This window comes from Pelodiscus sinensis, chromosome 26, assembly GCF_052426305.1.
Source record: "Pelodiscus sinensis isolate ZL-2025 chromosome 26, ASM5242630v1, whole genome shotgun sequence".
Lineage (NCBI taxonomy): Eukaryota > Metazoa > Chordata > Testudines > Trionychidae > Pelodiscus > Pelodiscus sinensis.
In genome coordinates this window covers 11,515,186-11,656,553 of record NC_143077.1, presented here as the reverse complement: position 1 = coordinate 11,656,553, position 141,368 = coordinate 11,515,186, and the positions used below count along the sequence as shown (strand labels likewise).

The 141,368-nt window shown below is 48.6% G+C and overlaps 4 protein-coding genes across 10 annotated transcripts in view; all 4 read left to right on the top strand.

Moving 5' to 3' along the window:
* The window catches only part of SF3A3 (splicing factor 3a subunit 3), a 22,292-nt gene extending 19,590 nt beyond the window's left edge, over nt 1–2,702 (top strand). The window contains exons 17-18 of the mRNA XM_089773436.1: nt 1,627–1,682; nt 2,391–2,702. Of these exons, the coding sequence (XP_089629562.1) occupies nt 1,627–1,682; nt 2,391–2,468 (134 nt within the window). The 3' untranslated portion in view covers nt 2,469–2,702. The remainder of the gene's footprint in view (nt 1–1,626; nt 1,683–2,390) is intronic.
* Nucleotides 2,703–10,087: 7,385 nt separating this feature from the next.
* Nucleotides 10,088–29,145, top strand: LOC142819918 (uncharacterized). The gene is made up of 9 exons (XM_075908800.2): nt 10,088–10,348; nt 18,227–18,297; nt 20,159–20,218; nt 21,516–21,616; nt 22,006–22,104; nt 23,533–23,698; nt 25,831–25,895; nt 27,399–27,494; nt 28,331–29,145. The coding sequence occupies exons 2-9, from the start codon at nt 18,261–18,263 to the stop codon at nt 28,589–28,591; spliced, it is 885 nt and encodes a 294-aa protein (XP_075764915.2). The 5' UTR covers nt 10,088–10,348; nt 18,227–18,260; the 3' UTR covers nt 28,592–29,145.
* An 8,287-nt stretch (nt 29,146–37,432) lies between these two features.
* Nucleotides 37,433–91,679, top strand: INPP5B (inositol polyphosphate-5-phosphatase B). Of its 5 annotated transcripts, XM_014579110.4 has the most exons (23): nt 37,433–37,640; nt 37,958–38,023; nt 38,642–38,721; nt 39,183–39,280; nt 39,696–39,725; nt 40,476–40,586; nt 66,186–66,279; nt 70,241–70,405; nt 71,732–71,833; nt 72,646–72,760; nt 73,491–73,607; nt 74,634–74,821; nt 76,940–77,051; nt 78,096–78,205; nt 80,595–80,730; nt 81,404–81,514; nt 82,436–82,598; nt 84,397–84,632; nt 85,616–85,729; nt 86,213–86,297; nt 86,958–87,085; nt 87,343–87,454; nt 87,852–91,679. In XM_014579110.4, the coding sequence occupies exons 2-23, from the start codon at nt 37,967–37,969 to the stop codon at nt 87,974–87,976; spliced, it is 2,589 nt and encodes an 862-aa protein (XP_014434596.3). In that variant the 5' UTR covers nt 37,433–37,640; nt 37,958–37,966; the 3' UTR covers nt 87,977–91,679. The 5 variants fall into 5 exon arrangements, with proteins under 5 accessions (XP_014434596.3, XP_006134303.3, XP_006134304.3 ...); XM_006134241.5 differs by lacking the exon at nt 37,433–37,640 and having other exon boundaries at nt 37,979–38,023; nt 38,642–38,725; XM_006134242.4 differs by lacking the exons at nt 37,433–37,640; nt 37,958–38,023; nt 38,642–38,721 and having other exon boundaries at nt 39,214–39,320.
* Nucleotides 91,680–98,411: 6,732 nt separating this feature from the next.
* Nucleotides 98,412–137,700, top strand: MTF1 (metal regulatory transcription factor 1). Of its 3 annotated transcripts, none has more exons than XM_075908516.2 (11): nt 98,412–98,538; nt 99,583–100,044; nt 114,999–115,237; nt 115,904–116,035; nt 116,551–116,624; nt 129,019–129,152; nt 130,766–130,843; nt 132,055–132,157; nt 132,873–133,429; nt 134,406–134,469; nt 136,025–137,700. In XM_075908516.2, the coding sequence occupies exons 2-11, from the start codon at nt 99,634–99,636 to the stop codon at nt 136,408–136,410; spliced, it is 2,178 nt and encodes a 725-aa protein (XP_075764631.1). In that variant the 5' UTR covers nt 98,412–98,538; nt 99,583–99,633; the 3' UTR covers nt 136,411–137,700. The 3 variants fall into 3 exon arrangements, with proteins under 3 accessions (XP_075764631.1, XP_075764632.1, XP_006134307.2); XM_075908517.2 differs by having other exon boundaries at nt 98,483–98,608; XM_006134245.4 differs by lacking the exon at nt 98,412–98,538 and adding an exon at nt 98,678–99,452.
* Nucleotides 137,701–141,368: the final 3,668 nt, after the last annotated feature.

Sequence of the window (141,368 nt, the reverse complement as noted above, 5' to 3'; positions counted from 1 at the left end):
GTGCCAACAGTGTCACCTTGTGCGCTGGCAGCTCTGGGGTGGGAGGGGAGTGTCTGATAGTCCCTCTAGGCACAGCGGTAAAGCCCAGGAAGAGGAGTTTAAATTTGTTGTTGGGACTTTGTCCTTACAGCAGCTCACAGTGCAGGTCCCAGCTCAGACAGACCGACCAGTTGGGCTCAAGTTAGCATGTCAGCTGCTGTAGCCACCCTGCTGTTTTGATGCACTTGCTTGAGGTTTCCACCTCTGCTACGTGTAGGCATAGCCTAAGGCAGCGTTCCTTTGATGTGGCCAACAGGGGTTTTTCTTGTGGCCACAATCTCCAGGGCAGTGATTGGTGGGCAAGGGGACAGGCCACTGAACACTCCCCCACAGCAACTAGCAGGGATTGGGCCCTGCTCCACTGTGGAGCAACAAATGCCAGAAGAGCAAGTGGCCAGCGAGTTCCCCACCTTCCCAGGGGCAGTGAGGCCGGGGCCTGGGGCCTTCAGCCTGGCCATGTGGTGTTGGGTGCTGCCCCTCAGCTCACCACCCTCCCTTCATTATCCCAGCCTCCACTGTCCCCATCCAAGGTTTAATTGTCCCCTGGCTTGCCAGAGCCGAGCAAGTCTGCTCTGAAAATTGATATTTGTTAATATCACTTTTCACGGCCTTCCAGCCAGCTAGTAAGTCTGCTGTGAAAAGTGATGTTAACAAATATACCGATAACACTTCACAGCAGCAAGCGAACTAGCTAGCAAATCTTAAAAAAAGGGAGTCAAAAAGCCACAGAAACAACAATAAAAGACAAGACTGTACAAAGCACCACCCTTGTGTTTCTTCTGTTTAGGTCTTGTAAGAATAGAGACAACTGTGCATTATTTTCATTAGTGAGTCTGCAGGACAAACTAGCAGTGATGTGGACACGTGTAGATTTGCATTTTCTGTGTTTTCCCTAAAGTTAATTAAGTACGTTATGAAACATTGTCAAGAGTGTCCACCAGCAAGAGTTAGTGGCCACATTCAGACACCACCAAACATTTTGTCGTGAGGACCCTGGCCTTAGGGGGCCCATGAAACACTCTGTCTCTGGTTCAGTGCAGCTGAACTAGGGTTCCCGTTTGCTTTCCTTCCTCTCTAATCTGGCTTGTCAGCTTGTCCAATCAGAACTCTCCTCCTTACACTTGCTACTTCAGCTGGCTGCCTTTCCCTTAAGAGCTTCCATACCAGCTGACTTGAGGCAAACTGGCCCCCCGCCTCCAAGGGGAGCGCTTGCAGTGTGTGTGGGAGCGCTGGGGTTGGGAAGCGTGTCTTCAGTGGGGTGTGGTGAGCCAACACTCACGTGCCGCTCGTTTTAGGGCAAACTCCGCAGGATGCAACTTGCAGCACATTTGGTGCAGCTCCTACGAAAGCCCAATGTGTCAGCTGAGCAGAGTGTTTGATAGTAACCTTCAGCCCTGTCTCAGGCTCCCTGCTGCTCGGGTATCTAGCGGAGCAGTCGTGGCCAGTTTCACTCGTTGAGCAATCAGTCCAGTGTGGGTCAGCCTGGGATGCTGCAGAAAGAGGTGGCCGTGTACATACCGCGCTAGGCTAAAGGCTGATAGCTGAATCGAAACAGCATTCTGACCTGGTGTGACTTTGTATTCACAGTGTGGGCAAAGCTGAAGCAGCAGAAAGCTTCGGAGAGATGGCAGCCTGACACAGAGGTGAGCTGAGTACCAGTATTCAGGTGTGGCGATTAATGGGACTCTGGTCCCAGCAGAAGAGGTACCAGTTTTCCGGAGACTCTGTTGGACGTTGGGGAGTATGCTTGGAAGCCACCCTGCTTGTCACAGAGCTGTTGGTGACGCTCTTAAGAGCTGCACGTGCCTGGCTGGGAACGTGCTGCTCATTAGTATGACATCTGCCCAGAGCGTCCCTCTCTGCAGTGTCTACACCCTTCCTGTTTGAGGGGTGAGGGGTGTTAATCGACATGGTGAGGGATTCCACGGAGTCAGTCTGTCAAAGTTGTAACTAAGAACCTTCCATTGTAGCCCAGGGGTCCTACCAGTCTGGAGCAAAGCCATTTATAGAAGGCACGTACAATGCAGCGTGAAATCCAATTTATGACAGAACTTGCCATTGTCCTGCTGAGTTCAGCTAAGCTGCGACGAAGTGGACAGCGTACTGTGGCGGGCAGTGTAACAACTTGGCATGTGCCAGCCCAGGCCTCATTGCAAACTGATATTCCCCCTTCTCTGAGAGTGCTTAGACCCCCTGTGCAAAGACGTGCTGCAGAGGGGATCCTAGTCTGCCGTCATTTAAGGGGCTGACAGGCTGCTATTGGCAGAGCTAAACCTCCGTTACTGTTCACTCTCCCGTTCCGGTTTTGTACGGTGCCCAGATAACTACAGATGTTCTCACTTCCCTTCTAGGAGGAGTATGAGGATTCCAGTGGAAACGTGGTGAATAAAAAGACCTATGAAGACTTGAAACGTCAAGGGCTGCTGTAATGTTCTCTGACTGGTGGATTTGGCATCTCCGAGGCCCACAGGGAAGCACGCCGAGACCTTTCTTTCTTCTCTGTACTTCTGCATTTTCTGTTCCGCGTGAGCGTACATTTCAAGGGCACTTCGTAGAAACACCTTCTAGTCAGTCCCTTTTTGTGCAACACAAAACTGTGATGTTCCAAAATGTATTTTATACTAAAAAGATATTGCAAAAATAAACTGATTTTAGTGTAGGAAGTCCTGGATAACTTGTCTCCTTTTGTAGCCTGGGAAGGAAGAGCTCAACTGAATTAAAATACCAAGAATCTCTCATGCACACAGCTATTATAGATCACAGTAACATTATTGCTAGAGCCCTGCAAATCCATAGCTTGCTGCTCTATAGCCATCTGCAGATGTCAGTGTGGATAGCCACTGCTCACGGATAGGGATACAAGGTTTGTATCCGCACAGGGCTCTAATCATTGCTTCTGTCACGCTCCAGTTCTTTGAGTGCTTTTGGTGGGATTGACCTTTTAAAAAACCACCCGTGACTGCCCCAAGTTGAAGTGAACACAAGGTCCACAGGACTCTGCACTGAGCTGTGTGAATTAGGTTCTTATTTTCCATTTGTCCTGGTTTCTGTCTATGCAGTTACTGTAGGAGGACTTGGGCAGTAGGAAGCAGGTGGGCTGCCCAATGTGAAGAGACCCTGCAGAAGAATGAAGAGCAGCAGCAGGTAGTGTGAAAGCAGGTTCAGTCCTGTCCACATTCCTGAGTTTAAGGGGCATTGCTTCCCCCTTTTCTTGATCAAAAACCCAACAGCATCTGCTGCAATAGATTGAATGCCTGGAGGCTTCTCCACTGGCAGTGATTAGATCGGGGGGCCAAGATCCAGCACATGGGCTGAATGTGGCCCACCAAGCCATTTAATTGGGCCCACAGCTGCCCTGCTGTGCCCCCGCCCCATGTCAACTGAGACCCTGGGGCAGGGAAGCATGTGAAGTCTCCGCCCACAAGGGGTGCACGGCCCTTCTTCACGAGGCCCCGCCCCTTCTGCCTAAGGCCCTGCCCTTTCTGGGGGCGGAGCCAGCCCCCGACTACTATCCACAATTTGTGAAGTGGCCCCCTGTAAAAACGATTGCCCACCTCTGAGTTAGATGATCCCTTTGACCTCCTACTGCAAAAAACGAATCACTAGACTCGTGGTATTCTATCCCTTAACCACAGGAATGGGAGCGTGAGAGCCAAGCATGCAGGTTCCTTTCAGCCTTGCTGTTCCTGAAACTCTATTGTTAACTGCTGGGAAATGGGGCATAGTGACTATCCCATGGCAGGCACCTGTTTGGTTCCAAGCGGAGGTAGCATCCGCCCCGTCTCTGCATTGTGCTGGCAGGGTGCTGTAATGCTGCTGGAGCGGAGGAGGCAGGTGGCTGGGGAGGGGTTTGCCAGGAATGAATAATGGAGGAGGCATTTGGGTTTAGGGTCACGTACATTCGATTTGTCTCCTTTTGGTGCCAGCTTTAGCTCCCTCTGGGTGGGGAGCTTGAGGCTCCAGCTGAGGGAGGGGGCAGGGGCCCACTGATAGTTCCGTCCCAGGGCCCAGAATTGCTGTTGGGGGGCCTGGTGGACGTTCTTTGATGGGTAACACAGTGAAGGCCTGGGGAAGTGTGGTGGTTTCTCTCCTGGGGAGGCGACTGCTGGGGAGCTGGAAGCCAGGACTGGGTGCCTAGGCTGGAATACAGCAGGGCCCCTGCACTGATGGTCTGCTCCTGTTTCTCTGGCAGTTTGTTTGGATCATGCCGGGTCCGTCCCTGCAAGCTTTGGCAGAAGTGTTCAGCAGAGGGCACCCCAGCCACAGTTGTCTCCAGCATGTAACTTCTGCAGTGTTCTGCCTCTGGCTAGGATTGGCCAATATTCTCAGCTGATTTGAGAGTTTCCTGCAGAAACTGGCGACTTTCTCCCCCTGTGTGAACCGCTGTCCTGCTAGAGATTCCTGCTGTTGATTGGCTGCATGTGTGGCTTGGTTTGCTGGTACCTGGCTAGAATCTAGCTCCGTGGTGGGCAACCTGCAGCCCACAGGCCACATGCAGCCCATCAGGGTTCCACATGCAGTGTTGCCAGATTCCACTGGTTTCCGTCTGTGTCATTTTTTCCTTCTGGGATTACTAAAGTGATCTGCTCCTAAAGCCAGGGCACGTGAAGGGAGGTAGGTGTTAGTTCCACACAACACTGCGAGCCATGTACTCCCTCTGCATCCAATCCAAGCGCTGCTGTGGTGCAATCGGCACCCCCGCAAGTTCTAGTTACTTAAGCATCGGTAGCAAAACTCCCCCGGCCCAGGAGAGTCTCTTGGCTAGGACAATTCTGCGGCCCATTGAGATGGAGGAGGGCCACTCGTGCCGAGGTTGGCTAAGAAGGCCACCTAGCGAAGGTTGTCCATTGCTGGGATAGCTGCTAGATGAGGTTATGGGCACAGCGCAGTTTTCCCAGCCTTGTGCCAGAATGTCGTTTGAAAGCAGCTGGCAGCGACTGCTCCAGCTTCGCCGTCCATTGCCAAGCTTAGATATGTCAGGAAAGGTCTCGCTGCTCAGCGGGCTTTGGAGCAGGTCTGAGCAAAGCCCCTCAGTTACAAGGGGCAAAGGATTCTGTCCAGGAGGAAACGTTGAGGCTGCAGGCGGCGGCGTGGTTAAGCCAGTGAGATGCCCCATGGGTCTCATGCACGGCTTAGCTTCCGGGTTGTTTGGAGCACGGCTGAATGGAGTCGTTCCCTCCTCTCGGGTGCTGACTCCCCGTAAGGTACATCCGGTACTGTTCCCTAAACAGGAGTCCTTATTATCGGTGTGTTTTAATTTGGAATAATGTGCTGCTCCCTTTAGGCCAGCAGAAACAGCCTTCTCTGATGCCACTGGGTGCGCGGCTGCCCCTGCCTGCTCCGCTTTCCATCGAACGAGGCAGAAGAGTCCCATTCTGTGTGTAAGAGAAACAACTTCACACCAAACTGAAAGGGCAGCCCTGTCGCTCGCCTCCCGACTGCCAGCAGGATGATGGGAGGGACAGGGCCAAGCCCCGGCTGGGTTACCGAGTGGTACGGTCTCACGCGATTTGGCACCGCTGGGCTGGCCGTGCTGATGGGTGTGTGTCAGAAACAGGGAACGTTCCTGCTGAGGGAGGAAGAGTTTCTCTGGAGGGGGTCTCCATCAGCAGCGCCAGGCCATGGGCTGCTGCTGTCCCTAGAGCCGAACCCCGGAGGTGGCACTTCAGCCTCTTTTCCAGCCAGGGTGATTGGCTCCGGAGCTTGGTGATTCATGGTGTCTTTGGGGGCAGTGCAGAGCAAGATGGTCCCAGCTGCAGCCCTGTGCTCTCAGCTGAGGCAGGACTGCGGGGCATCGTGACAGGCAGGGGGCAGGGCATCAGGCAGCCAGGCCTTGTAGTGCACCTGCAGCAAGTACAAGTCTCCCTGGGGCTTCTCTGCCTGCCGGGCACACTTGTTTGGCTTGTTTGACTACAGTAAAGCCCCACTGGCCAGAGCTCCCTGGGGTGAAGCAGGTCTGGGAAGAAAGAGCATGAGTAATTAAAGTTAATTGGATAGGGCTGGGCAGGATGATTACAGTAATTACTGCAGCCCAGTTCCTGGCCTTGAAGAGGTAGTGAAATCTAGGGGAGGTGTGCCCAGAGGTTGGGTGGGTATGCAGTGAAGGTGGCTGCAGATCATCTGGGGCAGTCTCAACAGCCCCTCAGCTCAGACCCCAGTGGCAGCTGTGCTGGGGCAAAGGCAATTTCTGGTACGGGGGCGGGCTGGAGCAGTCCCCTAGTGTCAAAGCGCAGAGCCCTGGAGAACAGCGTGAGGTTTGCAGGCAGAAAGCAAAGCCGCATGCAGAGGAAAACTCTAGCCCGAGTCCCTCCATAATGCACCAGGGTATTTCAATCCTAGGGGGGAGCAGGGGGCTGAGGGCCAAGCTGGGTCAGGAGTTCTAATCCTGGCTCTGCCCTGGCCCTTCTGTGATGGGGGCCTGGGCGGCCCGGCCTCTGGGCTTGGGAGCGGCACGGTGAGCTCATCAAGGGCTTCACAGCATTTCAAATCAGAGGGCAAGAGCCAAGTACTCTGCTCCTCATTCCATTCCTAGCCCTCCGTGCACCAATGGCATCTGAGTCACGCCTGGGCCGGTGTAGCGTCTACACCAGGGGTGGTCAATCGTTTTTGTAGCGGGGCCACTTCACGAATTGTGGATAATGGTTGCGGGCTGGCTCCGCCCTCGGGCAGAGGGGGCGGGGCCTCAGGCGGAAGGGGCCCCTACAGGTGCCATGTGTCCCTGGCGGGAGAAGGAAACTTCACAGTCTCAATTGACCGGAGCTGTGGCCACGGGCCGCATCACATGGCTTGGAGGGCCACATTCGGCCCGTGGGCTGGATCTTGCCCACCCTTGCTCCACGCTGGCAGCCAAAGGAATCTCACAGGTCAGGAGCGCTAGGACCAGCCGCCCATGGGATGACTCAAGCGACTGCAAGAGAAACTTCCTCACCGCACCTGGAATTAAAGCAACAGGGCTCCTCTGTACCCATCCCCCGCCAGCTCCAGAGTAGGGAACTGGTAACCTAATACGATGTGCACCTAGGACAGTGATTAACGGTTGTCAGGACAACCTCTCTTGCCTCCTCTGCCCTGGCAGCGTGTTCAAAGGCTGGGGACTGGTGGGAAAGGAGCAGCCGTGCGGTTTCGGATCAGACAGTTGCTAAGAGCCGGGAGCCACAGAATTGTTCCTAGCGCTTTCTTCCCGCCTGAGCCTGCATGGGCCGCTCGCCCCTGACAATGGCACTTGGTCTCCAGTGAGCCAGAGGCTTTAAACGTTTGGGTCCCAACTGTCGTATTGATGGTGCCCCCTTTCACATAGCAAACTCAGAGTTGGACACCCCCCCCCCCCCCCGGTTTGGGGTGGAGGCTGAGAGCTCATGACTCCCTATGTAACAACCTCACGACCACCCCCTGCCCCGTTCGAGGTTTTATGAGAAATGCAGCCGTGCTCCATTGTCCCTAAGCCTCAGCCTGCCAGGAGGGGAGAACAAGGGTGGGATCGGTCGGCAATTGCCCTGTTCTGTTCCTTCCCTTTGAAGCATCTGGTCCAGGCCACGGTTGGAAATCAAGCTACTGGGCTAGATGGACCATTGGTCTGAAGCAGTGTGGCCCTGTGTTACACAAGCGCTGGAGAGCTCCGTGCACGGGGGGCACGTGGACGTAGTAGGGTTGCCAGATACTTTCACAAAAAATCCTGAACATGGCGAGGGGAAAAAATTGGTTGAGCAAAAAAACGGGGGACCAGAGTTGTTGAGCCAAAAAAAAAAAATCCCTGCGCTCCCCCACCCAGACACGGCAGGGGGAAAATGTCCCTGCCAGCCTTCCCTCTGAGAAAAACAGAAAATACCCGACATTTTACATGGCCGGTATTTTCTGGGGTTTTTTTGCCGGACAGGTACCACAAATACCGGACTGTTCGGGTGAAAACAGGACACCTGGCAACCCTAGGAAGTGGGAGGAGCCAGCTGGGGCTTCTAGTTAGTGTTAATCTCCTTGAAAGAGAAGTCCCCAGCCCCCGTTTAGAACCTGCCCTGGGAGAACCACACCTGATGAGGCCTAGGGTTGGCCATATGTCCTCTGAGAGGGGGACTGTGGGGCTGGATGAGCGAGCCAAAGGATTTGGCTCCTCCTTGGCCATAGGCCAGAGAGTGAGTTCTTCAGAGCATGACCGAGGCCTGGCTGTGTGTCATCGGCACTAAATCCTAGAATCACGACTACGTATGCCTCAGAACTCGGTGGGGGCCTCCGGGCTCCATCACAAGAAGGTCACATATTCTGTGGCCTAACTAGCCCTCTGTATACTGGGATGAGCGCAGGATGAGGCTGAATCTCTGCATCCCGACGTGCACGGTCCCTTCAGCCCAGTGATGGGCGTGGCGGACTCCCTGGTTCCAGGGCTGCTCTGGCAAGGAGCTCCCAAGTGAAAGTGCTGCCATGAGGAGATCTCCATAACCGAGAGGGTGCGGTTGGGCGAGAAGGTGAGTGCTTGCCACAGCCGAGTGAGAGCGTGTTAGCCACTGGTGGAAGAGAGATTGGCTAACTCCAGGGCAGGAGTTACCTGGTGTGGGTTAGGGGTAGGGATATCGCATTTAATTTAATCAATTGTGGTGCTCTCTTCACAGCAGGAAGTCTAAGGAGGAACACTCTTCCTTCCACTTCCCTTACTTCTCGTCAAATGTGCGTTACAGGAGTCAGAGTAAGAAGTCCTCCAGCTCGCCACTATTTTGAAATGATGGCTTGCAGTGCAGACACGCTCTTTGTTATTCTGAAATAACGCTGCTGTGTAGACATAGCCTAATCAACTAGTGGATGGATTTTCATCGATTAGTCAATAAGCGGGGTTAGCTTCAGGCCCGGGAGCTAACCCCGCTGTGGCTCTGCCTTTTAAATGTATTAAGGGCCTATCGGCTCTTAATACATTTAAAAGGCTGGTGCTCAGCAGGGGGGACTCGGTGTGAGCTGGGAATCACCTGCCCCAGCTTGCGCCGGGCCCCCCTGCTGCCCGCCTCTGCACTTCTAATACATTTAAAAATCAGGAGCCAGCAGAGGCAGCAAGGGGGGGAAGTGACTAGTCGAGGAGCTAGTCAACTATCCGATAAGCTTTTGCTTACATCCCTAGTTGGAGGGTCGGGAGGTAGCCTGCTTGCCCAACCTACTCCTACCGCGTAGGGAGAAATTCTACATTTGGCATGGTTGTGTTTTTGGGAGCCCCCATCTTGGTCCTTCTGACTCTGTGGAGAGGGGAGGGGAGGGCTTTGGAGAGACACAGTGGTGTTATACCAGGGGTGGGGAAGGGTTGGGGGCCACTGAGCCACAGAACAATCAGTCCGAGGCTGCACAAAAGTGAGAAGCAAAACAAAAACAAAACTCACACTCCCCTCACACGCCAGAGACAAGGGGGGCCTAGGCTAATAGAGTTTGTGGACCCCCCATACTTTGAGGGGAGGCTAGAAATGAGAAGTCCAGTGTGTGGGAGGGGGCTGTCGGGAAGCAGGTGTGGGGTTTGGGCAGGAGGGAGGCTGCAGGAGTGGGCTGGGCCGGGCCGGAGGTAGGGTGCAGAAGTGGAGCGGAGGTGCAGGGTCTGTGCAGGAGGGGGGCTGCCGGGCTGGAGCTCCAGTTCTCCAATGCTTGTGGGGGGGAGGGGTGCACTGAGCCTTGGGGGCCAGATCCAGGCAAGCTGGGAGCTGCATCCGGACCCCGGGGCCTTAGGTTCCCCACCCCTGAGCTATACTGATGTGTATGGCGCAGAGGCCAAACTGCCTGTCCTTCCTGCACCGTGCGCGGAGGATGTGACAGGTGAATCCCGTAACGTCCTTCTGTGCACGTGCTGCTGTTCGCTGTCTGGGCAGGGACCTGTGACGTGCCTATGGAGCCTGCCCTGTCTCTCTTGCTCTGCTTTGGACAGCTGGGGGGGCTTTGAGGTGGGGGGAGACAGAGCTCGTTGATTGGCTCTGCTGCCTGCCAGGGAGACAGGGAATCCGCCCCGACCCTTCCCCGCCTGCAGCCCCTCAGGAGGGGTTTTGCTGTCGCACAGGTTGGCTCAGTGAGCCATGTCCGCGGTCCGGAACGGGATTTCCCTCTGGCTAATGCAGCCCAGAGCTGTGCTTGTCTCCCTCCCCTGGACCCTGCTGCCCTCTGCATCTCTGGGAGCAGCAGGTAACACACACCTCTCGCTGGCTAATGGTTTGAGCCACTCTTCCTGGGCGAGGGAGGTGGGGCTGCTTGGCAGGCACCAGCGTGAAGCATCTGTGCGGCAGGTAGCTCCGACAGAAATCCTTGCCGAGCACAGGCACCCGATCCCGCTCCGGCTCCCGGAGAGCAGACAGGCAGGGTGAGTGGGTGCGGTGAGCTGTCCTTCCCCTGCCCTGCCCTGGGGGGAAGCCCCCTTTCTTGGGTGGTTGGGCCTGGCACTTCCTCGCTCACATCTTCCTTGGAGGGGCGGCGGGGACCAAGACTTCCAGCACCTCCGGGCGTTATTCCAGGGCGGCTGGTAAGACCCTGTGGGGAGCAGGAACCAAAGCTAGCGCAATCCAGCCAGGCTCGCCCACTGGGGCTCATCCCAGAGTACCAGCGGCTGGGAGGCACGGAGCTCTGGGTGCTTTGTCTCAGGTATCAGGAAAGTGGCCCCAGCGTGAGCCCAAAGCCGATTTCTAGCCTGTTCTTTTCCAGCAGGGAGCTCCGCAGTGGCCCAGGTGTGCTGCCCTCGTGCAAGAGCTGTGTGTTGTGTCGAAGGCTGGGGACAGGCTAGGAAGGGGAGACCTCCCCCGTATTGGCTTCCCTCTCCTAGTGGACAAGCGGCTGTAGTCAGGGCTAGCTGGACCAGATCTCTCTGGCTTCCTTGACAGCTCAAAAGGGATGGTGGGCCAGGCCCTCAAAATCAAGCGCTGCTTTGTATTCTTTTTATTTCTGTCTGGGCTTTGGGCCTGTAGGATTCACCTTCTTTCACAGGCAGGAGGGCTAGCAAATGTAGTGTTAATGCAAGCGGAGATCCCCACGTAGTCACTGGACTCCAGGACCTGGGGGTTTCTGAGAAACGCCCAATGCAGCCAAACTCCTGAGAAAATCGTAATTGTGGGTAACTGGCCTGCCCTTGTTCCCTAGAAGGTGGGGCTGACCTCTTCCTGCTGGGAGCAGGGGCAGGGTGGAGGCATCCAGGGAGACTTGTTAAAAACAGAAGCGGGCACCAGTCGGTGTGGGGAAACTGTCCCCTTCCCATAGGACCAGGCTGCAGGGCGCACTCCTCAGAGCGAGCTGGCAGCAGGAGGGGACCTGAGGGGAAGGCATGAGGCCTCTGGACCTGTTCAAAGGCTCCCAGGCCCAGCTCCTCAGAAGGTGCCGAGTGACAGACACTGTCAGATCCTGCAGCAGGCCTGGCTAGGCTCTTGGAGCCAGTGCGCCAGGTCGCTGGCAGGGACCTGGTATCCCTGCATCGCCGGGCCTGACCTACGGTCACTTTATCTGGTATCTGGCTGTGTCACGGGGGATCCGGCCAGCAGGGCTGGCTTTGTCTTGGGACACTGAGGACGGTGCGAACTGCACAAAGGGAAAAGGCCCTTTTGTGTGTAAACCACGTGTCCGGCCGGGGTTGTGCTCCGATTTCTGCGCTGGGTCCCCTCTCTGAGCACCCTGCATCTGGAGCCCCGTTAAAACCATTGCCATGGAAATACCTGGCTTTGGGACGCGGGGGAGGGGCTATTTATGCCGGGCGCTGAGAAGGGGAACGCAGAGGCACTGTGGCCAGTTCCCGGGGGAGGGGGGTCGGTCCACGGAGCTCCCCTTCGGGCAGCTCCCTGCACTCCAAAGCGCTTCCCTCTCCCATCAGTGGAGGCGGCTTTAGCGGCCAACGATCAGGCACCAGAACTAACAGCCCCGTGTGCTGCTCTGCTAAGCCCCAGGGGCCGTGACTGGGTGCGCTTGGAAATGGGTATTTTTCTTGCTAGTGTTTTCCTTTGTCCAGGTGAAAATCCCTCTGTGCAGGGGGCTGGCAAAAGGCCTGTGGGCTTCCGACGTCCCTCCTGAGCCTTCCGCACGGGGTGAGAGGGAACGTCAGGCAGCGAGCGGGAGCTAAACCTGCTGCGCCCAGTTCCCTTAGTATCTGGGGGGGGGGGTGCTCTCAGGGGACAACCAAATGGGAAGGGCCAATGGGCTATGTTGCTGGCACTGTCCGTCTAACACAGCCCCTTCCTCCAGCATGGTGGCTCAGCAGCAGTTTTAACTGATGGCTGGGTGAGAAGTAACCTGGCGGCCGAGCAGCATAGAGCCTCTGGCTGATGTTTTATTAGTGTCCTAAAGCTGGGATGCCAGGGTCAGTCACAGGCGTTTTAAACCTCGTTTGCAGAGGGGTGACAGATGACGCTGTTCTGTTAGAGACGAGCGCTCGCGGGGGGGTGCTCAGAGCCTGTTACCCGCATGCCCGTCTGCTCTGTGCTGCACGAGAGCTTCCCTCACCCCATCCACCAGGACAGCGGCTTGGGCAGGAGGAGAAAGGGGAACAGGAAAGCTATTCGGGACAAGGGCAGAGCTAGGCTGCTGATTCTGCTGGTCCATAGGAGTGAAGGGACCCCAGACGCAAGTCCAGCGTGTTCTGTAACTCGACAGATGCTGTAACACAGGGCGAGATCTGTCCTGGCCTGTCAGTGGAACTTCTCCTGGGAGCCCGGACTTGTTAGTCCCATGTCCTGGCCAACTGCAGGAGGGGTAATTACATTCTGTTCGCTCAGCTCCCCTCTCCTGCAGTTTGACATGGATGAGGGAGGGACTTGTCCAGGGCTGCCTCTAATTTTTCATGCCCATGTGCGGAATGACTTTTGTTACGTGCACCCTGTGCTCACCGTTCACAGGTGTCTGCCCTAGAAAGGCTCAGCACCTGAGTCAAGGGTGCAGGAGCAGAACTAAAGTCTCACCCCCCTTCCTTTCCTGCATGGGAACCCTTAGCATGGTGGTTACAGGCTCCCTCCTTCCTGGCCCCGCTGTTCACATCTTTATTGTGAATAGAAGAAGCTAATTGCTGGCTGGCGCCAGTCAGTGCCGTAACCCATTGCCGCTCACCGGATCTGTTTGCCGCGCTGAGAATTACCCGCGGGACTCGGGCAAACACAGCGTCGCTATATCAACCGCGTGCATGGGGGCTCCCCTGTGTGTTTACCGAGACCCGAGACCCTGGATGATGCTGCTGGCTGGTTGCTATGGCGGCCTTGGCGAGCCTCCGGGGAAATGAAAGGATGGTTGTGCCAGGTTTGAGGTTAGATGCCAACTCTTGGCCTCCTCCCCAGGGCTGCGTTTGCGAGACCCTCGCATTGCACAGCCGAACGATTTCTGCTATTAACACGTTGACTGTACCCCGGCCGTCTGGAGCCACACTGTACACTAGGCAGCTCCCCCAGCAGCAATGTTAGGGAGGGCAAGGGTTAGCATAAGGAGACCCCAGGGTCCAGCGAGGCCCAACCCCCACAGTTCCCCCCACAAAGCAGAGCATGGCTCGGTAATGAAAGGACAGCGTCCAGGACACCCTACTGCTGGCGTTGCAGAGGGTGGAAGTGGGGAGGGCTTGGTTATTATGAGAGGCCCAACTGGCCACACACCAGTGAGCCTCAGCGCCTGCCCCAGAGCAGCACCCAGGGGTGTCAAACGCTGGAGGCAATATCAGTGTCCTTAGCACCACCCCAAAGGGAGCCCACGACCCAGACCGGAGCGGGTTTGCTTTCCCTGCGTGCCCCCGGCAGGGACCCCCAGCCCCGTCAGCCAAGGGAAGTGGAGAGGAGGTGGTGGCTGCCGGTGAGGGGGGCCTGGCCTGGCAGGAAGCGGCTTGCAGGCCCCACACAGGACGGTCCTGCTGGCCTGGAGGCAGCCACAGCAGCTCAGGGGGCAAGTGGTTCTCCTTGAGGCGAGCCAGCAGGAGCTCCCCTGGCCCAGGCAGCGCTCTGCAGATATCGCCATGGCGCCGGAAGCCCAGGCCCTGAGGGAAGGTTCTCTGACCGTCCGCCCCAGCGGCCTGTTTCTGCACTCGTTGCCTTGACTGGAAGGGCCCCAGGTGCAGTGTGGCGGCAGGGCTGTGGCAGGAGCGTCTCTGGCTGTTCTGCCCCTCGGCTCAAAAACCAGCGAGGGTGAGGCACGGGAGCAGCACCCACAGGCGCAGGGCCCAGCTCTGGGCTCCAGTAGGGGCTAGCATCTCGAGCCCACTGGGGAAGCTGTGGCAGGCAGTTCCCTGCTGCACCAGCGCAGGTAGAGAGAGAGACTGGGTGCAGAGGAGGAAGGGGACTTGAGCTGAGCGCTGTCCTTGCTCTGACTGGGTGTCCCTGCGAGCACCATTGTGAGACCACAGCCTCCGGCAGAAGAGAGACCTGCCTCTCCGGAGCGGTGGGGGGAACTCGTCTCCCACCGGAGGGCTGAGTGGGAAACCGGAGGGGAAGCCCTACTCCTGTCTGGCAAAATGGAAGGCCAGGACTTGTGGCCTGAGCTGTGCCAGAATCGCCCCGAGCTGCGGGAGCCCTGGGGTTTGAGGCACTGGTTGCAGCGCACCTGGGCAAATAGCTGGAGCGGAGTGCCGGGTGGGGAAAGCTGTCTGAGGCTGCCTGGGTCTCCGGCTGAGTCCTGTTTGCTGCCAGCCCCTAGCTGAGCCTTTCTTGTGCAGACCCTTGTGAACAGTGAGCACAGGGCTCCGCCATTCGAGGAGTGTGAACTTTGAGGCCTGAGCGACACTCAGTAGTGAGGCCAACCTAGTGACCACACTCAGAGGTGTGCAAATCACACGCCTGAGGTTTCAGCCATGCAGCCAGCACCCCTGAGAGTGCTAGCCATGCAGGCCAACCTCCCTGTGTAGACGCAACTTCCCGATGTGGAAAGATCGTAGGACTGGAAGCAACCTCTAGAGGTAAAATCCAGTCCCCTTCACACGTGGCAGGACCAAGACCATCTAAACCAGTGATGGGCAACCTATGCTAGCGAGTGGGTTGCATGAGTGGCCCGCCTTCATCTCAGTGGGCTGTAAGATTGTTGTAACCAAGGCGGTCTCCCGGGACAGGGCCGTTTTGCTACCTGCTCTTGTGTACCTAGAATGTGCAGGACTGTGCTGAGTGAACCATGGCAGCGCTTTGATTAGACGCAGGGGGAGCGCACGGCTCTCCCAGTCAACGTTGTATGCAATCAGCACCCACCTTGCTTCACGTGCCCTGGCTTTACGTGCGTCTCACTTTAGTAATATTGGTATGAAAAAGACGACATGGACTGGAACCTGACAACCGGTGCATGAGCAACAGTAACAAAATGTCTCACAGGTCACACATAGAGCCCTGAGGGGCTGCTTTCAGCCCCCGGGCTACAGGTTCCCCTCCCGACTAGACTGTCCCTGGCAGGTGTTTGTGTAACCTGCTCTTAAAAATCTCCAGGGTTTGGAGATTCCACAACCTCCCCAGGCAATTTATTCTGGTGCTTAACCATCCTGACAAGACGTTTTTTCCTAGGGTGTGTCTAAAATACACGGCACCGTCGACGGAGCCATGTAGATTAGGCAGGATGGCAAAGGGAAATGAAACAGCGATTTAAATAATCGCCGCTTCATTTAAATCAAAATGGCCGCTGCGCTGTGCCAATCAGCTGATTGTCGGCACAGCGCGGCAGTCTAGACGGGGATCTGCTGATCCCAGAACGCTTCATCGGCAGATCCCCGTCTAGACTGCCGCGCCGTGCCGACAATCGGCCACTTTGATTTAAATGAAGTGGTGACTATTTAAATCACCACTTCATTTCCCTTTTTCGAGTAAACTAATCTACATGGCTCTGTCGATGGAGCCATGTAGTTTAGATGTACCCCTAATGTCCAACCTAAATCTCCCTTGCTGCAGTTTGAGCCTATTGCTTCCTGTCCTATCCTGAGAGTTTGAGAATAATTTTTCTCCCTTTCTTGTAACAACCTTTTTGGCCTTTGAAAGCTGCAACCGAGTCCCCTCTCAGACTTCTCTTTTCCAGATGAAACAACCCCAATTCTTTCAGTCTTTAAGGATGTGACTGTCGCCCTTGCCTCCATCACTTGGCAGGGTGGATTAGAGCAGCAGAAACACACCAGTCTGCTGCTGTATGAGGCATCGGAGCTACTGTGGCATGGCTACGGTGCCCAGGAAGAGCAGAGTAGCCAGAGCTGTAGACATGGCCTGGGTTGACCGTGGTTAGTGCTGCAAGTCATGCGGCTCAGGTTTTTGTTTCCTGGGGTGACTCCCAACTAGGCAACACTCTGAGCTGTGATCCTGGGGCGCCCTCCTGCGGGTGGGTTTTATTTTTCTCGGAGAGATCCTCCAGGGCCAGAACTCCGCCCTCTCTGGTTGCTGCTAGAGCCCCATCCAATAGCCGGTCTGACCAGCCTGCAGTCCCAGAACTGGGCCCAGCAGCCCCTCCCTGGATTTCTTTTTCACAGAGCGTGTAGTCAACCTGTGGAACTCCTTGCCAGAGGAGGCTGTGAAGGCTAGGACTATAATAGAGTTTATAATAGAGAAACTAGATAATTTCATGGAGGTTAGGTCCATAAAAGGCTATTAGCCAGGGGATAAAATGGTGTCCTTGGCCTCTGTTTGTCAGAGGCTGGAGAGGGATGGCAGGAAACAAATCGCTTGATCATTGTCTTCGGTCCGCCCTCTCTGGGGCACCTGGTGCTGGCCACTGTCGGCAGACAGGATACTGGGCTAGAAGGACCTTTGGTCTGACCCAGTACGACCGTTCTTATGTTCTTATGTATTTAAATCAAGGACTCTGCCCCCAGTTGCGATCAGGGCAGAGCTGGTCCTTCTCAAGCTACCTGCTGAGCTGCGCTGCAGGAGCAGTTCCATGCTGGCTCCGAGGGATAGTGGGGCTGGCTGGGCACTTCCATTCGGAACCCGTCCGAGCACAGGTGGGAAAGTGCCGCAGGGTGGTCCAGCCAGCTTGCTCTCTGGGTCCCAGGTGGAGGCACTGACCCTGCTTCCAGCTGGGAATACCTGGGTGGAGCCACCGCACTGCATAAGCCCCAGGCTCCAGGGGCCGTTCAGGGCAGCAGGCTGGAGAGTGAAGCAGGGGCAGGTCTGGCGGGAGCAGGCGGCTCTTTCTGAACAAGATCAAACGCTGCCCGTGTGGCCGGGTGCTCTTTGCGGCGGTAGCCTGCTGTAAACTTCTCGCTGCAGATGTGGTGGTCTCAGTGCGGCGCTGCTGGAGAGGGTGGGAGGGCTTTGGCGGCGGGGCCAGGCCAGACTGGGAGGTAGTCCAGGACGGTGCGTTAGCCAGCGGGTCGGTGAAGTGACACAGTGAAATGCCTCCCTGTGCTGACACTGGCACGTGGTTTGGTTCAGCGGGGACCAGGTAAGGAGGCTGCTCACCCAGAACGAGGCCTCTGAGAGGTGTCACTGAGCTGTCAGATAGGCTGGCTTAGTGGCAAGGACTAGGAGTGTAACCTCGAAGGACAGCTTGGGCTCTCCCGCCCGATGCTCTGGCGAATGGTGACCACAACACACGCAGGGGCAGCCGCTGCTGGACTGTGGAGGAAGGAGGCCCATGAGCAGAGCTGGCCGCAGACAACCGAGAGGTCCAACCTGCATGTCGGTGACCCAAATTCCTTGGGGTATGTCTACACTACCACCCTAGTTCGAACTAGGGTGGTTAATGTAGGCAACCGAAGTTGCAAATGAAGCCTGGGATTTGAATTTCCCAGGCTTCATTTGCATCTTGCCGGGCGCCGCCATTTTTAAATGCCCGCTAGTTCAGACTCCGTGCCCACGGCTACACGCGGCACGGACTAGGTAGTTCGGATTAGGCTTCCTATTCCGAACTACCGGTACACCTCGATCCGCATGTAGCCGCGGGCACGGAGTCCGAACTAGTGGGGATTTAAAAATGGCGGCACCTGGCAAGCTGCAAATGAATCCCGGGAAATTCAAATCCCAGGCTTCATTTGCAACTTCGGTTGCCTACATTAACCACCCTAGTTCGAACTAGGGGGCTAGTGTAGACATACCCTTGGCGTCCTAAGCGCAGGCCGGCCTCGGAGAGCTTCTGAAATGTAACGAGGTCCTAAAGTTGCACTGACCGGCCCTCTCAGGAAAGTATAACCCTGCATCCCGCTGGCCCTGGAGCCTTGCGGCTTGCAGGGAGCTGTGGGGTGGGTAGGGGCAGTTTGTATCGTGAATGCAGCTGGGTTCACAGCCGGGTCTCACAGCAGTGAGACTGGCTCTTACTCTGCCTCTCCCCGCAGGGTTCTGTTGGTGTGAGCGCCTCCCTGGCTGAAGATGGCAGGCTGGGAACGCCGGGTCGCCCCAGGCCGAGGTGAGTGGCGGGTCAGCGGCAATCGCTGTAAGAAGCAAACCAGCTAAACGACAGAGCGTTCCTCTGTCCCCCCCTCAGACGTCTGCCTTCAGGCTGCTTTGGCCACTTGGGAGCTGGGTGCTGGAGCTACTAAGCAACTAAACCCAGTCTCACCGCGGGACGTGTGCCACGCAGCCCCCGTGGGAGGAATAAGGCAGCACAGAAGCCAAGTTGCCTGAGCCGGCGGCTTTCAAACGTCTCTTCTCGTGACCCAGTTGAAGGAAATTGTTGATTCGTGACAACAACATAATGTGACTGGAGTGTGGGCTCCGGGGGGGGGCTGAGGGTGAGATCTTTGGGGTGTAGGAGGGGGCTCCGGCTTGGGAGACAGTCAGGGCTGGGCTTACCTTGAGCAGCTCCCAGCCAGTGATGCAGCAGAAGGTGTGGGGGGGGGGGGGAAGGTCAAGGCAGCTTCCTGCTTCTCCTGGCACTGCAGACCAGGCTGCACCCCAGAAGCAGCCGGCAGCAGGTTCCCAGCCAATGGGCGTGCAGAGCTAGTGCTCAGGGCAGGGGCAGTGCACGGAGCCTTGTGCACTCCCCCCTGCTAGGAGCTGGGCCTGCTGCCGGCCGCTTCTGGGGCGCAGTGCGGTCTGCGGTGCCAGGACAGGCAGGGAGCTGCCTTAGCCTCCCTCCTCCCCCCACTACTCACCTGATCCCCCTGCAGCAACGAGACCCAGCGGCCGACATTCCACCTGAGTTTGAAAGCCCCTGGTTTAAGCGACACCCTCGGCCTGCTGCTCCTGCGCCTGGTTACTGCGTGTCTCCCCCTCCCCCCCACAGCCCCCATGCGCGTTCTCCAGTGTGACAGGGTGGCCGTGCTGGCGTGAGCCCCATTGATATGCTGTGGAGGCAGCAGCTGGTAGTGGGGTTGCGAGTGGCAGGGATCTCGGAGACCGAGAGCAACTCCCCCCCATGCTGAGAGATTGGCTCTGCTACCAGTGCAACCTCGCCTCGCTGGACCAGACAGCCCAATGCTTGCCCTGGTAGCAGCGCCGCGAGGGTTGCTCTGCCGTGCTGGCACCTCCGCTCTCCAGGCTGCGGGGAGTTGCTTCCTCTGGTCTCCCAGTGGGCCCATAAATAACACCCTCCCCTGGGCATAGCTGTCACCGTCTGAGATAACGCCGGCATTGTGTGGCCTGAGGAATGGCAGGGTATTCGCTCCCCTTGCCGCCGCTGGCTTGCCCTGGGCAGCAGCGCAGCCACCGCGCACATTGCGCTGCTTCTGGGAATTGCAGGCCCAGGGCTGCATCAGTTACCAGAAGCAGCTGCTGCCGCCTTGGTGACATTTCCTCTAAATTGCGTGATGCTGACAGCTCACCCCATCCCTGGAGCAGGTGAATACAGCGCAGCTGTTCTGTGTCCGCCACACGCTTCCTCTGCCCTCCACGGGGCCCCCAGCGGGGACTGGGGCGATCCTGGAGGTGTCGGTCCCGGTTTCGGGGGGCCGGCCACAGCGATTGCTCAGTCGTTAGGGAGCAGAACCAGGGAACTGTCCCGGGACAGTGGGTTCGAATAGGGTTGCGCCAGAGGAGGGCCCGTGGGGTTTGGCAGACCGTGAGCTCTCTGGCTAAAGCGGCTGTCTCCAGAGCATGGTCAGGCTCCCGCTGCAATCCCTGCTCACACGCTCTCACCCCTCCCATGCACAGGGCTGGGCAAACTCCTCTCGGGAGGAGGGAGGTGACCACTGCACCTCCAGACCCCCCTCCCTTCCGCCAGGATTTTAAGGTGGGGGACTCAGAATGTCTGGGAGCCCCAGAGGGAGACCTGGGGCATGTGCCTGGCAGCATGTTCCCCGCTCAGCCGTCTCCTCCCTTTGTTCCAGGCTGCCTCCTGCTCTGCATTTGGACTCTGCAGTTTAGCGTGTGGAACTCTCTTGCAGAAGGTGAGGGGCAGGGAGGCCGCTGGGGGAAACGCTCAGTTCCTGTTGGGCAAACTGCTTCAGGGGCAGCAGGCCCATCCCGGCCTTGTCAGAGATGTGTGGGGAAGGGAGGGGGGAGGGGGAGAGGGAAATAAAATCGGCGTGTCCCTCGGGTTTCTGACGTCTGCTCCTAGCTCATTTCTCCTGGCAGCTGCTACAGCTCTAGGAACCCTGATTTACCTGCAAGTGTCCCCCCCCCCAGCTGCCACCCTCATCCTGTCAAGTGCAGACTTAATTCTAGGCAAGGCTTCTCTTTAGGCAAAGTGTCACTGCAGAGCGGCTCATGGGCCCGGGCTCTGCCTTCAGCAGAGGTGAGGGAGGGGCTATCAAATCAGCCATGGGCAATCATTTTTGAAGGGGGGGGGCACTTTGAGAATTTCGGAAGTGGTCCCGGGCTGCCCGGGAAGGGGTGTGGCTTCGAGAGGCAGGGGCAGGGCCAGGAGACTTTGAGTGCTCCCCGCCCACAGACCCTGATTGGCCTGGGAGTGGGGGAGCGCGTGAAGTCTTTGCCCCCTGCCCTGCCAGGGACGCCCCGTGCCTAGAGAGAACTGCCGGCTGTTTTGAACAGCTGGCGGTTCCCGCAGGTGCCGCATGCCCCTGGCGGTGTGAGGAGACTTCCCGTTTCCTCCGCCCCCAGGCCAATCAGGGGGGAGGGAGGGAGGGAGAGAAGGAAGAAAAAGCGCAGCAGCATCAGGAGGGGCAAAGGGAGGCTTTCCCCTTAGTTCAGGAGGCACTTCGCCTCCCCTCCCAGCACCGCGCCTCCCAGCCACTGGGAAGGGCCTGTGGGCAAGGGAGTGAACATAGTCTCTGGCTCCCCCGCCCTGCCAGGGGCTCACGGTTCTCTCTGGTGCCGTGCACCCTTGGTCGGGGGAGGAGACTTCACATGCTCCCCTGTTCCCAGGTCTCAACTGGCCTGGGGGCGGGGGAGCGGCAGGGCAGCCATAGGCTGGATCAACCCGCTTGGTGGGCCGGATCCGGCCCGCGGAGGCCCCTTTGCCCACCCCCGGTCCCCACCTTGTCTCTGCCGTCCCAGACGCTCCCATTGAGCGTATTCTCTGAAAGGGTCTTTGCTGCCTTTCCGACCCTTCCCCACCCACCTTCCGCATAGGATTTCCCTGCCAGGCTCTGGACAGCCCATCAGGTAGCAGGCTGTGCAAAGGGAAGGCTGCAGCCTCTCTGGATCCTTGAGCTCGCTCTCAGCTTGTGACAAGAGACGTTTCCATTCTGGTGACGCGTCACTTGGACACCTTGTATCTTCCAGACACGAGTGCGACTCCTACTACTACTGTGCCCGCTGTGAGCGTCAGCCTGTCTTCTACAGCAGCTGTCCAGGCTACCAACATGTCTACGAACACAACAGCGGTAAGGAAACGCGTGCAGCCTGAGTAGCATTTCTGCCAGGAGCCTGGAGGGGCGGGAGGGATGCAGATGAGGAGCAGAGAGAAAAGCAAAGTTCCTTTGTGGCCCTGCTGGCAAGGCAGCAGCTCCGCTTGGGCTCCCCTAGCTGACAATGAAGCCCCCCCCCCCCCCCAAGCTGGGTTTCCTAGTGCTGCAAGAATTCACAGATTCCATCCCTCCCCCCTGCCCATGATGCGGAGCAGACCCTCCCAGAGGCAGAGTGAGCAATCGGCAAGGCAGTGGTGAAGGGCAGCCGAGGGAGGCTCTGCTGGGTGCCTTGGCAACGTGCGGCCGGCGTGGGCAGGGGGCAGGTGCCCTCCGAGTGCGTGTTCCAGTCTGCGCTCTTTCTGCAGCTCACCTGCCACAGCTTCCAGTGCTCCGGAGAGCGATGCTACCAGAAGGAAATGTACACCAATCAAACTGCGTCCTGCTCCAACGCGTCTTACTGCAAGGTAGGGGAGTTCTCCTCCTGGCCGTGGGCACCGCGCCAGTCGCCTCTGCTGCTCCCTACAAGAGTGACTGGCTCACCCTGACACCCTGGGCATCGCACTCCTCCACGCTCTGCCACGCTGGAGGGAGTATCCTGTCCCGTCAGGGGCAGACGCTGGGAGAGAGCCCTGCCTGATATAGGCCCTGCCTGTGTGAGGCGGCAGAGAGATCAGGCCTGTGCCAAGGAAGTGGCAGCCTAAACAAACCTGGTGCTACCCCGGCTTCCCCGGGTTGCTGTGGGGAAAGGGGGATGCCGTGCGAATCAGTATTTCCCTCCCTCCTTGGCCAATTGTCTGGTAGCCCCTGGGGCTTATCAAACCTGTGCCCCCCTCCGGTTGTTCTGCCTCTCTCTTTGCACAGTCTGTCACTTGTTCTGGCTCTTACTGGTTTCTGTCACGCTCTCCTGACCTTGGTGTGTGGTTTGTCCCTCTTCCATCCTTTCCTCTTGAACCTCATCTTATTTCCCAGGGCCTGAAATCTGCCCTTCGCTTAGGCTGTGTCTACACTGCACCCCTTTTCCAGAAAAGGGATGCAGATTAGACACTTTGGAATAGCAAAATCCGCGGGGGATTTAAATATCTCCCGCGGTATTTGCATTAACATGGCTGCCGCTTTTTTCCGGTTTGGGGATAAGCCGGAGAAAAGCGCCAGTCTAGACATGATTCTCCGGAAAATAACCCTTTTCCGGAGGATCTTTTATTTCTACTTGAAAGTAGGAATAAGAGATCCTCCGGAAAAGGCGGCAGCCATGTTAATGCAAATACCGCGGGGGATATTTAAATCCCCCGATGATTTGCCTATTCCAAAGTGCTACATTAGCATCCCTTTTCCGGAAGGGATGCCAGTGTAGACACATTAGTGTTTTAGGGATATTGAAACAGTTTACTTTAACCTAGAGTCCACCCTCCAGCCATGTCCCAGCCTTGGGGCCCCACCACTTAGCCCTGGGGTCCCACCATCCAACGCCTCTGGCCTGGCACAGCTGGCCGTTGATGGAATTCACTAGCAGGGGCTGGTTAACCAGCAAGCGTGCCAGTCAGCCTCATGCTTACTGGTTAACCGGTTAGTGCTCATAGGAGCAGCCTGGTGTCTCCCATGGCCTGCCCCCTGCTCTCTGGGATAGAGCTTGCTAGAATCTCCTTGCTGTCAGAGCCATCTGTCTGCTGTACCAGGGCAGGCTTCCTGCTGGGAGTTCCCCTTGGCTCAAGCGTGCCCGCTGCAATCCATGGTGCCGTTTTTCAGACTCTTCTCCATGGCAGGGAGCCCCACCTCACACCACAAGGTCCACAGGGCTGCCACCCCCCCCCTTCCATCTGACCCAGTTGTGTGAGTAGAGCATAGCTGACAGCACGTTGACGACGCCCCTCCGTCTCTTTCCCTCGTTCCTGCAGCTCTATCGCCTCACCCCCACCAACTACACCGCCCAGTGCAGCAGCGCATGTGGCAGCGGCAATGGCACCGAGATGTGCATGACCAACCGCACGTGGAGTATGAACAATTGCACCATGGAGTGCTGCAACTCGTCCCTGTGCCTGCGACTCAACGCCACTGCCTACGGTAACCGGCCTGCCGGGAGCGCTCCGGCCTGCCGGGTGTCCCACGCGGAGCAAGCACCTTCGCTTCACTGCAGCAGATAGAAGGGTCCATTCAGCACAGGGCCGGAGACACGTGGTCTGGGTCTTTCACCTGGGGCCTTGGCTGTATGGCAGCTTTTATCTCCCCACGGAGGAGAGAGTAAGGCTGGGAGCAGGCCTACATGAGCGGACAAGTGGGTGTAGTGGGCACTCTCACCAGCCTCACCTGTACTGTGTAACCACAGCCCCCTGCCGGACCTGCTCTCATGGAAGTCGGAGGCTCTGCGCTGCTACCAACTAAGAGAGCTTCACCTGGAGTGCTCGGTTCTGGGCTTGTGGTGTGGGACCAGAGTTCATCCCCGCTGGGGCTCGGAAGCCCAAGGAAGGGCCATAGAGTAGCTGAATTCCTACATGACAGCACTCTCCGCGAGGAATGTGAATGGTTAACCGCTTAACCCAGTAAGGGTGATGCTTACCGGTTAACCACTTCACCAGGAAGCATCACCCTTACTGGGTGATGCTTACCAGTTAAGGTTAACCGGTGGAGGCTGGAGCAACCCTCTCCCTCCATTTAATCAGTTCACTGGTTAAACATACTGGTTAATTAATTAAACGGGTGTTTACATCCCTAGTCTCCATCCAACTCATTCTTCTGGAGGGAGATCCCAACAGCAGAGGCACAGAAATGACCCTTCCAAAGGGAGCCCTGGATAGCAGTGATGGGTGCCCACCCCTCTTCTGAGTAGAAACCATCTGACTCCTGAGGTTTTAGGGAAGGGGGTTGGATTCCAATTTCCTGACAGCTCTGGTTCAGCCAGAGGGGAGTTCTGTAGGAAGGCCTCTCACAGGATAACTAGCTGAATCATGATCACTAGCAAAGATCAGGCACCTGATTCCTCAGAATACTGTACCTTTATGATGGTGCTTTCTCTGGAAACACCATCCTGCAGTGTCTTGACAGGCAAGTCTGATATCTGCAGGCAGGGTTCCCTGCAAGCTGGGCATTTGTGCGGCCACTCAGGAGAGATTCCAGTGCCACCCAGTTGTTTAGCAAAGCGTTCATAGCTAGGTTTTTTTTGTTTATATGGGTGGTGCACATTCACCCCCACTTTGGTGCGCATAAAAAGTATTCTGCACGTGGATGGAAAAGATTAAAGGGAACATTGCCTGCAGGCTGTTGGAGTCTTGCAGCCCTGATGGAATGGGGAGCGCTGCCTTGGTGGTTCAGCTCATGCACGTGGTTTCTCTCTTAGTGCTTCCTCCTTTAGCTGCATTGTGGTCACCCATTCTCCACCTTGAGAGCCTCGCTTGAACCCTGATTTCCCTCCTTCCAGCCCATGGAATAAACAAATTAGTTCTCTCTTCTTCCATCATCGGGATCGTGCAGACCCACAGCTGGACGTGACCCACCTGTTCAGATTCCCGTTAGGAGTGTGACGGGCTCACTCAGCCACTCCCCACATCAGCCAGTGTGGATTACTACTCGCTTTGTGCCACAGTGAAACTGGTGGCCAGACAGTCCCTAACTAACCTGGAGAACTTGCTGCCAGAGTCCAACTTGCTGTGACTTGCTGTCCAAGCCCAAGAATTTAGCAAGACTGTTTGCAAAGGCCTAGCCCCTTCTCCACAGGGTGTAAACATTCACAGTTCCATTCACTGGGGCAACACTGAGCAGGGCTTGGGGCAGAGAGTAACCCTTATCAGGTGAAGCAGCATCCCTTGTAGGCAGGTTATTTCACAGATGTCCACAGCGGGGGCGTTCCCTGAACTTGTCTCCGAGGTGCTGACAGAGCAGATGCTGAGCTAGATGGACGCCTAGCTTGGCAGTCTCTAGGCACCAGACAAACCTAAGCTTTGGTAGGGAGAGCAGGGGCTGGTGGGAAGTGACAGATGTGGTCCAGGTTCCGGAATGAGGCTGCTGATTACTTGGGCCCCCGTACTGAGATGGACGGATGTCACGCCCCATGTTAAAATGACACCAGTGGTTTCCACCGGGGCATGTCAGTGTCTGGCTGTGTTCTGGATTCTGGCACCAAATCGGAAGGCTGCATGGAAACGCAGAGCAGCGGGAGGGCATAGCTCTGCCTCACCAGCCCCCTTCTGTGTCTCTTTCAGGTGACCTTCCGCCCCCCACCACTACAGCACCCACCACCACCACCCCGAAGCCCCCGCCCCGAAATGTAAGTATTGCCTCCCAGCAGGGTCAGACAGCATAGGTGCACTATCTGTGGGAGTCCAGCAGTGTTGCCGTCAAACTGTTAAACTGTGGAATTCCTCCCCAGAAGTGGCTGCCTTTCAGGACTGGAGGAAATGTTCCCCCCTGCTATGTGCTCTCTGGGTTCAAAGGCCAATATGCAGCCTCTGTGAGAGGGAATAGATTCATGGAGCACCAAGCAAAGAAAGGGTCGGTAACTAGCCCAGCCAAACATGCCTCTTCCAAGGCAGTGGAAGAGCCAAATTCCACATGCTCCAATCCAAGTTCATAGCGTGGCCTATTGGTTGCATAATGAGCCCTATTCACAGTGCTGCGGGGAATGGCGGGCGGTCCGGAGGCCCTCAGAGCACTATCTTGAGATCCTTCTCCGGGGCCAAAGCTCTTAGGGTATGTCTACACTAGCCCCCTAGTTCGAACTAGGGTGGCTAATGTAGGCATTAGAACTTGCAAATGAAGCCCAGGATTTAAATATCCCGGGCTTCATTTGCATGTTCCCGGGCGGGTGCCATTTTTAAATGCCCGTTCTTCGAACTACCTGCCCATGGCTACAAGCGGCATGGACCAGGTTGTTCGAATTAAAGCTCCTAATTCGAACTACAGTTAAACCTCATTGCAGGAGGAATAACGGTAGTTCGAATTAGGAGCTTTAATTCGAACTACCTGGTCCATGCCATGTGTAGCCGCGGGCAGGTAGTTTGAACTATGGGCACTTAAAAATGGCACCCTCCGGGGACCATGCAAATGAAGTCCGGAATATTTAAATCTCGGGCTTCATTTGCAAGTTCGAATGCCTACATTAGCCACCCTAGTTTGAACTAGGGTGGCAGTGTAGACATACCCTTACAGACCAAGTATGGGGATAGGGTGGCATAACACACACACACACACATCAATGGAGTTGCATTCTGTAAGGCACTATCATGCATTGGCCCCTGGGGAGATGGACTAGATGGGTCCACAACAGGACCCTTTCAATCTCCGTCCTCTGATTCCTGGAGGAGATTCCCCTATGATGGCTTATCTCTCCCTGGGACCCTGCAAAGCCCCCTCCATGAGGGTGGAGGGAGAGGGCAGGGCTGGCACTTGCCAGCTAGGGTTCAATGTCAGTGAAGCTTTCTGCAAAGTCTGTGGAGTTGATTTTTCTTGGAACCCTTTGCATGTGGAAGGTCAGTGAATTTTGGAAGAGGTGGCTGCAAGGCCAGCCCCTGAAAGGCCATGTCAGTGAAGATCTGGGCTTGCTGGAGCTACCCGGCCAGTGCCAGTCACTGCCCATGAGCCCTTCGAGGGAAATCTGCTGACCCAGGGACTGCTGGGATGACTCGCTTTCCCTGGGGGCTTATAGCTCCTCATCCAGGTGTCTCATCACCACCAGGCCAGAGGAAAGTGACTTAAACATCAGGCCTTGCTCTGGTAGCTCTGCTCTCTGGAGTGACAGGTGTTCATGGCGCCTTTCCTGGCTGTCTTGTAGGGGAAAATATGCACCGTCTTCTCCTGCCAAGGAGAGGGATGCTTCAAAGACCAGAAGCCTGCTGACCAGTGCATCGTGGGATACGATTTCTGTGAGGTACTGGACTTGTCTGTGAATCCTTTTGCTACCCTGGGGCAGGGCTGCAGGCCGGGTCTCCGCGCCGTCTGCCATGGCTCGGTCAGTGCTGCCCTTTCACCACTCAAGCTGGGCTCTTGACAGCACTTGCAGCATGGAGATGGCTGTGGACCTCGTGCCGCCCTGACAACTCCAAGGGCGTCATCCATAGAGCTGCGAAGGCAGAGTCAGCCACACCGAACTCCCTCGGGACAAAAACCCGGGGCAGGGAGTAGTTGAGTCTCTGGGGTTCTCTCCCTCCTTGGCCTCTTGGCGATTCCAGCCAGGCCCTTAGCTACAGGAGGCTGAATTGGTCCCATTAATCATAGAATCCCAGGGCTGGAAGAGACTTCAAGAGGTCATCAGGTCCAGCCCCCTCCAGCTCCTTGTTCTGCCATCCATCACTACTGTGAACAGCCTCTCTCCATCCTCTTTGGAACCTCCCTTCAGGAAGTTGCAGGCTGCTACCAAATCCCCCCTCACTCTTCTCTTCTGCAGACTAAGCAAGCCCAAATCCCTCAGCCTCTCCTCATAGGTCATGTGCTCCAGCCCCCTAATCATTTTGGTTGCCCTCCGCTGGACCCTCTCCAATGCGTCCACATCCTTTCTATAGAGGGGGGTGCAGAACTGGACGCCATACTCCAGATGTGGCCTCGCCAGAGCCGAATAAAGGGGAATAATCACTTCTCTAGATCTTCTGTCAATGCTCCTCCTAATGCACCCTCGTATGCGTTAACTTCATTAACTTGAAGGCAAGAACCCAGCGGGGCAGGGAGGTGCTAAACCCAAGCCCACTACTGTCTGTCTCCTTCCTCCAGATGAAGAAGACTGACACGGGTTACGTGGCTGGATGTAGCAAAGCCTGCAATTCCTCCAGCCCAGTGTGTTCCGGAACAGCAACTATCCCCTGTTACCAGGAATGCTGTCCAGCTACTCCTACAACTAGCTGCCTGAAACTGGACGGCAACGTGCACTTCAATGGTGCTGGGCAGGCAGCTCTGGCCCCGCTCCTGAAACTCCTGGTCTGTGGTGTAGGGCTTGTGCTGCATTACAGCCTCTGCGCTTTCCTGCAGGGCTAAGCAATGACCCGCAGAGCTCCGTAGACTGACTAGGGGCAGGAAGGATTTAGGGGCATACGCTATATTGGCTAAAGCTGGTTTCTGCACCTCTTACATTCAGCTATGGCTGGCTAGGACACTCCATCTCTTGAATCAACGCCACAGGAAGGGGGAGCGCTGGAGCCTGCTGTGCAGGCATGGCTAGCACCCAAGGAAGCTGGTTATGAAATACAGACCCCAGTGAAAGCAGCTGGCTTACCTGCAAGGGTACGTCTATGCTGCCCCATGTCAGCTGACTCGGGGACCCTGGGCGGGGGGAGGTTCCAGCCCATCTCTACACTGCAATTTGATTGCCCCAAAAAGTGAGGCCCATGAGCCTGAATCAGCTGGCATGGGCCAGCCACATCTCACTGCAGTGTAGAGAGATCCATAGTCCTCATTAATTCCCTAATTTGATACAGGGGAGAGTGGGCAAGCATCAGAGGGGTGGCCGCATTAGTCTGTATCTGCAACAACAATGAAGAGTCCTCCAGCACCTTAAAGACAAAGGGTACGTCTACACTAGCCCCCTAGATCGATCTAGGGATGCTAATGAGGGCGACCGAAATTGCAAATCAAGCCCAGGATTTAAATATCCTGCGCTTGATTTGCATGTTCCCGGCCAGTCGCCATTTTAGAAATTGACTAGCCTGAAGTAACTGCCCGCGTCTACACGCGGCAGTGAAACGGGATTCCCTAACTCCAATTAGCTCATATTCCTCCTGCAATGAGGTTTACCAGCTAATTCGATTTAGGGGCTTTAAATCGGAATCCCATTTCACTGCCGCGTGTAGACGTGGGCAGTTACTTCAGGCTAGTCAATTTCTAAAATGGCGACTGGCTGGGAATATGCAAATCAAGCACGGGATATTTAAATCCCAGGCTTGATTTGCAATTTCGGTCGCCCTCATTAGCCTGCCTCGATTGATCTAGGGGGCTAGTGTAGACGTACCCTAACAGATTTATTGGGGCATAAGCTTTTGTGGGCAGAGACCCACTTTGTCAAAGGCATCGTGCATGCACAAATCTGTTAGTCTTTGAGGTGCCACAGGATTCCACATTGTTTTTTAGGGGAGGGCAGATGGATTCGGGGCTCCCGGCCCTGTCTAGCCATAGGCGTGATGTCATCTGCTCATCAGACTGACTCCTGGCTATGCTGTCTCTGCAGAACAGATTAGCTTAGGCCAGTGGTTCTCAAAGTATGGGCCGCAGCCCACTAGTGGTCCATGAATATCATGCAGGTGGTCTGCAGGTTTGGGGCTCCCCCCCACAGTGGGGAGCCCCCAGTGGTGCTCCAGCCCTGTGCCCCAGCCCATGAGGTTGGAGCGCCAGCACCGGCTTCTCACTGCGGGAGGGAGGGAGGGAAGGCTCGCAGGCCAGATCCAGCTAGCAGGGGGGAAAGGAAGCAGCTCCACATACTGCTGTTCCCTTTACCCCCTGCTGGGAGAGTGAAGGAAACCACTTGTCCCTCATGCCAAGACCCTCCACTCCTACCCTGCTCCTTCACCTTCCCCCAACCAGACCCCACACCACCGTCCCATTCCTGCAACCTCCCCCCAACCAGACCCTCTGCCCCCATCCTGCTCCTGCACCCTCCCCCCAACCAGACCCTCTTCCCCCATCCTGCTCCTGCACCCTCTCCCCAACCAGACCCTCTTTCCCCATCCTGCTCCTGCACCCTCTCCCCAACCAGACCCCACACCACTGTCCCATTCCTGCACCCTACCCCAACCAGACCCTCTGCCCCATCCTGCTCCTGCACCCTCCCCACAACCAGACCCCACACCACCGTCTCACTCCTTTACCCTCTCCCCAACCAGACCCTCTTCCCCCATCCTGCTCCTGCACCCTCCCCGCAACCAGACCCCACACCACTGTCCCATTCCTGCACCCTACCCCAACCAGACCCTCTGCCCCATCCTGCTCCTGCACCCTCCCCACAACCAGACCCCACACCACCGTCTCACCCCCTCTGTCTTCCCCCATCCTGCTCCTGCACCCTCTCCCCAACCAGACCCCACACCACTGTCCCATTCCTGCACCCTCGCCCAACCAGACCCTCTACCCCCGTCCTGTTCCTGCACCCTCCCCCCAACCAGACCCTCTACCCCCGTCCTGCTCCTGCACCCTCCCCCCAACCAGACCCCACACCACCATCTCACTCCTTTACCCTCTCCCCAACCAGACTCTCCACCCCCAGCCTGCTCCTGTACCTATTTTGTTATCATGGGTGCTTGGCTGGTGGTCTGCAGAAAGGTCTGCATTGAGCAGGGGGTGCTATGGGCCAACATGTTTGAGAGCCACAGGCCTCGGCTGGAGTTTCTCAAGATGGGCCGCCAAGGGAAATGAAGGGCAGCCATGGGAGCCACGAGGCTCAGTAGCTATGGAGCCTTTAGATAAACAAAGCGGAGCGGCCAGCTGGCAGCTTTCCCGCTGTGGGCCTGCGGCCCATGTTGAGAAACACTGGCCTAGAAGCTGCTGCAGAGAGGCCCTCAGTGAAGCCCCCTCCCTTCTGAATGCCAGTCACTCAATGCCAGTATCTCTTCCTGACGAGGGCAAACTCCAGGGCTACGTCTACACTGGCATGATTTTCCAGAAATGCTTTTAACGGAAAAGTTTTCCGTTAAAAGCATTTTCGGAAAAGAGCATCTAGATTGGCACGGACGCTTTTCCGCAAAAGCACTTTTTGCGGAAAAGCGTTCGTGCCAATCTAGACGCGCTTTTGCGCAAAAAAGCCCCGATTGCCATTTTCGCGATTGGGGCTTTTTTGCACAACACAAATCTGAGCTGTCTACACTGGCCCTTTTGTGCAAAAGTTTTGCGCAAAAGGGACTTTTGCCTGAATGGGAGCAGCATAGTATTTCGGCAAAAAGCACTGATTTCTTACAGTAGAAAGTCAGTGCTTTTGCAGAAATTCAAGCAGCCAGTGTAGACAGCTGGCAAGTTTTTCCGGAAAAACTGGCCAGTCTAGACACAGCCCAGCCATTATGGGACTCTGTGAATTACTCTGCCACTATCCATGCCTCTTAATTATTCATTGCTTGCATGTAAAGCAGCTGTGTAGCAGGGAGGGTGGCTGAGTGAAATCACAGTCCTCTGCTGCACATGCTCCCCAGCCCTCCCCTGTGTAAATATTGGTAGGAAAACAATTTCAGGGGAGCAGCCCAGTTTCTGAATAGCAGGCAAGATGCCTGTGCTAGCAAAGGGAACGTACTGCTTGAGGTGGCGGGGCAGGGAAGGACTTGGGACCATACACTGGCATAACTACATCTCCCAGGGGCTTGAAACATACCTCTGGGGGATGTAGCTCTGCCCAGCTAGCCCCCTGGGAAGACATTAAGCTGCTGCCTCTCAAGGAGGTGGGGTCCAGCATCCTGGTAAATGTTGCCCACATCAGGGACTAACTAACTAACGCCATCCCCCTCCCCCTGCCCCAACACCTTAAGGCAATAGCTCCCCAGTTCTCCCAGCTCTACAGATTTATTACTCATCCCTAGGCCAGAGTGCGCAAATCTGACCTCCACCTTCTCTGAGGTGGCAGCCCAGAGTGCTGCTGACAGCCATGGCCCAGCTGTCTAAAGTGTTGCTAGTTAGTGTATCAGATTCTTTGGTTGATTGAGGTTAGCTCTTATTGGTAGTTTGGAACAAGTACAGCTTGCTGTTTCCAAGTTCCTATGCAACTTCTAAGCCTTGTTTTAGCTTCCCCGGTTAGTGCTTTTCTGGCACCTCGTGTTTTTAACGAACCTTAAACCTTCAAGGTTGTGTCTCTCCCTGTGACATCCAAAGGGGAACAGAGCAGATGCACAGCCTATGCATTAGGTAGGCTGCAAAGCTGAACTCTTCCCTGCCAAAACCCCCTAGGACTATGTGGCTGGCAAACAAAGTGAAGCTGCCTAGGACTACTGCCATGTGACTTTACTAGTCTGAGATTTTTGGATTACTGGACTGAATGACATTCAGGTAGATATAAGAATGATGGGGTGAAGGAAGCCTCTGAAAGGGCTAAGAATTCTGCCAGCAATCCAGGAACAAGCAAAGTCCATGTGGAGTAATGTTGCTTTTCTGAGCACTCCTCCTCAGTAACTAAGGGTATGTCTACACTACCACCCTAGTTCGAACTAGGGTGGTTAATGTAGTCATACGAACTTGCAAATGAAGCCCGGGATTTGAATTTCCCGGGCTTCATTTGCATGTTGCCGGGCGCCGCCATTTTTAAATGTCCGCTAGTGCGGACTCTGTGCCCGCAGCTACACGCAGCACGAACTAGATAGTTCGGAATAGGAAGCCTAGTCCGAACTATCTGTACGCCTCATGGAACAGAGGCGTTCAGATAGTTCGGAATAGGCTTCCTATTCCGAACTATCTAGTTCGTGCCGCGTGTAGCCGCGGGCACAGAGTCCGCACTAGCGGACATTTTAAAATGGCGGCGCCCGGCAACATGCAAATGAAGCCCGGGAAATTCAAATCCCGGGCTTCATTTGCAAGTTCGTATGACTACATTAACCACCCTAGTTCGAACTAGGGTGGTAGTGTAGACATACCCAAACTTATAACCACACTGATGATGGAATGTCTCTTGCTTGGGTGGATTGAATTAGAAACACTGTATTTCTTCTCTTGAATCTTACCCAAGGAAACAGGGTTCCTCTAAAAGTGGCACATCTTAGATTCCTGTTTCCCAATTCCGGGGTCTTTAATAGCTAAAGGGTGACTAATAAAAATAGAGCAGGGGTTCTAAGGGATGGTTCATTCCAGGCATATTTTTAATCAGGGATTAGTCTGTCTCTAAAGGAATCTGCTGTGCCCTGTTGTTGATTGACATACGTGTGGGAAATCATAAGGCAGAGATTGCTGGTAACTGCTGCTGCTAGTTGTGCTGACATGAGCTCTGTTGTGACTGTTGTACTCCATTATTGTTGTTTTCAGACTCTGTCCTTTGAAGAGACATTATAAATAAATATATTTGTCAACCTCAGTGCTGAGTTGTTGGAGGTGATCTGTTGCTGCGGCTGAAGCCCGCTTCAGGGTTTGTCTGTGCTGGGCATCTCGAAGAGACAGATGCGGAGGGGGGAACAGTGGGCGGAAGGCCCTTGGGTGATGAACGTGGTTTCACTCTCTGAAACGACTTGCAGCCTAGTCCACTACCTGCTTGCTAAGATGTGTTTACAAACTAGCCCGGGGTGGGCAAGATGCAGCCCACCAAGCCATCGGATCCGGCCCGCGGCCCTGGTCAATTGAGAAGTCTCCTCCTCCCACCAGGGGCGCACCGCACCTAGCGGGGCCCCTTCTTCCCAGGGCCCCATCCTTTCTGGGGGCATAGCCAGCCAACAACTATTATCCACAATTTGTAAAGTGGGCCCCCTGCAAAAATTATTGCCCACCCCTGAACTAGCCCAAAGGTGGGGTTTTATTTGCTACAGTCCTCATGTGCTAGCTTATGTGAAATCATAAGCAGGTGCTGGTGGGAAGATTCAGACTGTGCTAACAACTGCCTTTGAGGGGAACAGATCCTGTTGCCATTGTTTGGGTGTAAACCTCCACTGCTGGCAGGCCTTGAGGCTCATGTGTGTACTTGAGCGAGCATAAATTACACACACGCACAAATGTCCCCTGTGGCATTTTACAGGCACGTGTCTGACAGTTCGGAATACCCAGGCTGAGCTTTCCTTGCAATCTGCTTCACCCTTCCCACACACCTGAGAGCTTTTGCTAAGATGCCCAGGCTTAGGAGCGGCAGGTGTGCTTTTCTTCCCACAGGTCAGTCATAAAACAAGCATGAGAAGGGCGTATTTACACCATAATCCGTCTCAAAACCTGGAAGAGAAGAAAAGCCACATTCTCAGGCTTTCAGAAAAAGAAGAAACAGCTGCAGAGTTGTAGGAACTCTTTGTCCCTTTACAGCAGATTGAAAAAAGCCACAGAAACCTACCAGCAACACAAGTTTTCCCTAATGTGCCTGACTGGCTACTTCCCCTCCAGCCTAGGCCCGTTGAGCAGGTGCTACTGGGGGGCCGGCCATTCCTTTATAACACTCTGTACAATCACCTAACGTGTTCAGATACAAATCCCCCCCTCCCAATAGCATGAAGCAAACGGAGGGTTTTGACCTACCCCTTTCTACTCTCACACCTGGCAAAGGTGGTCTCACAGGCATGAACTATGGTAACTATTACAGTTGTGCTAGCAACAGCCCTATTCTCTCCAGTGACTTCTCACAAGTTATATCCCTGTCCAACTTCCTCCCAGCCTCACCTTTGTGTAAAGTCAGTAGCATTACACATGCTGAATATATAGAAACATTATCTACTCTCCCCACCCATTTCACTCACAATGGGTTCTTTCCTTCATGGCCAGCACACTGGAGCCTAGGGAACATGGGAAGGATAGTGTAGCCACAGGATCCAGAGAGAATGCTCAGAACCAAGGCAGGTGTTTTGTTGCATAACTGCTTGTCCACAACAGGTGCAGCTGGAATGTGATTCTGACAATTGCTAATTTAAGCCACACTCATTTGTTTTTTGTATGGAGAGGGTTTGATTTGCTTTCTTGGGCTTGGTTGACAGCTTATGTTGGTAAAAATACCTCTGAGCACACTGCTGTACCGACCAAACTCCCAGGCTGTGTCTACACTGGTGTGATCTTGCGCAAAAGCGGCTGTTCTTGTGCAAAAACTTGCCACCTGTCTACACTGGACGCGTGTTATTGCGCAAGTAAACTGACATTCTAATGTATGAAATCAGGGCTTCTTGCACCAGAACTCTGATGCTCCTGCTCAGGAATAAGCCCTTTTGTGCAACTGTTCTTGCGCAAGAGGCCAGTGTAGACAGGCAACATGAATTTCTTGCGCAAGAAAGCCCTATGGTTAAAATGGCCATCAGAGCTTTCTTGCGCAAGAGAGCGCCTACACTGGCATGGATGCTCTTGCGCAAAAGCACATGCCAGTGTAGACGCTCTCTTCTGGAAGAATTTTTGCAGAAGAACTCTTCTGCAAAAGAGTTTTTGCATGAGAACATGCCAGTGTAGACATAGCCCTAGAGTAGACAGCACTCTGCTGGCAGGAGGGCTTCTCCTGTTGACAAAGCTACAGCCTCTTTGGGAGGGACTCCTTTCAGCCTAGATAGTGCTTCACCGAAGTGCTACAGGTGATGCTGCAGCATTTTAAATGCAGACAATCCCTTGGTCAGGCACCTGCTCACAAGAGGGACTCTGATGATTGATTTGCATAATGAAGCAGATGCTTCGGATTTTGCTCACATTGGCTGTGGCACAAGATGCTGCTGCATTTTAATCAGAAATCATTTGTTTTCAGGAAGGTCCACAACAGGTGCAGCTGAAAGGGATGGTCTTCTGAATTTTGCCATGAAATGAATCTTTCCAAGGCTCTGCTAGTCCTGCAGTCTTCGTTCTGATTATGAGTTTTTTTCCAGAATGCTCTTCAGAAATGAGATTTTCTTTAAGCAGGGATGTTACTCCCTTTTGGTTTAATTTTTTCCAAGCATGGGAGCTCAGACACTTTCCAGCAAAGCCACAGGTTTCTTTAAGAAACTCAGATTTGGTGCCCAGAATCACTGGTCAGTTTTGAAAATCTGCTCCAAACTCTCTAAATCAAAGCAGGAAATAAAATATCCAGTCATTTGGAGGCTTGTTTATATTTTTACCCCCATCCAAAAAAAAAAAAAGCAGCATTTCTGGGGAAAAAAACCTGCTTTATTTTACGGGGAGAACTGTCAGGTAGTTTAGGTTAAAACCCAACATTTGAGTTTTATTTTGTTTTAAAAAGCTTTTTTGATGTTTGTTTATTTAGGTATTGGTAATAATGGCTCTTTTAGGGGCTTAATCTTTCCCCTGCATTGTGTGAAATCCAACCATTGCTGCACCTGAGACACAAGAAGTCAAAGCAAGTCTCCTTGTGTCCAAATGGAAATGCAATCATGAAGAAAAATCCTGGCATTTAATGACTCTGAAGCATTCTGACAACACAGGGAAGGGCATCATATTTATTCATTCCTATGTGGTTTGACATAATAAATTGCTTGTTTTGTAATTAAAGAGTTAAATGTGGAGGGTTCAGTGCAGGACTGGAGCAGAAGGCAGCAGGATTGCTGGGAGTTGAAATAAGACTGCTGATGAGAAATGGCTGCCTGCAGCCAGGTACGGTACTGTGCCCCAAGGGGTGATCACCTGTCCATGTGTGATAGGCACCAGGCAGAGAGGAGCCTGGGCAAACAGGGCTTGGCTCTAGGTAATTCACAGGGAAAATAAGGAAATAGCTTGAAAAAAAACAAGAGGCACAGGTGTGAGCTAACCTGATTCTATAGAAACACTGGACACAGCAGGTTCTCCAGGTGCCAGCAGGCAAGGGAACAATGTTCTGAGAGAAAGGCTATAAAAAGTAAAATCCACTTGCCATGGCATCCTATCTGTTCCACCGAGAGGCCAACTGCAGTGAGAAAAACCTGCTGCTATGTCCAGAGAGCTAGTTCCAATCTGGAACAAAAATCCCTCTGAAATCACTACAGACTCTGCCCAGGGTCCAGCCAGTATCTGGGAGACAGAACAAAGATCAGCCTGTTCCCTTGTGAGGTGAGGGTCTGCACGGCTGAAAGGGGCCGGAACGCTGCTCCCATTCAAATCCACAGACGGGGCCCTGCCAGCTGCGCCGGCTTTGGTGCCCAGATTCTTGATGTGGAGTCTGGGAGTCCAAGGAGGGGGAAGAGTCCAGAGCGGATGGAACAAGCTGGAGAGGAAGTGGGAAAGCAGCCAGGCTACAGCGGGGTGGAGAGGAAGTGGGGAGGAGGCCTGCCGGAAAAGAGGGGGCTCCAGCTGCAGAGGGGGCTGGAGTTCCAGGATTCTGGGAGTGGACAGACTTTCAACATTCTTGTGATACAGTTTCAGAAAGCGGGTCTGACTGAGGCTGCTTCGGGCAACTGCCGGAGCATCTGCGGTGGGGTGATTCCATCTGTGTCTCAAATCTGAGCCCTTAGCCAGAAGGAGGCAGCAGGGGAAGGATCTGGTACAAATACAACGGGTGGTACGTATCTGATTTACATTGCAAAGTCTGCAGCTAGCCATCGATTACTGGCCTGTGTTCATTACCCTGCTGGGTACCATGGCTCCATCTGTGGTGCAAACAGGGTCTGTTTCCCTGCAATGGGCTGGGGCTGAGTCATTCCTCCTGGTCTGATGCAACCCACAGTCATAGACAGTATGCATCTCTGACTGCATGGTGTAGTGTGGTAGTAGCTTCATTGCTTGGCACCACCTTGTGGCCTGGTTGTTGCAGAGCTGTCTTACATCAGCTTGGCAAATCCTCCTATATAATTCACTTTGCGGCCCTTTGCATTTCAGGTCTGGAGGATGGACCAGTCTGTTGCTATACAGGAGACCCTGGCGGACGGAGAGACCTGCCTAATTATATCCTTTGCTCTAGCATTTCTTTGTAGATAAGTGAATGCGGAATTACCAGAGAAATCCTATCCCTTGGTACTCTGTTGCTGCGTCTCTGAGCAACTGACCATCAGTGGAGAGAGGGCCATTACCTGTAGGCCACCTGTTAATCCAAAACCTGTATGTCCCAGTCCTTTTCATGGCACACTGTGCTAATAATATTGGGCCAGTTCTAATGATCCCTAATTGAGAAAGAAGTTGTCACAGGAAAGAATTTTATCTGAAATGCCACTCATATATTACAACTCCCTGCCCAGCAGAGTGACACTGAACCGCTCTGCCCACCACCACAAGAGGTGGAAGAGTCAGTCTTTCTCACAGAGGTGAGTGACAACACGCAAGGACCCAGGACAGTGTGTAGGATCCAGGGTTGAGCTGAAATGGTACTTTAAGGAAGCTGAACACCTGGCTCCTAACTGATTCTGGGTGCAAATGAAGGCTCCTGACAGGAAATCCAGAGGCTGAGCAGACAGTGGCTGCTGCAGTAGAAGACAGGTTCAGAGAGTCAGAGCTCAGCATCCTGCCTCTCTGGCTGCTCTAGAGGACTGATATCTCTGTTGGCCGTTCCTTGACTATGAGCTGCATGTGGTACAAGGTATCCTGGCAGGTGAGGAGAGTGTGGAGAGCCGGCTTCTGGGCCTTGTGCGGACTCATGGAGAGCATGCGTAGGTGCTTGAGACAATGTCTTGTGGGACATTCATATGGGGAAGGCTGGGCTCTCTTGCTGGCAGTCTGAGCAGAAAGAATCCCAGAATTGACTGGGCCATGGAGACTGCATGACCTCCCCTCTCAACCCAAAGATGCTTTCTCCACATCGGGGTTTAGCAAGGCAGTGTGGGAAGGATGTTTGCTTGCCATTACCTATTCTGTACCTGCTTGGTCTGTAATCAGAGGAGCCTAGACTCAAGCTCTCTCTGGTACTTTTCATGGGGATCTGAAATACATTAATTTAAAATATCACCACATACTGGGTGGACTGGCAGGCATAGGGCAAGACAGGAGGTGCAGGGGCTATGCTAACAAGTGAGTGTGGTATTGGGACAGGATGGTGTAAAACCATGCTTGCAGGGAGCTCAGTGATGGTGCTGTCACAGAGATGGCATTACCCCCTGCTCTGTGCCTGCAGGCTCTTCCTGTACACTCATCGGCGAATGGCTATAACTGCTGAGGATGTCTGCCTGGAGAGAATCGTGCCCATTACAGAAGGATTTGCAGTAGAAGAAGGTAGAGCTGTCGTCTGCATCCTTCGCTCGCTTCCTGGAAGGTGGTTGCTTCTGCTCCTCAGAGATGAATCAGTTGCCGTCTTTTCTTGTGGGTGGGCAAAGAGAGGATCTATGTGTGGAACAGAATCTCGATTTTGTTGAGCTGCAGCCTGAAATCGATCACCTTTTGCCTTGTTTTGCTATAACTTTGAAACAGCTGAAGCCAATGTAATTAATTAACATTGTCAAGAAAACAGGCTGCATTGGACCCCAGGGGACCCAGATTAGCTCCTCTACCCAAAGCTCTATTCATGGCCTTCTATCCTTTCTGATTTCTTCTGCATCCCTTTATATTGGGCTGTCTGAGTTACTTATGAAGTATTAGCCTTACACTACTTGCCAGGTTTTCTAATAGAACTGCTTTTCTCTTTTGGTAGTTACACCTGACAATGACCGTTATATCATTGGTGAGTCTCTTCTGTTGCTATGATTACCACAAGGTACAAGAAAAATTCTCATATACTCAAGTTACAGACTCTGTATGAACCATTATTCAGCTTTTTTTGTGTGTGATGTTTGGCCAGGGTTGTTTATGGAATGTCTGTGGCTGAGCTGTTCCGAACCGGACACACTTAATGCAAGGATGGAGTCTTGTCTTGCTACTATTGAATAGCTTATAAATCTTCACATTATTACTAGTTAACCAGTATGGTTTTTAAGAGTCCCACTTCAAACCAGTTGTTTGGCTGAATGATTCCAGATTGTTGCAAAAAAACCCAAATCAAACAAAAACAACAAAATAACCCCAGACTATTGCCCTAGCTTTCACTGGAGTTTCAACTAGATATGTTATTTTTTATTTAAATTATAAAAGTCCCTCCCCAAATGTGTTAAGTACAATTCAAATGCAACTGGATTCCTTTGTCTAATTTTTCAGTTAGTTTAAGTTTATAAAATGTTTTTGGATCCATTATGCTGAAAGGACTAGAGAAATATAAACAAAATTCATCCAAATTCAGGAAAATGAAAGCAGTGATGCAGCTGATTTCTTTCCTTGTAGCTAGCATGGTTTTATACTGTTTTCAGTATTGAGGATGCAGAGATATGTCCAGTGCTGACATGGCTTTTGTGTGCATGCAGCACCTGAAGTTGTGTTTAGAAATCAGGTCTCTTCCAAACTAAGGAGCATTAATTTTTCCTCTTCCTGCCATGTGTAGGTTCTGATGTGACTGTGCAGATAAGCTCAGAAGATGGTCAGCTGGTGGTGCAGTTGCCATTTGGTTCCCACACACGCATGTTCCTACAGGAGATCAGCAAGTGCCTCCCAGGTACAACCCTCTGTCATATACACGTTGAACTTAATCCACCAGTTGGTACAGATGTTGCAGACCAAGGAGGAAGTCTAGTTTAGGAGTTGGTGAATGTTCTGTGCTTTCTCTTATCATAAGAGGAATGTCAATTCTAGTGTACCTGCTGCTGCCACTTACATGTATACAGCTACCTTACTGATGTACTAAACTTCAAAGGCCATAATTTCTATCCACCACTAGATGGCTCCATAGAGATGTTCTGAGCTTTGCCTCAGTAGCAAGTAAGGGTAGTATTTGCATTGCAATTTTGCTTAGCTGTTCCATTCATGGGCAGGGAAGTAAAATGTAGCCTAAAAACTATCCTCCAGAAACTAAACTCGAAGTTGTGACTTGTGCTAATGCTGTAAGAGATCACAGGGAGGCAGCCACTGTTGGCTACTCCTATTCCCCGCTCTATCATCTTCCTCTTAAAAGACTAGAGCCTGATCTATTCTCAAAACTTAGGTCAACATAGCTCCAGATGTGAAAAATCCACAGGCCTAAGTGCTGTAGCTACATCAACTTAACCCCCAGTGGAGATGCAGCTAAGTCACAGAACAATGCTTCCATTGACCTAGCGATTGTCGCTTGGGGAGGAATGGAAAACCCTTTCATCATTGTAGTCTGCATCAACATTACAGGGTTATGCCTAGCTGTGCTGCTGTAGTCCCCATAGTAGAGACATGACCTAAGTTGTATCACAGCTGCCACCTTACCATGTGGGACTCTTTCCTGTTATCTGCCATGTTAGGCAGAAGGATTAGTGGTTCAATTCATTGTCCATTTTAGCCATCGGGCTTTCTTGCGCAAGAAATTAACGTTCCTGTCTACACTGGCCCTCTTGCGCAAGTATTCTTGCGCAAGAGGGCTTATGCCTGAACGGGAGCTTCAGAGTATTTGCACAAGAAGCACTGATTTTGTACATTACAAAGTCAGTGTTCTTGCACAAATACTCGCAGCCAGTGTAGACAGGCGGCAAGATTTTGCGCAAAAACAGCCGCTTTTGCGCAAAATCTTGCCATTCTAGACGCAGCCTGTGACTTATGGTTTCCACACCCCTGAATGACAGTTACGTTGACCTAAAGCTTAAGTGTGGACCAGGTCTTAGAGACAGCAGAGCACTTGTCAGCAGGCTGGTCCAAAAATGCTTCTTGGATGTGACTCTGTACGGCCTGTTTCCTCTGACCCGTTTTCCAGCCAGGATTCCCATTTTTCTTTGGGAAAAGGTTGTTACTCAGTAAATTGACACATTCATTTTAAAATTTATGTCTATACAAAGTCCTATCTCTGCAAACAGACAGGCTGGAGAGAAGTGGGAGGGAGGGAGAGTCATGCACAGAGCATGACCCTCCTGTAGTACGTTTCTGACAACTAGAAACTGCTCCCCATACTGGAGCTCATCGCGGCTGAACAATATAGCAGTGCAAGGAATTTTAAAGGGAGCAGGAAAGGTAAAATGGCAGCAAGAATGGTTTCTAGGGGTTAAATCATAGGATTCTGTGTACTGAGGTCTGCTATAGCAAGGATATTATATTATAAAAGCTAGTGTGATTTTCCAGGATATCAAGAGGCATGTTTTAAAGGTTTTTGGGACAAAAGTGTGTGACGGCTACTTGGATTAGCACTTTGAACTCTTGGCTTCCCAATTTTGTCATTGACATCAAGAGCTGTTGAACTAGACTGTAAGGTATGGATGGGCAATAATTTGAGCCAGGGGCCACTTAAAAAATGTTTGAAGTAGTTGCAGGACGTCCTGGAAGGGACAGAGCCTTGGATGAAAGGGGCAGAGCCTTTAAATAGCAGGTGTTGAAATGGCTAGTGCCTCCCCTGCAGCTCCTAGGCATCATGTTAGCTGGAGACGAGAGCTGCGAGCCCTTTCATTTCCTGCTATTTAAAGGGCTTGCTGCTCCTGGCCTTGCTGCTCGTGCATTGCCTGGGACACCCAAGGGCCCTTTCAACTGCTTCTATTTAAAGGGCTCGCACCTTCCCTGGGGATGTTGCCTGCCAGCCATAGGGAAAGTGCGAGCCTTTTAAGTAGAAGCAGTTGACTCACTTGTGCCTGGCTCCCAAGCAGCGGGAGAACATGGGGCCAGAACTGAGAGCCCTTTCAATTGCTTCTATTTAAAGGGCTTGTCTCTCCCAGGAGCCGTGTGGGGAGCCCTGGCAGGCGACCCCTGAGGCACTGGCGGGGGGGGGGAGGGGGGACCCTGGCACAAGACCCCTGAGGCACTGGCAGGGGGGGGACGACCCTGGCAGGCGACCTCTGAGGCACTGGCAGGGGGGGACGACCCTGGCACAAGACCCCTGAGGCACTGGCGGGGGGGGACGACCCTGGCACAAGACCCCTGAGGCACTGGCGGGGGGGGACGACCCTGGCACAAGACCCCTGAGGCACTGGCGGGGGGGGACGACCCTGGCAGGCGACCCCTGAGGCACTGGCTGGGGGGGGGGGAACGACCCTGGCACAAGACCCCTGAGGCACTGGCGGGGGGGGGGAACGACCCTGGCACAAGACCCCTGAGGCACTGGCGGGGGGGGGGAACGACCCTGGCACAAGACCCCTGAGGCACTGGCGGGGGGGGGGGGACGACCCTGGCACAAGACCCCTGAGGCACTGGCGGGGGGGGGGGGGACGACCCTGGCACAAGACCCCTGAGGCACTGGCGGGGGGGGACGACCCTGGCAGGCGACCCCTGAGGCACTGGCGGGGGGGGACGACCCTGGCAGGCGACCCCTGAGGCACTGGCGGGGGGGGACGACCCTGGCACAAGACCCCTGAGGCACTGGCGGGGGGGGGGAACGACCCTGGCACAAGACCCCTGAGGCACTGGCCGGGGGGGACGACCCTGGCACAAGACCCCTGAGGCACTGGCCGGGGGGGACGACCCTGGCACAAGACCCCTGAGGCACTGGCCGGGGGACGACCCTGGCACAAGACCCCTGAGGCGCTGGCGGGGGGGGGACGACCCTGGCACAAGACCCCTGAGGCGCTGGCGGGGGGGGGACGACCCTGGCACAAGACCCCTGAGGCACTGGCGGGGGGGGGACGACCCTGGCACAAGACCCCTGAGGCACTGGCGGGGGGGGGACGACCCTGGCACAAGACCCCTGAGGCGCTGGCGGGGGACAACCCTGGCACAAGACCCCTGAGGCGCTGGCGGGGGGGACGACCCTGGCACAAGACCCCTGAGGTGCTGGCGGGGGGGACGACCCTGGCACAAGACCCCTGAGGCGCTGGCGGGGGGGACGACCCTGGCACAAGACCCCTGAGGCGCTGGCGGGGGGGACGACCCTGGCACAAGACCCCTGAGGCGCTGGGGGGGAGGGGCAGCGCGGGGAGCCTGGCACGAGACCCCTGAGGCGCTGGGGGGGAGGGGCAGCGCGGGGAGCCTGGCACGAGACCCCTGAGGCGCTGGGGGGGGGGAGGGGCAGCGCGGGGAGCCTGGCACGAGACCCCTGAGGCGCTGGCGGGGGGGCATGTGGGGACCCTGGCACGAGTCCCCTGAGGCGCTGGGGGGGGGGAGGGGCAGCGCGGGGAGCCTGGCACGAGACCCCTGAGGCGCTGGCTGGGCCGGGCGCCCGGCGCAGGGGCTAGTCCCTGCTCCCCGCCGGGGCGCAGCCGGGCTGAGGTCGCTCTCAACTGGCTGCGCGGTGCCAGGCCCCCGCCCCCAGGGTTCACCTGCGAGGGTCCGAACCCCGGAGGCCGCCGCCAGCCCAGCAGGGACGGGTTCGGCTACCCCGCAGCCTAGTACAGCCACGGCCCAGCCCCAGGGCGCGAGAAAATGGCGGGCAGCTTCGGGAGAAGGGGCGGTGCTTGGTGACTGGAGTAGGCGGGGCCCTGAAGCGGTGTGCGATGAGCGCAGATGCACGGCCTAACAGGAGGAGGGGGAGGGACTTGGCGAATTCAGGGGGCGTGGCCTGGGGCGGGGAGTTGGCGAATTCAGGGGGCGTGGCCTGGGGCGGGGACTCGGCGAATTCAGGAGGCGTGGCCTGGGCGGGGACTTGGCAAATACGGGGGGCGTGGCCTGGGGCGGGGACTCGGCGAATTCCGGGGGCGTGGTGGTCTGGAAAGGGGCGGAGCTCGGCGATTGCAGGGGGCGTGGCCCAGGGAGGGGCTCGGCGAGTGGAGGGGCGTAGCCCGGGGAATGCTCGGCGAGTGCAGGGGGCGGGGCCCGGCGGAGGTAGCCCTGCCCGGCGCGGGCGGGCTGGCCGGCCTGGAGGAGGCTGAGGTGAGGGCCATGTCCGCGGCCGGGTGGCATCGCGAAGGTAGGCGCCGGCGCCGGGGTCGTGCCGGGTGCGGGTGCCCCGGGGGTGGCCGGGCTGGAGGCGGAGACGGAGCCGGCCAGGAGGGGGAAGGGGAGTGACGGAGGGGGGGGGCGGAGTGCTGGGGGGCAGTGCTGCCTGGGACAGAGCGGTCCTGGGCTTTGTGAACACTGCAATCCTTGCTCCCTTCTCCCCCCCCCCCCCCAGCCCTCTACCCCTGACCCTCAGTGTTAGTGGGGCCCCTCTTCCCTTCTCATCTCAAACAAGTGTGTGGTGTTGCTGTGAGTTCTGCCTGGCACCCCACTTCAGAAGCAGCTGGACCAGGAAAGGGGTCCCTATATAAACAGCTGTGATGCTCTACACCAGAGGTAGCTGCATCTTGGTCCTGCCGGGAGAGGCAACTCCCCTATAAACAGCACGGCTGTGCCTACACTGGTGGATTCTTGCGCAAGAACGGCCGTTCTTGAGCAAGAACCCACAGAGTGTCCACACTGCCCGCCCGCTCTTGCGGAAGATTTACAGTATGGCGTGGTAAGAGAGGGCTTCTTGCGCAAGAACTATGCTCTTTTTTTTTTTTTTTTTTACAAGTGTAAGCCTTCTTGCGCAACAGCTTTTGCACAAGAGGGCAGTGTGGACGTGCAGCAGGGGTTTCTTGCACAAGAAAGCCCTATGGCTAAAATGGCCATCAGACCTTTCTTGTGCAAGAGAATGTCCACAGTGCCGTGGATGCTCTTGTGCAAAAGCACATCTCACACATGGCAGTGTGGATGTGTTCTTGCACAAGATGTTCTTGTGCAAGAACCAGCCAGTGTAGACATAGCCCAATTGTGGCTGCTACTGAGTGCAGGGGAAGCATTCCTTTGCAACACCTGCTGTACCCTTCTCACAAGTGTCTGCCTCTGTGTGCTGGATGAAGCAATCCCCATCAAGGGTTTGAGGAGCCTTCAGCAGGGAAGGTGCTAGTTTATTGTATCTTTATAATGTATTATTAAAATGCACTAGCATAGAGACTGCTCTGAGCATGAAGATAAATGTGATTAATGATTCATAGATCATTGTTATAAGGCGGATATACACATTTCATTCTGAAATTGAATTAAGCAATATTGCACTGCTAGCATGTTTGAAAATTCCTGGGGTCGGGAAGAAATTTTCCTCCAGGGTAGATTGTCAGAGACCCTGGAGGTTTTTCGCCTTCCTCTGTAGCATGGGGCGCAGATCACAGCTGGAGGACTCTCTGCATCTTGGGACCTTCAAAGTATTTGAAGGCTTCAATGTCGGAGATATAGGTGAGAGGATTATTCTAAGAGGGGTGGGTGAGATTCTGTGGCCTGCACTGTGCAGGGGGTCAGACTAGATGATCATAATGGTCCCTTCTGACCTTAAAGTCTATGAATCTATCTTATTAAAGAGCCTGCCGATGAAGTGAATTACTACTTGAAAAAAAAGTTAGCCTTCTGAAATTCAAACTATTGTATTGGCTGTAAAATATTCGAAACTGTGGTTCTCTGAGCTGCTGTCATAGCCAATGTGTGCGGTGATTGCACAAAAATCTGACATGCAGTCAGCCAGATCTTGCACTGTTGAATAATGAGAAATGAAAACCTCTGTCTGAGAGTGTAATATGCTCCAAACATGAGACATTTGTTCTCATGTTATAAGATGCATGGAATGCTCTTTTATCCTTTCCTTATCGGAGCCTATCCCTGATGGATGTTTTTATTTCCTTGGTTGTAAATGTGTTACCTCTGACTGACATTAACTCCTAAACCTGTGTACAGTTTCAGAAATTATTCTGACATTTAGAATGGGAAGCCCTGGTTCAGCATGGATAGAAATGGTAGGGTGTCCTGTTATGTGTAGCGATGCCCTTAGTCTTCCAGGTATGTGTACAGTACCTATCACTGCATTGCGTAGGTCTCGGTGCCTAGCCAGACATCTAACATAGGTGCCTTGACTTCCTGTGTGTCAGTTGGAACACATTCCTATATACACAGTTGCTGGACGGCCTGCTCTTTGGACCCAGGATTTGAATTTCCGTTGGGTTACAGATAAAATACATTTAGTTTTCCTAAAACCTTGTAGATGTGTTTACACAATAAAAGTACCATTGTCTGGAAAGATTTCTGTGGGTGCAGAAATCAAGCAGCAGAGTAACAGGCTCACGTAGGTCATCACAGAAGTACTTCTGCAGAATTAGTAAAGGAACCACTTTTAGCGCAAGGCATTGCTCCGTCTATTGCTTAAATGAGATGTAAAACCTTCAGAGTGCCTCCTTCGATTAGTATCAAAACTTGAAATAAAGCCTGTGACTTACCGGCCAGATGCAGTTTCACCTCAGTTAGCACAGTATTTCAGTGTACTTGAGATTTGTCTAAAATATAGACTCTTAAAATAGTAGTGCACATTCCGACGAGGCAGTGGATGGGAGTTACAGGCTCTGTGCGAAGTGGTGGAGACTATCTTTTGAAAATGTCACTGCAGGGAATTAGATAACTGTGTGACTTTTATAGTGCCGTGGTTATGCTGTGTTTATGGTAGGCATTGTGAAATACAGCTGAATAAAACCTGTCAGTGTTAATTCATACTTAAGTGTAACTGTAAAGAAGGGGACTGGATTTGTGCAAATTGGCTCTTGGTATAAAGCTATCTTGGAAAAGAGTGGGCTTTTAAAACAAGCAAAAAAGTGACCAACATCACTGCCAGTTCCGCTATCTCATTCTTTTAGCAACACAACTCCTTAAGAGCAGACACCTTTGGAGATGCCTTTTGACAAAGATTGAGGCCAGGCTTATGTTTGAAAGGTTTTGCCAACAGAATGTGTTGATATACTGGCCCCTTGGTTTTTAAACTACAGGTCACAGCCCAGTACTGGGGCGTGGAATGTCAGGCACTGGATCTCCTTGCTTCAGGAGGATCAGGTGACGAGTAGGGGCACTAAGGCAGCTCCTGCTAGTCCTGGCACGGCAGACTGCACAGCATCCCAGAAAGAGCCAGCAGCAGGCCCGCACAGGACTCCACATATTGCCCCTGCCCTGAGCACTAGCTCTGCGCTCCCATTGGCAGGGAACCTGTCACTGTCTTTTTCTTGGGCACATCATGGTCTGCAGTGCCAGGAGATGCAGGAAGCTGCCTTAGCACCCCCGCTGACCAGGAGCCGCTCAAGGTACGCCCCTCTTGCCCCAGCTCTGACTCCCCCTGTCCAAAGTCAGAGCCCTCTTCTACACCTAAGGCTCTCATTTTTAGCCCCACCCCAGAACCAACACTCGAGTCAAATTATGTTGGGTTGCCAGTATCAACAATTTTCTTCAACTGGTCATGAAAAAAAAGTTTGAAAACCACTGTACTAGACCAAATTTGGAGGTTCCCCCTTTTTTCTCCACTCCTCTAAGGAAGTGGGTTTTGTCCATGAAATCTCATGTTACGATATATATATTTTTGTTAGTCTCTAATTTGCTACAGGACAACAAAGTGTTTCTAGTGTGGATGCAGCTTTTATTGGTACGACTTTGTTTTTGCCAGTATAGCTCCTTTTGCAGGTATAACTGCATCTACACTGGTGGCTTTTGTGATGAGTATAGCTGTGCTGGCAAATCCTACCTTCTCAGCATAGACCTGGCTGTAGAGGTGGTGGTTAGTTCTTGAACTCTTTACCCTTCAGTATCTCTCCTTTGAGGTTATGGGTTTCTCTTTTCCCAAGGATCCTGTTTGAAGTGATCCAGATTACTGTTGTCACTAACAGAAATAAGATTTATTAAAAGATAAACATCATTATTTTAATTCAATTTTCTCTAATACATTTAGGTTGAACGCATCTCAGAAGCAAAACTAAATACGGCTTTCTATTTTTCTTGTGTTACAGCTAAGCAAATAATAATTCTCTCTGAACATGTTCTGGTCAGTCTATAAACATTGTCCTATCCTGATACCGTCTCTAAGGATGTTAAATTACAGGTAATTTACTAGTTGAGTAGTCGATGGAATTTTTATTGACTACTTGACAGGCACTTCTGCATGCGGCCCAGGACCAGTGGAAAGTCCTGCTGACTCTGGGCTGTAGGTTGCTATGCCAGCTTTGAAGTGTGGAAGTGCACTCATGGAGCCTGGGATCAGTGGGGGACTCAGAGTCCCCCGCTGATCCCAGACTCCATGTTGTGCTACCGTTTTGAAATGCCACACGGAGCATGGAGTCAGTTGAGGATTCACCAGCTGACTACGGATTCCACGCGGCATTTCTTCAGAACGCGGGGGGACTTCCCAGCTGATCCCAGTTCCGAAGAAATGCCGCATGGAGCCTGAGATCAGCTGGAGAGTCCCCAGCTGATCCTGGGCTCCGCATGTGGCACTGACCTTTGAAATACCCCATCTCCCTCTCCCCCCTTGCTGCCTCTGATAGCAGCAGCAAGGGGGGGGGGGGGATTGACTGACAAGTATTTGTTTATTGGATAGTAGACTAGTCTAACTTCTTTAAACATCTCCCTTGCTTTGTCCTAGATTCTCTGGGCAAGTACCTGTAGTTGGGTCAGCTTTCATATTCATAGGTGCCTCTCCTGGTCATTTTTGAATCACAGGTGTTAGAGTCTATGAAGCCATTGGAGTGAGGTGTCCTTAACATTTACGCAAGAGGTTTATCATCAGGACTTCTGGGTAGGAGACTGGCAAAATGACTATTTGCTCCTAGTGATAAGGTGGATGAGATAATATCTTGTATTGAACCAACTTCTGTTGGTGAGACACACAAACTCTTGAGTGGCATAGAGCTCTTCCTCTGATCTGGGAAATATATTCCTAGTGCTACATGTAAATACAAGATTGAATAGTCTAGAGGAGTAGCAGCACATACTCTGTGGCAATGGTCACCAACCAGTAGATCGGGATCTACTGGTAAATCTTGGAGCCTCTGACGTGATTCTGACTGGTTTGGGCTGGGAGGCTATCAAGTGCTTGCACTTCCAGTTGCCTCTCCCCTTCTGCTATGCTGCTCTTTGCCCTCTGTTTTAGAGCTGCCCACCAGCGGAAGCTTCTTGCTGGCTGTGCAGGGAGGGGGAGGTTGTGGAGCAGGGGCACTGACGTCAGGGTACCTCATTCCCCCCACCCCTTTGCTGGCAGCTGCTCCTATGTTTGAGCATGCTTAATATACTTAAAGGGCAATGTGAATCTGTCCCACAAACCCACTCTTTCAGACTCACTTCACACATACTTGTGGTGTTACTACTTCTTTCAAAAAGGAGGACACTGGTGATTGGGAAAGGAGAGGGAGGGCACTGGCTAAACAGGAAGAGCTGGGCCAGGATAACCCTGTTCTGCCCTAGGCCCCACCTCTCCCTGCTCCTGCTCTACCTCCTCCTACCAGCTCAGGCAGCCCGGAGGACTAGCAGGCCTGATGCCAGCAGAAGGAGTTTGCACTGCACACCTCCCACCCCCTGCACTCACTGGCAGCAGTGGCGGGGAAGGCGAAGGTTAGGCCTCTCCATCTGTGCGGCCCTGGGAGAGGGGCAGGACCATCCTAGCACTCCCTGGAAGTAGCGCTGCTGGAGCCGCCTTCCTAAACCTGCTTCCACTGCTGCTGCCGGTGTGAGGGGGAAAAAGTGTGGATTCCTGCTGCCAGTGATAGCCCTCCAGTCTGCTAGTCCTTTTGTTGGCTGCTGTCTGGCCCCCTGTCTGGGAAGGGAGGGGTGGTGTGGTGTATGTGGCCTCTTGTGCATCCCTCTCAGGTTGCCTAGGTTTCAAAGTGTGGTATATTAGGTTTTTGATTGGTCAGTGCATTTCAGAATTTTTATTTCTCTTATGCTTAAATGTAATTCTTTGAGTAGTGCATGCTCCAAGTATTACCTGCTGTGGCTAGAGTAATTAGCCCTATAGTAAATTTAAAAATCTATCTATCTATCTACATTGTATCAAGGTTTTTGGTTGCGGCTGATGGTGTGCTGCTGCACATTACCACGATATTGGTGCACATAACAAAATGTATTCCCTTTTCCATCCATGTGCAGAATGCTGGCCAAGAGTTTCCTGGAATCAGGCTGCTAACAGCCTCGCAGCACAGCAGGGCTAAGGCATTCCTTGGGGAATGGGCTCTGTACCACTCCTGGAAGTGGTTGGCAAATCCCTGCATCTCTTGGAAAGGGAGGAATAGGTGGCTCTGTGCTGTCCCCCTATCCACAGGTACCAATCCTGCAACTCATTCCCCAGGGATGGGCACCGTGCCTGTGGACAGGAGGCAACAAGCAGAGCTAGCCCTTTTTCCCTCCAGGAGCCATTGCTGGACATGACAGCTGCTTTTAAGAGTGGTGCAGAGCCAGGGCAGCGGTGAGCCTGCCTCCAGCTCCACTGTGCCACCCCTCTCAGGGAGTTGCTGAGGTAAGCAGTGCCCAGCCAGAGTCCACATCCTGACCTCCTGCCACAGCCCTAAGCCAGTCCTGCACCCAAGCTCCCTCTCAGAGCCTGCACCTTGAACCTCCTCCTGCACTCCAACCTGCTGCCCCGGGCTCAGCCTAGAGCCCTTCCACACTCCAAACCCCTTGGCCCAAGACCAGAGTGTGCACCCTCCTGCATTCTAACACCCTGTCCCAGCTTGGTGGGAGTGAATGAGGATGGCAGAGAAAGGAGTGAGCAGGTGGGGCCACAGAGAAGGCACAAGGGAGGAAGTGAAACAAGGGCATTTGGGTTTGAGGTAGATCCTGGGTTGCACTTATGTTAAAAAAGTGATCTTGTGCTTAAAAAGGTTGGAGATCACTGCTCTATGGGATAATTCAAGGTGAGATGGTCTGCTAACACCCTGGCAATCATTGAACAAAAAGGGAGGCTTGCAGATAACAGATTGTTGTAATAAGTCATAAATCCCGTGTCTCCATTCTGTCCAGGACTTTTAGTATGTTGTAAATGCGTGAGTTTATGTTCCCAGGCCTGTCTTTTGGAGGTGTTGTGCAGATTCTGTTTGTGGATGAGGACTGAGGTGTCATTCATAGAATGACTGCTCTGTGAAAAGTGTGTACCCACAGAGGACATGGTGTTTGACTTTTTTCAGAATGGGATCTCCCCTCAGGTGGGTTACAGTTATGCAGTGGTATCCTGTATGGATTCCAATGTGAGGTGGTAGGTCACCCTTTAGGGTGTGTGATTGGAGAGGGTTTTGTGTCTGTATCGAAACAGGTTCTCTGGGGGCATTTGAGTGGACTGTTTTATGATGCAATCTATTCTCTGGTGGATTGTTCTTGCTTAGTAAAGGTGGCTTTGAGTGCATTAAGGTGTGTATCCCAAGATGTATTTCTCTTCAGAGCACGTTCCCTGGTTTCAGCATGCCTGCAGAGAACAGATTTCTTGGTATGTTTTGGGTGGTTACTGGATCTATGAAGAGAGATGTGGTGATCCAATGGTTTCTTGTACATAGTTGTCTATAAAGTACCATTGTTGAAGCCGATTGTGCTGGCCAGGAAGTTGAGGCTAGTGTGGAAGTGCTCCAGAGAGAGTTGTGGTGGAAATCTAGGTGGGAGTTTGTCATCTGTCCAGAAGATGAAAATATAATTGATATATATCACTGGCTGTCCAGATTAGTCTCCTAATTACTCTGGGAGTGTATTTCCCTTACCCCAACCTTCTTGTCTCCAGTGCTGGTATGTCAAAAGTCCAGGCAATTTCCTTTAGAGAAATCTGATGATCAGCTAGCGATCTGAACCATTATTCCCTCTACAGAAATTCTCATGATCTTAGGCTGAATACACTGTTGCCTGGTGTGAACAGGTGTACTTTGGCAGGACACTACTGGGAGTATCTAGTTCAGGAAGAACTGCTTAGAGACAAGGCTATCACAGCACAAGTTTGGTGGCTCTCTGCTATAAACATGCATCACTTCAACCCTGAGGAGAACTTCTGTTCCACCACACTGGCTAACAAGAAGTTATACAAGCAGTAGTCTCAGACACTCCAGTTCCCCTGTATCACTACTGGTAGCATTTTTTATACAGAGGAGTGGTTATGAAAACTAATGTAATCAAATAAGATTCTTCCACTCCCTAAGGACCAGCCACATGCCTAGGTCAATATGTACAGGCAGTCCCCGACTTACGCGGATCCAACTTACATCGGATCCGCACATACGAATGGGGCTTTCTCGCCCCGGAGCTCACAGGCAGCGGTCAGCCACCTCGACCTCCGGGGCGAGAAAAGCTGCTCCCGGTGCCCCTGGTCTGCTGGGGACCATCTCCAGCAGACCAGGGGCATCAGGAGCAAAGCCGCAGCCCCGGCGGGTTTGCTCGCGGTGCCCCTGGTCTGCTGGAGACGGTCCCCAGCAGACCAGGGGCACCGGGAGCAAAGCGGTCCCGCGTCAGAGCAAAGCCTCAGAGGCGAGGCACCCCCCGCTGCTGCTTTGCTCCCTGTGTCCCTGGTCTGCTGGGGGGGAGGGGGCGCAGCTAGTGTGCCCCCCCCCAGCAGACCAGGCTTTTCTTGTGGACCCTGGGGCAGAGCAGCTGGGGCTCTGCCGATTGGTCCCGCAGCGCTGCTCTGGGCACTACTGGACCAACCCAGCAGCACCCCAGCTGCTCTGCCCCAGGCGTCCTGATTCAGCCGCTGCTGGTCAGTTTCAGCACTGGCTGAATCAGGACTCCTGGGGCAGAGCAGCTGGGGTGCTGCTGGGTTGGTCCAGTAGCGCCAGGAGCGGTGCTACTGGAGCAACCCAGCAGCACCCCAGCTGCTCTGCCCCAGACGTCCCCAAGTCAGCCGTTGCTGAAACTGACCAGCGCTGACTACAGGAAGCCCGAGGCACAGTTGCTCTGCCCCGGGCTTCCTGGAATCAGCTGCTGATCAGTTTCAGCAGCAGCTGACTTGGGGTTCTTAAGTTGAATCTGTATGTAAGTCAGAACTGGCGGTCAGTTTCAGCAGCGGCTGAATCTGGACGCCAGTTCCGACTTACATACAGATTCAACTTAAGAACAAACCTACAGTCCCTATCTTCTACGTAACCCGGGGACTGCCTGTAACTCAGATCCTATCCAAAAATCTCACTGTTGTCAATCCTTGTGTGTAAAATCTAATGGCTTATTCCTAAAGAAATAGAGGTGAGTTAAAATTGTTAAAGGAATCCAATACGTACTGGTTGGACCTTGCTGGTCTGGCTCCTTTGGGACCTGACTGATCCTGGATGAGGATTTTGCTGGACCAGGGAGGTCATTTCTGGCCCCTTTCCACCAGCCCTGGCCTAGCCTATTGGCTTCCTAGCTGACTCCCCACCTGTTGCCGGCCCTACTGCCCTGCCGGCCCCCCTGAAGTTTGCTAAGTGATTTGAAAAGGAAAAGCACCATGTCACCAGGGAGCTTCTCTTCCCCCCCCATCCCCCCAGGTCTACCATCTACCTCGTGCACTCCATCCTGGGCTGTAGTCAAGCCTCTACCCTAGGGGCTGATCAGCTGCTCAGCCAGAACTAGTCATACACCCCTGGTAGGTGGACCCAGGCCCACCCTACTCCACCAGGTCCTGGCCCAGGACCCTGTGAGCAGCAAGAGGACTTACCACTCCCTTGGCGGGGAATCCATCTGAAACATGCCAAGGATTCAGTAGGCCCTCTCTGGGCCACTTCCTACCTGATCTGGCAGGATAGCGTCCCACGTGCTCGCAGAGTCCACTACGTCCCTGGGGGCTGCTTCTCCCTCATAGACTGCAGGAGTGACGTCCCAACTGGCGCTCAAGTCTCTGCTGTCTTCCCTCCGATCGGCTAGCTGGTGCTGGTCAGAAGCTCTCGTCTGAGGTCCTTTCCCTCCAGCAGTCAGCCCAGATTGAGTCTACCTCCAGGCTTTTATACCTGGGCTACAGTCTGACTATGCCCAGCAGGGTTGTGGGGTCAGGGCTTCTTCAGCCAGGTGGGCCTGATTAGGCTCAGCCTTCACAGTGCGGGGAGAGGGGGGGGGGGGAGGGAGGTGGCTGGTACACCTCATCACACACCACTGGTACAAACTATTGTTTTAATCACGGTGCAGTCCCTTTGCCAGAGTGGTACCAAATCAATTAAATGGAATTGCAGAGGAATGTGTGAAGCCCATAATGTGCTTGTGAATTTAACGTTGATTGGGCGATTGGTTCCCTTTTCCTCTTGGTCAGTGTAATGATCTGAGCCTGTGGGGTGGAAGGCAAAGAATAGAAGAGGAAGGATAAGGTTGCTGCTCTCTGGGGGTTCCAAATAGCTTCTGGGGCAGAAGACACTGAATTTCTGTGGTTGCTATGATTGTCCTGAGCTGTGTTCGAAAGCCGCCTTTCCCTCTGAAAATGGCTACTGGGTAGGGAGGAAAAAAAACCCAGCCCCCCCCCCTTTTTTTAATAGTAACTGGAAGGAACTTTCCTGTAATCTGACCGGTCTCGGTCATTTTGGGTGGGGATGGTGTCCCTAGTCTCTGTTTGTCAGAAGCTGGGAATGAACCACAGGTGAGGGATCATTTGATGGTTATCTGTTCTATTCATTCCTTCTGGGGCACCTGGCATTGGCCTCTGTCAGAAGACCAGATACTGGGCTAGATGAATCTTTGTTTTGACACCATATGGCCATTCTTACCTTCGTATGAAGGTGGCACAGGCAGGAACAGTCCTCTTCTCTCTCCATGTGCCAATGGTCAGATAGGTGTGTGGCACTTGTAAGCTGTTTACCCTGCCCTGTTACATGGGTGGTCACTAGGGATGTAAAATCCCATTTAAAAGATTAACTGGTTAAACTATATTTTTAACTGGTTAACTGCCTGCCGTGGCGTGCCTTAAGTGGGGGAGCCACTGGAGCAGCCCCTCTTCCCGGCATGCCCTACTGGGCTGGAACAATCCTCTACCTGCAGGGCCTGGCACTAGTTAACCGGTAAGGGGGACCCTCATCAGATGACCAATTACCCATTTACATCCTTAGTAGCCACCAGGATTCTTTCAGAACTCTGTTTCTTCAGCCTATTTCTCCGTTGTAAATCTTTACACTCACAGGTGTCCTTCTGCATTTCATAGTGGATATCCAACAGCTTTGTCAGTGTTTTAAGATTTCATAAATTGGGGGCTGAGGTTTTTTTTTTTTTTTCTTCTGTGATCTCAAGCTGCCAGCCATGGAGGCACATGTTTAGAGGTTTGCAGTGACTTTTAGGAAAAGGGTCAGCCCCAACTAATTTGACCCCTGCAGACCTGTTGGGACCCAACATACTCTTTCTCATTTGGCCCATGAGTGTATGCTGCTTCTCTTTGTGGTCAGCCTTTGATCATCCAGTTTTCTGTGACCCTCCTGTTCTGCAGGGGAGCTTTGAATCTAGACCACAGTATCCTGCTATCCAGAATGACCTAGAGATGAGCAGTTTGTATTTTGCTCTGACATAAAACACCTCAGGTAAATGGGACCTGATTGCACTTCTTAACTTGAGTGCTACAAGGTGGGGTCTCTGGCTGCTGGCAACCCTGAGGCCTTATCCCAGGTTAATGTCAGTGTAGCAGATTCTTCCAGGAATCTTCCCCCCGGACAATCTTGTGGATGGTTTTTATCTCTGATTGCTCTTCCTGTTTTCAAATTCTCGGGGGGCACTTGGAGATATTATGGTGATAGAGCCACATAAGGACCAAGGTAGATGACTGGAAAGTCCCTATTGACCTGTTCCGACTCCCATTGATTTCAATAGGAATTAATCTGGCCCTGTTTGTATTTCTTCTCTTCAGAATGAACCATGCCCATGCTAGAGCTGTGGGTCCCTGCCCAAGGTCACAGTGGCGGCTTTGACTTTTGGTTAAGCATCAGAAGCCCCTCCCTTGGCTTTACCTCGCTATTGGAAGATGTGACCATTGGTAAAGCTTTGCAGCATGCCAGTTTTGAAAGAGGAAGCAAGGGTTGTTTTTATGCAGAGATCACACAAGGCATAACCAGAATCAGGGCCGGCTTGAGCCATTCCTGCGCCCTGGGCAGCGGGTGCACAGCGCATGGAGCATGCGCAGCCCTGCCCCCTGGTGTGCTGCGCACCTTATAGCTGCCATCAGGCGCTGCACACCCAGGGCCAGGGGCTGCGCAGTGCCTGATGGCAGCTCTAAGGGGCGCCGCACAGCCCCCGGCCCTTGGCATGTGCCGCCTGATGGCAGCTCTAAGGCGCGCGGCGCCCCTTACAGCTGCCATCAGGTGCCCTGCATAGGTTGGCACCCCGGGCAGCTGCCTGACTAGCTCCCCCTTCCCCCCGTTAATCTGGCCCTGACCAGAGTTACTGTGGTCAGAATTAGAGCTGTTGGGAGATAGCCTCTTGTGCTCTGCAGAGCAAGATGTGGGCAGATGGGAACTCCTCCTTTGTCAGTGCAGACTAAAAATGTGTTTTGAGTGCTAAACAACAGGAACATGTAATTAGACATATATAGGTGTGGGTATGGTTTTGTTTTTGATTACCACTGGAAGTGGGCAGAGCATTCTTGGGTTGTGATGGAGGGTGTGACTTCCTGTTGCTACTGAGATGATACTTTACAAACAACAAATGCTCACAATCCCCAGTCTCCATGATGGGGAAGCACTGTAACAAAGTTGTCTATTTGTAAAATGGGGTAGTGAGACAAGGAGGGACCTGAGGCCAGAATTGGAACTTGGGCATTCCTGGCTCCCCCACACTCTCACATCTGGTGCTTTTTTGACCAAATTCATGGATACTGAGATTCTTGTCTTAAGAGTTACTTGCATCCATCCTTCTTTTACCTTCTCCATTTTTCAGTTTTATTTCCTCTTTTTTTGTTCTTTTTCTTGCCCTAAACATGTTGTGAATTTTTCTAGCTTGTGCTTTATCGTGAGGGGTGGGGACCAGGAGGTACAGAATGGAAGAGGGATGGGGAGACCTGAAATAGCTCATCAGAGATGATGCCTGTAAGTGTCTGAGGTTTAAAATACCTTCACCTTAAGGCAGTGAGGCCAAGACTCACTGAGCCCCTGGATAACGAGGAGGGGGGCAGGGATTTCGGAGGTGATTTAAAAGCCCTAAAGGCTCTGGCCACTGCTACACTAGCAGAAGCAACAGCTGGGAGTACAGCTGGGAGTACCAAGCCCTTTTGAATCCCTGGGCCTCAGGGGAGTTGCCCTCTTAGTTCTCCCGCTCTCCTGTCGATGGCCTGCTTTAAAGTTTGCTATGAAAAGAACTTGTTTGTATATTGAGAGAAGCACCACAGTGTTGAACAGTTTACAACCGCAGCTGTTTTGAAAATATGTTCTTGCGGTACCACTGAAGCATAGAAACCTAATATCTCCATTAGTGTGAATTAAAGTCTCTCAGCCGGATGCTGAATTCTGAGAGTGCGTGATTGGCTTTTGACAAAGTTGCTATTACAAGGCTTCCTCTGTGTGGTGATTTTTGAGTCATCCAGATCTAACAGTTGCTCTCGTCCCTCACTCCATTTGGCTAATAGCAGGGGCAGTGGAGAACATGAACATACAAGGTGTATATCGACTGTTTAGCTGGGCAAGGGCCTGTTGTGCAATCTGCCAGTCATGATTTGGAGGTGGCATGTGTGAATTTATGCGGAAGAGGGTTTCTTCTGTCAGTGGGTAGGAAAGGAGTCTGAGACTCCATCTGACTTGCACCTTAGAATTCTGCTTTGTTTCGGTCAAGATCCTGTGCAGCCACAGGCAAGGTACAGCCCAAGTGGGAAAGTTCAGCTGCTCATTGCTGCTGAAGAAGAATTTCTAAGGGGAACGCTGGTGTGCCTCATGCCACTTTATTTACCAGCCTGAATATGCTGCTCTAACAATCTGACTAACCTTGGATTTTTACTAAGCAAGGGGTTTGCTTTCTGTCCTTTCTCAGCTGGAGGTGGAGACTCTGTTAGGGTTCCTTTGCTACACTGTATCCTTGTAATCAAAAGGGCGTGTTAGCTGAGGTCAGTGCAATTAATAATGCTATAGATTTGATCTCCAGAGGTCCAAGTTTAAGATTCCAATACATTGCTGGGGTCTGCCTTGGGACAGTGCTTAAAATGTATCTTTACAACCTTTTCATAGGAAAGGCTTAATTCGCTGCAAATCCGTTTAGCTGCAAATCCTGTTTACCATTTGGGCCGTGCATACACTATTTGGACTGAGTTCACAAAGCAACTTTGTGCCTGGTTTTACAACAGTTAATTTTTCCCCCTCAAGACTCTTCATGTGTCCTAGCTCATCTTATTTTCATTTTTTTGTCCTTTGGCTAGAACCATGCTTAGCTAGACTTAAAAAATCAATTTGGCCAGTGTGTCTAGCCCGATTTGATGAAAGGAAGTCGTTTCAAGCATAGAGACTCTTTCTGCCTCTTAGTTACATAAATTAGTCATTGAAAGACCCATGAAGTAGCTAACTTGCTTCATGTCCTTTTCCCAGCAACTTGGGCCAGTACATGTTTGTTCTCCACTCTGACAACTGTCGGTGGTGAGACGGATTTAGGATGGGAGGGAGAAGTGGCTTTTGAATTGTATTTCTCCTACATTGAGCCCCTGCGAGGCGTTCTGTGGTTGCTCACTTACTCAGGAGTTCCTCCAAAGTAGATAGCAGGCAGGATATTAATATAAAAAAGAACATTGTAAGCAACCTCCTTGCTATCTCTGCTACCATCTCCTGTCCCCTGATCTGCATGTAGCAACCCTGTAAGCATCATTCACTTTGTATCTTGTGAGTTCAAGCTGCCAGCTGATTTGCCATTTATGGCATTAATGCTGTTCTGCCTGTTGGCAGGTGTGATGGGCTGTGTTCGGACAACAAAGCCTGAGCCCTGTGTCCTTCCTACTCGTGACAGTCTCTAGGGATGTAAGCCCAGGCTGTGTATTGAGTTACTGTTGAGATGGATTTCAGTACTTAAAGCAGAATACAGTACTTGCAGAGTCCCAGGAAACAGCTGATTACTTAATGATTACACTAATGTGTAGGCCTACCCCAGAGGCGGTGCAGTTGCTGCAGGCTGGAGAGGGATGTTTGAAAGCAATGAATTAATTTTCGTTAGTGATTCAACTTATTTCAAAACTGACGTATATTGTTAGCTCAGTGTAACATGATGCTGCAGCCTCTAGATTAATCTCTTTGGTTTGGTATTATAATGGTAAAAAAACCTCAGGCAGGTTGGCAGGCCCAAAAATTTGACTTGGCGTTTTTTGTTTCTTGTATATTTAGAACCCGGGTGGAAAGACTAATTACACTTGCTTAATGATGAGATCTTTGTGGCTCCTAGCACATTAGATTTTGGTACCTTTTGGCTCCATCTACTCCAGTGGTCTACAACCTTTTTAAGCATGAGATCACTTTTTGAATTTAATTGCAATCCAGCATCTACCTCAAACCCAAACACCCTTGCACTGCCTCCTTCCTTCCCCTTCTCCGAGGCCCCACCCCTGCTCACTCCATCCTCCCTCCCCCATCCTCACTCACTTTTATCAGGTGGAGGACAGGGGTTTGGGGTTCAGGACTGGGGCTGGGGTTCAGAATGCTGGCTCCAGCTGGGCACTGCTTACCACACGTGGCTTCTGGGCAGTGGTGCAGGGGACTAAGGCAGGCTCACCCCTACCCTGGCCCTGCACCACTCCCAAAAGCAAACAGCAAATTTTCTCCATCCCTGCCCCCACCATGCTCTGTGGAGATGGGGTACAGGGTGGAGGGAGGGGCACCCTGACATCAGCACCCCTCCTTCCTTTTCTTCCCGGGTCCTGCACAGCAAGCAGGAGGCTACCAGGGCACCTCCAAGGCAGAGGCCAGGAGCAGCACCGCAGTGCTGAGGGGCAGATAAGGTACGAGCACTTGATATTGATAGCCTCCTGGCTAAACCTGTCAAGATCACCTGTCAGAAGTTCCAAGATCTACCACTGATCTACTCCCATCCAGAGGCTAGTGCAGGATTGTTCCTTGGCTCCTTGCAGCAGATGTTAATGTTTTTCTGTCTATCTTTGAAATGTATTAGATTGTGTTTAAAAAATCCCAGGTGGGTGAATGTACTGAGGATCTAAGTTGGTCTAATTTTAGGCAAAAAAGATCAGGGTGGTGCCCTCTGAGCAAGCTGCTAATTATTGTTCTGGGTTTATTCTCCTTGAAAATAGTTTGCTGATGAAAGAGGTGCTGTACCAAGCTGCTTTGGCATGTGTCCTAACACAACCTATTTCCTCCAGTGGATTGTTCCTCAAGATGGGGGAAAACTGCTCCCCTCCCCATCCCACCCCGACCTTTGTAGCCTCTGCAGGGTTAGTTTATTTTAGATGTACAAGAGCAGCAGGATAGGGATTGGGGATATTCATTGCTTTATTCTGCTCATCTCAGGCTATGTCTACACTACTGCTTATGATGGGGAAATGTATGTTACTCAGGGATGTGACTCTTCCATCCCCCAAGTTGGTGTAAGTTACTTCAACATAAGCGGTCATGCTGTGTCAGTGGTGGAGACAGCTCTCCTGCTGACATAGTTTATGCTGGTCATGGGTGGTTTTTTATGCTGGTCAGAGAGATCTCTAACCATTGGAACAATGTCTTCACCCCACATGCTTCAGTAACGCCACTGTACCCTTGCCACTGTGCTGCTGCAATGCTGAGAACATAGATGTGCTCCGAGGCTGGAGTTTTGTAGATGAATGCATCTGACTGAGGCATATAAAATCCTGTTTAATTGGTTAAACATAGTGTTTAACAGGTTAACTGATTAAAGGGGTCAGGCAGAGGCTGTGGGTGGGGAGCTGCCCTTGCCCCCACTGACTAATTGGAACTGTAAGCCTCACTTGTTAAGGATAAGGCTTGCCAGTTAACCTTTCATATCCCTAATTGAGACTCCATGGAAACGGAAATGTCTGTTGCTGTCAAGACAGCACCAGTGGTTTCTGTGGAGGATTGGCTTGGGTCAGAAATGTAATGGGACCGTTTTGATATGACATGTCTCCTTTCTTCTGGTGTTGTTTTTAGTTCCAGTTCCAATTTCTTCTTTAAACTTGTGGGAAATTCTGCAAAAGCACATTTAGAAACCTTCTCAGGAAATGTGGTTCCTAGATCAGCTGGGTGAACCCCCTGGGAAGCTGCAGTTAGCTACATTACATGTGGAGCCAAACAGCTCCTTGTTAATAAGAGCAGCCAGACTGGGTCGGACCAAAGGTCCATCTAGCCCAGTATCCTGTCTTCCAGAAGTGGCCAATGCCAGGTGCCCCAGAGGGAATGAAGAGAACAGATAATCAGTAAGTGATCCCTCCCTTGCCACCCATTCCCAGCCTGACAAACAGAGGCTAGGGACACCATTCCTACCCATCCTGGCTAATGAATTCATGGAGGATCAATGCTTATCTAGTTCTTTTTTTGAACCCTGTTAAAGTCCTGATCTTCCCAGCATCCTCTGGCAAGGAGTTCTACAGGCTGACTGTGTGTTGTGTGAAGAAATACTTCCTTTCATTTGTTTTTAAACCTGCTACCTATTAATGTCATTTGGTGACCCCTACTTCTTATGTTACAGGAACAAGTAGATACATTTCCCTTATTCATTTTCTCCGCACCAGTTATGATTTTACAAACCTCTATCATATCCCCCTTTAATCTCCTCTTTTCTTAGATGAAAAGTTGAAGTCTTTTTAATCTCTTTTCATATGACAGTCGTTCCAAACCCCTAATCATTTTTGTGCAGACATAAACAACAACAAAAACCAGGCATTTGTCCATCTAAATCTGTTGCCGGTTCCAGGAGCAGTGGCCCCAGGTCCAACCCTACTGGACTTTGGATTCATGAGCTGTAATAAGTTTTGATCCTCGGGCTTTTTTGGAATCAGCTTCCAGTAAATCCTCTTGTGAAGTATTTTATTCTCAGAGGGTTCAATGGGCAGAAGGAAGTTTTCCAAGCTAAAGGAACAGCTACTTCTAGTCTGCCTGTGTTCTGAATCTCCGGGTAAAGGATGTTAAATTCTGTATCTAGTTTGAACTGCTGGCCTGGTGGAAATGTTGTGGAAGTGATAAAATCTGAAGCTTCACTGCCTAGTCATTGAAGTACATAAGAGCTCAGCTCTGTGTTTCAGTAAACAGAGCTGTTCCTTCCAGCTTCACTTATCAGATCTGTGATCTCGGAAACAAACATTTCATTATATGTCGGTTTGTGAACTAGGCCAAATAAACTGTAAACTGCCGCTTTATAGAATCATTGAAATGTTGGACTGGAAGAGCCCTCAAGAAGTCGTCTAATCTAGCCCCCTGTGCTGAGATAGGACCAAGTAAACCTACCCTATTCCTGTATAAACTGTTCTTAGAATCCTTAAACTGCTTTGGAAGACTATTCCAGTAGTTAACTAGCCTTACAATGAGACCAGGTCTACATTAAAGGGGAAAGTTGAATCAACATATGTTAATTACACAGCTGGAGTCGACATACATTGATTCGATTTTTTTTTCCCTGCTGTCCCCACAGTGGGAGGCTGATGGTAGCAAATGCGCCCGTTGGCTTCCCTTACTTGTTGCCGGAAGTACTGGCTGCCAACAAGGGCACCCTCTGAGTTTGATTTACCAGGTCTTAACTAGACCCACTAACTTGAACTCCTGAAGATTGATTGCAGCAGCATCAGTCTTTTGCTTAATGAAGATATGGCCTCAAAGGTTTTCCTGATAACTAACCCAAATCTCCCTTGCTGCAGATGAAGTTGATTGTTCCTTGTCCTACTTTCAGTAGACAAAGACAACAATTGATTATAATCCTGTAAGATTTTGAAGATGTTAACAGGTCCCTTTTGAGTCTTCTTTACTCAAGACTAAACATACCGGCTGTGTCTAGACTGCATCCCTTTTTTGTAAAAGGGATGCAAATTAGACATATGGCAATTGCAAATAAAGCGGGGATTTCAATCCCCCCCGCTTCATTAGCATAAAAATGGCTGCCGCTTTTTTCTGGCTCGGAGCTTTGCCGGAAAAAAGCGCCAGTCTAGACGCGGATCATTTTAAGAGGGATAAGGGATCTTTTGGAAAAGGCTTTATTTTCCGAAAGATCCGCGTCTAGACTGGCGCTTTTTTCTGGCAAAGCTCCGAGCCGGAAAAAAGCGGCAGCCATTTTTATGCTAATGAAGCGGGGGGGATTTAAATCCCCGCTTCATTTGCAATTGCGATATGTGTAATTTGCATCCCTTTTACGAAAAAGGGATGCAGTCTAGACACAGCCACCCGGTTTTTAAATCTGTTCTTCAGAAATCAGATTTTTTTTAAACCTTTTCTAATTTTATAGCTTTTCTCTGAACACTGCAGTTTTTCTGCTTCTGTCTCAAAGTGTGGTACCCAAAACTGAAGGCCTCTTCAATGCTGAGTTTAGCTGAACAATTACCTCCTGTGTTTACATCTGATGCTCCTGTTGTCAAACCTCACAACGATATTAACCTTTTTTTGAAGCTGCATAATACTGATATTTTATGTTTACTTTGCTGTTCCCTGTAACCTCACAGGTCCTTTCTAGCAATACCACTGTCTAACCTGGTATTCCCATTTTGTAGTTGTGCGTTTGATTTTTTTTTTCCTGCCTAAGTGTAGTATTTTGCACGTCTTTACTGATCTTGTTGATTTCAGACCAATTCTCCAATTTGTCAGGGTCATTTTGAATTCTAACCATCTCCTAAAGAGTGCTTGCAACTGTTCCCAGCTAGGTGTCATCCACAAATTTTTGAAGGACACTTTTTCCAAATTATTAATAACGTGTTGAATAGTATGGGGTACCCCACTAAAGCCCCACCAAGTCTGACAGCAAAACATTGATATTTACTCTTTGAGTATGGATTTTTCAACCAGTTGTGCACTCACCTGCAGTAATTCCATTTAGACCACACTTAATTTGCTTATGTCATATAGTCTTGTGTCAAAATATGAAGATATTTGTGTATCTGCAGAAAAAAATTGGGGGTGGGGATGGGGGAGAAAAAGCCCTTAGCCCTACATGCCTGGAAAGGAATGCAACATGATCTACTGTACTGCAAAATGACGATTTGTGTAGTAGTGTATGATTTAAACTTGCATAATAGCTGGTACTGCATTGTAAAGTGCACCTTGTGTCAAGGCTGAGATCTGGCACTCGTCATGTTGCTGTTGCTGAGGTGGGGCTGGCTTTCCACCAAGGACTCTGTACCGAGCTGGGTCAGGGTGGAGATAGACAAACCATGTAGTGAGTTGTACTTTGCTATAGATATTCCAGCAGATGTGGAAGTTCCTGAAGTAACGTGTGTGTTTCTCTATCTTTTCTCTATATTCCTTGCCTGGCTGTAGACTTGGCAAAGATTCAGTAGGCAAGTATGCTTTGAAGGGGGGATTGGGCAATTTTAGGAGTGCAGAGGCCTTCTTAGGGCCTAGAGATACTGGGCAGCCCAGTGACAGAGCGAAGCTAGTGATGAGGTTGTGGAGGAAACAAATTGGTGCAGATGAGAGCAAAGGTGCATCAGTTATCAGTGCCTCAGGGTTCTTTTTCTGTAGCATCTGTTATGAACAGGCCAGTCTTGTGGCTTGACTGTCTTGCAGGAATCTTAAACAAGCCGCTTGAGCAATATTTTCTCTGTACTGTACCTTTTCCCTCCTTCCCTCTGTCTGTGTCACCTCTCCTCCCCTCCCCCCCACCTGCTGCCAGAAGCAGTGCTGTGGATCTGGAAAAGGGGGACAAGGATGGGGTAATGGGGCCGAGGCTGGGGTCAGGAGCAGGGCTGGAAACAGAGCTGAGGCTGGGGGTTGAGGCCAGCTGCAGCTGGCAGCTAGGACCTCAGGTGCAGAGCCTGCAGCGGAGCTGGGTGGTGCTCTCTCTCTCTGCCTTCTGTGGGTTGGCTTGGGTCCCAGCTGGTCTGTTCCTTCTTTTTCCCTTACCTGGTCCCACAGTTTGGGGACCTGTGCTGTAATGGGTGCCCTGGTATAGTTCATACACTTGTTCTAAATGCTCACTCACCCCAGTGACACCTTTATCTACAATAGGAAAAGCAGTTTTTAGTACTCTGCAAGGATTCTCTCTTTTTTTTTTAAGTCATTTATTCTTAGATTTTGTTTCTTTTCCCATTGGTTCCTTCCCAGTTATTAGAATACTGAATCTGTGTAGCAGTTGGGAACTTCCATCTGCATCAACAGTTTTTTACCGTTACAGTAATGTGTGTACATATTCTTAAAATCCTCCAACAAAATGTTCCTGGTTTTTTTTTTTTTCTTTCTTTAGGAACACTGAACTATGCTTGTGGGATTACAGCCAGTATTTGGAAAGACCCTTTTAACCTTGTTATCCCATGAGGAATGCAACACACTTAAAATAAGAGCCTAGGGTTTTTTTTTCTGGGAACACTTGGCATATAGATTTTCTTTATATTTATCTCAGTGTGTAGGTATTTGATGCAGTGTTCCCTTGTTCTGAGTAAAGCTTTTGTTTTTTCCTTTAGGAATTGTTGGGTCTGAAGACATCAAACAGAATGGAAAAAATCTTGTAGTTAATCACAGCCAGAGCACTAACAGTGATGACAAAGTTACTCTGAGGTACAGTATGTCTTACATCCTCTTTTACCAAAGGAGACACATGGCACCTGTGCTTTGTAAGTTCTAAATTCTTCCAGGTAAAGCCAGCAGCAGCCAGGGCCAGGTTCAATATCTAGGGGTTCCTCTCCATCCATAAAACACAGAATTGGCTCAAGCCCCCATCCAGTAACCTAGAGAATTCACACAACAACCCTGGGCACTTCTGAGAGGCAGTGCTTCCCCACTCGCAAGCACAGCGTCTGAGTGTAGAAAAGAAACTTTTAATGAAAGGGGAGGGAAGTAACGTGGCATTAATTTGGGAAGACACTGCAAACAGAGTTCATAACCAAACCGTGAGTAAAAGTCCCACCCCAAGTAGGTTGGTCAGTGTCCTTTTCCTCTCAGGTTCTTAAGTCCAGCAATGTAAATGTCACCTTCACATGCCCAACCCTTCTCTGCATCCCACTCATAGTTGCTGCCCTTGGTCAGAGCATACCCAGAGTTCAGAAGTGTATCTGCAGAGTTCACCTCCCATCCTAAGCAGGGGGAGGAAAAGAGGTATCTTACTCAGTTTGTCACTCACCATCCACCTGCTGTCTGGTGCCGCCCTGCTGGCCGCTCATTACGTCTCTCCATCACTGCTCTGCTGCTTGTCATGCCACCACCACTCTGCTGGTTACTCATCACATCTCTCCACCACCAACCTGTTGGCTCTGTTACAGTCGGCTACCATCCACTCCTTGGCTGTGACCCCTGCCCATTAGGGATGTTAGCTATTGTGTAACTGAATAGTTGAAATGTTTGTGGTTACAGGACTATTTGATAGTCCCCACGGGTGCACTCCTGGCCCTACTCCCAAGGAGCCCCCTGACATCCCATGTCACTGCCTCTGCAGGCAGCAGTGGGGAGTGGCAGGCAGAGCCAGCCCACGAGGGGAGCCAGTTTAAAAACCAGCGCCCCTGACAGATGGCCTGCAGTACTTTCTTCAGTACTCCTTCCTAGACAATCGCTTCCCATTCCTTATGTGTGAAACTGACTGTGCTTTCCTAAGTGGAGTACTTTGCATTTGTCCTTATTAAAATTCATTTTGTTCATCCTCAGACCATTTCTCCAGTTTGCCCAAATCATTTTGAATTATGACCCTATCCTCTAAAGCACTTGCAAACTTGGTATCATTTGCAAACTTAATAAGCATACTTTCTATGCTATCATTTAAGTCGCTGATGAAGATATTTAACAGAACCAGTCTCAGAACAGAACTGGTCTCAAAACAGAACCCTACGGAACCCCTCTTGTTATGGCCGTCCATCATGATCGTGAACCATTAATAACTACTCTGAGAACGGTTATTCAGCCAGTTATGCACCCACCGTATAGTAGCCCCATATAAGTTGTATTTGCCTAGTTTATTGATAAGGTCATATGAAACCATATGAAATGCTTTATTAAAGTCCAGGTATACCATGTCCACTGCTTCTCCTGTATCCACAAGACTTGTTATCCATCAAAGAAAGCTATCAGATTGGTTTGACATGATTTGTTCTTTAAAAATCCATGCTGGCTGTTACCTATCACCTAATTATCTTCCAGATGACTTTCTTAACATAAGAAGAGAGGCACTTAAAGATGCCTATTTAGCTCTGTTCTTGGAACAGTGTGCGTGGGGGGTGAACAGATCAAACTGGTCCAAGCAAGGGAAGCCATATAGCTCCAGACCAGAAAAACCTTCCCTCATCCCTTTCTTCTATAGAGCTCTGAAAAATCAAGCCCCTGCATTTGCAAAAATTCTTTCTGCTAACTGAGCCATTACATTTGGAACAATGTAGTACTGTCCTATTTTTCTGTATTCACACACAATTACAAACATTGGTAACTATAATTTAGCTGTCCCTGCATTTAATCCAAACATAGCTGGAGTTGGGTCACAAATTAATTTGATTACAATGAGCAAAATACCACTTCATCTGCTGAATATCTAATATACCCAAGCAAAGCAGAAGAACAAACTGTATTTACATAGATACACCCAAGGTTTCTCTCCCATAAGGTTTCTCTCCCATTCCAGCTAGCAGTAACGAAAGTTTTCCTTCCGATCCTGTTTACCTTATGAAGAATGGCATTGTGTATTTGGGGCTTTAGCCATTGCTGTCCTCCACAGTGCTTCCTTGCATACTAGTGGCAAATGACTCATCTTGCCAGACAGGAATGGGAATGTCTGCAGTTATTTGTAGCATGTCCAAAATGGTGTGGAGCAGTGGAAAACTGCTGACAGGTCATGTGTCTCAGGAGCAGGAAGACACAGTAAAACTTTCTGCCTTAACTTCCTGATTTTCATGTGGCTGAACTAAGAAGCTGTTGTGCATACCGGCGGCCATTGTGGTACACATCAGCACCACCTGTTGGCCAGCCTATATTTGCAAAGGGGGAGAGCCACTAGTGTGCAGTGTTATAGCCATGTCAGTCCCTGATATTAGAGCAGGGTTTCTCAAACTATGGGTCAGGACCCAAATATGGGTCGCCATTACATTTCAAAAGGGTCGCCAGGTGTCTGTCCAGATGGCCCTTAAGGAGCCATTCACACATTTTTTGAATTGCCCTGGGTCACCAAGTCTTCCTAAATTGTCAAAATGGGTCCCCATCTGGAAAAGGTTGGGAACGGCTGTATTAGAGAGACAGGGTGGGTGAGGTAATATCAGACATTGTTCCGGTGAAAGATATGGCCCAACCGTCTTGTCTCTTTAACGGGGATTAATAGTAATTTTAGCCTGGCATTCCCACTTTTGACTCCCCAGATCGCTGCTTTATAACAAAAATATAACGTCCCATCTACTGAAACGTTATCAAATACCATATAGTACTACCTAACCCCCCCCCACACACACACCTTGCCCAGCCCCACACAGAAAGAACAGGGAGGGTGTTGTGCAAGGACTGGCCTTGGCTGAATTCAGCTTTCCATGCTTTTGCTAAGGTGGGGAGGGCTGGCTGGTATTCAACCGGACAGTCTGGTTTTTGGGCCCTCTGTCCGGTAAAAAAATTGAGAAAATACTGGACATGTCCAGCTGGGCGCTCAACAGAAGCCTGGCGGGGGGGAGTGGCTGGGAGGCAGGGCGCAATCGGCACTGGGAGCCTCTGGTTCCGTCTGATGTAGGAGTGATATCTTGGGGAGGAGGAGAAGCCCTGTCCATGCTCCTGAGCGCTATTCAAGCGCATTGTAGAGCCGTAGCTGGACTTGCTCGTGCTTCGCTGGGACCGTGTGCAGGACAGGCAGCGCCCTGGGATCTGCATGTGCCCAGGTCAGTCCCGCTCCCCCTGACCCTCTCCCGACCAGCCCCACTCTCCCCGACACCTGGCAAGCCCTCCTTCCTGCTGGCCGGTTCTCCTCCTCCTGATCTCCCCTGGGCAGCCCTGCTCCCCACGACCCTCCCCTCCTCCGACCAGCCCTGCTTCTCGCTGGGTGCCCCTTCCGATCTCCCCCGGCCAGCCCTGCTGCCCCCGACACTCCCACCCCCCAGCCAGCCCTGCTGCCCGTTTCTCCCTGCTCCCCTTCTGGCCGGTCCCTTCCCCCCCGACTCCCATCAAGTATTTTTTTCTGAAGCTACCTGGTAACCCTACTGGCTGGGTGGAGGGAGGCAGTGGGGGGGCAGGGAGAAGAGTTTCGCCTCCCCACCCCAGTAAGTGGGACACATCATTTAAATTCCATTAGAAACAGGGTGAGCAAGGCCTTGCCTAAACACACAGGCTGAACTCTCGTGTACAAGCAAGATCTGAGTCCTCTTGAGAAACACTCATTTCAGCCTTCTATCACTTACAAATGAGGTGATTAAACAGACTGACTTATGTGAAACAGGGTTTCAGTCATAGAAACTATCCTTTCTTTGGGGGATGGGGATTGTTATTTTCAGTTCTACATCGTGCGATGATGAGTGTGCGTTCTGACAAACTAAGTGTGTAAGTGACTTGTTTTGCTTTCTGTTAACAGGCAGAGTAAATCCAAGACAGATGTAAGTGAGATGGTGCGATCCAGCATGATAGTTTCAGACAAGGCTTGTAGCCTATCACTGCAGAAATTTGGGTTAAGAGATACGATAGTTAAATCTCAACTGGTAAAGAGAGAGGATTCCTACACCTCCCTCCAGAACTTCAGGTAACAGCCGGCCTTGGGATTATAATTTTAGGTGTAATAGCAAAATACATAAAGCTCATACATTTGTAATACATTCTGAAATCGGAAATTTGAGGGTGGTGGGGAATAGACTTCAGCCTTTGTGCATCGCTCCTCCATTTACACCAGAGGTGGGCAAAAGCCACTCGGCGGGCTGGATGCGGCCCGCCTAAGGCTTTGATCTGGCCTGTGTGTCTGTTCCAGGCCCCACCCCCAGTATATCGCCTGGGAGCCGGAGCCGCGCGAGCTCTATCAACTGCTTCTACTTAGAGGGCTTGTGCCTTCCCCATGGCTGCCAGGCAATGTGTTGCCTGATAGGCATGGGGAAGGCCAAGCCCTTTAAATAAAAGCAGCTGAAATTGCTTGCGTGGCTCAGGCTCCCAGGCAATGCGCTAGTGGCACCAGAGCTGCAAGTCATTTTAACTGTTTCTGTTTAAAAGGTTTGCCTTAGCCCTTTAAATAGAAGTAATTAAAAGGGTTCACAGCTGCCACCCCACTGCTAGTGCATTCCCTGGGAGCTACGCGCGACCCCTTTCAACTGCTTCTGTTGAAAGGGCTTGCACCTTCCCCATGGCTGGCAGGCAACAGCCCCAGAGAAGGCGTGAGCCCTTTAAACAGAAGCAGTTGAAAGGGCTCATGGGTTCCTGGCTCCCAGGCAACATGCTAGCATGGGGTTGGAGCTGCGAGCCATTTAAAATGTAGGAATTGAAAGGGCTCACAGCTCCCATCTCCGGCTAACGTGATGTCTGGGAGTCGCAGGGGAGGTGTGAGCCCTTTCAACCCCTGCTATTCAAAGTCCCCGCCACTTCCAGGGCAGCCCATTACCACTTCAACATTTTTTGAAGTGGCCTCCACTCAAAAAATTATTGCCCATCCCTAATTTACACAGTTGTTGAGGAGCATGCACCTTGTTAAGCAAAGAATCTTTTTGTACATCTTATTCTCAGTCTTTTTTCAGAACTCACTTAAAATTGCTGTGTCTCCCTTTTCCCTGGACCCTTGTCTCTCCCTTGCTTCTGTTTGTTCTTTATTTCTGTAATGGTTTCTGTTTTGAGGAAAACAGTACATATGAAAGATGTTTAATATTGAAAACTTTATTTTGGTTAAAATGTTCTTAAACAAGCCATTCTGGGAATAAGAGTGAGTGAGAAAATTGTCCCAAACTATTACCAAACAACGTGGCTTGTAGCTCTTTTGTAAACTATATGCATACTTCCCATGCTGCAAATTCACCACTGTATAACACTCTGAAGGAAAGTTGCTTGGATTGCAGCTCCAGGATTTTGTTGAACCGAAGTTTCTCTGCAGGTTTTTTGTTGGAACGTACAATGTAAATGGCCAGTCACCCAGAGAGAGCCTCCGGCCTTGGCTGAGCCATGGCATCGAACCTCCGGATGTTTACTGTGTTGGGTGCGTATTTCTTTCCTGTTAGCCCTTCTGGAAATATCTCTTGGGTCTGATGAATGTGCAGTATTATCCAGCCAAAGCTTTGCACATACACATTTAAAAGCGAGGACATTTGCATTATCTATAGTGGTCCTTATTCCAGAAGTGTGTGTTCTCCTTAGTGGCACAATGTACTTCAGATGCTTTAATGCCACACTGCGGTTAAGTCAGTTTTAATACTCAGAGTAACTTACTGGACTGCTAATGCACTGCTAAAATCAACTTAACTAGATTAAAATTCCAGTTTCAAAATCAATATATATGTTGCGCTCTAAGGCTGTGTCTAGACTACATCTCTTTCAAAAGAGGGATGTAAATGAGACACTTCGAACTGCAAATGAAGCAGGGATTTAAATATCCCACGCATCATTTGGATAATCATTTCATGGCACTCTTTCAAAAAAGCGCCATTTCAAAAGTAAAACCATGGTCTAGACGTGGTTCTTTCGAAAACGGCAGGCTTTTTCGAAAGATCCTGTAAACCTCAGGATCTTTCGAAAAAGCCTGCCGTTTTTGAAAGAACCACGTCTAGATCGCGGTTTTACTTTCAAAATAGCGCTTTTTCAAAAGCATGCCATGATGCGATTATGCAAAGGAAGTGTGGGATATTTAAATCCCCACTTTGTTTGCAATTTCAAAGTGTCTCATTTACATCCCTCTTTTGAAAGAGGGATGTAGTCTAGACACAGCCTAAATGTTTCTCTTCCCTGGTGGAAAAGGCTGGAGAGTAAGTCAAGTAAAGTGATTGCATCCATGTGTTTCTCCCTGTGATGCAGCTTCCAGGAACTTGATCTGAGTAAAGAAGCCTTCTTTTTCAATGACACACCAAAGGAGGAAGAATGGTTCAAAGCTGTAACTGATAGTCTTCACCCAGATGCCAGATATGCAAAGGTACATTTGGCTTGGGGATGGAGTTAGTTTTCAACCTTAAGCTAGTTTCCAGTCAGATGTTGTTTTTTGTTTGTTTTCCTTGGTTTGTTTCCAGCATGTCTCCTGAAGGTTTGGGCATCTGTGGGTTTTTGCCAGGGCAGCAATACTCAGGGTAGGTGGATTATAGCACTTTTTCTGCAAGGCTCCCAGACCTGGTCACATCCTCAACTGAAACATTCCCCTCAGCATTCTTAGTGAGAGCTAAGGACATTTGTGCTGCACGCTGTAAGTTAGAAAGGGACTTAATGGTGCAACCAGTCCAAGGAGAGTTCCCTCTTGTGCTGAAACGAATGGATAGAAAATACCTTGGTACTTGCCAATATCCACTCAGCAGCACCAAGCAGTGAACTGTCCTGCGGTAGGAATATTGTTTTTAGTTCGAGGTTGGTACCTGCTCCTTAAAATCCTTGCTTTCTTCTCACCTCCACTCCAGGCATGTACCTTCTCGGGGCTGCCTCTCCCCCAAGCAGTGTATTGAGCCACTTGCCCTGAGCAGGGCTAGTTACTCCTGTCCCGTGTTGTGCTGCCGGAGCACCTGTGTGTGTCAGGTGGGTGGCTCCCCAGAAATGCAGTGTTGGAGCATTAATGTTGTTGGTTGTTTATACTTTGACTTGAGAACAGGGTGGGGTAAGGCTGTCCCCTGAGAAACAGTCTTTGCTATGGTGGCTATGCCTTCGGCTTTCTCTTTCAGGTGAAGCTTATACGCCTTGTGGGGATGATGCTGCTGTTGTATGTGAAGGCAGACCATGCCCTGAACATCTCCGAAGTGGAAGCTGAGACAGTGGGAACTGGAATCATGGGGCGGATGGTAGGAATGCAGTGTGTACATGGGCAGGTGGGGGAGGTTGCCTTTGAGAGGACCCTGAACAGCCTATCAGTGTAAGAACATAAAAACAGCCAAAGGTCCATCCAGCCCAGCTTCCTGTCTTCTGACGGTGGCCGATGCCAGGTGCCCAGAGGGAATGAACAGAACAGGGAATCATCAAGTGATTCACCCCATCACCCATTCCCAGCTTCTGACAAACAGAGGCTTGGGACACCAGGCTGTTACCCTGGCCCTGAATCACAATGGGGGTTCTCGCAGCTAAAGGAGACATGGAGTCAGCTCTCTCTGTCAGGAAGACACAAGGTGTTCCCAGGGCTTGAAAGAAGGATGCAGAATTTTGTCTTTGGTGCCTGTCCAATTTATGTATAGTGCTGAGTTGGCTCTCGAGAGCTTGAAATTGGTCATGGGTTTTCCTAAATTAAATGTGCATAGAAATCAGCCTGGGCAGTACGTACCTGCCCAGAACGGAGTTCATTTCTCTGGCGGATTTCATGGGCTTTTAGAAGATCATGTGGACCACCTCTTTGCCCTTTGAACTTAACCTCCAATAATCCCCCAGATGCTACATGTTGAGGGCAGGGCCCCAAAAGCTACTTTGGTATCTTATAAAATAGTCTTTGTAATTTGTGTTGAAAGAGCCAGTTTGTTACTGGGCAGTTTTAATTACTTGCCAGAGCAGTCAACCAGCCTGCTCTTAATGGTATAATCTGCTGTCATACGAGCCCTGTCCTGAATTGCAAAATTGAATTCTGTGTACCCTTTGCTACTGTTTGCATGATGTACTGTGCTAATGTTGCTCTCCCTCGCATGGTGATGAGTGGTGCCAAGAGTTGGGCTGATACTCTCTGAGGTTTTGTGAAAATTCTGCTTATGGTTTTGAGCTTTTCTTTCTCCGCAAGCCAGACTGACTGTACCAGAATTCTCTGATTTATCCTGTTACACCAGTTGAGACACCAATTCACATAGTCCCAGAAAAACTCAAAACCAATCTCTCTTCTTGCCTTCTAGGGTAACAAAGGTGCAGTTGCTATTCGGTTCAAGTTCCACAACACCAGCGTGTGCATTGTGAACTCTCACCTCGCAGCTCATATGGAGGAGTACGAGCGGAGGAACCAGGACTTCAAGGACATCTGCTCTCGGATGCAGTTCTGCCAGTTGGATCCAAACTTGCCACCCCTTACTATAAGTAAACATGAGTATGTTTCCAAGGTTATAATCCATCAGATCACTACAGTTCACTGCTTGGCCTCTGGCTTGGATGGGACAAGTGAAGGGCTGTATCACTGTCTAGTTGCACTTCCTGGTATAAGCAGTTCCTTGGCAGGAACTTGAGAGGTGCAGTTTGAGCACAGGCCATAGACCCAGGAATCTGTCAATTCTAGTCCCAGCTTTGAAAATGGCTTCCTATGTGGTTTGAATATGTCACTGTCTCACTTTCCCATATTTGTAAAATGGTACTAACTCAAACTTGCTTCCCCAGGGAATTGGGAGGGTTATTTTTATGGTGTTTTGGAAGATTAAAAGTACAGCTTGAACCTCTCTAGACCTTTAGGACCTGACCGGTCCCAAACCAGAGACTTTTCCGAACCACAGGAGGTCAATTTTATCTAGCAGCATTACCAACACTTCCTCTGCTTACTGGGCTCTTAGAAGACATTTATGGATAAATTGGAGCTAAATAACAGCACCAAACACTGAGAGCTAGGATTGGTGGCCTAAGGAGGACACTAGCCTGAGGAGGACAGGGCTGTGGGTTGGAGTCTCCACCCAGCAGCCCAATAAACAAACTTTATTGGCCTCTGGGGAAACTTGTTCACACCCATGATAAGTGGACATCCAGCTAACTAAAATCATACTGGACCACAGATGTTGCTGGACCAGAGAATGCCAGACTAGAGAGGTTTAAACTGCTATGCTGCTGTCTCTTTTAGATTGATCCCAAAAGGAAGTTAGAAAATGCAGTAGGCAAAATATTTTACAACTTCTAATATCTAGTATTTATGTAGGGCTCTCCTTCCATAGGTGTGATAGCACTTTGAGGGTAGGACGGTGTCATTACCCTCGTTTTACAAGTGGCGAAACTGAGATACATGATGACAGTGACTTGTCATAGGTCATACAATGAGTCAGTAGAAGAGCTGGGAACAGTATTTGGGCGACGTGTTCCAGTCCTTCAGAGTGTCACATGCACATATACCCCTTTTCCAAATACGGGTAAATGTTAATTGCATTGGAATGCTAAAGGGGCTTAAAATTCAGATTTCTGGGCCCCTGGTGCAACAGCAGCTGGAAAGTGGGAGGCAGGTGATGGGACTGGCTGGGCAGGAAGCCTGAAGATACAATCAAAATGCTACTGCTGTGTCCCTGCTCTAGTGGCTTGGCATATCTAGCCCCTCACTTCTTGTCTTGGCAGTACTGAACCTTGGAAAGCTTGTCCTTGAGGAAATGCCCCATTCCAGGGAGCGAAGATGAGTTAACATGCCAGATTGGTTCTGGGAAGCTGCAGACATATGACTTGTGCCTTGCCAAATTTCCCAGGGATATCATAGAACACTAGAACTAGAAGGGACCTCGAGAGGCTATCCAGTCCAGTCCCCTGCCTTGACGGCAGGACCAAGCACGGTCTAGATCATGATATAGAGGCATTTTTTCTTCAGGAACTCTGAGTTTCCTTTATGTGCTTGTATCATGGCACTATTAGGGTCTGTCTACACTTGCACTTGTTTGACAAAACTTGTGTGACTGCTTTGTTGGCAGGAGCATGAGTGAACCCCCCTGGCAGGGGGTGGAAGTATTTTATCAGCAAAAGTGCCAACAAACAGCATTCACACATGCTGACTTTTAGCGACAAGGCTGTCTCGACATCGCCTTGTCACTAAAAGCTGCATTGTGTAAACATATGCGTAGCAATTAAGCATGTCTGCAACCTGCAGACAGAGCTGGATGCTAAGATAGTCCTGCTTGCACAGAGATGCGATGGAACTGTGCTTGGGATTGGCTGGCTCCTAAGTATTTCAGTGTAGAACTACTGTGCCGTTGGTGCGTTGCTGCACGTACGAATGATCTGGTGCAGCTGAGTTTCTGCAGAGTGGCCTGGGGCAGCAGTCTTGGCAGCAGTCTCAGGAAGGTGTGGTTTCCTCAGGCTTCCCCCTCACACATGACTGAGGTTGCCTGATTCTGAGCTGCGGGGTGAGATACAGGATGTTGTCTGGGACACAGCAGGCAGGGCACACAGTAAGAGACTATGCAGCCAGCAGGGCTTGTTTAGAGAGACTGTCAAACAGTGATTTCCCCCGTGTGTGCTGTCCTTACAGTGTTGTCTTGTGGCTGGGGGACCTCAACTACAGGCTAGAAGAGCTGGATGTGGAAAAGGTGAAGATGCTCATTGAAAAGAAGGCGTTTCGAGCTCTTTACAAACATGACCAGGTACAGACATGTGTTTCCAGAGGACGGGTGGGCCCCACATCAATGCGCCTAGGAAATTGACTCCTTTTTAGTGGAAGCTTATGAAACTCCCTGGTTTGCTCTGAAAATGACCTGCACACTAACCCTGACAGATTGCTACCCCTGGCTATCAGTGAGGACAGCACCAAGATGCATTGGGATTTGCTTTTTGGCTGGTTGGTTTGATGTCCATAAAATGATCAGAAATGACTGTTGTCCTTCTACATAAGAGTTTGAGCCAGGAGTAGTTACTCCCAGGACTCAGTTGGCCTCAGCATGCACTACATACACCAGGTCACCACCCATTCACCTCCTAAATAGCTGGTTGTGGGGCAGTGGTGCCACAGCCTGGCAAGAGGAAGTTGGCCCCCGAGGCACAGGATATAAGGGCTGCTCAGAGAAGTAGCATTGCCAAAAGAGAATGTGAAAGCTGCAAAACTAATCCAGCTACACTTCCGTGAATTTCTTGTCCAGTGGTTATCATGGTTAATATGGTTGCTCAGCCCCTCCTCTATGAAGGGTGGGTATAAGAGTGATTGTGCCCATGAACTCCTGACTACCACTTCCATCTAGAAAAAATATAAATAGTGAATTTATATTAGTGCTATGCTGAGGCCTACAAGAAGTGAATCAACAAGAAGCCGTGTGTGCTTTTTCACAATGGGAATCCGGGGGTTAAAATTCTTTCTGGCCTTATTACACAGGAGGTCAGATTATATAGTTGTATTAGTACCTCCTGTCCTGGAAATGTAAGACCGTGTGTAAAATATGATTATCACACTTCTAAGTCCTAACATTAGAAAAATCTGCTGCTTCCATTCCTGTGTCTGTGAAGAACTCCTTTGGAAATGGCAGCACTAGTTAGATTGTGTGCACGCAGATGGGGGGACGTTCTGTGCACATGCATGTACACACCTTTTTGTCACTTTCCCAGCATATGGTGCTTTTTTTTCCCTCACTCGGGATTCTAGGAAGACTTATTTAAACAATTTAAGTTTTCATCTATTTGGCTTTTCCCTCTAATAGCTGAAGAGGCAGATGGACGAGAAGGCTGTCTTTGAAGGCTTTTCAGAGGGAGAGATTACGTTCCAGCCAACCTACAAATACGATACTGGCTGTGATGGCTGGGACACGAGGTATGCCATATGTAAGGACTCAGCCGTCATGCCATTCCTATCCATTAACTCCTGTAGAAGTTGTTTAAGGCAGTAAGAATGAGTCTGCAAGAGCTTTTAGACCTAACAGACCTGAGGAAGTTAAAGAATTTCGGAATGTATATTCCACTTCCAGTGTGTGCATGCCCAGTGCACTTGGGCTGAAAACTTTTGGTTAGCAGTACCCATTGGGATGGGTCTCACACTCCGAGTTATACAGGGTACAAAGGTTAGAGGCTACCTGGACATCTCTCAGTTCTTTAGGCTTCCCATGGCTCCCAATTGGAGTTTGTAGTCATGCTGCACCACTAATGGTTATTAGCATAGCCTTTTTCTTTCTCTTTCACTTACCAATTGAGACAGCTTCTTTTGCCTCAATAATACTGGAGAACCAAGGAGCTGTTGGCTCTGACGGCAGGACCTCCGTGTCGGGCTTTCTATAAAGTTTCAGGAAGGCCTCATCTGAAATTGCTATCAGAAGTGGTGTTGGATTTTCATTTAAATAATAAATCTATGGATTTTCTGTCTGAAATGGCCCCTCATGAGAAGGTTACGTGCCTTGGACACGTCCAGAGCACTCTCATTTTGTATTAACGGAACAAAGCTGTGTCACATCAGAGAGAGTCACAAAGACTCAGAACAGATGTGATCACACAAACCTTCTTCTGTATCAGGACTTGTTATATGACTCAGCAAATATGACACCTCCAGCAAGAATTACTGCACGTTCTGCCAGGGCTTGGGTTACCTCAGAGGCTGAGAGAGGTTCCAATCATGGATACTTGCGGAGCAGCTACATGGTCCTCTTACACATACACACAGGTTTGCTCATAGCTATGCCATCATCAAAGCATCCCAGAGGTGATGCGGACTTTGGAAAGAGTCTGTCAGTGTTTCAGTTGAAGAACATTGCTTGGGTATCACTTAAAATGGTATGTACATGGATATAAGGCAAGTGCTTGAAGAAGCCGGCATCTGTAGAGTAGCTGTGGTTCTTCGAGATATATTTATATTTGTATAGCATATTTTCCATTACCCTGCCTTTGATTCCTGCTACTTTGGATAACAGGAAGATTACGGTGCAAAGCAACAGTGGGTGGGCCAAGGCAGCCCTGTCCTTCATGCATACTTTTTGATATTCAAGGTATTTGCACCATCCCAATGAATGGTACTGGACAAAAGTGCTACTAGACACTCTGATTGAAGTGTCTGGAAATGCAAACAAACTAAAGTGGAATGTGTGTGTACAACACATTTCGAAGAATTGCAGTTACAGTACACGAGAGTAACCATTTCTTTGAGTCCAGAGCCAAGGCCAATGTCTCAGACTTTCTTCCTTGGACACAGTTTGGAAGATTTCGAATCCCATCACTTGGTTTAGGGCAAGGTTCCGTTTCAGCTGCGCGGTAGCACAGCCCTGCGGCTGCTTAATGAGCGAATCTCTCCCAGACAGTAAGGAAAGGATGTGTCCCTCCTGGCTCAGAGAGATTCGCTGCTCTGTCCTCAGCATGGAGCTGCTGCTGTAGTTCAATGAGATGTGTCACTCCCTCAGCAGGCAGCTTCATGTGCGAAGCCCTGAGCCCCTGGCTGGGCAGGGCTTATTAAGGAGCTACAGAGCTGTGTTACTGCACAGCTTAGGGGGGAACCTTGGTTTAGGGACATATGCCCTCTCTGCTCTAACTCTGTTTGTTGGATATTCCCTACCCTCTGCTAGGAATAAACCCTTTCATCTCCTTACATTGGAAGAAATTTCAAAGCTATCATTTTTCTTTTTTTCAAACAGAATTTTTGGAGCTCTTTTATTTGCTGATGCCCAGTACAATCATGCCTGGCGTGGCTTGACTGGTCACAGAGTGCTTTTTTACAGCAGATACCTATGTGCATCCCCCAAAAGACTGCTGGATGCATATATTCTTCATGTATTGCCCAACCATTCTGTGCGGCGCTGTCCTGGCAGGATTGTCAGTCAGAATGCTTGGATCTGCTCAGTAGTGTTAAAGGAGACATTTCAAGAGGAAAATTTAATTTTAAAACTGGGTGCTTTCTTGTTTTTTCCAAAGTCTCTCCAGTCTGAAACAATTCAGGATAGTCACCAAATGCTGCTTTTTATATAGTGTTGAGGAGAGAAAAATATACCCTGCTCCTCTTAACAAGAACAAAGGTGAATGAGGGTACAGAAATACAGAGGCAGACACATCACCCTCTGTAGCTTTTCTCTGAGAATGTGTTGGAAACAAACTGCGGGTCCTAGTAGAGTACCACCTTAGTCTCTGCCACTGTTCCTGGCCAAGGCCTGCTCTGCTTTGCACTGTTACTCCCCCTAGATTGTCCTCTGGGAAAGCTTTAATTTAATTGTAGCCTCCTGTTTTAGTGAGAAGTGTCGTGCCCCAGCATGGTGTGATCGGATCCTCTGGAAAGGAAAGAATATTTTTCAGCTCAGCTATCGCAGCCACATGGCTGTGAAGATCAGTGACCATAAGCCAGTGAGCTCCATGTTTGATATTAAGGTAGGTGCACCATTATTCATAGTAGTAACAGTGCTAACCCTCTCCCGAAGGTAGTCACAGTGGCGAGATTTAATTCCTTTCTTTTCTTATAAGCTATTGCTCTGTGTGTGTGTTTCTCATAGCCTGGTGCTGATGATAATGCCCTGAGATGGGACAATTGTTCTCAGTAAAACACAGGTGCAACTATGAACCTGTTGCTCTTGGCAACCATACAGGTGAGCTTATCCATGAGCAGAAGTGGTTCATGAATGTCAGCTTATGCTTTATTTCCTCCTGCTTTTAATCCATCTTCCCCTGGAAACTGTCAGCATTTGCATCAGCTTACAGGAGTGTCATTCACTGCTAGACTTGAACAAACTGATCCTAGTGCAGGCTGGCTGATTTATCTGCCAGGGAGAGCAGCCTCCCACAAAGCCAGAAGCCTGCCCAGCAATAAGCAAATGTTGGATAAGGGACACTGGTCTATTTTGTTCAACTTCATCCTTTGGTAAAGGCTTGGAGACTGGTTTTAACTATTTTAGTAATAAATCTGCATAATTTTTCCATGTGTTTTACCTGTGCTTCAGTATTCCCATCGTCTTTAAAATCACGTTGCTCCATATGCGTCCAACTGTCACAGCTGTCTTGCAGAGGCACAGTAAATACCTGTTGGTAAGGTGTGTGTCCCTTTCAGGTGAAGGTTGTGAATGAGGAGCTCTACCGAAAAGCCTTTGAAGAAATAGTGCGCTCATTGGATAAGATGGAGAATGCCAGCATCCCATCAGTGATCCTGTCCCAGAGGGAGGTAGGACTTGTTCCCATACTTCCCCTTCCAGGGCTATCCACTCAAGGGGGAAATGAATCCTAGAGCCAAGAGGTATCCAATGTAATTGTTAGCACAAGGACTGCAAATCAGGACTCATAAGGTCTATTCCTGGGAAGTAGAATAGCTAGAGAAATAAGCAATGGACTGGCAATCAGAAGCTCCTTAGTTCTAATTCTGGGTTTATCACAGAGTCATGGTGAGGCCCAAGGCAAGTCAGCCACCCTTTGCCCCCCTGTAATGCGAAGGAGAATCCTGCCCAGAGTGTAAAGCACTTGGTACCAGTGAGTGCAAAGTAGAGTGCTCAGTGTTTTGTTTACTGAATTATAAAATCCTGCTGCTTACACAGATGTTCCACAGGTGCTGGGAACAGATACTTTCCATTAAAAAACCCAGATGGAACCACACTTGCACTACCCAGCTGTGCCAAGGTGGGAATAACTGTATCACTCACTCGAACTTGTTCTTAAAAACATAAAACCTAATCAGCCCCAAACTCCAGAGACCTTTGGAGCCTGATCTCTGTGTAGAGACTGATCTTGTTTGTTGTGTTGGGTACCAGAAAATCAGTTCAAATAGAGCATTTAGGATCCCCTGCATAGCTCAAGCTTCAGTAGAGTTACACCAACAATGAATTTGTCCTACAAGGCTGATTGGCACATGTGACCTGGGTTCATAGGAAATGTACAGCCTGCACAGACATAATCTCAGGTAACCTCTGGAGCTGGGTGTTTAATGTTCAGGCATGGCAGACATCTCATTAACAAATGATTAAATGTTTGAGGCACATGGCTGTTCCAGGGGAAGACCTTTCCCTTCTCTTTGGGGAAGTTGGCACTTGTGCCGGCTCTTGATGGTGATAGAAAAGCAGGAGATGGTGACACTGGCACTATTTGTTTCTAGTTCTCATTCAGGGATGTGAAGTACATGCAGCTACAGGTGAAGACCTTTACGATCCGAAATGAACAAGTGCCTTGCCAATTTGAATTCATCAACAAACTGGATGAAGACACCTACTGCAAAGAGTGGCTGATTGCAAACCCCAGGAAGGGCTTCCTGTTACCAGGTGACTGACTCTTCCAGAGGATTCTGCTTCTATTCATCCCATTGTAATAAACCAGCATCTGGCTTGTTCCCCTTTTGTTCTCCTTAGGGATGTCAGTGTGTAGATGACTACACGATTTACCAATAAGCCTAGGCTGAGCAGTTAATCCTCTTGACTACACACATATCCCTCCCTCCCCCTGCTACCTCTGTATCAGAGGCAGCAAGGGGGGAGGAGGTGGGAATTGGTGCCTGTGGAGAGCCGGCTTTAAGGCTCCCCACAGGCACCTGATCTGCCTACCCTCCCCACCCTCACTGCTGCCTCTGATAGAGAGGCAGCAGCGTGGAGGGTGAGGGAGATAGGTGGGAGCTGATATGAGTGGGGAGCTGGGTTTTCAGCCAGCTCGCCACATGTGCCAGGTCTGCAGACCCGCGTGCTCCCCTTACTGCTTCCTACAGACACAGTGGTGGGGAGAGAGGCAGGAGCTGGTACTGGGGAGAGCCAGCTGCCCCCAGCACCAGCTCTATGGAGCTGCCTCCTCCCTCATGCTGCTGTCTCTATCATGTGAAGTAGCCTCTGTCCATGGGGAGTCCAAAGTCCCTGCGGACAGGGGCTGCTCCAGCATCTCATGGTGCTGTCTCTGTCTGCAGCAAACATGGACCTGCCATGGACAGAGGCTGCTCCACAGCAGCAGTCCCTGTCCACGGGGAAGTCAGACGCCCCACAGACAGGGCTGCTGCTACTCTGTGTTGCTGCCTCTGATACAGAAGCAGCAACACAGGGTGGCACACAGCCGGTCTGCGCGGGGAGCTGGTTTTCAAACCAGCCTCTTTCGCAGACTGGCTCCCACCTGCCTTCCCACGCTGCTGCCTCTGATACAGAGGCAGCAGCGTGGGATGACAGGGGGCTCCCCAGGAGTGGGGCTGGGAGCACACTGCCCCTAGAGACTATCGAATAGTCATGTAACTGCTAAAATTCGATGTGGTTACATGACTATTCAATTACACACTAACATACATCCTTAGTTCTCCTTTCTGTTTAGAGTCTGCCATGGTCCCTGTGTTAATCTGCCATTGGACAGGACTTGTCAGTTTCATGACTGAATTTAATGAGCATAAACAACTAGGAATCCTGTGGCACCTTAAAGACTAACAGATATTTTTGGGCATAAGCTTTTGTAGGTGAAAACCACTTTGTCAGAGGCATGGAGTGGAAATCACAGAGATAGGGATATATAGATATAGATGTAGATCTAGATATAGATATGTACTAGCATAGCAAAAGAAGGAAGCTACTTATCAAGTGTAGGACCAGAGTTAAGGGAGCCAGTTCAGTCAGGGTGAATGTGGCTCGCTTCCAGCAGTTAATGGCGAGATGTGAATATCAAAAGAGGGAAAATTGCCTTTGTAGTGAGAGAACCATTCTAAGTTCTTACTCAGTCCTAATTTGATTCTTAAATTTGCAAATAAGAAACAGTAGAACTGCAGTTCTCTGTAGTCTGGTTTTGATTTTTGTAGAAAGATGGCTACTTCTAAATCTGAGTGTCCAGGGAGGTTAAAGTATTCTCCTACTGGTTTTTGTATGTTAGCTTTCTTTGGTGTCTGATTTGTGTCCATTTATCCTTTGGCACAGAGACTGTCTGTCTGGTTTGGCTATTACATGTGGCAGAAGGGCATTGCTGGCCCATGGTGGCATATATCACATTCGTAGATGTGCAAATGGATGAGCCCTTGATGGTGTGGCTGATGTGGTTAGGTCCTGTGATGCTGTCACTTGTATAGGTATGTGAGGTTTACTAGCATATGTTTATCTCCTGCAGATTCTGAAATGACTATCGAATTGGAACTCTTTGTTAATAAATCAACAGCAACACGCTTGAACTCTGGGGAAGAGAAACTCGAAGACATTCTGATTTTACACCTTAACGAGGGGAAGGATTATTTCCTTTCTGTGACGGGAAATTACCTGCCCAGCTGCTTTGGATCTCCAATCCAGACACTGTGTTACATGAGAGAACCTATCCAGGATATGTCAGCAGAGTCCATTCGAGAACTGGTACGTTAACGAGGGAGCAGAAGATCTTTGGGAAGCTTGCCTTTCTAAGCCCAACAGAACCCTCACTTAGTGGCAGGCTGTTAAATCTCTGGCAGCCCCCTCATTGCATAGTGTTAATAAGCATCCTCCCCGTTTCCTTTTATTGCTCCTATAGGATTATCTCCAGTAATCACTGTGACAGCAACAGTTCCCTACACCCCCTGCTAGGGCTGGCTTGGTTTGCAACTTCTGATCTTTGGTGCTGTGTATTCACACATCACCTGGGCTCTTTGAGCTCACAAAGTTCCATGCAAAATGTGGAAAAAAAATTAGATCCTATCTGTTCTGCTGGGGGCATTAAAGATCCCAGGGTGCTTTTGCTATGAGGAGAGATTTACCTCAGTGTCTGTGGCTTTCACCCAATAGGGGTATGTTTGGTGCCTGTTTTTATTTCAGTTCGTTGGTGCCATATGTGGGTTTTTTAAGTCTTGGAAGGGCAGCCATGTTAGCCTGTAACTTTAAGCTGCCAAAGGACCATCATGAGCTTTTGTGGCAAAACCCATTTCACCAGATGAGCTGGAGAGGGATCACAGGAACCCAGAATTTATAACAGCGAAAGAAGGGGGGGGGGGAAGTACCTGTCAATTGTAGCACTAGTGCTTATGAGGCTAATTAAGAGGGTTGGAAGTGTCTCATACTTAGTTTTTGATGAAAATAAGGTGTTAAATGCAGGGAAGACTGGCTTCATAATGTGATATCCTGTTAATATCTTTGTGGGGGGGATTTGGGGTTTTTTTTTGTTTTTTTTGTTTTTGTATCTGTATGTGAAGCAGTGTGTCATCCTTCTAGGTGGTGATACTATGTAAGTGTGCTTATTGTATTAGTGTATATTCAGATCCATTGGTGAGGCTTCTGCTCTGTAATGTTCCTTAACTCTAACACCCCTGTCTCTTGCTCAGAGAGCTTTGTAGAATTAAATAAGAGTCTGACATGCTCCTTTACAGACCCTACTTCCACTTCAAATGAGTGATGACATTTTTCGGGATGAGAAGCCCCTGGACATCCCCAAAGAGCTGTGGATGTTGGTGGATCATCTGTACCGCAATGCTTCCCACCAGGTAGGCAATGTCAGCATTTAAGAAACTGTCCTCTGTTCTGCTGAACATGTAGCTGAGTTTTGAAGAACATTGTGAACAGCTTTTGTTGGCGCTAGCAGCATGGACATTAGCCAGAAGTGGGAAGAGTTCCTTCTCTCAAGAGTAAAGGGGATGTGAAGGACACTCGTTTGACAAGAGGTCTGAGCACACTCAGTGCATTTGGGAAGAGGGGGCGAAGGAGACTAGCTTCATGTGAAGGTTCATAATGCAGATCAGCAGCTGTTTGCTTTGGCTTTTTCATACTGTGATATGGTAGCCTCGGCTAGAACTGTTGACAGTGTTCTGCACATCAGTAGGCACCACATCTGGAGAAATTTTCACAACATTTTGTACACCTATTTCTGGTAAAATGTGGGTCACGTGGTTACAGTGAACAGCCGTGTATAAGATTATTCTGTTTGTTCCCTTCTTCTCTGAGGCGGTGGGTTTTTCTTTCTATTGCAGGAAGACCTGTTTCAGCAGCCAGGCCTAAGATCTGAATTTCAGCAAATCCGAGACTGCTTGGATACAGGAATGCTCGATACTCTCCGTATCCTTTTGGAACTAATGTTCAGTGAGGCTGGTTTGTGTGTCCTGCGCTGGAACCACTTGACAGTTGGAGCCTCAAGCACCCCTGAGTGCTCCATTACATTGTATTGTCCCTTGAACTGTGTTAATCGCAATGTGTTTCTGTAGCACTGATTGTAAGGAGTCATGATGTCTGCCAGACCTTTGGTAAATAGTCATTGTAGGATGAGCCAGCCCAATACTAGAGAGAATTTGCTTCAGTAATTAAGGGGGGGGGCGGGAGAGAGAGAGAGAGAGAGAAATCATATCGGTCATGTACTCTAAAACATTGCTAATATATACAATATAGATTATCCAAAACCAAGTACATCTTTCCCTGGGGAAAGGAGGAGAGAACACATGACAGAGGCTAGTCACATTGCTTAATATACTTCCGGAAAGCATTCAGATCCTAGGGAGAGGTGTGTGGTGTAAGAAGATCTATAGAATAGTGACAGGTAAATGACAGGTACAAATGGTCCCAATGTTTGCTTTGTGGAATCAATCAGGATAGTATAAACTCTGCCAGCTATGAATACGTTCAGGAGCTGTGGTGAGACCTCACCAGTTATTAAAGGTTCAACAGAGATGCTAACAAACCAGATCACTGCACTACCTTTTCCTTTAACCATCATTGGGTCAGTTGGCAGTAACCATTCAGTAGCTGAGGCCCTGCTGCTGTTCTTGGAAAGCCTGCCAGAGCCTGTTATCTGCTGCCACCTTTACAACGACTGTTTGCATTGTGCTGGCAACTACACACTGAGCAGCCAGGTAATGCAGGCATTACTGCAGTGGGTTAACATAAAGCCTTAAATGAACATGGAGTTTGGCTGATCTGTGCCAGACAGATAATGGGCTCAAAACCCAATGAGCTTACAGGGTCATTGCTAGAAAGTACCTTGAACGGGGGCTCCTGGTTTTTATTAGGTGTCATTAAGGCTTGTGTCTTGTGTAATTGTATTGATGCTTTGAGCGTATAGGTCTTCTCTAGGTAATTTTTCACAGTAAAGTTCTTACTTTGTTTTCAGGTTGTCTCCAGGCTGCCCAAGTGCCATAAAAATGTGTTTAACTATCTGATGGCGTTTTTACGGGAACTGCTGAAAAATTCAGAGAAAAATCACTTGGATGCGAATATTCTAGGTAAGATGAACCAAGCAACCTGTCTGCTCTACAGAGGCTTGTAGTAGTTTATAGAACAAGCCATGTGCCTCTCAGAAATTACTGGTTTAGTGGTCCTTTGCAGTCTGCTGTTTTTGGTGCCTGGTATGCAACCTGGCAGGAAACAGACTTCTGCTAAGAAAGCAGAATATGGGGCATTGTCGCACCAAAAAAACAGGCCCTATTGGCATGAAAAACATTAGAAAGTGCTACTGAAAAAAAGGGAAAAATTGTGATGGCCAGCTTTGCACAACCACATCCTCCTCCTCTCTCACCCATCCCCAAGTGGAACTCAGATGCTCCCCAGATTTATTTTGGGAAGAATTATCATTGACCCCTGGATGTTAACAGGCTTTTATTGTGTGTCTTTTTCATGCAGCTAGTATATTTGGGGGCTTGTTGCTGCGTCCTCCTCCCCGACATCCTAAGCCTGATGTAACTGAGAAGAGGAAGGCTCAGCAGTTTATCCAGCAGTTCCTCTTGAGAGAAAGCAACTCGCCGTGAATTTCAGATACAACTAATCTGGTTTTTAGATGAAGCTATCAAGTTACTGTAAAAAGACGTCTGTACAGAGCATCACCTCTTTAGAACTTTACAGTATTTTACTCCGAGTACAATCCATTGATATTAAATACAGATCAGGCACATAGAAGCAGTTGTCACTGTATTAAGATGTAAAGAATATTGAATTTTTAAATGTGATGTTTTTTATAAAAGACTCAGAGAACTGACATTTTGTATTATATTTTAATTATTTAACTTGTATTAAAATCTCCATTTTAAAGTTCCTTTTATTTAAATAACAATGCCATCTTAGTGCACTTTCCCATCCCACCTTTCGGCTTGAATCCCTATTGGCTGGACTGGATGTTTGCTGTTCATTTTAATTAAATCCCATCCATGAAATATCAGGAGGCACAGAGACGTGAGCTGCAAAACATGAATTCCCACAATTCTTGCTAACATTGCGCAAACTGATCAGTAGATCGCTTAGGATTTGGTTCATGCGCGTGCAAATAGGCAAATAAGTTTAACAATTCTATATGTAGGTACAGAGACTGTGGAAAAAACTAGGCCTGCCAAGCAATTAAAAAAATTAATCACGATTATTGCACTGTTAATAGTAGAACACTTAAAATAAAATATGTAAATGTTTTTGGATATTTTCTGCATTTTCAAATATATATGGGTTTAAATTACAGCAGAATATAAAGTGTACATTGCTCACTTTATTTTTGACTAGAAGACTTACCTGGCATTGCCAGCTTCCTGCCCTGAAGGACCTAGGCAGTGTTGGGAGTGCAGGAGTCAGTGCAGGGCCTTGGGAATGTGGGAGGGGGCAGTACAGGAAGCTGGGGGCATAGGCTAGTCTGCTGGCAGGCGTGATGGTAGAGCCCCAGCCCTGTTGGCCACTTCCTTGGGGGTACAGCTGTCTCCAGTGGACACTCTGCAGGCTAGCTCTCCCCACGGGCTCGCTGCCCCCCAGTGAACACTCTCAATATTGTATCCTTCCAAACAGTTCCCCTCTTTCCATGTTATGGAAAACAGTCCCTTTCCTGAGGCTTCCGGTTGTCCTGGCACAACCAAACCTTGACCTTGCTTTAAGTTAGGAGAAGATGAAGCTGCATACAAAATTCACTGGTCCTTGCTCTTTGGCTACATCTACACTGTAGCCTTCTTCCGGAAAAGCTTATGCAAATGAAGCATAGAGCAGAATATCGCTGTGCTTCATTTGCATAATTAATTATGGGCTGTTTTTGCGCAAGAGGCTTTTGCACAAAAAGGAGCTGTGTAGATAGCTCCTTCTTGCACAAAAACCCCATCTTGCGCAAGAGCCGTTCTTACTAAAAAAATGAGTTTCTGCATTGAAGTGTTGCTCTTTTGAGACTTCTGAAAAATATTCCATAATTCCTATCTTAGATTTTGGAAGGCACATCAGATTCTTAAATCTTGGGACAAGTGCTCTAGTTATGTTTAGAAATCTCATATTAGTATCTCTTGTGTGTTATCTATCTGCAGTGAAAGTGTTCTTAAAATGAATGTGTACTGGGCATCAGAGACTTCAGTAAATGGAAATATATGGCAGAATGTAGGTAAAACAGAGGAGTAGACATACAATTCCCCCCTCTTCAAGGATTTCAGTCACATTTAATTATGCATTATTTGTTAATGAGTGTCATCAGTATTGAACTATGTCCTCTGGAATGATGGCCAAAGCATTAAGGGGCATATGAACAATGTAAATACCTTGCATTACCAGCTACAAAAGTGCTATGCAAACACCAATTTTCACTTTCAGGTGACACTGTAAATAGGAAGCTAGCAGCATTATCTCTCATAAATGTAAACCAACTTGCTTCTCTAAGTGATTGAACAAGCAGTAGGACTGAGTGGACTTGGAGAAACTAAAAATTTTACATTTTGTTTTTTAATGCAATTATGCAACAAATTACATTTTTATAAGTTGCATTTTCACAACAAATTGCATTATAGTACTTATATTTTTCAGTTCACATCATGCTACTTTTCATTTTTACAGTGCAAATATTTGCAATAAAAATAGTGAGAACTGTACACTTTGTATTCTGTGCAACTGAAAACAATATATTTGAATATGTAGAAATATCCACAATATTTTTTTAAATGTCATAGAATCATAGCACTGGAAGGGACCTTGAGAGGTCATCGAGTCCAGCCCTCCGCCCTCAAGGCAGGACCAAGCTCCGTCTACACCATCCCTGACAGATGTCTATCTAACCTGTTCTTAAATATCTCCAGAGAGGGAGATTCCACCACCTCCCTTGGCAATTTATTCCAATATTTGACCACCCTGACAGTTAGGAATTTTTTCCTAATGTCCAATCTAAACCTCCCTTGCTGCACTTTAAGCCCATTACTCCTTGTCCTGTCCTCAGAAACCAAGAGGAACACATTTTCTCCTTCCTCCTTGTGACACCCTTTTAGATATTTGAAAACCGCTATCATGTCCTCCCTTAATCTTCTTTTTTCCAAACTAAACAAGCTCAGTTCATGAAGCCTGGCTTCATAGGTCATGTTCTCTAGACCTTTAATCATTCTTGTCGCTCTTCTCTGTACCCTTTCCAATTTCTCCACATCTTTCTTGAAATGTGGCGCCCAGAACTGGACACACTACTCCAGCTGAGGCCTAACTAGTGCAGAGTAGAGTGGCAGAATGACTTCACGAGTTTTGCTTACAACACACCTGTTGATACAACCTAGAATCATATTTGCTTTTTTTTGCAACAGCATCACACTGTTGACTCGTATGCAACTTGTGGTCCACTATGACCCCTAGTTCCCTTTCCGCCATGCTCCTTCCTAGACAGTCGCTTCCCATCTTGTATGTATGGAACTGATTATTCCTTCCTAAGTGGAGCACTTTGCATTTCTCTTTATTAAACTTCATCCTGTTTACCTCTGACCATTTCTCTAACTTGCTAAGGTCATTTTGAATTATGTCCCTATCCTCCAAAGAAGTTGCAACCCCACCCAGTTTGGTATCATCTGCAAACTTAATAAGCGTACTCTCTATCCCAATATCTACATCATTGATGAAGATATTGAACAGTACGGGTCCCAAAACAGACCCTTGCGGAATTCCACTTGTTATCCCTTTCCAGCAGGATTTAGCACCGTTAACAACAACTCTCTGACTACGGTTATCCAGCCAATTATGCACCCACCTTATCGTGGCCCTATCTAAGTTATATTTGCCTAGTTTATCAATAAGAATATCATGCGAGACCGTATCAAATGCCTTACTAAAGTCTAGGTATATGACATCCACCGCTTCTCCCTTATCCACAAGGCTCAATTGATATTCTATTAAACAGTGCAATTAAAATTATTAATCAAGATTAATTTTTAATTGCAATTTTTTGAGTTAATCATATGAGTTAACTGAAATTGACAGTCTAGAAAATACTATTATCCAGACCTATGTATATCAGCTCTTTTGTTTGCTATTTGTTATTAGGACAGTGACTCATAGTCAGCATCATGAGAGATAATGCTGTGGTAACTAAGAATTTATGGTCAATGAAAGCATTGAGATGAAATTCAGTACTGATGAATTGTTTAGCTTTGCAAATTCCATTTTAAATATCGTATTCCATCATATTGTATAGAGTTGCAACTTTTACTATCATTTAATAATATTTTGATGATAAACCTGTTTTTAACAATGGCTACAGTTAGTATTTATTCCACTTCCTCTTTCTGGATAAAGCTGTAGCCTGTGGTCTATTACATGGCTTTCTGGTGTGTTTTGTTTCTTGGGTTTAAAGTGCTCTCACCCTTGCTTCCTTCCCCTCCTAGATACCATTTCCTTTTCTTTCTTTTTCAAGTTTTAGAAGTTCCTGGTCTCTTAGGCTATGTCTACACTGTGCATTGTTGCGCAAGAAGATATGCAACTGAGGCGCGGCAGTGACTATCACTGTGCCTCATTTGCATACTTAATGAGCCGCCATTTTTGCAGAAGGGGCTTTTGCGCAAAAAGAGCTGTCTACACTGCTCCTTCTTGTGCAAAAAACCCCTCTCATGCAGGAGCTGTTCTGCAGCTTATTTTCAGGAAGAATGACTCGCGCAAGAGGGGTTTTTTGCGCAAGAAGGAGCCGTGTAGACAGCTCCTTCTTGAGTAAAATCCCCTTCCACAAAATGGTGGCTGATTAGGTATGCAAATGAGGCACAATGATATTCATCACTCATCCTCATTTGCATATCTTCTTGTGCAACAATGCACAGCGTAGACGTAGCCATAGGCTACGTCTACACTGCAGGCTTCTTGCGCCAGAAGCTTTTTGCGGACGAGATCTTCCACAAAAACTTCTTGCACAAGAGCGCGTCCACACTTCAAAAGCACATCAGAAAAGCGATGCGCTTTTGCGCAAAAGAGCATCCAGACTGCATGGATGTTCTCTCCCAAGAAAGCTCTGATTACCATTAACAGAATGGCTACCAGGGCCATCTGTGCTTCTTTCGATAGGCTGTTTTTGCACAAAAAAAACCCTGCTGCCTGTCCACAGTGACCTTTTTGCGCAATAACTGTTGTGCAAAAAGGAGTTATTTCTCGTAGAAAGAGGAATAGCTATTAGGGTTGCCAAGTGTCCGGTATTGAACCAGACAGTCCAGAATTTTCACCTCCTGTCCAGTAAAAAAAAAAAAATTCAGAAAATACCGGACACCTAAAATGTCTGGTATTTTCTGACTGTTTTTCCCAACCAGGTTTTTTCCCGGGTTCTTACCGGGTTCCACAAGGGAGCTGTCTGGCCCAGTGCAGGGAGGCAAGATGGCATGTGGCCGCTGGAAGCCTGTTAGGGCCAAAAAGCCTCAAAAGCAAAGCATTTGTTAAAGGGGCCACACTGGTTTTTTTGTTTTGTTTTAAGCTTAACAACTCTCAGGTCCTTTTTTGGCTCAACAACTTTGGTGTCTCTCCTCCACCTTTTTTTTTCCTCAACAGAATTTTTTCCTGGTGGTTTTGTGAGGGGGAGGGGGATTCAGTATTTTTTTGTTAAACCATTTGGCAACCCTAATACCTATTCCTCAAAAACCCCTCTGTTTTGTTGATTCACTGTAAATTTTGTTGCACAAAAATGTGCTTGACGTGTGGAAGCTCCGAGGTTTTGCACAAAAACAGTAGTTTTTGCACAAAAACTCTGCAGAGTAGACATAGCAGTATCTTCATCAATGCCGTCAACAGTTAAGAGAAAAACCTTTCCCATATGTGTCTAATTCCATTAAGCCACTGGTTTTTAACCCACAGGCTGCTTGGAGCCCAATCCGCACTCAACTACAGCGCATGTGAAACCCTCAAGGCACCACAGATAGTATATGCATTGTGTGGATGTGGTCCACAACACACACACAAGCTGCTTATTCAGCCCACAGTGGTAAATAGATTGAAAACCACTGCACTAATCCATAAGAGGCTAAATTCATCATTTAACAATTTCAGTGGAGTCGTATCATTTCATCTCACTGTTGAATTTGGCCTAATGGTTTTAATAAAATAGCATGTGGGTTCACAAAATGTTAATTTGTACAACATATCAATTTTATTTTACTATTTGTTAAAACATACCATATTTCCCAAAATCATGACCTTTAACCAGCAAATGACAGGTTGCAAATTTTAGATAGCAATTATCTGCTTCAAAGTAATGACTAATTATTTTGTAAAAATGTCCAATTGTGAAAAATCTCACTTCCTTTTTTTTTGGGGGGGGGGGGATTTTATTAAGGGACAGTCTCACAACTTATTCAGTCTTTAAGTACAAAGTTTCCTGTTACTGCCAAATCTAGCATTAGCAAATCAAAAGCCAAAGCATGTCATTACTATTCATGGAAAAAGAAAAAAACTGAAAAATTACATGACTTCATCATTGACTCCTCTAAGACCAGTTTCCTATAGAGCTTTATTTTATATCTACATGGTATAATCCTAATGCTTACAAACTTGGAATAAAACTTTTTTCCCCAAGAAAATCTGAAGGAAAAGGTTGCCACTTATATGTGGAGGACAGGTAATAGAATACTTAGGGTCCTAATAGTTACACCCATTTACTGATTGTACTGTGAAGAGACACTGATTTGGTTAGAGGCCATAAATAGAGGGGGACAAGTATGGTCTGAGAAAAGCTCTACACCAGTGTTTCTCAAAGTGGGGACTGCAAGAGTATTCCAGGGGGTCCATTGGCCTTACTGATCAACTCCTCCCTCTCCCTTCCCTTCCTTCCTGGTGCCTTCTGCATGCCAGAAAATAGCTGTACTGTGGCACGCAAAGGATGCTGGAAAGGAGAGTGAGGATGGGGAGTGCTAGTGGGAGGAGGCAGGAAGAGGATAAGAACATAAGAATTGTCATACTGGGTCAACCCAAATGTCAGTCTAGTCCAATATCCTGTCTTCCAACAGTGGCCAATGCCGGGTGCCCTAAAGCGAATGAACAGAACAGGTAATCATCAAGTGATTCCTTCCCTGTCACCCATTCCTAACCAATGACAAACAGAGGCTAGGGACACCATTTCTACCCTTTCTGGCTAATAAGCATTGATGTGAACCTATCCTACATGAACTTATCTAGTTCTTTTTTGAACCCTGTTAAAGTCCTGGTCTTCACAACATCCTCTGGCAAGGAGTTCCACAGGTTGACTGAATGTTATATAAAGAAGTACTTCCTTTTGTTTTATTAATGGACGGAATAGAGTGGGGGCAGAGTCTGGGATTGAGTTGGGGGAATTTGGGGGTCTGAAAAAATGTAAATCAAAATGAAGTTTCTCAAGTTCCTAAAGTTTGAGAATCACTGCTTTCCACAATCAAGCCAACACTGAAATATATTCTTGCCTTTTTCCTTTCCTATTCTATGGTTTACACTTGCCTGCTAAGCTGTGGCATGCACAAGGAAAAATCTGGTGCATAGCAGCTGACTGTAATAGGGCGGTATATTCTCTTTTGGCAGTGATGGTGATTAGCATCAATCACTCAAGGCCAGGATTTTTAAACTGATGAACATTTTCTTACTAATGTCTTTACTGCTTGTCTCTTAGGCATCTTTGCTTCACCAAGAGCAAAGATGCAGGCGGCAGATGAGTTCAAATGTTGCTGTGCTTCACTTAGTTTCCCCTCAACATGAAATACATGAAATCTTCATGGGAATAGCTAAGTTAGTGCTCACAGTGTATAGTATAGGGATTACCATGAACCTCGTTAAACACGCTGGTTTCAGTGCAAAGGGAGGAGAAGGTCTTGGAGAGGTACGTGCTGTATTCTCATGCAGAAAAGGCTGACAAGAAAGTTTGCTGGGGGAGCTGCCTCCTCCCATCCGTGGCTCTGTGAACAAAGATGGATTTATATATAATGCCATTATTAGTTCTAGCAGAAATGAACCACCAATGTTCCCTCTAATTTTTTTCATCCGTGTGCAGAATAAATGTTGTGTGTACCAAGGCATGTGTAAATGTGCACCACCATATTTTTCTATATGTTGGTGATCTGGGTGCTCTGCTAATCAGCTGGGCGGCACCTTAATCTCTCCTGAGTGGCTGCCCAAGTGCACAGATACAGGGAACACTGGTCACCACCATGAAACAGCTTCAGTGCCCCTTGATATGTTCTCCTCAATGCCTGGTGCCTGGGTGCACCTAATTAGCAACTAGGTGATCTGCTTCGCCCCCTCTCCCTTCCTCCCCCTTCCCAGCGTAACATTTTCCCCCTTAATTGCACAGATATTATGGAGCACAGAGCAGGCTGTCACAACAGGAGAATGTTGCTTTCACTGACGTCTCACCTAGTCAATAAGCTGCTGATCATCCCATAGCTGTATGACTTAATGGCCTACCAGTCTGTGTTCGTTTCACAGCACCAGAACCAGTGGTGTTCCACTGTGTCAAGAGGATTAACTGTTGCCAGCATCTGCCAATGGTTCCACTCAAGAGTTTCATACGTGTCTGTGTTCATGGCTTCCTCACAGTGTTCCTGGCTACATTCTGGATATAACACAGCATAAGGTGCAAGGTGTTTGCAATGATTACCACAGCAACTTGCAGCTGAACAGAGATCCATGTTTGCCTTGCTATGGCATTTGCTTGGATAACCAGGGGAAAAAGTGCACAAATAGATTGTTTACCATTGCAAGCAGGGGAGGGGAGGAGAAGAGATAAGTGCACCATGAGAGGCTGATGATATGTACCCAGAATTACACGGGGCATTGTTTTTGTCCCCATCAGGCATTGGGTGCTTAACCCAGAATGCAAAGGGACAATAGGAACTATGGAATAGCTATTCACAGCGCATTGCTGTCAAAGTCAACAGTCGCCACCCTACTGGGGAGGCACTACATTGAATTTTTGCGCACAGTGGGGACATGCACCTTTGATTTTACAAAACTGTGTACTAATAAATCAACCTTAATAAATTAGACCCAATCTTGTAGTGTAGACATAGCCTCAGACATGAATAAGACAAGCTGAAATACAAAATTTGTAGGCTGAGGTCAGCAAGACTTTATCTTAGCTATTTTAGGTCTTGGAGAAAGGAAATTATGTAAATCAATGACTGAGAATAACCTGATGCCCTCAGGTTACAGGAAATGGTATACCAAGTGTAATGATATTCCAAGTAAAAAATTAATATTAGATCATAAAATACTGCCAAGTCGCATCTCAATCACAGGATACAGATTGTGTGTCAATGCTAAGGAGAACAAAGAGAATTTACAGAGCCTATAGAAAATTGGGCTCTCTTAGTTTCCTGGAGACACACTCATAAGTGAAAAGAGGGTTGACACTTTCACGGACATGTGTGGAATGGAGAGTGGTTGTATGCTATGTTCACCCTGTGCCAGCCTTAACTATTTCTACCGCTAGTTCTATTAAAAGTTCAGTGTCTGTCTGTCTTGCCACGTTTAATTAGCTAAAATAGTTCAAAGTCTTTTTATTCTTTTTTTTTTAAACCATTCTGGGTTAGCATATGTAGATAAATAACACTTGTACCATCTAACTGAAATTATTTGGGCTGACGGCTGTAGGGGAGTACAGGAGCAGCTGAAAGCAGAATTTGGCTAATAATATTTACATAAACACATAGAAGATAGGATATTGATCCAGACAGATCTTTGGTCTGACCCAATATGGCCATTCTTGACAGTGGCCAGTGCCCGGTGCCTCATGCCCTAGATGGAACAAACAGAACAGGTGATCACTTAGGGTATGTCTACACTGCATTCCTCTTTTGAGAAAGGAATGCAAATGCAGCTGAGCGAAATTGCAAATGAAGCGTGGATTTGATTTTCGCACGCTTCATTTGCATTCTTGCATCTGGGCGCTTTTTCAAAATACCCAATTTTGAAAAAAAAATGCAGTCTAGATGGGGTTATTTAAAAAAAACCTTCTTTCAAAATAACTCTTAAATCTAATTTTTTAAGGAGTAATGGTTATTTTGAAAGAACGATTTTTTCTCAAAATAACTCCATCTAGACTAGGTTTTTTCTTTCAAAATAAGGTATTTTGAAAAAGCACCTGTATGCTATTCTGCAAATGAAGCACGGGAAATTCAAATCCGCGCTTCATTTGCAATTTTGCTCAGCTGCATTTGCATTCCTCTCTCAAAAGAGGAATGCAGTGTAGACATACCCTAAGTGATTCATTCCCTGTAATTTATTCCTAGCTTCTGCCACCAGAGGCTAGGGATGGTCTCTCCGCCTATATTTATGGCTCATAGCCATTCATGGACCTATACTCCAGGAATTTATCTAGTCCTTTTTTGGAGCCTTGTTATAGTTTTGTCCTTTACAACCCTCCTCTGGCAAGGAGTTCCACAGGTTGACTGTGGGTTGTGCAAAGAAATACTTCCTTTTGTATGGTTTAAAATTGGTGCCTATTGATTTCCCAGTTCAAGTGTTCACACCCCTCATGTTTTGTACAGTGCAGACCCGAACCATTCGCACGCCCCGGGAGTGCGGCGCTGCCCCGCCCCCCAGAGTGCGGCGCATGCGCGGCCCTGCCCTCGGGCGCCTGGCGCATGCGTAGCCCCACTCCTGGCGCGCAGAGCATGCACGGTCGCCCCGCGTGGCGCCCCCTATAATGGGGTGCCCCAGGCGTACCCCGCCTCGCCCATACCTTGGGCCGGCCCTGGTTTTATAGACCCCAGCCACTGCCCCCCCCTTACTCCTCTCTTTTCCAAGCTGAAAAGTCCCAGTCTTATCCATCCCTCCTCATTGCTCCCTATTGCTCACACTCAGTCCCCACTTGCCAGCCCCAGCTGGCCACGCCCCGTTACATGAGGCCACGCCCTCTTCTCTGGGCCACGCCCCTTATTCCATGAAGCCTCGCTGTCAACCGAACCACGCCCTCTCAACTGGCCCCGCCCCCAAGCCTCCCTCTCCTTTTCTTCTCAGGTCCCGCCCCCGTGCCACTTCCTCCTCGGGGACAGGGCCGGGGGGCCGGAAGGGGCGGGTGTTAGCGCGCTCGGCGAGTGCCGGAAGCGGAAGTGATGCGTGTGGGTAATCATGGTGCTGCTGGGAGGTTGCCGACGCCGCCGCTCCTGGGAGCTTGGTGAGAGCGGGGCGCGGCCAGAGCTGGGGGGCCGCGTGCGGGGCTCGCCGGCCGAGCCCGGCCCGCTCGGGTGAGCCAGCCGCCCGGGGGCCCGGCACGGGGCTGCAGCGCGAGGCAAACGTGAGGGGGACCCGGACAGCGCGGGGGGGGGCGCGTGAGTGCGCAGCGCCGAGCGCGGGGCCCGGCCTCAGCCCGCGCCGCCCTGTCAGGAGCAGGCAGGCTCCGCGAGGGCCCGGCGCGCGCCCGCTTCCCTGCCCGGCTGCCGGGGCTCGCGGCCCGCCCTGGTGCGTCCCCTCCCCGGCCCCGACAGGGCGCCCGACGCTCGCGCCGCCGGCCCGAGGCAGCCTCCCCAGCGCTTGAGGAGCGAGGTCTGCGGCGCCGGGCGCCTTCGCTCTCCGCGTGTTTCGATGACACGCCCGGGAGCAGCCCTGTGATGGTAACGTGCTGCGGGGGACTGTGTCTGGCTCGGGAGTTGGGACGGGCTGCGCTGTCCGGAGCCCCCCGCTCGGGGAATGGGGGGCACCAGGTACTGTGCGTGCTTAAAAAAACAACCCATAGTCTGGTCGCACTTTATAGACCAACACCACACCTAGAACGGTATCGTGAGCTTTCTGGGCACAGCTCGCTTCAATAAGGCGGTCCTCTCCCAAAGAGATTCCTGCTCGTTTTTTATCAGTTCAAGACAGCTGATTAACCTCTGGCAATATACAGTAATTTGCAGGTGACTTTTCATAAACTTCGATAGAAAAGCCCCAATCGCAGTGGAGGGATGTTTCTTCTAAATCTGAAAGAACTGTAGGCCCCTTTTTCAGGTCGCATACCATATGTATTTTAGCGGACTTGGAGCACCTTTGAAAGTATTTTCTTGTGTCACCTGAATAAAAACTTTCCTGCACTACTTTTCTGAAAGCAAGGTAAGGTTTCTGGAAGTGAATTAATGGGGAGAAGAAGTGTAAACGTGTTAGTTTGCACCCTTGAGAGTTTAGGTGAAAAGTCCTTGTCTAAATATTATGATATTCTTACACTTATGCTACTCTGTTACAGGTGAGTTGTTACATTTTAATTTCATGATGCTGCACTAAGTTCCATTAAACCATGGGGGAAAATACTCCCGAAGACAGCATTCACTACTATGATGGGGACGAAGACGAACTGATCCAAGATGATAAAATGATGAGGTTTATTGATAAAAATGGTCTAATTCCTTCATCATCTGGGACAATTTATGACAGGACAACTGTTCTAATTGAACAAGACCATGGGACATTAGAAGATGATGAGGATGAAGGACAATGTGGAGATCACTTGCCTTTTTTACCAGAGGGTCATGAAGGATTTCATTTAATAGAAGATCATGAAGGAATGTCCCAGGGTTATGTTCAACATATTATTTCTCCAGATCAGATTCATTTGACTATAAATCCTGGTTCAACTCCCATGCCAAGAAATATCGAAGGAGCTACTCTCACTTTGCAATCTGAGTGCCCAGAGACCAAGCGTAAAGAAGTAAGTGACCAACTATAATTGTAAAACTTGCCCTTGAGAGCTGATTATCTGGTGATCTCAAAGCACTTCACAGATATTAGTTGATTTTTTTTTCCAAGTTGGTATTTAGCTGCACATTGAAGGAAAGCATATGCCTAAATCAACATCACTGTTTTGAAAATCTTAGCCATTAGGTTTAACTGCACAGTAGGTTCTGTACTTAGATACTTACCTACACAAGTTACTCAGGATCACACAGTGAGTCAACCACAGAGTTAAGAATGTTTCAGACTCTCCTGCTCTCACTTAGACCATATGCCTTATTATGTAACTGCAACTGTGTGAAAAGAAACTCAGTATGCTTCATGACAGTGCAGTTACTGTTAATTATAGGATAAAAGGTGACAGCTGTGGCAAATAGGGACCATGATAATACAGTTTGGACCTCCCTTGTCCAGCACCCTCAGGACCTAACTGGTCCTGAATGAGGGGATTTGCTGGACCAGGGGAGGTCCCTCTTCTTGTTGCCCTTGCTGCCACTGGACTAGGGCTCCAGCCTGGCCCCACTGCTGCCCCAGCTCCCTGGGGCTTTCTAGCTGCTGTCAGTTCCACTATTGCCGGGACCAGAGCAACACAGCTGGAGCTCCGCAGCTGCTTGGCTCTGTAGCTGGGACTCCAGCCGGGGTGGAGCAGGAGCTCCATGGCTGCCATTGGGGTTGCAGCTCCCTGGCTGTGGCTGGAGCTCCATGGCTTCTGGGGCTAGAACTACTCACCATGCTCTCCCCTCCCACATGCTGGGCTTCCAGCTGAGGCGCTGGTCCCCTCTACCATGCTCCTGCCCCATGTTCAGACTTCCCTGTTCCTGTGGCTGTACCAAGTTTGGTTTAGGAAAAATTCTGCATCCCAATTAAGTGTGAAATTCCATCCCAATGTGATTTAAAACTTCTAAAATATTAAACCTTCATCAGCCACACTGATTTAAAACAGAAGCTTGACATAACCCTAGTTATGGTACTATTACCATTGTACAGTAAAACTCCAATTGTCCGGCATCCAGTGGTCTGGCACTCCCGATAGTCTAGCACCAACTGGAACCCGGAAGTGCTCTGGACAGTTGGAGCTGCTGTGAGCCCTATGGGCGCTCACAGCTGGTAAAGGGAAGGGAAGGGGAGAAGAGGGGACGGGGATTATACCCCTGTGACGGGTCTGCTGGGACCCGCACTGCCTCCGGGTGGGGGGTGGGCAGGGAACGGCGTGGCAAGGGGCGATCCCTCCACTGTTTTGCAGGAAGGCGGGGGAAGCCCCGCGTAGCCGCCGAGTTTCTGGGAAGGAAGTGGGCTCCCCACCCCCCCAGACTGCAGTAGTTATCGTTGAGCAGGGGGGTGAGGGGCGGCACTGTGGGACCAACCCGGCAGCACCCCAGCTGCTCTACTCCGCCGCTTCCTCAAGTCCGTTGCTGCTGCTGCTGAAAGTGATGAGCGGCGGACAAACGGTGGAGCGGTGCTGCTGGGATGGTCCCGCAGCACCGCCCCTCTGCTCGGTGATAATTACTGCAGTCTGGGAGGTGGGGAGCCCGCTCCCTCCCTGGAAGCTCTTGGTGGCTGTGCGGGGCTTCCCCCCACCTTCCTACAAAATGGTAGAGGGTTCGCCCCTCGCTGTGCCGTTCCCCACCCATCCCCTGGACGCAGTGCGGGTTCCGGCAGACCCATGTCAGCCCCCCACTGGAGTACTTCCCGATACTCCAGCATATCCGATAATCCGGTACCACCTAGGTCCCAAAGGTGCCGGATTATAGGAAGTCTACTGTACTTGTAATAAGTTGCAATTGTACTTAATTAAAATGTCATTTTGAATTAAGGATGTAAAATCTAATTTGAAAAGTTAATTGGTTAAACAGAATGTTAAACAATCAATTTAAACCGCTTAACCAGGATCCCACAAGCTGGGCCCACCACACCATAGATGGGGAGAGGGAGTAAAGAGGAGGGGGTGCTCCAGCCAGGCTGAGCACACCATGCTATGCCATAGTCGGGGGTGGGGTGGGGGGGAAGGCTGCTTCAGTTACTGGTAAGCATCATCTGGTAAGCTTACCTGTTTACATCCCTAGTTTGAACTAGTTTACTGGTCTGAAAATGGCATGGTTCTGGCAATAGAACACATTTGCACAGTAAATTTTTGTTGTTGAAAGCAAGGTAAATTCAGACAGACTTAGTAAATTTTTTTTGGGTCCAAAATTAACAAATTATATGAGGTATCCTTAGCGGACTAGTGTTGATATAATCTATCAGCATTTCAGACTTTGGACTAGTTCTGTGATCCATGCTCCTGGTGAATCAGGACTTATGTGAGTGTTTCCATTAAAGCCAACAGAACTACTTGTGTAACTGATACTCTGTGAGTAATGGGTTGCAAAATTTGGCCTTTAGTTAAAATGGAATTGGGGTTTGAAAGCCTGAATAATTTAGTTTAGCAGAGGACCTTGTTTGGAGTTCACTTGGCAAAGTGTAAGTGGGTCAGTAGCAACAGTTGCTTTCAGATAGGAGATGGAATTTCTGGTCTGAAAGGTATGGCTCAGCAAGTCGGTTAGCCTAGGACTCAAATGAGGGATTTCCTTTGTCATTAGTGCACCTACCACCTTCTCCACTGCTCTATTGCTAAATTTTATTTTCATGCAATGTTGCCGTTTTCCGTTATCCTTTACAAGGTACTCAATTGGCCATTTCCATTGTCCTAGAATGGGCACTGTGTATTAGCAAAATCAGTGTGGGTTCTTCTACAAATGAGTGAAAAATGGGGTTGTCCTTGTTTAAAAGGTTTGGAAGATGTTGTCTTTTCTGCTTTATTATACACTGTACATTGAGGCAATGTCTACTTTTCTCTTTGTGAAGGAGGCAAAATTACTAGAGAAGTAGTAGTAGGGGCACAGTAAAAGTGAGTCCTAGGGAAATGTGGTCTTATGTCTGCTTCATTTAAATGCCTGAGAGAAGATCTTTAAACACCTTTGCACCTTCAATTAAAGCCTGAAACAGTTAACACGCTAACTTTCTGGCCCTTACTGGATAGGGAAGATGACTTTGATGTTGCTTATGGTTTGAGAGCTAGAAGCAAAACAAACTCTTTACGAACATTCACAAAGTATAAAATGGCTTAGCCCCCATTACTTAAGTTTGGAGATCACCGTTAATTTTTACTTTGTTACACCTTTCTGCCTTTAGTAGTACTTTTCCCATGAGACTAGCTAGTACTTGCATCATCTTCTCTTAGTTTCATAAGCTTCCTATTCAGTGGTAATAGTTCACCCTAAACCCAGTTTTCTTATAATTGGTGTTCACTAGGTTTTGAATTACTCATCAGTTTGAACAATGTAGCTAGTTGGACAGTGTTCTACCTCATGCCACCAAGTTTCCGTCAATAAAGATACATTTAACTTCCTCTTAGCCCCCTGTGTGTAAAATCTAGACTCCTGGTTACCCATCAAGGCCCTGCCCATCTTTCTTTGCAAAGACGATATACAATATAGCTATTGCCACTGCGTTCTACAGAAGTAATATTCCTTTGTGTTTGTATTCTGCTATCTTTGTCTGTGTCCTCGGGCCACGTTTCATTTGTTGTGATGGCATCAAGCCTTTTTCTGGAAAACTTGATTTTTTTTTCCTGTTCTGCACAGCAGCTTCATTTTAGATGTTTGGTCACCTCTGCACAGAACTTTTATCTACTGTAAACAAACGCTTGCTGTATGTACTGAAAGATGTGTGTTGCTTTGAATATGGTTACATAGTTCCTTGTCTCATTAACTACTTATGCATGCAGCCATGCACCATGCCACTGTTAAGCTTCTGGTTAGAGCCCATGATCTTGAGTAGTCCACAAGAAAATAAAGCACATTTCAGTAGCTGATGTAAAGATTATTCTCATGCACATAGAGCTTTTTGATGTAGCAGTGTACACCCTAACTTCAGGACAAACCACATTATCAGCGAGCTAGTTATGTTAGTGCTGATGTGTATTAGTAATGAATGGTACTACAGCTGGTAGCTTGTTAGGAAAGAATGTACCTCTTTCCAAATAATAAAATTCACTTTCCTACCCCATGTCTGGTTTTAAATGAACCAGTCTGCTTTATATGCCAGACCTTTCTCGTGTTTTATCTCAACTTATAACTGTAAGATCCACTTTTTAAATTGTGTAGCACCACAATGGGCAACCTAGGCTAGTGATTCGGCTACATGAATGGACCTCCTTCCTCTAAGTGGGCCACAAGATTGTTGTAACCAAGATGGTCTCCTGGGTTAAGGTAGTTTTGCTAACTGCACATGTGTCCCTAGAATTTGCAGGTTGTGCTAAATGAACTGTAGTAGCGCTTTGGCTGCAGAAGGAGTGCATGGCTCTTACAGTCAAAGCTGAGTGCAGCGAGCGCACATCATGCTTCACGTGCCCTCAATGTGTGTCACTTGAGTAATATTGGTATGGGGAAAAAAACCTATGTGGATAGAAACCAGTGGAGTCTGGCAAACCTGTCTGTGAGCAGTGGGTACACAGAATGTCTCACAGGCCACACAAAACACCATGTGCTGCCTTTGGGCTGCAGGTTGCCCATCACTGGTCTAGCTGATGTGTAACTATTCTGCATCGCTGATGCATGCTATCTTTGATGGGTGGTCTTGCTGTTATGAGACCACAAAGTATGGTGTGTTTTGCCAACTCTGCACAATGATTCTCCTCTCCCATGGATGCTAGGTTTTCCAGTTCTGACTTGTCATGGAGGCGGAATTAAAAAATGCTAAAATGTCAAAATTTTCTATTTTTACTTCTCTGAAAGCTGGTGCATGACTTTTCTCTAGAGTTAGGATACTTTTCATCTTAAACATATTTAGTGTTTTCTTTCCCTTTTCTCTGTCTCTGTGTATCCTTTCAGACACCAAGGAATATGAAGCAACCCTCCATATCTGGCTGATAGTGTGGTTCCTCTTTCCATCCAGTTAACCCATTGGCTTTCCTTTGTGGATGCTTGTACCAAACTCACAGCAATTACCTTCTGGGCAGAATGCTTTTATACTGAGTGCAAGTTTCACATGAATGAAAGATAGGTTTGGCAAGGACTTGATTCAGTGGATTTATTTATTGCTAGGCTACCCATTCATAAGAAGCCATGCAATACATGTTTCTGCTTGTGGCCTTTTGTAGAAACTGAGTAGATAGCAGTACCCAGTTAATTAATCGAAAGTAGTAGTGTCATAGAATGAATCTGCTCCAGAAAATCCTGGGCAGCAGGTCTCAAATGGTCTGTAAGTATGGTGCTGGCTTCACCTTATTTTCAGCTGCATTAATGTCAGCTAAAATTCATAGAACTATAGAAATGTAGGGCTGGCAGAGACCTTGAGATGTCATCTTGGTGCTGCCTCAGTACAAGGAATGAATGAGTGTACTAAGATATTAACTGACAAGTTTGTCTACACTGTTCTTAAAAACCTCCAATGATGGGGGTATCAAATTGTGGACTGTCTTACAAAATTCCTTTTCCTGGAATCAGTTGTTGCCACAGTCAAGGGTGTGTCTTTATAAAGCACATGAGATCAGAGATAGTGGGGGTTGACAGAATGGTCTCCTCTGCCAAGGAGAAGGAATTGAAAAAGAGGTTTAGTCTGTGGTACTGAGAGTCGAAGGTTGTAGGTGTCCTCCTGCCTCCTAATAGCTGCTGTATGACATCAGTTTCCAATTGCCCTTCTGTTGTAAATGACAAGACTGCTTTTCATGCTGTGTCAATGCATACTTTTGCTTTTGATTCTTTTGCTTCTGTCTATGCAATCTCCCTCTGTCCTTTCACAATCCCCACTGCTTTTTGCAGTTAAATATTTTCCACGCTATTCAGAGTTCTTCAATGTGTGATGCTTTTCCTAACTTCCCTTTTCCCTAGAGTTACTGTACTACCAGCACTTGGTAACTACTCTTTTTTTTTTTTTTTTTTTTTAAATCTAATGCCTGTGATACCTAAGGGGTTTGTCTTGTTTTTACACTTTGGTACCACTCGTGTAGTTTGTGACGCTCCGGGCTTTTTGACTTTGAAAAGCAGGCATTCATTGAATCCTAGAAATATAGAACTAGGAAGGATCTCAGTTATCAAATCCTGCTCCCTGCATTGGGGCAGAATCAAGTAAATCTAGACCATCTTTGACTAGTTTGACCAACCTGTTTCTTAAAAACTTCCAGTGTTGAGGAGTCGAGTCAACAATCTCTACTGGAAGCTATTCCAGTATTTAACCACCCTTAGAGGTAGAAAACTTTTCAAAATATCTAACCTACATTTTCCTTTCTGCTGATTGAGTGTGCTTACAGGGTAATGGTTAACTGGTACCCAGGGAGCAGCCTGTGAGAGAAGGGCTGCTCTAGTCCTGCTGGGCCCCCACATGGGACTGCTGGTTCTGCTGACCCTGTCCACATTTAACTGGTTAACTAATTAAATGGGATTTTACATCCCTACTCCAAATTCTCTTCAGCAGCATGACCACCTAGCTAGTTATTCGTCATTTTGTAGTTTTGCCTTGTCCTTATTGAATTGTTGAGTTTCTATTAATTCTTCAGTATATCATGATCAGTTTGAATTCTAATCCTGTCCTCCAGAGTACGTACAACTCCTCCAAGCTTGGTGTCATCTTGTACTCGTCACTCTACTGAATTGTCGTGGACCTAGGACTGACACCATTATGTGTACTAGGGATGTTGGGGTATGCCTGCACTACAAAGTTAATTCGAATTAACAGCTGTTAGTTTGAATTAATTTTCAGAGCATCTATACATGCAAACTGCTAGTTCGAACTTAATTCGAACTAGCGGAGTGCTTAATTTGAACTAGGTAAACCTCATTCTACGAGGACTAACGCCTAGTTCGAATTAAGTAGTTCGAATTAAGGGCTGTGTAGCCACTTAATTCGAACTAGTTGGAGGCTAGCCCTTCCCAGCTTGCCCTGGTGGCCACTCTGGGCCAAACCAGGGAAACTTTTCTGCCCCCCACGGCCCCGGAGCCCTTAAAGGAGCACGGTCTCACTACGGTGCTTGTGCCAGTTGCAAACCTGCCAGCACCCAGCCAGAAGACCTGGCACGGCATGAGCCAGCCACGTGCCTCTTCCCAGGACCAGGCTGGCAGCTCCCAGGAGCCTGCCCAGGGCCACAAGAGGCGGGCGCCCACCTGGTCTAGTGCAGAGATTGTGGACCTCATCGAGGTTTGGGGGGAGGCTTCCAACGTCCATGACCTCTGCACTAGGTACAGGAATGCGGCCGTCTAGGGCAGGATAGCTGCCAGCCTGGCCACCAAAGGCCACATGCAAACCCAGGAGCAGCTTTGCATGAAAATCAAGTTGGTCCAGTGAGACCCCCGACCCTGAGCTTAGAACATAAGAATGGCCGTACTAGGTCAGACCAAAGGTCCATCTAGCCCAGTATCCTGTCTGCCGACAGCGGCCAACACCAGGTACCCCGGAGGGAGTGGACCGAAGACAATGACCAAGCGATTTGTCTCCTGCCATCCATCTCCAGCCTTCCACAAACAGAGGCCAGGGACACCATTCCTACCCCCTGGCTAATAGCACTCCATGGACCCAACCTCCATGACTTTATCTAACTTCTCTTTAAACTCTGTTAGGGTATGTCTACACTACAAAGTTAGTTCGAACTAACTTTAATAGGCGCTACACTAGCACTCCGCAAGTTCGAATTTAATTTGAACTAGCGGAGCGCTTAGTTCGAACTAGGAAAATCTCATTTTACTAGGATTAAGCCTAATTTGAACTAGCTAGTTCGAATTAAGGGGTGTTTAGCCCCTTAATTCGAAGTAGTGGGAGGCTAGCCCTCCCCAGCTTTCCCTGGTGGCCACTCTGGCCAACACCAAGGAAACTCGTCTGCCCCCCTCCCGGACCCGGACCCCTTAAAGGGGCACGGGCTGGCTACGGTACCCGTGCCAGGTGCAAGCCTGCCAGCACCCAGCCAGCAGACCCTGCACCTGGCACGGATCGAGCCACCCACCCGATGTCCCTCCAGCCCTCCCCCTCTTCCTGGGACCAGGCTGGCGGCTCCCGGGAGCTTGCCCGGGACCGCAAGAGGCGGGCACCCGCCTGGGCTAGTGCGGACACCACACTAGGCACAGGAAAGTGGCTGTCTAGGGCGGGAGAGCTGCCAGCCTGGCCACCCAGGAGCAGGTGTGCATGAAAATCAAGGTGGTCCACTGAGATCCCCGACCCTGAGCTTACAATGGCCGTACTGGGTCAGACCAAAGGTCCATCTAGCCCAGTAGCCTGTCTGCCGACAGCGGCCAACCCTAGGGACCCTGGAGGGGATGGACCAAAGACAGTGACCAAGCCATTTGTCTCGTGCCATCCCTCTCCAGCCTTCCACAAACCTTGGGCAGGGACACCACTCCTATCACCTGGCTAATACCACTCCATGGACCCAACCTCCATGACTTGATCTCACTTCCCTTTAAACTCAGTTCTAGTTCTAACCTTCACAGCCTCCTGCAGCAAGGAGTTCCACAGGTTGACTCTTTGCTTTGTGAAGAACAACTTTCTGTTACTAGTTTGAAGCCTGCTACCCATTCCTTTCCTTTGGTGTCCTCTAGTCCTTCTTTATGGGAACTAATGGAGAACTTTTCTTTATTCACCCTCTCCACCCAACTCCTGCTTTTAGAGACCTCTATCCTGTCCCCCCTCCGTCTCCTCTTTTCTAAGCTGAAAAGTCCCAGTCTCTTTAGCCTCTCTTCATATGGGACCTGTTCCCAACCCCTGATCATTTTAGTTGCCCTCCCCTCTCCCACCCTTTCTCTTACCTTCTCCCACCTCCTTTTCCCAGTCTCCCCCAGTTTTGTTCAATAAAGAGAGATTCTATTTTTGAACACAATTGTCCTTTATTTTGTACATCAAGAAGAGGGGCTAGGGAAGGGTAAGTGGAAGGAGGTGAGGGAGGAATGGCGTACGCGCCCCCGAAGGGGAGGACTGGGCTGGCTCTGCGGGCTTCTGGGGGTGGAAGCTCTCCTGCAGCCTCCCAATTGCCCCCTCTCCCCAGATGGCAGCCTGCGGCAAGTGCAACCGGTCTGATGGCCGAGTGCTGTGATGTGTCCAGTGTGGGTACTCCGGGCAATCCAAGCCAGGACTGCTTTGCAAGCGGGGCACCCCTGAGAACTGTCTGTCCGGGGTGGGGGTCGGGACCCTTTAAGCACAGCCCTCGGCTAGCCTGAGACAGCATCTCCACGCTCTAAGTCCTCCTCTGATGCCCTGCCGGCACTGCTTCCGGCCATCCTTAAGCCTGGTTCAGGGTCCATTTAATGTGGACATGCTAGTTCGAATTAGCAAAACGCTAATTCGAACTAGTTTTTTAGTCTGGATCCGTTAGTTCGAATTAGCTTAGTTCGAATTAACATTGTAGTTTAGACATACCCTTATAGTTCTAGCCTTCACAGCCTCCTGTGGCAAGGAGTTCCACAGGTTGACTATGCGCTGTGTGAAAAAGAACTTTCTTTTATTAGTTTGAAACCTGCTACCCATTCATTTCATTTGGTGTCCTCTAGTCCTTCTATTATGGGAACTAATGGAGAACTTTTCTTTATTCACCCTCTCCACACCATTCATGATTTTATAGACCTCTATCCTATCCCCCCTCGGTCTCCTCTTTTCTAAGCTGAAAAGTCCCAGTCTCTTTAGCCTCTCTTCATATGGGATCTGTTCCAAACCCCTAATCCATTGTAGTTGCCCTTTTCTGAATCCTTTCCAAGACCAAAATATCTTCTTTGAGGTGAGGAGACCACATCTGTACACAGTACTGAAGATATGGCGTACCATAGTTTTATACTTCCCCTCCTTCCCCTGGTTTCCCCCCTTCCAGCTCCCTCCTCCCAGGTTTCCCCCTCCCCTCTTCCACCTTCTCTCTTCCCCTCTCCCACCTCCTTTCACCAGTCTCCCCAGAGGTTAATCCTCCCTCCCCCTCTGCCCCCAGTTTTGTTAAATAAAGAGAGTTTTTATTTTTGAACATACGTGTCCTTTATTTTTTACATCAGGAAGGGGGGCTAGAGAGGGGTAAGTGGAAGGAGGTATGGGAGGAATGGGGCACGAGCCCCCGATGGGGAGCACTGGGGTGGCTCTGCGGGCTCCTCGGGGTGGAAGCTATCCTTCAGGGCCTCCTGGATCCTGACAGACCCCCGATTGACCCCCCCCCCCCCGATGGCAGCCTGCGGCAAGTGCAGCCGGGCTGATGGCCGAGTGCTGTGATGTGCCGAGTGTGGACACTCAGGGCACTCCAAGACAAGACTGCTTTGTTGTCCCTCATAGAGTTAGACAAGCAAGCGGGGAACCCTGAGAACTGTCTGTCCGGGGTGGGGGTCGGGTCCCTTTAAGCACAGCCTTCGGCTAGCCTGAGGCAGCAGCTCCACACTCTAAGTCCTAACCTGATGCCCTGTCAGCACTGGTTCCAGCCAACCTTAACTTGGGTTCAGAGTCCACTCAATGTGGACATGCTATTTTGAATTAGCAAAATGCTAATTCAAATTAGTTTTTAGGTCTAGATGCACCAATTCAAATTAGCTTAGTTTGAATTAACTAATTCGAATTAAGTTAGTTTGAAGTAGTGCTGTAGTGTAGACATACCCTTAGTTATCGGGTAGTTGAATAGTTGTGTTAATGCATAAAATCTCCCTGTGTGCTCCCAGCCCCACTCCCAGGGAGCCCTCTGTCACCCTGTGCTGCTGCCTATGTATCAGAGACAGTACTGTGGGATGGCAGGGGAGCTGGTCCCTAAGGGGAGCCAGTTTAAAAACCAGCTCCTCACAGACGGGCTGTCTGCCACCCACCCCTTGCTGCTGCCTCTGATAGAGGCAGCAGTGCGAGGTGACAGCAGGCCATGTCCACAGGAAGGTCGGGCCAGGCACGGACAGGGGCTGCTACCACAAAGCAGCCTCTGCCCATGGTAGGCCCAGGCTCACTGCGGATAGAGGCTGCTCAGGGAGATGCGGAGCAGCTCCTGTCCTCAGGGAGCTCAGACCACCTGCGGACAAGGGCTGCTGCCCCCCTTCTTACCTGCTGCTGCCTCTGATCCCCCCCCCCCCCTGCTTCTGATACAACAGCAGCAAGGGGGCAGAATGCGAGTAGTTGACTACTCATTTACATCCTTAATGTGTACTCTCCTGGTATGATTGAGCCACTGAGCTTCCAAAATCCAACTAGAATTTTCAGAGGTGCTCCACTCTGACCTAAATGTTCTTATCACATGCAGTAATAAGACACTCTGAGTCAAAAGCTGCATGCTTTTGAAAATCCCTCCTCAAGCTCCTGTTTAAAATAACTGATTAAAATTTCCTGAAAAACAGCATATTGTATACAAGAAGCTCTGTTGCAGCTTTGGATAGGGGACACTACTTACAGAATATTTTTTAGAGACTGATTTTAATTTTGTGTCTTTGATTGTTTCTAATACTAAGCTCAGGTGTTTTATATGAAACATTCTGAAAGCTATGGCCATGTGTGCACTATGGCCGTGTGTGCACTTACTCTACATGTGTATGAATCTGCTTCAAATCTCCTCCCTTTATTTGAGGCTAAAGGGTTTAAACACATCACTGATGCTTTTAAAAGGGCAGGGGGAGATTCCATAAACAGTATGCCAAGCTCATCTCCAAATACTAACAAAAGGGCTTTTACAGTAGGCATGGTCTATTATCTGTACCGAAGACTCAACTGCTCATTTAATTTATACCAAATACAATGCAAAGCATGAACCAGATGCTTTCATTTCTGGTAGGACTTCCAGGAGCTTTCAGTAGGTTCTTGACCAGTTGTGCTATTGGTTAGTATTTTTGGTGCTAAAATTGTGCTGTTTGTCACATTCACCCAATTTCCAATGTTGGTTACCTTGCTTCACTCAAAGCAGCATCAACATACGTTTGCAGCCTGATAATATACCCATAAATCTGTCCCTCTTCGTTTCTTAACCTCCAGTGACAGCGAGGAAGCCTGAGGCTAAATCTATACCACAGAGTCTTGTCCGACAAAAATTGCCTTTGGTGACAAAACAGTGAGAGCATGCACACTGCAATGCAATTATTGTTAGGAAAAACACCCAATTTTGGTGACAAAAAACTTGCATCCCTATAAGAGAGTTCACGGTCAGAGAAAAGCAGCAAGTTCTTCCTTGTGTATTGTAGCTTTGCTCTGTTTTTAGAAATGTTTCTAAACCTCTGTTGGAATACTGCATTTCCATGTGCCAGCTGCCTAGACAGTGCACTGGGGCTCTAGAAATATTTTATGACTGGTAGGGGTTCTTAGCCAATGCAGTCAAATTAAAATTATCAATATGATAATTAGCATTGACGGGATTTTGTGCAGAAGCTTGTTAGGACGTCTTTCAAATTTAATCGGACATGAGTCAGGTGATCCAAACAGCTGTTTGGGAATTCTGGTTCAGGGATCCATGCCGCTGGTCCTCCACCGGGACTCTCTGGTCCTGCAACATCAGAGACCAGACCATGGATGTTCCCAGACCAGAGAATCCCAGTTAAGAGAGTTTCAGCCTGTAGCAAATGTACCTGGTGTTGCTTGGGTCATTAAGGAGGGGCTCAGTGCATGAGGCTGTAGGTGTGGAGATATGCAGGAGTCAGGGCAGGGGCTTGGGCCTTGCAGCTGATCTAGGAGGGTTGAGAGGCTCTGGGAGCTGGCTCTGGCTTGCAGCTGCTCGGGGGGCAGCCTCTGGGGAGGTGGCCCCAGTATTCACCTGCCTCCCCCCACCCTGCAGCCTGACTGGGACAGAGGGGGGCCAATTCTCCTTTGGAACTGCAGCTGCTCTGGAGGGGTAAGGCTGTGGGGGCTGGCTCTGGCCTCCAGAAGCACCCCTCTCCCCCAGCCCTCCAGCTGGTTCGGAGGAGGCAAGGTTCTGGGAGGCTGCCTCAGGCCAGTAGCACTCCCCTCTTCCCGGGCCCTGCAGCTTGTCTGGGGAGGTGTGAGGGTCCACAGGCTGGCCCTAATCTGCAGCTGGTCCCCTGACCTGCAGCTGGTCCCCTGACCTGCAGCTGGTCCAGGGGCAGCATATCCCTACCTCCCTCTGTCTTGCAGTACGTCTGGGAGGAAGGCCGGCGGGGGAGGGCGGCAGGGAAGGGGAAGAGCTGAGCCTCTGGGCACTGGCCCTGGCCTGTAGCTGTCCCCTCTGGCCTCGCAGCTGGTCCAGATGGGGGGCGGGGATCTGTCCTCCCGGAGGAGGGAGCTGGGACTGGTTCTGGCTTCTTCTGGATCGGGTTGGGTTGATTCCCTCCAACACTGTGTTTGGAGTAGGGGAGCCACTTACCAGCTCCGTTGGCTGGTGACATGCAGAGCCTTGTCTGCAGCTGGCCACTGTCTTACTGGCATGGTTGCCCTCAGTGGTTACTCTACACTATAACTGTCCCCTGTGCTTGCTGCCCACAGTGGTCACTGAGACTATAGCTACACAGCAAAGAAAAGTCGGAAAAAGATATGCAAACTGCAATTTGCATATCTTTTTCCACTTTTTTTCTGAAAGAGGCTTTTCCAAAATTTGGCCCATCTACACAGGGCCAAATTTCAGAAAAAACTCCTCTTTGAGAACATCCCTTATTTCTCTCACTGAGAGGAATACAGGGATGCCGAAAACACGTCTGCTTTTTCAGAAACTATTCTGAAGTTAAGAGGGTTCAGAAACTATTCTGAAAAAGCAGACGCATGTGTTGGTATCCTGGAAAAGCTCTGCAGGGTAGACATAGCCTCAATATCATATCCCTCTTCTCTGCCTCCTCCCTTTTCATGGTCTGGAAAACAGTCCCAGTCCTATGTCCTGTTTTCCTGGCACAACCAAACATTGACCTTGCTTTAAGCTGGGATAAGAGGAAGCCTCCTACCAAATTTGGTGGCCTTTTAGCTATTACTATTTAGGAGTTCATGAACAAATGGACTCTCAGACAGATGAACTCATAGATAGACTGGCATTGGCTTCTTCCCAGTTAGATCTCTGCAAACTTTTGCTTCATTGAGCTGATATTCCCAGTTAGTTGGTAGTATTATCACATAGACCCTATTGGGGCAAAGAAAATGCCCCAATTTTACATTAGTTCTATAAATTATAAGAAAATATGGACTAGATGGAGCAAAGCAGTCTATAATTCACAGTAACTTGTAAGAAGTCCAGTTCCTGAGTATATTGGAGGAGCATAGTGCAGAGTTATCCTTCTGTCCTGGGCTTTTACTCCTCATAGGGTATGTTTGGTGAGTTTTGAATTATTACAGACTGCAGGGTTGCTCTTTCTGGACTTGCTAATGTGCATTTGAAATTAGACATTTGTCTTGGTTAACAGACAGCTGAACACTTTTGAAGACTTTGAATGTAAATTTAGACACATTATTTTTATTAAAAACAAGCGAGAGTGAGTAAATAGCAGTATTTTCTTAGACTCATAGTTCTGGGAAATGCTGAGCAACTACACTTCACCCTGAGGAGTTTCATGGAAGTTAAGAGGGTTCAGCACTTTGGTGGATCAGGTTAGAAAAGTATGTGTCTGTCTGCCTCTTCCCTTAAATGTTCTACTATAGTAGAATGCCCATTGCTAAAAGCCAAGTTTATTTTAATTTGGAATGCATATGGGGATTTAATCCTTCATTTTGATGTATCATCACCCTAGACACATGTTCCTTTATTAATTAAACTCTGAAAACTACTATTTCTGTAGGTTTGCCTTTGTTTTTTTCCCCTGTAACTCAATGGAAGGGCAAAATGATTTGGTACTTAAATTAAAAAAATTAATCTGTTAATTAAAAAAATACATTGGTATCATTCTGGGATCAAACCTGGCTCCTCCTCATCTTTAATTAGAACAAATGAACCAGGCAATGAACCATATCAGAGCCAATACCCTGGCTTAGATCCCCAACGTGCTAAAAACTAGATTTGGTGGAATCATGCATTTTGTAGACTTAAACTCTGCAGCATTTTTCTCATAGGTTAAGAGATACCAGTGCACCTTTGAGGGCTGCCCTCGCACCTATAGCACGGCTGGAAATCTGCGGACTCACCAGAAGACACATCGTGGAGAATACACATTTGTCTGCAATCAGCAAGGTTGTGGCAAGGCCTTCCTTACCTCCTATAGTCTCAAAATCCATGTTCGAGTGCACACTAAGGAAAAGCCGTTTGAGTGTGACGTGCAGGGCTGCGAAAAGGCATTCAATACGCTGTATAGGTAAGAGCCCCTCCAGGCATCTCTGTTTTGCATGGCAGACGCTTACCACTGTTTTTCCTATCAAATTCAGTTTTTGTTTGAGCTCCCTAGCTACAGCTATTGGGGTTGGGTCCTTCTCCCAGCTCCAGATCTAATTCTGCTATAGAATCTTAAATCAGCATGAAGGTCCACTTTCATCAGTACCAACGACTGGGAGAGCCGCATTTGTGATATTATCATTGATTATTTGTGTTAAAGTAAATGTAATGCTATTTGCACTTGACACTGTTCAGTCATCTAGAGCTTTCAGATTTTTTGATTTGCGTACTTCAGTCCTTAAACTTATCCGTATCAGAATTTATTAACAAACACACCAGAATTTAAGCCTTTGAATCTGTCTTGTGGTCCTTGTTGTTTGGTAATGTTCCTACCTGAGGCTAATGAGCCAATGTTCTCTCTATTCTACAGATGGATGGAAAAAATTAAACTTTATGTGCATCAAAACATGTGCAGATGTGCACCACCAATAGAAACACATGCTGCCAGCTGTGGGTGCTCTGGGCACTCTGCTAATCAGCTGGGTGACATTTGAATCTCGTTTGGGCATCCACCCAAGCGCTGAGCTTACAGGGAACACTTGCCATTACTGTGCTGCAGGTGCTAAGATTTATTTGGAATGCTTTGCAGGTTGAAAGCACATCAGAGGCTTCACACAGGAAAAACATTTAACTGTGACAGTGAAGGCTGCAGTAAATATTTCACAACGCTCAGTGATCTTAGGAAGCACATTCGAACACACACAGGAGAAAAGCCATTTCGGTAAGTTGCTAGACTAGACAGTTTTCTTTCCTGTGGGGAGAATGACAGGTGATTTTGATAACTGAGAGCATGTGCAAATCATCAGAGTTGCTAAAAAAGAGGCTTATTGTAAGAATTGAGACACAAACTGCTCAAAACATTTTCACTTTTGGTCCAGTGAAGCAGGCTAGGCCCATGAGTGTGTCTGTACTACCACTTCAACTGGTTTGAAGAGGTCTGTATTGCAATTAGCACCCAATTATTCTGTTATCAAGTAGATCAGGCTGGCCAAACTGCTGTGATGAGCAGCACATCTGCAAAATTTGTTGTTTCTTCCCTGCTATGGTGGAAAGTTGAATCCTTAAAAAATGGTGATTGCAATTGTCACATTGTACTCTGGGCATCATGTGTAGCCAGATAACAGTAACTATTAGGAGGTAACAGAGTTTAAATCTGGAGCTTCCTGCCATTCAGTCAGGGAAGCATGACTTCACATTATACCCAATATATACTTTTTGGTTTGGTTCTTCCCTCAGGTGTGATCATGACGGCTGTGGAAAAGCGTTTGCTGCAAGCCACCACCTTAAAACACATGTTAGGACGCATACTGGTAAGTCTGGAGGGATTGCTTCACTAACTGAGCCTATTACATTGATACGGCTTTCATAAGCCTAATCATGCTTATACCTGTAGTCTACAGAGTAGCGCAGAGTGGGCATTTAAGGACATAAACAAATGACATCTGATGGGCAGTTCAGTTTATTCAGATGTAAGGAATAGTAAAAATGATGTCAAGGCACCCTGACATTTAATCTGTTAACATCAGAATACATTCAGCAGCATTTAATAAAAACATTAAAATGGGAATAGGGATGTAAGTGACTAGCCGACTACCCAATTAGCATAAGCTAATGACTCGACCAGTCATTTCCCCCCAACCCTAGCTGCCTCTATCAGAGAGAGGCAGCAACTGGGGGAGCTGGTGTTGGGTAAGCTGCCTTAAAAGCCAGTTCCCCCCAGCACTGTCTCTGGGCATAGGGGAAGCAGAGGTGTAGTGAGGGACCAGGTGCAAGCCAGAAATCATCAGATTCCCAGATCACACTCCGTGCCAGATGCGGTGCCTCTGCTTTTTAAATGTATTAAGAGCTGCCGGTCTCTTAATACATTTAAAGGGCAGAGCTGCAGCGGGGTTAGTTCCCAGCACTGTAGCTCTGCAGTTTTCCCCCCATTATCGACTAATCGAGGAGTTGATGGAAATTTTGTCAACTACAGGCAGTTCCCGGGTTACGTACAAGATAGGGACTGTATGTTTGTTCTTAAGTTGAATCTGTATGTAAGTCGGAACTGGCGTCAGCCACTGCTGAAACTGATCAGTTTCAACAGCAGCTGAATCTGGACGCCAGTTCTGACTAACATACGGATTCAACTTAAGAAACCCAGGCGTCCCCAAGTCAGCTGCTGCTGAAACTGATCAGCGGCTGATTCCAGGAAGCCCGGGGCAGAGCAACTCTGCCTCGGGCTTCCTGTAGTCAGCCCCTGGTCAGTTTCAGCAGCGGCTGACTTGGGGATGCCTGGGGCAGAGCAGCTGGGGTGCTGCTGGGTTGCTCCAGTAGCGCCGAGGAGCGGCGCTACTGGAGCAACCCAGCAGCACCCCAGCTGCTCTGCCCCAGGTGTCCTGATTCAGCCGCTGCTGAAACTGACCAGCAGCGGCTGAATCAGGACGCCTGGGGCAGAGCAGCTGGGGTGCTGCCGGGTTGGTACAGTAGCGCCGAGGAGCGGCGCTGCGGGACCAACCCGGTGGTGCCCCAGCTGCACTACCCCAGGCGTAGGCAAGAAAAGCCTGGTCTGCTGGGGGGGGGGGAATGGGGCAATAGCTGCACCTCCCCCCCCCCCCCCCCCAGCAGACCAGGGAGACACGGGTGGCGGACTGCCCGCGTCCTCCACGGCTTTGCTCCGTCTCCCTGGTCTGCAGGGAGACCGGGAGCAAAGCCTTGGAGCACGCCCGCAGCGGGACAGCCCAGGCGCGCCCGGGCTGTCCCGCTGCGGGCGTGCTCCAAGGCTTTGCTCCCCGTCTCCCTGGTCTGCTGCGGGGGGCTCCCCCCCCCCCCCAGCAGACCAGGGAGACGTGGAGCAGCTTTTCTCGCCCGGAGGACGGGGGCGGCGGGACTGCAGCGCATCTGGGCGTCCCGCCGCTCCAGTCCTCTGGGGCGAGAAAAGCCCCGTTCGTAACTGCGGATCCGACATAAGTCGGATCCGCTTAACTCGGGGACTGCCTGTACTTGATTAGCTGATTACCTGCAATATAATATCCCTAGATGGGAACAAATTAGCTCGGTTATCGTCCAGTGAATCTGCTGCACAAGACATCTTTCCAGTTCCTGTTGCCTCTCAGAACAAATTCCAACCTTCTCCAGAAATCATAGCAAATAAACCAGTAATGTGCCGAAAGTGGTGAACAGTTAATAATTCATTTAATATTTTACAGCTGCTCCCTGAGTTACGACCACCTCCACTTACGACCATCCGCACTTACGACCAAAGTGGTCGTAAATGCAGATCCGAGTAACGAACGGCAATCCGCACATACAAACAGCGCAGTCGCCATCTAATTCTATTGGATCCAAGTTATGAACACTTTGAGTTACGGGCCAAGTGTTGGTCCGTAACTTGTTCGTAACTCGGGGAGTGGCTGTAATTAGAAAACAAGAAAGCCAGCTATCTCGGGATAGTAAGCAATAGGAAAATATCCCTTGAGTTTAAACTTGGCAGCTGTTTTATTTCACCAGCGCACCTCACAAATGCAGTAATAATCAGGGCTTGACAAATGGCAGCAAAACCTAGTTGCCAGCCCTGCACTGCACAGGCACAAGACCCACACTGCGCATGTGCGCGCTGCTGGTGAATGGGGTGATTTGTCGAGCCCTGCTAATAATGATGTGTAAAACTTAAGTCCTCACCAACTCACTTAACAAAATTTGAAGCTTATTTCCAAGCCTATTTCACTTCATCCAGCAACTGACACTAAAGTTGTTTAAGGGGCTGTTCAGACATGTTCTCACAAGTCCTATGTTCATGCTTCACTCTTACAGCATAACATTTAGCAAGAGGGTCTTTATGTGGTAGAATTCAGTCTTCTACCGTGGGCCTTTGTAATGTGGGTATGTTAAGGAAATTCTCTGAGATTTGCTGTTGCAATCTTGTCTTTCTATAGCAAGGTCTTTAAAGATTATATCGTCATAGGAGGTGATGTCTCACTTTTCCTTATCAAGTTTAGGGGGCTTATGATGATTGGGCCTGCAAATGTACCTTAATTGTGAGCCCAACTGTAAAGTGTGTATGAGTTCATAATATTGTCACAGTAACCTATAACAAATGTTGATGGGGGCAAAAAAGGTAGGAAAGCGAGACATACTGGGTTAGTCCAAACAAAAAGGTCTAATGTACTCAAGGACTGTGCTTAAAATGATACATGGTGAACAAGAAGAGTGTAGAACCAGAAATCAAGAAACAAAAATTGCTATTTTGGCTAGTAGGTCCAATTGGTGGACAAAATAACAAGGGGTTGCTTTATTCCACATATCACTTGGATGGGTTCAGTCACAAAGACCTCCTTGGAACTGTCACTTGAAATTCAACTGAGCCTGCCTTTCTGCCCCCCTGTGTTTCCCCAGCTCTATCCTGCTGAGCCAGGCCCTCTGGCCTCCAGCACTAACACAGAGGAGGGTCACAGCCCTTTGCAGTATAAATCAGACACTGAGATCAGCTCACTTCTGGTAGGGCTCATTTAAAGGGGCTTGCCTCAGCACCAGTATTCCCTCTAAGATGGGGCTGGGTGAAAAATGATCTGCAGGCCATATCCAGCCTGCCAAGCAGCTGGATCCAGCCTGTGAGAGTCTCAGCCGGCTTCCTGCCTGCCTGACTCCTGCTCGGCACTCAGGAAAGCTTGCCACAGGACCACGTGTGTGTTTCTGGATGCTGAGAGCCTGGAGGGAGGGAGGGAGGGAGGGAGGGAGGGGAGACAGGCTTCCCATGCTGCCCCCGCTCCCAGAAGCTACCATTGGCCACTTTCAGCCATTAGCAGCTGCCTGTTTCCAGGACAGACAGCATGTGAAAGGCTGCTCATCCCCTTGGCTTACACAGCATTCAGTTCAGAGCAGTAAACATGGCTCCTGCAGCTCCCCGGAGCACATACAGCTTCTGGGGGTAGGGGCAGCATAAGAAGTTGGTCTCCCCGCCCTCCAGGCTTTCAGCACTCAGAAACACACACGTAGTCCTGCAGCCAGCTTTCCTGAGTGCCATGCGGGAGCAGGGCAGGCAATGACCCTGGCTAAGAAACCTGCTGGGCTGTTGGCTGGGAGCCAGGTATGGTCTCCCAGCCAGAGCCTGCTTCTGGCACCACCTTCTCCCTCCCCCAACCCTCTGCCTCCCTACCCCATGTAGCCCAAACCTTCTGTACCAGCCCACATGTGCCTTCCCAAACACTGCATCCCCTGCTACTCCCCTCCTCGGTCACAACCCCCTCCCAGACCTTGCACCCCAATCCGCTATCTCTGGTCACAGCCCAAATTGCTGAACTCCCTGTACTAAGGATGTTAGGGTATGTCTACACTACCACCCTAGTTCGAACTAGGGTGGTAATGTAGGCAACCGGAGTTGCAAATGAAGCCCGGGATTTGAATTTCCCGGGCTTCATTTGCATAAAGCCGGGCGCCGCCATTTTTAAATGTCCGCTAGTGCGGACTCCGTGCCACGTGTAGCCGCGCGGCACGGAGTCCGCACTAGCGGACATTTAAAAATGGCGGCGCCCGGCTTTATGCAAATGAAGCTCAGGAAATTCAAATCCCGGGCTTCATTTGCAACTCCGGTTGCCTACATTACCACCCTAGTTCAAACTAGGGTGGTAGTGTAGACATACCCTTAAAGACTAGTAGACTATCCGATTTCTCCCCTCATTGCTGCCTCTATCAGAGGCAGCAAAGGGGGGGAAAGAGGAGGCACTTCAAAGGGCAGTGCTGCACATCAGCTGTGCGGGGAACTGCCCCTTTGAAACACCGAGGCGACAATTCAAAGTAGCAGCACCGCCTGGAGTCCAGGGTCAGCTGGGGACTCCCCAGCTGATCTGAAGCTCCGTGTGACTTTTCAAATTGGCAGCTCAACATGGAGCCCATGCTCCATGAGTGCGCTCCTGCTGGGCATTCTTGTACATTTCAAAGCTGGCACGCCCACGCGTAGCCCAGAGTCAGCGGGACTTCTTGCAGGCCCTGGGCTGCATGTGGTATTCTGCATTTCGCCTTTGAAATGGACGTTTCAAAGGAGAAATGAGGACGTGCCTATTGACTAGTTGAGTAGTTGATGGAAATTCCTTCGACTACTTGACTAGTAAATTAACCGCAATTTAACATCCTTACCCTGTACTCCTCTCCAGGTTACAACCCCCTCCCAGAACCTGCACTCCCTCCTCTTGCACCCCTCGCCTGGGGCCAGAATCCTTTCCTGCATCCATACCCCTCCCAAGCTCTGCACCCCAAGCTCCTGTCCCAGGTAACAACCCAAACCCCTGTACCTCTACCCCAGGTCACACTCCCCTCCCAGACCCTGCACCCCCTCCTCACCCTAGTCTGTTGCCCCAGGTCATGATCCCCTAGTTCACCCAAACTCCCTCCCAGATTTCACACCACCAGTCTCTTACTCCAAGCTCCCTTCTGCACCCAACTTCCATTAATATAATGGAAGAGTGCGGCCCTCGACCACTTACAAAATTCTTGGTCTCCCTCTCTCCCCTCTCCTCCCCTCTCCCACATAAAAAATTATTGTCCACCCCTACTCTAAGATTTTCCAGCCACGAATGGAGTGAGTTTTGTCTTGCATACCAAAAATGAGATCATTTGCGCTTGTTTTACGGCTACCTACACTGTGGTTAAGATTCATGAAAATGGAGATCCAGTAATTTACATTTTAAAAAATGCCCAGAAATATTCCAGTGTGTACCAGACTAGACAGATAACCTTTTCTCCTTGTAAAACCAGCCCTAAAAATAAACTGTCAGATAAGATCTGAGCCCCCTTTCCACTGCCCTGTGTTAATCAAGCCCTTAATATTGATATGAAGAAAATAATGGTGAGAACATACAGCCTATTTTTGCCTTATTAAGATGAAGAGATTGTCAGAGTTTGGTAACATTTCAGATGCAGATGCTGTTATAAGAACAAAATGAGTAAATCTTTCTGCAGAAATACCTCTCTGTCAAGATCAAATCCTCATGGAAAAATACCACTTATTCATTCTTTTCTAGCAGGCAGATCTAAAAGTACCCAAGTCAAGAATGTAAATCTATATTTAATGATGGCATTTAAAGTATCACATTAACTTTAGAGGTATTAGTCTCATACTTTGCACTGCTCCTAGGACAGTAGGATCCATCTCATCCCCCAGTTTTATCTTTCCCCCTAGCCCTCGAACATTAGAGAATCTTTCATTCTAAATGTATTAACTACTTTCAGTGTTTGCCTGAACTATTGCCTGCACAAAGGATAATTGTTGTTTTCTCCAGTTTATCAAAATAAGTTTGTATATAGGTTGTAGCAGTTGCCATCAATTAACTGTAGAATTTAAAAAAATGATTGATCTAGATAATCCAAATACATTGCTCTGAGAATTGTTTCAGAACTGGGAGACCTTTGTTATCAGTTTCATGTTGTTTTCTTGTACCTTGTAGCAGAGTTTAATTCTCAAGTGAATGTAAATTATCTAGAAAGCTGTAGGCCAAAAATAGGGATGGGTACCATAGAAAAATTGTGACAAAAGGATTGTGTTGGCTTGAAGGAGCTAGTAGTTTGAATATAGGAGGAATTACTCCCTTTTTGGTCTGTTCAGATGGGTTAGAGTGACTCAGAATTTTTAGTGGAACCAAAAATACCATCATTCGATGCTTAGGAAATCTTACACAGGGTGACCAAGATATAAAATTACCAGAATAAACAAACAAAGGAATTAAGCTTCAAAGGGGTAGTTAGTCTGTAACTGGAAAAACGTAAAGAACAAATAATCTAGCAGCACCTTAAAGACCAACAAAACATGTAGATGGCATCATAAGCTTTTGGGGGCATAACCCACTTCTTCAGATGAATGGAATTAATAAAGATTCAGTTCCAAAATAAATAGTGGATGGGGGGTAGAGAAGGAAAAAGGGGGAAAGAAATAGTCAGAGTGTTCATGCCACATGAAGCTGATAGAGAAGGTACAGATTGTTCTTAAACACCCACTGTTTGGTTTTTAAGGCATTAGCATGTGGAATATAGTAAGGATGTTAAGGACTAGTTGGTTAGTCAACTAGTTGATCTCCTCTCCTTGCTGCCTCTATCTAATAGAGGCAGCAAGAGGAGGAGGGAAGAGTGGTATTTCAAAGCGGCAGTGTCACATGGAACCTGAGGTCAGCTGGGGAGTCTCTAGATAACTCTGGGTTCCCTGTGGCATTTCCGCGGAACGCAGGGTCAGCTGGGGACTCCCCAGCCGCTCTGAGGCTCCGTGCAGCACTGCTGCTTTGAAATGCCAAGTGGAGGGGGCTCTTGTGGAGCTGGGAGTCAGTGGGACTTCCCGCTGGCCCCGGGTTGTACGTGGAGTTTCGCATTCCTCCTTTGAAATGTACAAGAGCCTATCAGCTAGTCCAGTAGTGGATGGAAATTCCCTCAACTAGTAAATTACTTGTTATTTAACATCCTTAGAATATAGTGTGCTAGCCAGGTAATGTCTTCGTTCCTACCTGTGTGATGGGTCCCAAACCTGTAAATGAAGTTAAGTTCCAAGGCTTCCCTGTGTATTTGGCTTGTGGAATTGGCCTGGCACAACACAGTGACTTAGAGATTTATCTCCAAATGTTTATAGTATTGAATGTTGTTTTACTATTCTGCCTTTTATTTTGTACTAGATTTGATTTACTATAAAATATCGTCTTTCACTTATTAAACTATATATGATGTACAAACTATAAATGATGTTGTGTTTCTTGCTGTGGTTGTTTCTGTGTCCATTTCACTGGGCCTGAAATGACTACTTTTATTCACCCCCAAATGCAGACAGTTGTATCAAGGAAACAAGCACTACTGCTCTCAGCATCAGGCGATATGACCACGTCTTGGTAGATCCGTCCGTAGCGCCTTCTCTCAGGCTTCTAGGAAAAATAAGTCTATTTACAGTTAATTGTTTTCTTGCCAATGGGCCATCAAGATACTGAAATAACATTAATGGCTCCCACTTTGCATGACTACATTAATAACACAGGTTTATACTCCAGATTTCTAACTTTAAATGCAGGAATGATAAATGCATACAAATGGGATAATCCTGTTCATACAAGCTTTCCAATGATGCCTTACAGGAAGTATTTTACATAAAGCATATTACAGTTATGTGTGATATGCAGATGCATATTTTCATAAAGCATATGGATAGCCCCATGACAATCACTCCCTTTTTGAGTCCTTAAAGAGAGACTTTAGGTGAAAATTGGCGACTGAAGCAAGCATCACCATAAAGGTTTTGACCGCTGTTGTCGGCTTGTGTCCCTGACCACCATCTTCCTAAACCTGAGGGACATCCTGACCAGAGTGGACCAGAAAGAGGGGTGTCCAGATGATTAGAGCCCTGTGAGGATACAGATGTCTCCCCGGGAATGAGGGTATCTGTGGATAGACCGCTGTATCCGCAGGGCTCTGTTCCCAAAAGACACTGGGGTCCACAGAGAGGAGAATGGTCCCATCATGCCCGGAAGCCAGCTCCTTCCAGGCTGCATGGCTGTACTTCCTCCAGTCCCACCCCCAGCTGCATCATCTCCTCTCTGAGGTCATTCATCCCTTTTGGGGGTAGTAGCTGCATGGCAGGGAGGAGCTGCTGGCTGGAGGTGCTGGCTCCTGGGTGCAATGGGATCACACTCCTCTCCTTTGGCTGCAGTGTCCCTGTGGATACTGATGTCTAGCCGCGGATACCCACGTTCGCAGGCAGACATTTGTATCCGTTCATGGCTCTCAGGTGACATCTCCAGCTTCCCTGGCAGAATCCCAAACGTCACCTAGAATAAGAGACTCTTCTGCCTGTTCCTTCCCCCACCGTCTTTTTTTTTTTTCTTTGCTATGACTCTCCTTTTGTGTTCCGTTGCATAAGACTGGCTTAGCCACCCATGACTATATTGTGCAACACTGCTGACGGCCTTTGATCAGAAAAATGCAGCTAAATGCAATATGCTAAGTAGCCTGATGCTGGTACAAGTCTGCCAGGCCTTGAAGCAGTGGTGTAGGCAGATTGGAACACTAGGGTAGATCCCAATTTAGGGTGGGTGGACAATGACAGGAGGGTGGGGGCGGGAGCCATGGGGACCATCTCTCCCCCTTCTATCTCCCTGGGGGTGATAGATGCTCTGGCAAGGAACAATGGAAAAATAAGGGGCTGAAAAAAGTGCATGCCCCAGCTGTGCTGTGTCTCTCTCTCCCTGTCTCCCCCCCGCCTCCCCCGGGCACTCCAGCCAGGGAGCAGGGTCACAGCACTGGGGCTTGCCCATCTCCGGTCTAGGGATTGCAAGCTCCCATGCCCCAGTCCTGCTCCCTAGGATGAGCGCTGGGTGTGAGGAGCAGGGGAAGTCCCCAACTTGGCTCTGTGGCTGGAACACCAGACAGGCAGAGTGGAGCAAGCCCGGTGCCTTGATCCTGGACATCATCAGAAGCGTTGGGCAGGCGGAACAGGGCAAACCTCTGCAGCCCAACCCCCTCTCCCCAACTACAGCTGGGCATGCCCTCCCTCTCCGAATGGGCTGAGCAGAGCAAGCACTGGGATGGGGGCAGAGCTGGGGTAGAGGTGGGCCTGGGTGATAAGTGGGTGGGCCCCGTCTTGGAGTGGCTGATAAGATTGTGCTGTTCCTGTTTTTCAGCAATAAGATTGAAAGTGAAAGTCAATGTGTAGGATAAAAGCTGCATTTTCTGTCTTTGCTGTTCTGTTCTGGTGCATTTTTGTCTCCTAGGAAACAGAATTGGACTTTAGCAGCAACAATAATGGCTCCAGCCCATTTCAATTAACTCCCCCTAAAAGGACAATTATCCTCATGTTTATCTTCTAAGTTGGTGGTTTTCAAACTTTTTTTCTCATCACCCAGTTGAAGAAAATGTTTGATGAAGAAAATGTTTTCTCATCACCCAGTTGAAGAAAATGTTGGTGGTTTTCAAACTTTTTTTCTCATAACCCAACGTAATTTGACTGAGGTGGGGCTGAGGATGAGAGCTTTGGGGTGTAGGAGAGGGCTCCAGCTTTGAGGGGAGTCAGGGCTGGGTTGGAGGGGCTTACCTTGAGCAGCTCCTGGTCAGTGATGCAGCAGCAGTGCTAAGGCAGCTTCCTGCCTTTCCTGCACCCCAGAAACAGCCAACAGCGGATTCCCAGCTGATGGGAGCACAGAGCTAGTGCTTGGGGCAGGCAGGGGCGGCCGTCCATATAGGTGAACTAGCCGGTTGCCTAGGGCGCCAAATTAAATGAGGCGCCAAATGGTGGCGCAATATCATTGAGGGGTTTGGAGGTGGGGGTGCCGATTGCATGGTTTGCCTAGGGCGCCAGGTGCTGGCAGCTAGTCTAGGGCCGCTCCTGGGGGCAGGGACAGTGCGCAGAGCCCTGTGTGCTTCCTACCTAGGAGCCAGGCCTGGTGCTGGCTGCTTCTGGAGCACAGCACAGTTTGTGGTACCAGGACTAGGAATGTTAAGGTCTAGTCGACTATCTGGTAAGCAGATGCTTATCGGATAGTCAGTTGACTAATCGACCAGTCGATTCCCCCCTTTGCTGTCTCTATCAGATAGAAGCAGCAAATGGGGGAGGGGAAGAGGGGGGCTGCCCCTTTGAAATGAGGAAGTGGCATTCAAAGGGGCAGCACAGCACAGCTGATCCCCAGCTCAGCTGTGCATCGCTGTCCCTTTGAAACACACCACCTTGGCATTTGAAAGGGACAGCACCGCACAGCTGAGCCAGGGTTCAGCTTTGCGGCTGCCCCTTTGAAAAGCTGAGGCAGCATTCAAAGGGGCAATGCTGCACAGCTGGTCCCAGGATCAGCTGTGCGGTGCTGCCATGCGTGGAGCCCGGGGTCAGCTAGGGAGTCCCCTTCTGATCTCAGGCTCCAGCTACATTTCTGCAGAATCCGGGATCAGCTGGGGAGTCCCCTGCTGACCCCGGGCTCCATGCTGCGCTGCCGCTTTAAAATGTACTGGCATTCCAGAGTTCTGCATTCCCCAGCGGGGGCTCTTGTACATTTCAAGGGAGGAATGTAGAAGTGCCTGTCGAGTAGCCGATGGGAATTCCATCAACTACTCTACTAGTAAATTAACCGATACTTAACATCCTTAGCCAGGACAGGCAGGTAGCTGCCTCAGCACCCCTGCTGGTCACCTGATCCCCCTACAGCAAGAGACCCAGTGCCTGATATTCCACACCCAATACTCTGTTGCAACCCCTAATTTGAAAATCACTAATCTAAGAGACTGTCAATGACAGGCAAGGGGGACTTTTCCTTCTTGAAATTCTCTCCAGCTAAAGGGAACAAGGGACACTTGAAAACGAGAGCCTTGCTTTGTTTCAGATACTTTAGTTCAGGGGAAGCCAACTAGTGGCTCTTTGCTTTAAGAAATGCAGCTCTTGCTAGTTCTGAGCCATGCACCCGGACTGCTCACAGCTGGTTGCTCTGCACACGTGCCCCAGCGCTTGAAAGGAGATGTGTGTGGCAGTGGCTCTGGGACCTAGGCATTGGGTTAGAGCAGGGAGAGGGAGGGATGTCTGGGAGTTCATGTCTCGGGGGGGGGGCATTGGGTTAGAGCGGAGGGGCTGGGGGTGCCTGGCTCTGGGGTATTTGGTTAGAGCAGGGGGGCGGGAGCACCTTAAACTGAAAGTCTTCATGGATGCAGAATGAGGCAGCCAACACTGATGTTATATTTAAATTCCAGGGCAAAAAAAGAATCAGTATGTACCTGGTTTACACTGTTTCTTTAAAGAAAATGCAAAGGCTTTTGTTTGTCAGGTTGAAGCAATTATTCTGAGAGATGAGTGTCTCCGTTATTGTTTTTGAACCTCTCATATTTGCTGCCTGGGACAGACCTGAATTTTTAGAACTGTAAAAAGCCATCTTCATAAGTTTAAAAAAAAATTAAAACGAGGCAACCATACCAGAGATCAACAAACTGCAGTGAAACAAGCACTTCAGATTGTGCTAATTTACTTCTCAGTTCAGTTTAATTTAAAAAAACTCACAGTGCAGTGGTGTTAAATTTAAAATACACGGTGGGGATGCTTATTTTTAGTGTGAGAATATTACTGTATTTTTAAAGGTTTTTTTTTTTTTTTTTTAAATTTGATGTTTGTTACTTTGTCAAGTTCTCTGAAGAGCTATAGACTGGCTGTGAATTTTTTTAAGTCACTAGAACTTTTTTTATTGTTCAGTTGGTTTTTTCCGAAATGTCCTGTAATGTCATTTTTATCACTACGTTTTGTGTACTACATTTTATATATCTATTTATATAGATATATAAAAATAAATATATAATACGTAGCTCTTTGCACTCTATCCACAGCTATTTGGCTCTTCATCTCTAACTGGTTGGCCACCCCTGCTTTAATTGTTTCCCTTCTTTTCTTTCTCTTTAAAAGGTTTCAAAGGAATGTTAATTGTTTGCCATGGGACTGTGCACGTGAAGGTCTCTGTAGACCAAACCTTGTTCAACTCAGTCCAACATTGGTTAGTTTTATGTTGACACCTTTATCTAAATTAATACAACTGGTTGAAGTAGGATCCACAGACTAACCAGTGAAGAGCAGAAACAATTAAAGTGCTTAAAATATTCTTACCCACATAACAGTTTGTTTTCCCGTATTTTAACTACTGCCAAAGGTTGGACGATTCTGACTTAAGTCACCAAAGCCATTTTGCTTGTGTGTTTAGAGATGTCTAAACTTGTGTACAAATCATTGAAGTGTCTTTGTACTTCTTGTAGGAGAGAGACCCTTCTTCTGTCCCAGTAATGGCTGTGAGAAGACTTTTAGTACTCAGTATAGTCTGAAGAGTCACATGAAAGGTCATGAGAAAGGACACTCATTTAATGCACTTCCTAATAACAATGTATCTGAGGTCAGTAGCTTTTGCTTTCTCTTTTTAGTACTTTTGTGGTAGATTGAAACAAAGCTTATTTTGAAGAGAAGTTCAGAGGCAATTTAAAGGCATTGATGTTTTTCAAAGAAACTTGAGTATTTGGTGCACCTCTCCCACTAGAAATCTGTGGAATTTGATGCTTAACTGTCATGAGCACCTTTGAAATCCCCAGCCTTAAATTTCAAGATGGATAATGCCTTATCAAGGAACAAAATCAGGGTGGATTGATTTAAGTCAGAGCTGTTTAAATCACTAATTATTAGTTATGATTTAAATCAAGCAGGAAACTTTGTGTTTTTTGCATTTATACGTCTTTTCTTGAAGGTTAATCCTCATTGATTGCAAATCAACACGTTTTAATGGTTACCAATTTAAATATAGCCTTTATACTAAATTTGAACTTTTTGATAATTAGGATACAGTATGTGTACACATTTGTTATTGCATTTATATATAGCTTAACTTACACTTATCCAGATTCTTAATTTTTAATTATTTAATTTAAGAAATGGTGAATTATGCATTTCTTATTTACTAGATTAATTTTTTTGACTTATGATCTGTGTCAAGCTTTACTTGGATAGAAATTCAAGTAAAAATGCATGAAAGCAGCATTTTAATGCTTTTGTTTGATAAACTACCTTAAAGTCACTGGAAATATAAACAAAGTGTATCAAAAATTTACCAAATATGTTTTTCATTTAAAATGTCCTGATTTATTAAACAAAGGATTTATCTTTAGTGATGAGAAACATCAGTTTAATTCACAAATTATTGTCCTTCAGGATTTTAGAATGAGAAGACCTCATTGTCTCTCACCTAGTTTTTATTCATATATTGGAAGAGGGAAAACAAGCTTTACTGCTTTTTCAGCTCCTACTTAGTTTCTTAACTTTGAATGAACTAGCAATTAAACTAATATAGCTGAATAAATTGAAGCAAAGAAAATATTCTCTTTACCTGCAGAAGAGGCTACTGCTGTCAAAAGTTGGTTTAACATTTTAGCAAACTCTGGTTTCAGGTGCTTAGCCAGTGACCCTTGCTAGTTCAGGTGCTTAGACTTTCTTTAAAACTTACTATTATTTATTTAATGTAAATGGGTAGAGCCCTGGGGAAATGCAGATACGAATTTTGTTTCTGCAAACATGAGCTGCAGATACCCACATTGACATCCTCTGATGCAGATACCTGCAGCTATAAAGAGGATGTGCAGATTTGCAGGATTCTAGATAAAAATATGTATGCACATCAATATCTGCAAAAATGAGCTGTGGCACATACAGCCACACAAGTGGATACTCATGGACATAACACAGATATCTGGGGATTTGCACGGTTCTGTAAATGGGTTATAACAACTTCTCTCAAAGACAAAACGTATCTATTTCAACTGTAATTTTAAATAGGTTTATTTTGTAAAATATTTAAATTAAAAATCCAGTTTTTATTTTTTTATTCACTGTTTTTTATCCACCCTGAAGGAAATAGCCTGACAAGCTGTGTAGATGCCTGTGCCTCTAAAATACCATGTAAAGTACAAGATTGCTGACACTGATTTAAATACGTAACTGTAGTTGTATTCTTCCTCACAGGATACAAACCACTCCCTTTGTCTGAGTGACCTAAGCCTCATATCCACAGATTCGGAACTGCGGGAAACCTCTAATACAGTAAGTAATCGTACCTCTCCTATAATTGGAGATTTTGTCTTTTATTACAGAGTGTTTGCCCTGTCTAGTGAAACAAAGGGTTTAAGTATTAAAAAATGGTTTTGTTTCACTTGCTGTGTCGTTTGGCATTATCTGCTTTTGGTCCCTATTTTGTTCCTGTCGCCTGGGGATGGCCTTGCATTGATCTTGGTTCTGTCGAGTGGATTTTTTTGGCAGGATACATTATGTTATGTGCTGACACATACATGTGCTTCCTACACAGCTCTTCTGATTCCTTTCCTACAGTCAAATTTCACCATCTGTCATTGTGAAATATTGCTGCAATCATCCTATTGGGTGAATTTGGCATCTCATACAGTGCACTTGGCTCTGACTGCTTATGCAGATGCAGGATAATCCTATAACATGTGAATTTAACTTTTTCTTCTCAATATTGTTTTAAGCTGGGACAATTCCTTTCAAAGCAATCCAGTCCTAGCATTCTGTTCCAGGGGATCAGTAACATTTGATGTGGGCAAAGTAAATTAGGATGGATATAGCAATATAGTGATTTCATTTTAAGTCACTTGAGAGCCTTTTGGCACTTGCAGCTATATAAAAGATCTTTGTGGAAGTCAGAATTAGCACCATTTGCTTGTACTGCTGTAGTTTTTTCCATTTTGCTTTTCCCTCTCTGGCCATTTCTGTAACTTGCATTTCACATCTATTGGTGGAATTATATACTAAGGCTGTAGTATATAATTCCACCAATAGAATTGTGCTGTGACACAATCCCTTAATTAGGTTGCCTCCAGGTGTTGAGGAAAGAGATTGGACTTGCAAAAGGATGCAGACTTGTAGGTACTCATACAAGTCTGGGCAGGAAGTAATTCCATCTTGCTGGTGTCTCTAGCACAGACTTTTGGATGTTTATCGCAAATCTCTCTAACCTGAAAAAGGACTTTTTCACTCTGCTGAATTAGAAAGAAGGATTTGTCTCCAGAACTAGCAGTGTTCCTTTAAAGACCAGAAATCTAGCCTTATGATAAAACTATTCTCACCGTACTAGTTGCGTGAAGTACAAAGTACTCTGCCCTTTCTGAGGGTGGCCCATTAAAATAACTGAGTAAATGATTACAACATACATTTGCTAGATGACTGGCATTTATGCACTAGTTTATTAAAATCAGGGAACTGTTATCCAATGTTTCTCTCCTTTTTCTCCTCCCCAGACACATGGACAAGATCTTAGCACAATCTCACCAGCAAGCATCTTTGAATCTATATTCCAGAGCCCAGATCATCCAGCAAATCAGGAAGATTCTCAACAGACAGGTACACTTTGTATTCGTGTTCTTAGAGAGACGGTCCCGCCTATCCATGCAGATAGCTAGTTTCATTTATGCACCTCACACTGAGAATTCTTGCCTGGTGGATGATATAAAGCCTTAGAAGAAGCCAGAGAAGTGTCTCTTTAAAAGGACTGGAGGGCAGCACTGCCATTTTAATTTATTTTTATTTTTAAAGTAAATAGTATTCCTAGTTTGAAGCGTTGGGACTGTCTCACTAGAACTGTGAGATTATGTTTGCACTAGTTTTGTGTATCATCCCATGGCACTGAAAATGGTGCTGCTGGGCTTTTCCTTATAAACTCTTCTGTAGTAGGTTTCCTCTTGGAGCAGGCATTTATGGCTGAATGAAAGAAACCATCTGTAGAAGGGAGTTTATAATAGAAATACTTAGAGCCACTAGCTCTTAAGAGCTATAACAGGCCTATGTGTGGAGTACAGTTTTATTGGCTTCCTAAATTTAGACATAGGAAGGTCTCTGCCCTGGCTCCCCAACATGTCTCTATTTAATTGGCTTGCATTATGACTTTTGTACAGTGCATTGACTATGAAAATCATTGCTGTTGGTGTTCTTAGCTGTAATTTATTAGCTAGAAGGGAAATTAGGCTTAGTTTCTTAAGGTTCAGTGAATTACTGTTTTTCTGGACCACATGAGACTTGGCGTATTCATATTTCTTTTTTACTTTGTTTCCTTTGGCAGCTGCCTTGATTGAAAGTTTTAATGGTGATGCAGACTCAGTAACTACTGTTCAGCCTTCCGTAGGAGATTCAGCATCTTTATCTTTCCCACTTGTACTGCAGCTTGGCATCTCTGAACCTTTGCACCCAGCACTACAAACCTCTGTACCCTCTCGAGCTCCCACTTCCATAGGAACCAGTTCACAGCAAACTGCGTTTGGAAACCCTGCGACTATTTTACAGTCCCCAGAAGTGCCTGTTCCTCACAGCACACAGTTTGCTGCCAGTCACCAAGACTTTCTTCAGCACACTCAGAACCCACCACATCCCATTGTACAAGGACTTTCGGTGGCTGCTGGAGCCTCTGCTCAAGCAGCATCGAGTGCCACTGAGCCTCTGCCCAGTGTGGTTCAGAGTGTGCCTGTGGGTGCAAACCCTATTCTGACGGGTAATCCAACTATAACAATTACTCCGTCTCAGAGCACTGCTATTCTGCAATCTAGCATAGTCATGGGAGAACAGAACTTGCAATGGATTTTAAATGGTGCCAATGGATCGCCCCAAAATCAAGAACAAATGGTTAGTATATACCATAACGTTGCTGAAACAGTTCAAAACATACATATTCATTGCATAGTGCAGGGCCTGTTTTTAATAGAAAAATGTCTTTAGTATATTGGAAAGGTTCAGGATTCAATCCCACCCCAAGTGTGTCTCCTTCATTTTTGGGTAGTGGTGATGTGCATGGCTCCATGCAGGTCACAAATTAACAATCCCAGGTTGGAAGAATTTAAAAGATAGAGATGCAGAAGAAAATGTCTAGAAAATCCAGATGTGGGGAAGATTTAGTGAGTGGTTTTCTTTTTGTCTAACAAACTCCCTTGTGTAGGCCTCACAGAAAACATGGGCTTGCTTTTCCGGTGCCATTGTATTGTGAGTCCTGGGAGTAACTTGTATTTGTTTTATATCCATCTTTGTGACAAAATAGAAGCACAAAAACTTTATAGTGTTTTCAGCATTGAGGCATTTCATAGGTTTTACATTTCCATAGCCTACTTGTATTGCCTCATAATACAGAGGAGCCTTGTTTATATGGATAAGGGAAAATCTTCTGCAAAACAAGAATGTGTCTGATGCTACATAAATCTGTGGGTTTGAGACCTCAAGAATAGTTTGTGTCATTGTTTTAAGTAGTGAGCCAGTGCCATCTGAAAAAGTTTCCTCGGTTGTGAATGCCAACGAATAGAGCCATTGAGATGAATGCGATGGAAAAGATGAATTATTAGTTGGGAATTGATTAATTTTGTTGAAGTGTAAACAATGTGTGTTGGCAAATCCATAGCATCTCAGGACTTCCTGTGTCATTGTCCCAGTTTGTCATATCCAGAATATGGAAGGCACTATATCAGCTCAAACTGCTTAATTTGTAATCCAGTTTTCTAGTCCTTTCTCTGGGGCACTCATTTCTCTTGATCTCAGCTGTTTGGAGTTTGCTGTTGCTTATTGGAGATCTGATTTTAAGTGCATCAAATATGTTTTTTTGTTTTTTTTTAAGCCACAAGTTCCGAAGGTGGAGAAAGTATTTTTTACCACTGCGTTACCAGTGGCTGGCAACACGGGTATGTACATTTGAAATGCAACTCCTTACCCTTTTATAGTCCCAGGGCCATTCCTTTGGCAATAAGTTTTGGCAATTATCACCTTGAATAATACTTGTTTGGGGTGGGGGGTGTTAATTGCTTGAAAAAAAAAAAGTCCAAGAAAATGTTCAATTTTTTACATTTCTAAAGGGTAATGGCTTAAGCTTAGCTCACTTTAGACTTATGTTTCACCTTATGGGTATGAGCAGTATAATGTGAAGAAGGAAACAAAGATAACACTGAAGATACTGGGGAGAAATTTGCAAACTATATTGTCTTGATATTAACAATCATGTGGTATTCTAATGTGTGTATGAAGTGTAAGTAGCTCCTTTAAGTTAGATAATTAACGTTATTCACTGAGATTTTAGATCACTGCCAAGCTTAAATCTTTACATGCGGGGAAAGGGAGCAGCCGATGCTTTACATTAGTCCAGGTTGTTGGCTGACCACCTCTGAGCTGCATGTATAATACACAGTCACATATTTTGTTTTTGTTGCATCTTTCACACACAGTGTCAGATACTTCACAAAGTCAGTCGAGGGCTAAAGAAAACAGGCAAGATGAGATTTGAAAAGAAGAAAGGAGACAGTGTTAAATAAATGGAAGAGCACAAGTGAAAGAACCCTCCCTGTAGTCACTAGGCAGGAAAACAGAGCAAAAAGAGAATACTGACTTCAAGGTGATGAGCAAGGGAGGCCATAGTACAATCCCTTGGGATTCTCTCTGGTTTGAAGGGACAGAGGCATTGAAATAGAAAAGGGCTTTAATTTTTAAACACGCCTCTATTAAAACCCCCTAAGGCTGGTTTAAAACATGCTAGCACGCATGTAGCTGGTGCTGGGTGCTGTATGAAAATCTAAATACATGACAATTGGGACCCTTACCTGTTCTGTGTCAGAGGTGTTAAGTTTTCCAGTGAACAGGTTCCCCTGGCCATCAGCTAGGAAATACTGATGATCTTGTGAAATGCCACATGGGAACTGAGCAAGGTAAGAAACGCTCACTGTGAGCTGTGAAATGTCTGCCTCTCATCCTGTGATTGCGAGGCGAGTGCTCCTGTATAGTAAGAGGAGGAGTTAGTGACTGAAAAGCAGACAGGCCGAATGTTGCTCTTCCATTTAATAGTAACTCGCTGCAAAGAGCTTGTGTGTTCGTATGATCAGTGCTTGCCTAATGCACCTGGACACAGCTCTGACTACCTGTGACTTTAGTTGCTCCTTGCAGGGTGGAGCGGATTCATCGTTATGCACTTTATCGCATAGGTAATGATGACTTGGGCTTCCCCCGTTCTGCTAGCTTTTCACTAGTGTGATTTGAAATGCTGTTTCCCTTTTTATTGATCTCATAATAGTTGTTTCTAAGGTGCCAGAAGTGTGCATGTGACTTGAGACAAAGACAAATGAGTGTTTCCTGCTATGAGGAGCTACCATCTGTATTAAACCTAAAAGATGACTTGAGTCTCTCGCTGTCCCGAGATTTTGCTGTTCTCTCCCTTCTAGACCTATTTATATCTTTTCTTTTCACTTTCAGGAAACTCCGTTCAGCAGATTGGTCTCAGCGTTCCTGTTATTATTATAAAGCAAGAAGAGTTCTGCCAGTGTCAGTGTGCCTGCCGAGACTCTGCCAAGGAGAAAGCAACCACTAAGAAGGAACGTTCCTCTCCTGACCTGAAAACTTTAGAGCAGCCAACTCTTCAGCTGCAGCCTCAGACTTTTCCTTCCTCCTCCTCCTCTTCCTGTGAGCCCAACAGTCAGATGGCTAACCCGTCAGACTCTCAAACTGAAACATTAAGTGCCATGGACGTATCAGACTTCTTGTCCCTCCAAAGCCCGGAAACCCCATCCAATCTGATTCCAATTGAAGCACTACTACAGGGGGAGGTGGAAATTGCTTTGAATAGTAGCTTCTCCAAATGAAGATGCTCCAGAATCTTCTCCTTTGCACCTGGAGGCTAAAATCCTCCACCTTAGAAGCAGACACTGAAGGCTCAAGAGGTTTTTATTTTTGTTTGGGTTTTTTTAAAAAGTTTTATTGCCTACTTCTGCTTCTTGGATGTCATTTTAGTCACATCCCAAAACATCCATCTTTGGGAGTCGAATCTTTAAAGAAAAAAAGATTATAAAAAAAAAGCTAAGTTATATATGAACTGTTTTGGCTGCACTGTCTGTCACTTTTGCTTGTCACTTGTGAACATGGAAGTTAAGGAATACTTGTCTGCATAAAGATGATAAAAAGAAAGGGGGTTTTAGTTTCAGTCCATCTCCTGTTGCACATCACTTCTATGTTTGGGGGGTTTGGTACTGGCAGCAAGTGGGTCTTCTGTTACAACTTCTTGGGTCTGTAATCTCCTTTTGTCTCCCTCTGTGTCTGATACTAACCATGCACTATAATAGGGACCCAGAGGATGAAGTTTCTGTAGCAGAAGATGGTGGTATTATAGCAGCAGTTGTTTTGAGCTGGAGCTTTTCTGGAGTGGTACTTTCAGATGCTTTTGTTGATCATGGGATGCTTGTCCCATCACCCAGTTAGTTGGCTGTTTGTACTGTGCTAACACTACTAGCAAAGCCAACTGAAATCATTGGGGGGGGGGAATGTTCTTAAAGAAGAGCTTGAGGTACTTGTGCTCCTGCTGTGTTAATTAATTTGATTTAAGTGAGGGCTAAGAATACATTTCAGGCCCATTGCTTCCTGATTTAGAAATGTGATCAGAGCCTATGCCTATGTAGTACCTGATTGGCTTGCCTCTTCTTGCAGAATTCAGAGGGGGTTCACATATGGTGATATTGGTGCCTATTGTTCTTTTGACCAATCTGATCAACTTCTGACTTTTTGTGTAGAAACATGTCAGGCTTTAAATCCACATCAGGAATGCAAAACCTTTGCAGGTAACTCTTGTTGACAATGATTCCTTGTCCGCACAGGGTGACCTAGAATTCGGTGACCATGTCCTGTAACAGTCCAGAAATGCTTCCTCTTTTCTGTTAAACTCTATAATCCCTGCCTGAATCTGCCTCTAACCTTCTGTCATGTCAGCTGTCTGTGCACGGGGCTACTAAAATGCATAACACAATGTAGTAGTTTTTCATATCAAGCTGAAACTATATTCTAACTGACTCAGGGTAAAAAAACAAACAAAAAAAACAACCACAAACTCCCCTTCCACCAAAAAGCCTGTAATGTTGCAATAAATGCAGTTTCATTTTAAATGGTTTATTTATGCTGCATTATTTTAAAATGTAATTTTATAGTATTTTATCATCCGTCTGGCTTTGGCTGTGAGTCTTTTTGTGTTGAAGGAAAGAATATTAAATAATCTTTATTCAGTTTATGGTGGTGTTAGGTGTAGTGATATAATCATAAGCCAAATAATGCTGAGCAATTGTGTCCACTAGGTGTAAGGATGTAAACTCTTGAAAGGTGTTTGGGGGGAGGCTTTCTGTTCTCTCCCTTCAGTTTTCTTCCTGTTTACTCTCATCTTGTCAAAGTTACATTCAGCACCTTTTGTTGGGGAGGATCACGATAGAGCAGCCAAACCTTCCTCCTTAGTGTGTTACACTGAGGTGTATTGGCTTTTAAAACCCTCCCGAAAGCTGTGCAGCCTTACCAACACCTGGCATATTGTTAGAGGCGAAGCCACCTTCCCAACCTCTTTCTGTCCAATTGCAAATTCACGTCCTAGGTGCAGACAGAATTCATGCAAGAGAGCAGGCTTTCAGCTGGTTGGGAGATTTATGCTATTTGGGCAGATGGAGTGAGACTGAAGGAATAAGACCGTGAAATGGGTGGCTTTTGTAACTGAAGAGCAGGGACAATATTAGCACAGTACACTCTGTGTCCTGGATATCCTAATGACAAGGGCTCATGGGATGGCAGTAGGACAGCGAAGGTCCAGTGCATACGGGTGGTTCCTCCTGTTGCTGTGACACTAAGATTGACATCTGTAAAATATGAATGAGCAAAGCATTGCAGTATTTTCTTCTCGGTGACACTACCCCGCCCTGCTGGGCAGCGATGTGTGGAGACTGACCTGGGCTGTCACCTTGCAGCCTGCGCTTGGGACGCAGGCAGGCCGGCAGCGGTGGAGGATTTGTCCCTTTTGTGTCTGGTGCTGCATGGGTATTTGGCCTTTTAAAGAGAGTGTTTGTGTATGTGTCGGTGAATGAAAAATTCCAGATCCTGGTGGGGTCACGGGAGTTTGCCATTGAGTTCAGTGGGACCAGGATTTGGCTCTAAATCTGGAACCTTGGTAGCCCTTCCTTCAGGGACAGGGGGTGAGCAGTTACTTCTGGGTGTGAAGAGGTGCGTCCGACCTGGTGTGCTTTGTGAGTGGTCTGTTGTATTCTCAGTTTAGGTGAGGCTAAGAAGGGCTCCTAACGATGGCAGAGTAGTTGTTTCATCTGCACTTTGCCTGTCCCAGCACAACTGTGTGTCCCCCTTAGGTAGTTGCTTTGGTAACGTTCTTCATGTTTTCACTCGTGCTCTATTTGTCTGAATGTTAAATGATGCTGCATGCGTCTAAGCACTCCCAGCACTCGGCCGTGCTCCGTCACCTCCTGTACTGCCCGAGATGCTGCACAGTTAAACGCCAGGCCCAGCCGAGGGGCTCACTGGCAGCCTGGTGAAGGAGCCTCTGAGTACCTGTCAGGGAAACATGAGTTTTGCTGTCACAGCTGAGCTATCAGAGCCCTTGGCCCCAGGGAAGCTGGAGACTTTTCCCTGGCTCAGTAAATTCCCAGCAGCGTGCCAAAAGAAGGGAAAAATTTCTACCTTCAGATGCCAGGACTGATATCAGACTGCCAGAGTGAAGTATGTATGCGCTGTCAAGCCGCTGAGATTGTCGTGAATGCCCTGTACGATGTATGCGGTTTGTGAATTCTTTCCCATATCTGTCATCACAGCAGAACTGCGCTGCTGCACAGAGCTCTTTGAGCATTTGCTGGTTTATGGCTCTTGGGGCGGGGAAGGGTGGTTTACTTGGTTCCTATAGCTTACCCAAACCCTAAATACAGAACAGGTCTAAATGGTAGCTCTGAAAGGCAAGTAGTAACCCTAGTGAACTGACTGAACACACAGCTGGAGGTAGGAGAATTGAGTTTTCATGCTTATAGATGATAGGGGTTCCAAAGGACAGAAAGTCGGCATTTATTCAGGGTTGGTACCAAATTACATAGAACAAAGTATAAATGGGGGACTTCTGTCATGCTGACTGTGTCCAGAAAAGCTAGGTTGCAGAACCTTACACCAGTATCTAAATGCACTTTAGGTTATTTTATCTTTAACCCAATTGCTGCAATTTCTTTTGTATATACTTCCAGAAAGTTTATTTTTGCTCTGATTAAAAAGTTAACAGGGGTGTGCAAAGATGAGCACTTATCTTGGTGCAATACTTGTAGCTAAAAATCATTGTCCCATGTGGTCGGTGTATGTCTGTCTTATTGAATGTGTGTAGTAACTAGCTCAGTGACCCATCACCCAACCTGTCGATACACAAACAAAATTATGCATCCTTAGCAAATGTCCAATCTATGCAAAACTTCCATTGAGAGCACTGTGCTTTACCAGGCCTGTCCTCTCATGCTTTCTGATGAGCCGCTTGTCACTTCTGTTCGATTTTTTTTTTTAATTTGTTGTATTCATCTGTAGATTCCCGTTACTCCCAAATCTGATTACAGAATGAACATGAACAGAAGTGACAAACTGTTCCTAGACAGGCATGTTGCACCTTTTAGAGTTTTGGCTTCACAATCATTTTCGATGCCATGCTTATCTGCCTTACTTCGCTGAGAATAACTCTCCAGCAGAATCATAAAATATTGTTTTTGCAACTGCAGCAACATTGTTAACATGTTTACAATACTCTTTCTATACCAGTTAGAAATAAGCATTGGCAAACGAACTCGTGGCTGGCCTGAGGGTCTGGAACTGCTTGTGGGAGGAGGGTGCCATTAGCTTGTTAATGTATTATTGGCCTCAGAACTCACTGGAGATGAAAAACTGGTGTTTTATGGACAATGTTATGCAGGTAGCAACTGAAAGGGGAGGCCGCATGGTCCATTGTATAGGGCAGTGGATTGGGAGTCAGGTAACCTAGTCCTGATTCTGCTACTAACTGGCTGTGTGACCACAGGCAAGTCACTTAACTTCTATGCCTCAGTTTCCTCATCTATGAAATGAGGATAGTGAAGCTCATTCACCTTTCTTTGTAAAGTGCTTTGAGATGTCTGAAGGAAAAGAGTGAAATGCAAAGTATCACCAATAGGAGCTAGCCGGTCAGAACAATGAACTAGTCAATTGGGCTGTGAGGCAAAAATAAACATCTCTAACACAACAAATTTCTGATTGTGTCATTTTTAATTGGTATTTTTTTCCTCCATATATTTTGAAAACAATGTCAAGTGTTTATAAATGTTACTGTAGTCGATACTCATGGATAGGGCTGAATTTTTAACTTTTTTGCATCTTGTCTTGATATGAATCATACATTCTAGAAGTTGGATTCTGTGTCTGCACTGAGAAATGCAAACTAAACTGGATATTTATGTAGTAGCATACATAGTCTAAATGTGTGTGTTCTTGAAACTAGTTTAAAAATCTTACACCATGCTTTTGGTGGTGTGCAAGCTGGCCAAAATTTGGTTCATTATGCAGTGTACACTTTCTCAACTAAATGCAGTTTCTACTTTTTCTTACGAATTTTTTTTCATATGATCTTTTTCAGCAAAATCAAGGGTATGTTTGTGTAGTATCATAGCTACAGTAGCTGGCATTCAAAGGCTTTTCTTGCTCTGTAGCTTTGTGTCTTCACCTGCTTATAAACTAAAGCTATTCATTTGACCCTCATTTTGGAGAGAGAATAATAGTTAAAAGTTGTGTT

Coding starts and splice junctions, on each gene's coding strand:
- MTF1 (XM_075908516.2), top strand. CDS start 99,634: ATGGGGGAAAATACTCCCGAAGACAGCATTCACTACTATGATGGGGAC. Junction 133,430..134,405: donor CCCAAAATCAAGAACAAATG/GTTAGTATATAC, acceptor TTTTTTTTTAAG/CCACAAGTTCCGAAGGTGGA. Junction 134,470..136,024: donor ACCAGTGGCTGGCAACACGG/GTATGTACATTT, acceptor TTTCACTTTCAG/GAAACTCCGTTCAGCAGATT.
- LOC142819918 (XM_075908800.2), top strand. CDS start 18,261: ATGGCAGGCTGGGAACGCCGGGTCGCCCCAGGCCGAG. Junction 25,896..27,398: donor CGAAGCCCCCGCCCCGAAAT/GTAAGTATTGCC, acceptor GCTGTCTTGTAG/GGGAAAATATGCACCGTCTT. Junction 27,495..28,330: donor TGGGATACGATTTCTGTGAG/GTACTGGACTTG, acceptor TCCTTCCTCCAG/ATGAAGAAGACTGACACGGG.
- INPP5B (XM_014579110.4), top strand. CDS start 37,967: ATGGACCAGTCTGTTGCTATACAGGAGACCCTGGCGGACGGAGAGACC. Junction 40,587..66,185: donor GATCAGCAAGTGCCTCCCAG/GTACAACCCTCT, acceptor TTTTTCCTTTAG/GAATTGTTGGGTCTGAAGAC. Junction 87,086..87,342: donor ACTACACACTGAGCAGCCAG/GTAATGCAGGCA, acceptor CTTTGTTTTCAG/GTTGTCTCCAGGCTGCCCAA.